The sequence below is a fragment of the Gorilla gorilla genome, chromosome 9 (genome assembly GCF_029281585.2).
Source record: "Gorilla gorilla gorilla isolate KB3781 chromosome 9, NHGRI_mGorGor1-v2.1_pri, whole genome shotgun sequence".
Lineage (NCBI taxonomy): Eukaryota > Metazoa > Chordata > Mammalia > Primates > Hominidae > Gorilla > Gorilla gorilla.
Genome location: NC_073233.2, coordinates 133,999,326 through 134,120,703, shown reverse-complemented (window position 1 = coordinate 134,120,703; position 121,378 = coordinate 133,999,326). Strand labels below are relative to the sequence as shown.

Sequence of the window (121,378 nt, the reverse complement as noted above, 5' to 3'; positions counted from 1 at the left end):
TCAGGGAGCCAGCCTGGGGGAAGGGGTTCCCGCTTTGATGTGCTCAGCGAGGTCAGAGAGCAAGCAGGAGGCCCACGGGGAGAGCGGCTGGCACTGTCTCCTCTCCCATCCAGGTTTCTGGGAAGACGCCAGCTTGTCCTCATCACCTCTTTCATCTCTCCGTTCTCTGGGGCTGGTTCTTGTCCTCTCGGGCCTCCCTGCCGCCCAGGTGGACAGCCTTGGGCCCCTCATCCCAGACCTCCAGCCTGTGTTCCGAGGAGCTTGTGGTGGCCAGACCCATCCACCCACTTTCTCTGTAGTTGGCTTTAAGGGGCATGTGGTCATCACTTCATGCATGCAACACCACTCTGAGGGTCAAGCGAGAATCTCCCCCTTGGAATCAGGGGCTCCCCATGCTGGAAGGGGACTCAGGCTGTGGGCATCACCCCCATGCTGGGATGCTCCAACTCCGTTGCTAACAGACAGCTGCCAAGCCTGGTCTCACTCACTCACAGCTGCCAGGGACTCACTGGCCACTGAAGGTGCCACCTTCATGGGAAAGAAGACAGAGGAAAAGAGAGGGCGGGAGCTGGAAGGTGGCAGGAGGACAGGGAGGGAGCGAGCCACTGTGCCCTGGGCTCTGTGCGGTCCTCCGAGCCTCTGTCTCACACCAGGGCCTCCGTCAAGCCGTGTCTGAAAGGCTGCCAGCCCGTCCTGGCCCTGCCGGGGGGTCTGGCCTTTTTCCTGCCTAAAGTTACAGAATTTTCCAGAAGTAGCCTTGGGTTTATTTTCTGGAGTTATAAGCCAGATTTCCCTTGTCACCCTACTTCTCCAGCCTAGGAAAGAAAATTCCACGAGAGAAAGCAAGCAAGAGGCTTAGAGGGCCTGTGATCACAGCTGAGACTCACTCTTCCTTTCCCTACTCCCACACGGACCCCCGAAAGCCAACACTCGTGGTAATTTCTGCATTCGACCTTTGTGGCCTATGTGGAGCCTGTTACGTTTAAAAGCTCCCAATAATAGCCTTATGAGGGATATACTATTCTTCCTTGTTTTTATTTCCATTTTACAGATGACGAACATGAAGCCCAGAGTGGTCCACTGATTTCCCGAGGCCACATCTGTACACAGCAGAACTAGGTTTTGACCCATCCGTCTAACTTGGGAGCCGCACTCTTAACCTGTGTTTCTCCAGTGAACCAGGTGCTGAGAGACCAAAAGAGAAGTCCCGATTCTCCTCTCTCCAGCCTTCCCAGATCCCAGCCAGGGATGAGCGAGTGTACACTTGGAGCAGGAAGGCAGGTCTCCTAATGGAAAGACAAGGCAACTGGGTTCTTTTTAAATTCTGCCGCTAGCTAGCTGTGTCACCATCTTTCCAGACCTCAGTTTCCTCACCTGTAAAATGGGCAGATGAGACAAAGTTGATGATCTCAGTCTCTAGATAAGACAATCTCTGAGATCCTTTCTAGTTTCAAGACGCTGAGTCTGGTTATGCTGAGATTACTTATTCGGGAGAAGACACAACATCCCTAATCCCTTACTGGAACCCACAAATTCAGCATCTCAGAGAAGGGCAGTGTAGAAACTCAATGTTTGGATCCAGTTTAGAAATCCAGACTGTACTTGGAAGTGAAGCCTCCCAGAAGGGACCTGGACATCGGGCCTTTTACTATCCTGCCCGGGGCCTTCCCGTCCTTTCTGGGGGCCTGGCATCCCAGGCAGTGACTGGTCACACTGCAGCTTGCCATGACAAAATATCACAGTTTGCTGGGGCTGCCATAAGGAAATATCACAGCCTGGGTGGCTTAAACAACAGAAATTCATTTGCTCATGGTTCTGGAGGCTGGAAGTCCAAGATCCAGGTGTTGGCAGGCTTGGTTTCTCTGGAGGCCTCTCTGTTGCTGATGGCTGCCTTCTCTGTGTGCGCTCACACAGCTTCTCCTCGGTGTGGGCCTGTGATCTGATTGCCTCTTCTTACATGGACACTGGTCAGAGTGGGTGAGGGCACATCCTTGAGGCTCCATTTCAATGGACTCACCCCCTTAAAGGCTTATCTCCAAGGGTCGTCACATTCTGAGGTACTGGGGTTGAGTCTTCAACACAGGAATTTGGGAGAGACAGTCAGCCCATAGCACACACCAGCCGCTGCTGGGGAAGGTGGTCACAGCAGCAGAGGCTGGCTTCTATCGGACACTTGCCGCGAGCCAGGCACGGTGCTGGGGCTGTGCCGTGTGAGCTCATTGAATCCCACAGTGCTTCCACGAAGGAGATATTTCAGAGATGAGGAAATCAGCTTGGGCAGACTGCCTGAGGGCATGCACCTAGAAAGCCAGGAAACAGGCCTGGACGCACGGACTTACCCACGGTGCTATGTTGCTGCCCGATTAGATTTCTAGCACTTTCTCTAGAGGAGGAGGGTCATGCGGTTACGCTCTTTGGGGCCATTAGTCTGTTTTTCTAGAGTCCTAATGGGAATGAAGAGCAGCCCTAACTCTGCTATTCTGACTGTAGTTTGGGGAAGAACTAGGAAAGGAAAAGCAGGAAAAGGGGGTCAGTTCCTCCACACTGCATATGGAGAAGGGCATTCCAAGCTGAATTAGTGGCTTTGACTCCGGAGAGGGCAGGCCATGCCCAAGTGGTTGTTAGAAACCTCAGGAGCACATGTGAGGAGCCGCCAGGCTAGCTTAGGAGATGGCCTCGGAAATGGGAGGGGGCACAGTTGTTTCCCAAACTGGGCGGGACTTGGGGAACCCCCATCTGGGATTGTCCACCATGGATGTGAAGACCAAGGGCTCAGGGAGTGAAGGTCACGGCAGATACCCCCAGCCAAGGTGGCTCGCCTGGGAGTGGGAAGATGCCAGGAGAACACAGCATGGCCAGCAGCTCCCTGGGGCTGTCCGACAGCTCCTGAAGGGCCTCGGGTTCCACACGGAGTGTGGGGTGGTTTGAAGGTGTTGGCATGAAGCCATTGCTCCTTGGTTCCTGGTGTGGGGGCCAGAAGCTCAGAATACTGGAGCTAAGGGAACCCCCTACATCTGACATCAATTCCTTTTTCTGTCCCCGAATGGGGGCTGGAGTGGGGAAGGGTTGAGGTTGTCATGTCCAAATCTCTTTCCTTCTCATCCTCCTAAGCACCCAGCATCACTCATCCCTGGACAATTTAGCTGCCATCAGCACCTGCTGTTTGGTGCAGAAAGAGGGGAAGGGGAGGTCAGAGGAGGGAGGAGAGCAGAGGGGACACCAGAGGCTTTGTTCCCAGGTGCCCACCTCCTAGGGAGGGAGGGGTGGGGGTCAGTGGCAGCCCCATGCCCTATCTGGCAGGCAATCCTGTGTCTGAGTTTGGGAATTAAGCTGTCCTCGCCTCTCCAGCATGAATGAGACCTGGGGGATTGTGACAAGAGCTGTCAGTGCTGGTATCCTGTCCCAGTAATCGCTGAAAAGGCCAGGCAGCTCAGGACGCCTGGGAAAGATGGGATGGAGAGGGCAGGGTCCAGGGCTTGCTGGGGAGGGGCCAGACAGGAACACAGACACCTTTGTGTGCACCTGATCGGTGCCAGCCACTGGCTGCTTCCTGTCGGAGGGGCTTTGTCCCTGTCCTGTCTCCCGTGCCTGGACTTTAGGCAACTCTGGGCCTAGGGCCACATCCATCCACACTGTTGTGTCCCCAGCGCTTGCTCGGGCCCAGGCTTCGAGCTTCCCCTGAAAGCTTGTCCTGGAGGGGATTGAATTTCAAGGCGAGGCAGGTGACGGTGAATGTCTTGACGGCCCTCAGCAGATGGGGCTTTTACTGAGGTTGAGTTTCTTTCTGGCAAGAAGTTTTGGGGACCAGGGTTCTAGGCCGTGGGCCCCAGCCCAGCTCATTCCAAAACCATTAGGCCAGGTAACCGCAGCAGCACAGTGGGGCCAGGTGACAGCTGCAGCAGCTGCAGACAGCCTCAGTCCCCAGCGTGCTGACATGCTAGAAGTACACGCCACTATCTCAGCAGTCAGCCGCCACATCTGGAACTGCTCTCGGCCTCCTCTAATTGCCTCATTATTTTCCGAGGAAAAGCGCCCCCATCCCCAGCTCTCTGTTGCTGTCGCTTCCCTCTGGCCTGTCCCGAAATCCACCTGAATGAGCCCCAGACCAGGGTTTGGGATTCTATGGGGAGGGGAGGGCCTCTCTCCAACTTGCAGCCCCTAGAAAAGAGAGAAACCACACATGGACCTGGCTTTGTCCCTGGTGCCTGGAACGCAGGGTCCTTGAAGAATTCAGGTGGATCCCTTGGGACACACAAGACTCTGACCCCTCTTCCTGTCAGCAAGTGTCTGTCATGCACAACATTGTCTGAAACTAGGGAGAGGGCAAGGAAGCAGAAGATACAGTTTCTGCACACAGTGCACCTGCCATCTAGGTGGAAAGACAAAAAGGAAGTGGAGAACCAGTCAGGCGAGGTGTGGCTTATAATCCTGACCGCATCTCATTTGTCCACCCATCACCTGGGGGCCCGGGCTGTGTGCTGGCCGTAGTGGGTGTCGCGATGCAGCTGTAGCCGTGTCCTGGAGCAGCTGACATGTTTCAGAGAGATTGCAGGAGAGGCACCCAGGCATCCGGAGATCACTAGCAAAATGCCGATGCAGCCTGGGTGGGGAGGGGGCCTTCTTGGGGTCCTGAGAGCTTTCAGGTGGAGAGAAGGGAGGGGCATTCCAGAGGAAGGAGTGTTGTGGTTTCTAGATGTGTCTGCAAGTAGTGTGGTGTGTTACTGCAGTGTAGAGCTTGGGGCAGGGAGTGACATGGCTGGAGACGTAGCAAACTTGGGGAGCTTGGATCCTGACCCATAGGGGAGGGGAGCACGAGAGGGCAGAGGTCAGAAAGCCCAGGGAGGGGGAGGGAGGTAGCGCAGAGCTGTTGAGGAGTCAGGGCCGTGGCACACCTGGAGGCCTACGCCGTCCTGATAATCCTCTCAGCCGGTGACTAAAGGACCCCTCCAAGCAGCAGACAAGTTACCCCTCAACATCAAGACACCCAGAAACTCCCTGGCTTCAGCTCTCCCTGGGTCTCAGGTCACCACTTAGCCCAGCTGTGTCCGGTGCAGACCTGGAAGGAGTGTGGGAGGATCTGTTTGGCTGGTGGGTCTTAGGGTCCTACTTTTTTTTTTTCTTGAGGTGGAGTCTCGCTCTGTCACCAGGCGGGGGTGCAGTGACGTGATCTCGGCTCACTGCAGTCTCCACCTCCCGGGTTCAAGCAATTCTCCTGCCTCAGCCTCCCGAGTAGCTGGGACTATAGGTGCGCACCACCACGCCTGACTAATTTTTGTATTTTTAGTGGAGACGGGGTTTCACCATGTTGGTCAGTATGGTCTCAATCTCCTGACCTCGTGATCTGCCCACCTCAGCCTCCCAAAGTGCTGGGATTACAAGTGTTAGCCACCCTGCCACCCTACCCAGCCCTTAGGGTGCTTCTTGTACTTGTTGGGGGCTCCTTGTTCCTGGAAACCCACTGTCTCCCCCACCTGCCCAAGGTGGGCCCTGGGTGGGCCACTCTCAGGCCCAGCGACCCGGCTAGCCTGTCCTGGGAGTCTTTGCAGCCGGAACCTCAGAAAGGATGGGGAAAGCTTAGAGCTGCATGTAGGGTTCCAGCTGGAAAAATTGGAGGGGAAGGCACACTCCATCCTACCCCCAGCATCAACTGAGGCCAAGAATTCTCCTAACAGGGCCTGGCTCCAAAAGATGACAGGCCACCCGTCATCTGCCAGCCTCTGTCGTGGTCCCTGCCACAGTCTCTGTCCCTGTCTGACTCTCAGTGTTTATACATATTCATCCCTCTGTGCCCCAGCATGTGTTCCCTGGTTAGTGCCTTCCCCTTCTGTTAAGATTGCACTCTCGTCCCCTCGCACCTGCCTCGCTCCTTGCCTCTCATTTTCTGTCTCTTATTTTCTCTCTCCAGTCTCTCCTTCTGTGTTAATTTCCCTTCTCTCCTCTGGGTGGCAGCTTCGGCCCCATCCTCTCTTCAGCCTCCTTTTCACTGGGGAGAGCCCCTCTTAGGGGAGGCCCAGCAGCGGCCCCATGATGCAGGGGTGCTGATGAGGGTGCCTGAGCCCCCACAAGACCTGTGTGGGAAGGCAAGGAGGGATGGGCAGAGGCGAGGAGAGGGTGGTGAGAGCTATGGGCAGGGCCTTGGTCAGGGAAGTGAGGAACCTCCTTCACCTCACCCAGTCCCAGCCCGGGACGCCCTTCACAGAGACGGAGGCAGGAATGGCACTCTTTTCTCTGGCATCCTGCAGCTGGGGCTCTGTGGGGCCGTAGAGGACTTTAGCCTCTGATGGTCTCCACCAGCTCCTCTCTCAAACAAACAAACTGAGCCTGCTCTGCAAATGTTTGATGACCGGTCCCCTATACCTCCCTTCCAGCCTCCCCAGGCCCCTGCTGTATAGAAATGCTGGAGCCTCCACCACTCAGAGATGGGCACCAGCGCTGCGCTGAGTCCAAGAGGGGCGAGGCAGGCCTCTCCTGTTGCAGGGGAGTGGGGTGTACATGGGGCCCTGGGGAATGATCCTAAGGTAACAAAGTTGGGACTCTTCAGTAGCTCATAAACTGGCGTGAAGACTAAAATGAAATGGTAGGGGTGACTCCAGTCATGGGCCCCTGGGCTTAAGGCACCTCAGCACTTCATGATCCCTCAGCCGGAGCCCGGAAGCCTTCCTTGGGGGAGGTCCAGCAGGCGTCCACCTGTCCACTCCCTGGCCTCGCCCGGCTCCCTTCCCTTGCTGGACACGCACTGAGTCACCAGGCCTGCTTCTCCCCAGGCTTCAGATATGCAGGCGCCCCTTCCACTCGAGGCCTGGCATGCGGCTTCTCTCTGCTCCATCACGGCCCCTTGGCCTGGCTGGCTAAAGCCCCTGCTTCAGGTCCAGGCTTACAGGTTCCCGTCTCCCCAGGAGCCACCTGTAAACCCTGCTGAGGACCTCAGGTTCTTCTGTGTGGTCTAACAGCCCCCATGCCTGCCAGCCTCCATGGTGTCACCATAATTGAAGTTAACTCTGTTTAATTTTTTTTTTTTTTAAGACAGGGTCTCCTTGTGTCACCCAGGCTGGAATGCAGTGGCACAGTCATGGTCCACTGCAGCCTCAACCTCCTGGGCTCAAGCTGCCCTGCCTCCTCAGCCTTCGAAGTAGATGGGACTACAGGCGTGAGCCACTGTGCCTGGGCAGAGTTAACTCTGTGTGACGTTCTGTCTCCATTGCCCTCTGTGGGTTCAGGAACACCGACTGCACAGCTGCAATGTTCCAGTCGTTAGCTAGGCTCTTTCGTGTGGCCTGCTCCATTTAATCACCTCGGTAACCCCTTCACAGAGGAGGAAACAGAGGCTAGGAGAGGTGAAAAGTCAGCCGGGGGTGCACAGCAATCGCTGCCTTTTCTCCTCCCCAGTACTCTGAAGGGATCAGCACTGCTTTCCAAGTCCAAGTTGTGCTGCAGCAACTTCACAAAATGCCACTTTTATGCATTTATAAACACCAAGTTTAACAAACACGTGTTGAGTGCATTCCATACATTAGGCACTAGGCAAGTCTGGGGTATGGGTGGGTGTGTCCAGCAGGTCACCTGCCCATCTCTGGACCACTCGATCTCCAACCCAGCCTCTGTGTGCCGGCCAGGGCTGAGCGGGAGGGACCGGGTGTGGGGATGCGTGCGGTGGGCTGGGGGTGAGGGTGGGGTAGGGGTGGAGGGGGACCGGGTTTAATGAGGTGACTGCCACTTGTAAATGAAACAGAAGGCGGAGCTGCTTGTGTGAACCTTGACCTCTCCTGTCCTGCGTGCCTTTCATCAGGAGCTTTATGAGCAGCCGCTGTGCTCCGGGACCCACCGCAGCCTGGGGGAAGGCAGGGCTGGTCCCAGAGTGGAGAGGAGGCCGCCTGGGGGAGGGGTGCAGGCCCGGCTTCCACAGAGCCCTGAGCCTCTGTCGTCCCTCCCAGGAGTTTTGGAAAATAAATGGGTGGGCTGGATTTGAGAGGCGCTGCTTAGCACTGTGGATCGCACACTTGGAGACCTCTGAGAATGCACATTTCCAGGCCCATCCCTGCTGCTTCCGGTTCAGTCGGTTTGGTTTCGGGCTCGAAAATTTGTAATTCTAAAAAGCTCTCACAGTGATTCTTAAAACCAGTCAATTTTAGGAGCCACAGTCTTGCAACACAGTCGTGCCAACTCCAACAGAATCTTCAGCTGGGATTTGAAACCCCAGTGCTCAGGGGTAATCGTCACCCTGTTTACTGAGTGTCCCCACGTACTGGACACTGTTATCTTGCAGCCGTTACCCATCGGACCCTCCAAATAGTTCTGCAAGGTGGATGGGATTGTCTATAATTCACACATGAGCCGGAGATTAAATAACTCAACCAAGGGGATCACTTCTCCGCCTTTTGGCTAAGATCAAGTGTAACTCAACCAAGAAGAAACAGAACTGAGATTCGAAAATGGTTCATCTCACTCCAAAAGTTCTCTTGTCAAGCAGATACTCTTTATGACGCTTACGTAAAGGTAGCCGTTCACATGGAGATATCCAGAAACCCAGAAACTGCAGGAACCCAGAAATCGCTGTCTTATTTTATTCTAAGTGCAGCCCCTGGAGCCAGCTTTGGACATCATGATTAAAGACAGCCCTGCAGGGCAGAGGCACCTGGATGGCTTGCTCTCAATTTCATCCCCAGCGTCCAGCACGGGCCTCGTACACAGGAAGTGCTTGGGACATGCTTGTCAAATGGGTAGTGAATACTGACCAAAAGAACAAAATAAAGGGGCCCTGGATACAAAGCCCAAGGCGGCCACTTCTTCATTGTACACCTCTGCATCCAGCAAAAGAATTTTCCTTTCTCTTGTGAGCAGAGGAAGTGGGCTTGGCTGGAAGGAGTACAGTTCTGGGGAAGGGCCCTGGGTGTGACCTATGAGAAGAGCAGCTCCGGGAATGGAAGGGGATGCCCTTTCCCCCTGCCCGGCCGACCTCTTGCTGCATCCATGGGCGTGCATTTCAGTGGGGCCGGCCCTCTCAGTCCTACTCTTCCGGAGAGGGTGCTCTCAGGAGCTGCCCACACCTGGGGGCCCAGGCTCTGCGGTGTCCTCGGCCCCATGCAATGTGATAGCAGCCTCAGCTTCATTTTGCCAGTGCCTCATTCATCCAAAAATTATCTATCAAGCCTGGCAAGGTAACCATTGAATTGCATGCTTTATATGTGTGAATTGTATGGTACTGTGAATTCTCAAGAAAGTTATTAAAAAGAGGAAGAACCTTATTTTCTAGGCTAGAGATTCTTAGGGCCCTTGAACCCACTGAAGCTCTCACCTGTAAGGCTCACACCTGTAATTCCAGGTGTGAAGCCGAGGCAGGTGGATTGCTTGAGCCCAAGAGTTTGATACCAGCCTGGGTCACGTAGTGAGACCTCATCTTTCCTATTAAAAAAAAATTAGCTGGGTGTGATGGCATGCACCTGTAGTTTCAGCTACTTGGGAGGCTGAGGTTGGAGGATCACTTGAACCTACGAGTTTAAGACTTCAGTGAGCCCAGATTATGCTGCTGCACTCCAGCCTGGGCAACAGAGTGAGGCCCTGTCACAAAAAAAAAAAAAAAAGGAAAAATTATTGAAAAGAATGAACTAGGCTGGATGCGGTGGCTCACACCTGTAATCCTAGTACTTGGGGAGGCCGAGGCAGGTAGATTACCTGAAGTCATGAGTTCGAGACCAGCCTGACCAACATGGTGAAACCCCATCTCTACTAAAAATACAAAAATTAGCCAGGCATGGTGGCAGGCACTTCTTATCCCAGCTACCTGGGAGACTGAGGCAGGAGAATCGCTGGAACCCAGGAGGCGGAGGCTGCAGTAAGCCAAGATTGCATCACTGCACTCTAACCTGGGTGACAGAGCAAGACTCCATCTCACAAAAAAAAAAAAAAAAAAAAAAAAGATTTAGTGAGCACCTCCTCTGCCAGGCACTAGCTATGTAAAGAAGAAAAGATGTGGTTTGTGAGTGGTTTGTGATCTTAAGGAGCAGAGCGGCTTGGGCACTGAAGAAGGTGGGAGGGAATGAAACAAGGGGTTGGGATTTTTCACCCCGGGAGGAAAAGGCTGAGGGTGGCAAGGGCTACAGAGGAATGTCACCTTTGCCTTACATCGAATTGTAGAGGGGAGAGGCCCAGACCCCCTGCACTGAGGATGGGCGAGATGGAAGAGGAGGCATCTTATCCATGCTCAATGGAGGGCCACCAGACCCGTGAGAGGTGGCAATGCCCTTTCCTGCTGAGGTATGAACAGAACAGAATGAAACCTGTCTGCTGAGGAAGGTGGATGTGAAGCCCTCCTGCAGTCTGGACCACGGCTTCAGAGACCGCTGGAGTGCTGCTCGCCCCAGGAGGCGTGACAATTCTATCTTTAGATAAGGGGTTAATGAAATTTACAGTATCTTACAAACCAGGATACTTTTGAGAATGAAATTTGGCACTCAATAATCACACCAGGGCTGAGCGCAGTGGCTCATGCCTGTAATCCCAGCACTTTAGGAGGCTGAGGTGGGAGGATCACTGGCATCCAGGAATTAGACATCATTCTGGGCAACACAGTGAGACTCTATCTCTACAAAAAACAAAAAAAAACTAGCCAGTTGTGGTGACGTGCACCTGCAGTCCCTGCTACTCAGGAGGCTAAGGTGGGAGGATTGCTTGAGCCCAGGAGGCTGAGGCTGCAGTGAGCCATGATCACCACTGTGCTCAGCCTGGGCAACAGAATGAGACCCTGTCTCAAAAACAAAACAAAACAAAACAAAAACCACACTGGAACATCGGGTTTAAACCAAGGCTGTCCCCGCAGGTAGGCAGCAGTATGGTCATTCTACCTTTGAGTTACTCCAGCATTGGAGTTGAGGGCAGTAGGAGCCAGGGATCTGTGTCCCAGTTAATGCCTGGAGCAAGTGGCAAAAGCAGCAAGTGGAGCCACTGCCGGCCTCTCGGGAGGCCTGGAGGGACAGCCTGGGAGGGGGCAATCGGTCACAGAAGGGAAGGGTCTGAGAATAGCTTGAGCCAGTGGCTCCAGGCTGTGGTCAGAGTGGCTGCCCCCCAGGTGAGCTGCGGCTAACCCAACTCCACACCACTGAGTGAATATTAAACCAGCACACAGGAAATGGACTCTGGGCGCCCCTCCCCTCCATACCCCGACTCCTCCAGGGGAGGTGCAAAAGGGAAGCCGTGAGGAGGCTCTCCCAAACTTGAAGCCCCAACTCCAGCTCATTCTGAGGACAGGGATTCTTTTCTGTGGCTTGGAGCCTTTGGAGAATCTCAGGAAAGCCGCAGGCCTTCTTAGAAAATGCACAAGTGCTCTCACAATTCTAGTTTGTAATTCAGTGGGTTCATGGGCCCTGAGTTAAGAATCTGTAGCTTAGAAAATGAGGTTCTCCCTTTCTCTCTTTTTAAAATAACTTTATTGGGAATTCACAGTACCATATAATTTACACATTTAAAGTATGCAATTCCATGGTTTTTAGTATATTCACAGAATTGTGCAACCATCACCACAGTAAATTTTAGAATATTTTCACCACCCCCAGAAGAAACCTTGCACCCCTTAGCCAAAGCCTCTAATCCCCTGCCCCCCAATTCTCTCCAGCCCTAGGAGACCATTAATCTACTTTTTATCTCTAAAGACTGGCCGAATCTGGACATTTCATCTAAATGGAACCATACAGTAAGTGGTCCTTTGTGTCTGGCTTCTTTCACTTAGCATAACGTCTTGAAGGTTAATGTTGTAGCATGGATTAGTACTTCACTTTTTTCTTTTCTTTCTTTCTTTCTTTTCTTTCTTTTTTTTTTTTTTTTTTAAAGAGACTGGGTCTTGCTCTGTCACCCAGGCTGGAGTGCAGTGGCACGATCATAGCTCACTACAGCCTTGAACTCCCGGGCTCAAGCCTCAGCCTCTCCAGTAGCTGGACTTACAGGAGTGTGCCACTATGCCTAATTGTTTGGGTTTAAAAGATTTTTTTTGTAGAAGCAGGGTCTCGCTATGTTCCCCAAGCTGGAGTTGAACTTCTGGCCTCAAGCGATCCTCCTGCCTCCCAAAGTGAGCAGTCCTCAAGTGATCCTCCCAAGGTGCTGGCAGGAGTGAGCCACCGTGCCCAGCTCTTCATTTCTAATACTGAATAATATTCCGTATAATGAATATGCCAAATTTTGTTTGTTCATTCTTTAGTTGATGAATGCTTGAATTGTTTCTACTTTTTGCTTTTATGAATAATGCTGCTTTGAACATTGATGTACAAGTTTTGTGTGTATATATGTTTTCATTTCTCTTAGGTGTATGTCTGGGAGTGGAATTGCTGGGTCATACGGAAACTTCGTGTCTGGTCTTTGTTTTCCATACAGGCTGTACCATTTTATATTTCTGCCAGCAGTGTCTGAGGTTCCAGTTTCTCCATGTCCTCACCAACACTTGTTAGTGTTATTATTTTTTCATTCTAGACATCCTAGTGGGTGAGAAGTCATATATCACTGTGGGATTTTTTTGTTTGTTTGTTTGAGACAGAGTGTCGCTCTGTCACCAGGCTGGAGTGCAGTGGCGCAATCTTGGCTCACTGCAAACTCTGCCTCCCGGGCTCAAGCAATTCTCCTGCCTCAGCCTCCCAAGTAGCTGGGACTACAGGTGTGTGCCACCACACCCAGCTAATTTTTGTATTTTTAATAGAGACAGGATTTCACCATGTTGGCCAGGATGGTCTTATCGCTTTGACCTGGTGATCCGCCTGCCTCAGCCTCCCAAAGTGCTGGGATTACAGGCGTGAGCCACTGCACCCGGCCCTCACTGTGGTTTTGATTTGACTTTCCATGATTGCCAGTGATGTTGACCATCTTTTCATGTGCTTATTGGCCACTTGTATATCCTCTTTGGAGAAATGTCTATTCAAATCCTTTGCTCATCTTTAAATTGGATCATTTGTCTTTTAATTATCGAATTGTTTAAGTGTTCTTTATATACAAGTCCTTTATCAGATATATGATTTGCAAAAATGTCATCCCAGTCTGTGGACAAGTTGTGTTGTCACTTTCTTGATGGTGTTCTTGGAAGCACAGAGGTTTTAAATTTTGATGATGTTCAGTTTATCTATTTTTCCTTTTGTTGCTTGTGCTTTCAGTGTCATAGATAAGGAAATGTTGTTTAACCAAGTTCACAAAGATGTATGTGACTACAAAGCCTTAGCTGAACTTGGCCTCCGTGGTAGCCTCTGGGTCATGATGGGACTGGCGGCAGCTAGCCAATATGGTGTCTTCAGGTGAATTCCCAAAGGGCCCCCTCCCTCCAGTGTAGCCCTGAGCTGCATTCACCCCTCAACTGATGCCTTTGTGCAGGCACAACCTGCACATTAGGGGTTGCCTAGAGGACAGAGGGACACAGGCTTTCAAACTTCCCAAGGTATTAGGCTCCTGAACCTGTGAATTTCATTTGAAACATGCTGTAGGAGCCACTTAAAAGAGGAGAGAGATGATGTGTGAATACATGATTAGCTTCATCCACAAGCCGTAACACTTACCAGGGAAATATATGATGAACAGTGATTTGGAAAACTTCACAATTTTATTGGTGGTGACAAACAGGGATACACAAGAAACTGTCCTCTGCATGGCCTGTGTATTTGAAGTTTCAAATAGTGAATATGGAGCACAACATCATATTTACAGGCTTTTAAGGGGCTGAACATGGCTATTTATACAGAGAGATATCTGTACATAACATACACACGTATGTACGCATACATACACACACTCTGTCTCCATTATCGAATGTCATTCTCACCACACTGGGTGGTGCCTTGGCCTGAGGTCACTCTGATTTTTCTAAATCTTATGTGAGTGATGTCTTTTTTTTTTTTTTTTTTTTTTTTTGAGACAAGGTCTCACTCTATCGCCCAGGCTGGAGTGCAATGGTGCAATCTCAGCTCACTGCAGCCTTGACCTCCCAGACTCAGGTGATCCTTCCACCTCAGTTTCCCAAGTAGCTGAGACTACAGGTATGTGCCACCACATCTAGCTAATTTTCTGTATTTTTGTAGACAGAAGGTTTCACCATGTTGCCCAGGCTGGTCTCGAACTCATGGGTTCAAGTAATCTGCCCGCCTTGGCCTCCCAAAGTGCTAGAATTACAGGCGTGAGCCACCGCGCCCAGCCTGGTGAAGTCATTTTTTCATGTATTTGTACTATCATTGCAGCTGTGATGCTCTGCAGTTGTAAAAAGAGAAATCGAGTTGTTGCTGTGTGTTCTTCAGATCTGCTTCCTACAACTCCTTAGGAAAGGTGAATCTTAACGACCCAAGTCTCTCTCTGCAGAATCCTGTTTCTAAATGTGGTAGAAAATATTGAGACAGAACATTTGCCATGGGACATTTACAGCCATTATACAAATGTATTTAGTTCTCTTTTTCCAACATAACATTCTTGTTTTAAGATACAAGTAAAATTAATCTTTAAATATAAATGTAAATTAGTAGACAAAAATGGCTGGACATGGTAGCTCACACCTGTAATCCCAGCACTTTGAGAGGCCAAGGGAGGAGGATCACTTGAGCTCAGGAGTTTGAGATTAGCCTGGACAACATAGGGAGACCCCATTTCTGCAAAAAATTAGTCGGGCATGGTGGCATGTGCCAGTAGTCCCAGCTACTTGGGAGGCTGAGGTGGGAGGATTGCTTGAGTCCAGGAGGTTGAGGCTGCAGTGAGCCATGACTGCACCACCATCCTTTAACCTGGGCAACAGAGTGCCACCCTGACTCAAAAAAGAAAAATGTTAGTACACAAAACAAAGAATCTTTAGAATTATCTTTGTGACTAATTAGGGTGGAAGTTATGAAAGAATGTAATTCAGTAAATTATTTTTTAAATGAAAGCTTCCTTTCTTTTTGAAACCAAATGTTAAACTATAGCCTTCAGAAATGCTTAGTAGGCCAGGCACAGTGGCTTGCACCTGTCATCCCAGCACTTAGGGAGGCCGAGGCAGGAGGATCGCTTGAGCCCAGAAGTTCAAGACCTGCCTGGGCAACAAAGGGAGACCCCATCTCTACAAAAAATTAAAAAATTATCTGGGTGTGGTGGCATGTGCCTGTAGTCTCAGCTACTCGGGAGGCTGAGGCGGGAGGATCACTTGAGCACAAGAGGTAGATGATTTCTCACAGTTAAAACTAATCTCCTAACCCATTAAACTCCTGAATGGGTATTATAAAGACAGAAAACTTTGCCCCCTCTCCTTAACAGATATAGTATATTTAAAAATAAAAATTGTGTTTTAAAAAGAGGAGGAGAGGGAGAGTGCTTTACAGCTTTGTCATTGAAGCTGCCTGAGGAGGGGGAACTCAGAGGAGGCAAAGAACGAGGACGTGTCCGAAGGACACATTGAATTCCGATTATGCCTGGAGTTCCCTACCTCTACCCCACTGGACAATCCATATCTCAACACTACAGTGGATATAGGTGGGGCTGATTCCTGGCTAGGGGATGGCAGGGTGGGTCTTTCCTGAAAAAGGCATATAGTGACTTGGCAGGGGAGTGAAGGGTGGGCTGATCATCCCTTCCCCAGTTTATATGATAACCCTCAAATGGTGACCAGGTCCTTTCCCTTCTTTTGAGAACACACACGGCCAGCACACAATCACCACTACACACCCTGCCACCGGCTCCCTCTTCTGACACTATTCTCCCAGGCTGTCAGCGTGTGCAGTGTGGCATCATCTCATCCTGAGATGCCGCTCCTCTGGTTCTAACCTCCAGGACACATAACCTTTTGGATGTAAGCTGGTCTGGCTGGGACACTTGTCCCTGCGTTGCTTGCCAGGGCTGATTCTGCTCAAGGCTCACTGGGTGGCCTCTTTCTGCCTCCTCTCTGGCAGGCAGCCTCTAAGATGACTCCCAATGGTCCCCATCTCCTTGTATCCACAGCCTGTGTAGTCCCTGCCCCTCGAGTGTGGGTGGGACTTGTGACCTAACTTCTAACAAATGCAATACGACAAAGATGATAGGCTGTCACATTTCTGCTTGTGTGACATAAGATTGTGACTTCCCTCTTGCTAGCAGGCCCTCTCTGTTGCCCTTGAGCTTTGCACACTTTCACAAAGCAGGTGGTCATATCGGAGAGGCCACATGGCAAGGAACAGAGGGCTGCTGCTGTCTGACCGACCTCAAGGAACTGAGTCCCACCATCAGTTCTCTGTAGAAGTGAATCCTCCTCCATTTGAACCTCAGATGAGACTCCAGTCCTGGCCAGCAACTTGATCACAGCCTTATGAGAAATCCTGAACCAGAGGACCCTAACAAAGCTGTATCTAAATTCCTGACTCAGAGAACCCATGAGATTATAAGCGTATGCTGCCTTAAACTTCTGTGTTTGCTGGGCACGGCGACTCATGCCTGTAATCCCAGCACTTTGGGAGGCCGAGGGGCGCTGATCACCTGAGGCCAGGAGTTCAAGATCAGCCTGGCCAACAAGGCAAAACCCCGTCTCTACTAAAAATACAGAATTAGCCGGGCATGGTGGCGCATACCTGTAATTCCAGCTACTCAGGAGGCTGAGATGGGAGAATCGCTTGAACCTGGGAGGTGGAGGTTGCAGTGAGCCAAGATCACGCCATTGCACTCCAGCCTGGGCAACAAGAGTGAAACTCTGTCTCAAAAACAAAACAACAGAAAAAACTTATGTGTTTGTAGTAAGTGGCTACGTGATGGATAACCGATACGTCTCTCATGTTAATCCTGTGTCCCTCTGTCAAAAAGGATGTCCTTCCCAGGTAATAGTGCATGCTCCCAGATGCTAGTAGCTATCATGGCTGTCAGTTATCTTCTGCAGAATTATGCTTTGCGGAGTTATCCTCTGTCCACCTTGGCCTAAGATTGGGGCTGATGAAGGAGTGCCAGGTGCCATCAAGGGCATCTGTTATCCACACTTCAGGACAGGTTCTCTGGCAGTAGGGCTGGAGGAGATGCTGTACTGCCTTCTCAGTCTGAACTTTCCATCAGTTTTCACCTCGGCCTGGAGCCTGAGGGAAACTCCAGAATGGTTTTGAAGACACTTCTCACTGATGTCTGTGGGCCTTTTACTGTCTTCGGAAGAAGCGATCCTGTTGGATTCAAGATCTCAGTTGTTGGGCTATAAGATTCTCATCATATTGGTAAACTTTTCCATTTCCTTCCTCAGAAACTAGAATTAGATGGAAGACACTTGGGGAGTCCAGAAGCCCAACAATCTCATTGCACAGGCAACAAAACCAAGGCCCAGAAAGGTGGACAGACACCCCAGGTCTCATGGTTGACTGCGCAGCTGGGCTGGAACCCAGAGCCCTTTCCATATCGCTCCCATGCCTCTCTGCCTATTGAATGGGCAATTTCTGACCACGGGAGCCAGGGCATGTTATGGCTGTGTATGCCACGGCAGCCAGGGACTTCCCACACTCCGGGGGTGAAGCGCAGCTGAGAACAAGCATGGGAGTGCCCGGGCTAGCGGCCCATCTTCCCGCCTTCCCTCGAGGCCCTAAGAGCGGGGAGTTCATCAGCGGCACGAGGCATCTTGTTCATATTTTCTCGGCTGGGAGGTCCTGGCAATGTCTTCATTTCCTGCATGGGAATGAGTTTTTAATCTCTGAGCTCAGCTTCACTTTGGATGGAGTCGGGGTTGGGAGCAGGAAAACCGAATCTGAAAACGTACAGCCCGTTCTTCCTGTCGTGGGTCGCTCTGATGGGCTGGCAGCGTCCAGCAGCTGAGAACTAGGGGTCCTGTCCATGCAGGCTCTGGGCAGTGATCCAAGAGGCCAGAAGAGTGGAGATGGAGTAGGGCCACTCCTTGGAGGCCCTGTCAGCACAGCCTTGGGCTCACAGTAAATGGGGCAGGGGGTAGAGGGTGGTCTTTCTTCTTTCATTTAGAACAAGCTGGAGGTGAAAAATCATTTCTGCCCACCCTCTTCCCCCGGGGTGGAGCTCATTTCACCTTGTCTCTTCTAGGAAGTCTCCTGACCCCCAAGGCTGGATTAGGTGCATCTCCTGGGCAGGTGGCGGGGGGCGGGGTGACATAGCACTATGTGCTGCCCATCCATCCCTAGCCCTGTCAGCCGGGTTGCCATCGCTTGCTGGCATGTCCCTGACCCTGCTGGCCAGACTCTGGTGGGAGGCATCCTGGAAGAAAATGGGAAGGGGGTATTGGTCAGAGGGAGAAGCCAGTCCCACTGTGGTTGGAACTGAGGCCTCATCTGGTCCCACAAGGGGCCCTGGAGCTGGGGTGACTCTTTGGAGTTGACCCAGACTGTAGCAAGGAGGCCAGGCCTTTCTTTCCCTGCATTAGGCTGTGCCCTGGAAGCCACCGGCAGCTGACAGTCCGAGTAGCTGGCAGACGGGTCTGCCTCCTGAGGAAGGAACCTGGGATGAACACCTGGAAGAGACTTTCTGATTGCTATGGTAACAGATAGCATGCTACCTAACACTTAATAGGCATCCCATGAATATTTGAATATATAAATGAAAGATGGCATTTTGAGGGCCTTTTCTTCTCTGGGCTAAAAATGCCAGATCTTTCAGACTTTCTCCATGAACATGATTTTCAGTGCTTGCATCACCCTGGCTCCTGTCTGCTTTGAGAATAATCATGCCCTGCACAACACTTTGGTCCATGATGGACAACATGTACAACGGGGGGCCGAATAAGATTATAAGGAGATGAAAAATTCCCTCACATAGTGACATCGCAGCCACCATAACGTTGTATGACAACACATTGCTCACGTGTTTGTGGTGATGCTGGTGTACACAAACCTGCTGTGCTGCCGGTCCTGTGGAAGTTCAGAACATACAACTATGCACAGTACACAATATTGATCATGATGATAAATGACTATTACTGGTGTATGTATTTACCATACTATACTTTTTTACCATTTTAGAATGCTCTTCTACTTATTTTTTAAAAAGTCAACTGTGAAACAGCCTCAGGCAGGGCCTTCAGGAGGTCCCCAGAAGCAGCCATTGTTATCACAGGAGACGACAGCTCCATGGTCATTATTGCCCCTGAAGAGCTTCCAGTGGGACAAGATGTAGGGGTGGAAGACGGTGATACTGATGGTTCTCACCCTGTGTAGGCCGAGGTCTTAGCTTTTAACAAAAATATTTAAAAAGTAAAAAGCAAGTAACAATGCTTTAAAAATAGAGAAAACGTCCTGCTACTTGTTGTCTTCTTCTTATTTATTTATTTTTTTTGAGACAGAATTTTGCTCTTGTCGCTTAGGCTGGAGTGTTGTGGCATGATCTCGGCTTACTGCAACCTCTGCCTCTCAGGTTCAAGCAATTCTCCGGCCTCAGCCTCCCAAGGAGCTGGGATTTACAGGCATGTACCACCACTCCCAGATTTTTTTTTTTTTTTTGTATTTTTAGTAGACACGAGGTTTCACCATGTTGACGGGGCTGGTCTCGAACTCCTGACCTCAGGTGATCCACCCACCTTGGCCTCTCAAAGTGCTGGGATTATAGGTGTGTGCCACCACGCCTGGCCCTACTCATCTTCTTATGTCATCTCTCCCCACCCCTCACCTCACCTTACCTCCACACCCTGGCTTGGGCTTTGCTTGATGTTCACATGAACTAGCTTTCACCATAAACAAATGTGAATGGACAGGGAGGACCTGCAGTGTTGAGGTTGGCACCCCCTCGGCACCGCCTGCCCATGGCAATGCCCCGCGCCTTCCTGTTGCTTTGGGATAACAGGTGCTTTGTTTCGTGCCTCAGGCCAGCCTCCATGGTCTGGCTGTGACTCTGAGGTATTTTCTGTCTGTCACCGCAAGTCAGTGTTTGAAAGGTTTTAAAAATGACACTGAAACCACAGCCATTCACCAATGACTTTGAAGGTGAGAATGGATCTTGGGGACACGAGGCCTGTCACTGCGTTGGGAATGAGGGTGTCCTGGGAGTGATCACCTAAACTCTGCTTCTCCACGTGGGTTGATCCCTCCCTTTCCCCTCAAGCCACACAGTCTGAATTCTCCCAACTAGAAGGGAGCAAAAGGAGCCAGCTGCTGACTGACATGCTCACAGAACGTTAAGACCCCTAGCAGGGACCTTACATGTGTGTTGCGTTCAGAGTCAACTAATGTTGACCCGTTGCCGTGTGCTGGACATGGGATTGAATGTTGTCTCATTTGTGGTTACAACTCTCTGAGATAGAGCAAGGGTCATTTTCCCATCTCGCCAATGAGAAAACTGAAGTCCAGCCAGGAAGGTTGTGTGGCTTTGCCAGTGGCAAATCCTGGACCAGCCTCTTGGCCTGCGGATCTTTGCTCAGTCCTGTGCTCTGTCTGCTACGTGGCTCCTGGCCCCAGGAAGGCAATCCCGACTGCCCACAACTCCGGGGCCACTGGGAGTAGAATGTCCTGCGTAACCCGGATGAGATATGGAAGGGGGCAGGAGAGCCATGGGCACATGACAGATCTGAGGAGCTGGCGGTTTCCTTCCTCTGCCACGTGAAAATTTTCCAAATATGGAGAGCCATCTGTTGATGATGTGAGAATTGAGCAACTTCCACTCTCATCATTAGCCTGGCAGCTTTGGAAAGTGAGTCCAGAAAGAGCCCTTGTGGGTCATAAAGAAAATTTAAGCCGTATGTTTCTCATTCATTTACTCTTAAGTCATCAAAATGTTGGTTTTAAAGAGGCTTTTGATGTCCCACTTGCTTTCTACTTTTTTATGGGGGGAGAGAGAAAGGAAGTCACAATTCTCTAGCTGTAAATTGCCCATTTTGGGGAAAGCTGGAGATGGATCCAGGACCCCAAGTACTGGAAGACTGGAGGGAACTCCAGGCAGGGGTCTGCTTTAGGAACACAGACAAGGGTACTTGTTGTCATTGCACAAAATGTACATCGAGCACTTAGCACGTGTTGGGCACAGTAACAAGCACCAGGTAAAGAACTCACGATCCTCTGCTGTGAGTAGTAGCAGAAAGTAGGGGAGCCACCCATCTGAATATGTTATCGTGCCATTCCCCTGGAGGGGACTCTGCGGACCACAGTGGTCTTCTGAAGCAGCAACACCAGGAAGAAGAGACTCTGGCTTAGAGGGGTCCAAATGCTCAGGATCCCTCTACAGCAGGTGTCGTCCTGTTGCTGGGGTTTGAATCTAGGCTGTCTTGCTCTGGAGCTTGCGTTCTTAACCTCTACTGCCTCCAGGAGGAGGTGGAGGTGTTCCCTAGGCAGGGAAAAGGAGGAAGAACCCTCAGGCGGAGGAAGGGACACCTGAAAAGGCCCCAAGAAGGAAAGGGCATGACCCATGTAAGGAACAGAAAAGTCAGTGTGGTGGAGGACAGGAGACAGGCCACAGGGGAGGCTGGAGAGGGCCCAAGCGTGAGGGCCTTGGCGCCCAGTCAGGATGTGGTCTCTAACAAGAGCAGAGGGAGGGGCCGGGTGCGGTGGCTCACGCCTGTAATCCCAGCACTTTGGGAGGCCGAGGCGGGCGGATCACGAGGTCAGGAGATCGAGACCATCCTGGCTAACACAGTGAAACCCCGTCTCTACTAAAAATACAAAAAATTAGCCAGGCATGGTGGCGGGCGCCTGTAGTCCCAGTTACTTGGGAGGCTGAGGCAGGAGAATGGTGTGAACCCAGGAGGCAGAGCTTGCAGTGAGCAGAGCTTGCAGTGAGCAGAGATCGCACCACTGCACTCCAGCCGAGGTGACAGAGCGAGACTCCATCTCAAAAAGAGCAGAGGGAAACTGCTGGACAGTTTTCAAAGCTCTCCAGGGGATTTGGATATGGAGTCAGGGTTGAAAACCTCTGGGACTAAGGTGGCGGCAGTTGAAGCAGGAACAAGTGGACAGAGTTGCGTTGAGGAGTACCTTAGACTTCAATTTATAGGATTTGGTACAATTGATTGCATGATGGAAAGGGAAAGGGGAGGTATTGAGAGAGGAAAGGGGGAATAGTGAGTGAGTGATGGACATTCGTGGAGAACCCCAGAGATGGGCTCCAGGGGCCTCTGGCTTTTAGGAAACTGCTATGCTAACGCTCCCATTAAGCGCCCCAGTTTCTATCTGAGTATGTGAGCTCAAGTGTGCCCTGAAGATTTTCCAGGCTTTGAAGTCCAGATCACTTTTGTCCTAAGTAGTATGTTTACAACAAAATATTGGAAGTGTCACAATCCAGATATAGATAAAATGCTGGAGTTTCTGAATATCTAATTCTGCTGGAGAATGTCAGGGCATGCACTACAGAGGAAAGGGCATTTGATTAGGTTATTTTTTCTTTTATGTATTTTTTTTCTTGAGACAGGGTCTTTACTCTGTCTCCTAGGCTGGAATACAGAAATGTAATCTCGGCTCACTGCAGCCTCAAACTCCCTGGGCTCAGGTGATCCTCCCACCTCAACCTCTTGAATAGCTGGGACTAGGCGCATGCCATCACATCTGACATGTATATATATATATTTTTAATAGAGACAGGCTTTTGTCATATTGCCCAGGCTGATCTCAAACTCCTGGGCTCAAATGATCCGCCTGCCTCGGCCTTCCAGAGTGCTGAGATTACAGGCGTGAGCCACCGCGCCCGGCCTGAGTAGGTTCTTTTTTTTTTTTTTTTTTTTTTTTTTTGAGACAGAGTCTCGCTCTGTCACCCAGGCTGGAGTGCAGTAGCACAATCTCCGCTCACTGCAAGCTCCACCTCCCAGGTTCAAGCGATTCTCCTGCCTCAGCCTCCCAAGTAGCTGGGATTATAGGCGCCTGCCACCACGCCCGGCTAATTTTTGTATTTTTAGGTAGAGATGGAGTTTCACCATGTTGGCCAAGCTGGTCTTGAACTCTTGACCTCGTGATCCACCCGCCTTGGCCTCCCGAAGTGCTGGGATTACAGGCGTGAGCCACCGCGCCCAGCCCTGAGCAGGTTCTTAAACGACATGCAGAAGTTCTCTCCTGAAGACAGAAGGGTGGCCAGGCTGGGTGGCTCACATCTGTATTCCCAACAGTTTGGGAGGCTGAGGCAGAAGGACTGCTAGAGGCCAGGAGTTTGAGACCAGCCTGGGCAACATAGCAAGAACTGGTCTCTCCAAAAAATTTTAAAAATTGCCAGGTATGGTGGCATGTGCTTGTAGTCCTAGCTATTTAATACTTAAGGAGTTTTGTTTGAGCCCAGGAGCTTGAGGTTGCAGTGAGCCATGATCATGCCACAGCACTCCAGCACGGCCAACAGAGCAAGACCCCATCTCTTTAAAAACGAAAGAAGAAAAAAAATTGTCCTGAGCATGTGCGGGTGCCAGGTGGGAAGTTCAGAGTGGCAGTGATAGGCGTGCAGGGAGAATGATGGGAATGAGCCTGGCCAGAGGGCTGGGACCAGCCGAGAAGAGCTGTGGAAGCCAAGCAGAGGATTCCATCCTTTCCCTGGCACCACCCTTTAACTTGTAAATTTCCCTCCCCCCAAGACCTGGTCTTTTGTCTTTTGTTGGGGGCCTCTGAACATAAGAGAATCCTTAGAGCCAACAGGCCTTTGGAAGTTAGTGTAATCCATCCTCTTGTCCTTAGGGAGTACTAGGCCTAAGTTGTCCTGGACATGTAGGAAACTTTCCTGTGTTTGAAGCATTTTAAAGAAGGAGATCGTACGGGCTCACTGGGTAACCCTTGGTTGATCCAGGAGCCCTCACCCTAATTCTTTTCTTCTGTAGTTCTGACTTATTTTTGTAGATGCTCAGAGGAATGGAGACAGTCATGATTTGCTGTAATGAGAGATCCCCAAATTCTTACAAAACTGCGAATGAAAAACATTATTGGACTCCTGCTATGTGAAAGGGTCTCTGCAGGTTGGGATATAAGAAATTGGAAGACACATTCTTTGACTGCATATATAGACATAAGGAAATAAGAAAGAAAGCCAGTAACACAAGGCAATATATACTAAGTGTCAAATAAAGTCTCCCTTGATTTTTCTCTGCCTGTTACCATTGTTCCTGGTCCATACCTCACCTCCCAGAGAGCAATTATCATATGACATTGCAATTGTTTGTTTTCATGTTTGTCTTCTCAGAAGACTGAGCTCCTTAAAGTAGCACTGTGTCCTTTTCCTCTTTGCATGAATCCCTGAGCTCTACCTCAGTATCTAGCTTATAATATGATATGGTTTGGCTGTGTCCCCACCCAAATCTCATCTTGAATTCCCACATGTTGTGGGAGGGACCCAGTGGGAGGTAATTTAATCATGGGGGCAGGTCTTTCCCATGCTGTTCTTATGATAGTGAATGAGTCTCACGAGATCTGATGGTTTTGTAAGGGGGATTTTCCCTGTACAACCTTGCTCCCTCTTTACCTGCCGCCATCCACATAAGATGTGACTTGCTCCCCCTCACCTTCTGCTATGATTGTGAGGCCTCCCCAGTCATGTGGAACTGTAAGTTCATTAAACCTCTTTCTTGGGCCAGGTGCAGTGGCTCACACCTGTAGTCTCAGCACTATGGGAGACCGAGTTGGGTGGATCACCTGAGGTCAGGAGTTTGAGACCAGCCTGGCCAACATGGTGAAACCCCGTCTCTACTAAAATTACAAAAAAATTATCTGGACTTGGTAGCACGTGCCTGCAGTCCTAGCTGCTTGGGAGGCTAAGGCAGGAGAATTGCTTGAACCGGGGAGGTGGAGGTTAGAGTGAGCTGAGATCGTACCACTGCACTTCAGCCTGGGCGACAGTGCGAGACCCCTTCTCAAAACCAAACAAATAAACAAACAAAAAACTTCTTTCTTTTGTAAATTGTCCAGTCTCGGGTATGTCTTTATTAGCAGCATGAAAACAGACTAATACATAATAGATGCTCAATAAATGTTTGATGGATTAATAAATGAATGGTAAAGACAGTTTTCTCATAGAAATTCGAGACTATAGGGACCACTATGAGCCAGAATGCTCAGAAAACGTTTGACAAAAGCAGTGAAGCATCTACTATATGCCCAACTTTTAGTGGTGGGAAATGAGAGCCAAAATAATGTAGTTAGAAAGTGGTAAGTTGGGCAGGAGAAAGGCCTCTCACAACCAAACTGTAGCTAATGTTTTCCAGGTGGCAGCTCATGGTCTCTGTTCTCTAGCTTGACACGCAATGGATTCTGGGAAAAGTGGCCAATGCATTGTTCTAATTTGTGACCAGGTGTGGAGCCACAGGGACCTGGGGTCTATCCTGGGCATTCCCTTGGGTGTGGGAGCACCAGATGTTGCTCTGGTTTTTCTGGAGGCTCCCAGAATCCCACTCTCTCCATTAGAGACTGTGCCCCCTTCTGAGTTGGTACCTTTCCCTCTTGCTCAAATTAAAACAGCTAATTTTAGACACTTCCTGATTACTCCTAGCTGGGTCTCATTAGCAGATTTAAAATGTTTGGAACCTCAGATGGAGAAGGAACAACGTTCATTGGTTCTGGTCTGTTTTCCATCTCTACATTGCTGTTGATGTTGGCTGCCTTGGAGAAAAGCAAAATGAACTCCTTCCTAAGAGTGTGGACCACAGGCTATTGGCTGAGTGCCTGAACCAGTGGGTGAGGGGTGAGGGAACACATGTCCAAAGGAATATGACCACCTCTGGTGGCAGGCACATGTTTTGCTCATAACACATCTCAGAAGTGCATAAACAGTCATTTTTCATTTGTACATTTATTCAACATTTAAGGATCACTTAGCATATTCCAGGTTCTGAACTGTCCCAAATCCCACTTACCATACCCAGGTTATAAGAATACAAAAACATTTAATGAATGGTTCCTGCTGGCCAAGAACTCACAGACGGGGTGCAATAGACAAGCATATATGATTGCCAACCCACGGGATTCATGTGGAGGTGTGCAAAGGGCACTGTGATAGAACAACACTGACAACAGAAAATCTTTATTGAATATTTATGTCCCAGGTCTAAGGATTTTACACGTGTTAATTCTCACAATAACCCTATGAGCATAGAGAAGGACCACCTAATTTAGTAGGGAAGTGGGAAGCAAAAAACAGGTACATCTGGGACGGCAGGGCATTTAGGCAGATGGAATGGTGTGTAAAAGGTGTGGAGGCATCTCATACAAACGGAATTTGGGGATCTACCTGCCTCTTCCTGCAAGTATTTTTCTCTGTCATGGAGGAAAAGCTTCCTGTAAATATCTTGCAGTTGCTAATGCCTGTTGACTGTGAGATGGATTTCAAACGCCTCCAGGGCATTCTTATTCCTTTGAAGACAGTCTCCAGCAAGAGCACTGCTTTCCCTGATAGGACCGGGGTCATATGAATTCCCCACCCTCACTTTCACCATTTCCCTCTTTCTCGCTCTTTCTCTGCTCCTGTAAATGATCTCAGTAGTGTTTTTACTTTTAGTCCAAGCCTCCTAGGATTTTTCTTTTCTACACTAACCAGCTCATTTCCCAGTGGAATGGATCATTAGAGTCTCTGTCATCTCATCTCTTTGATCCCAGTCATCCTGGGACTGTCCCTAAGCAGGATCCATAACCAAAGTCTTCTCCAGCAAATTCAAGATAAATTATTATCATCATCACCACCATTATCATCATCACCACCATTATCATCATTAGCAGCAGCAGCAGCAGTGTCTGCACATGGCCTGTGCTGGACACCACACAGAGTTCAGTGTTCCCTTCTGTCTGACAATCTGATGCCAACCTCAGGATTTACATGGGGTCTAAACCAAAGACTTACAATGGTACCCAAATTCTAGCATGGGACTTGCAGGAGGAGGGGAATTGCCAGCGCGATTTGGGTCACAGTGGAGATTCCTGGACAACTGAGAAAAGTGATCCTGGAAAGATATTAAGGTTACGCATAGTGACTTCCAATCTTAAGTCAGACGGCATGAGAATCATGGCACTTCCTGCCTTCACTGATACTTTTCAAGGACTTGATGCTCCTCCTTGAGTTCAAGACCAAGGAAACATGGCCTTCCCCTCTCCTGCACATCCTTTGCCCTAAATCATGGAAAGGGAAGTTCTAAGCCCTGGCCTGCAACAAAGGAGTTAGTGAGCCCCGAATCTGGCCTCAGAGAGGGCAGGACGGTGCCTGGTGAGGAAGCAGCTTCCCTTCCGCCTGGTGTCTTGGCTCCATGGAACGATCCTCTCCAGAGCACTTGAGGCCTAGAGTCCTTCTGAATGGAAATAAGAGACTCGTAAATCCCAAAGCCAGACTCCCTTGGAAGCTCCTGGCTCGGCTCTTGCCTCCTGGGCTCCCTGCCATGAGGAGCATCTCCCAGACTGCTCTCCCTCTCCCCCAGCCGACTGCACACACTGACTTTTGGCTCTGGTCAGGGGCAGCCTGTGCCCCGCCTGCCCGGAGGCCTCCAGCCTGCTTGGGTTACCATGAATGAGCATGTTTAGGCTGAACGGTAACCCTCAAGTTTTTCTGAAATTTGAGGTCACTGGGTCCTGAGATGCTGACCTAACATTTTGGGGAAGGCTTGATAAACTGGGTTTTGAAGAGGTCCCAGACAGCCATCCATCCAACCAGTGGGGGTTACGAGATGAGGAAATCCAGGAAAAGTCCAGTTGAAATCAATCTGTTACCTCCATTCAGTGGAGGCCCCAACACCCAGGCCCATCCGTTCCCTCTGGGGCCCCATCCCAGGGTGTTGATCCCACGCCAGCTCCAGCCAGCTGCCCAGGAGTCTGTCTCCTGCTCTGATGATGGGGCTCCCGCCCCTCCTCTCACCTCTTCCTTTTCCAGTCAACCTTGTCCTTCATCTAGAGGTCATGAGCAGAGACCTCCAGGTGCAGCCTGTGCTGGGCTAAGGGAGTCAATCCCACACTGTCAGGCAGATCTGTCAAGAGAGCTTTAGGGTTTTTAATTAGGAGGGCCAGCTGGGCTCCTTCTTCAGTCCCCCACTCCACCCCCCAGCCTGGCTCGTAACTTGACTTCTTAAGATGGAACCAAGGGAAGGAGGGAAAGGAAGAGAAGGGAGCGTGAATTACTAACCTCACTTCCTCCCTGTGTTTTAAAAATCACCTTGTATTCAGTCTCCTTACTTTTTTTTTTTTTTTTTTTGCGGGGTCGAAGAGGCGTGACAGGGTCTCATTCTGTCACCCAGGCTGGAGTGCAGTGGCATGGATCATAGCTCATTGCAGCCTCAAACTCCTGGGCTCAAGTGATCCTCCCAAGCACTGGGACTACAGGGCATATCTGGCTATTTTGTTCGTTTGTTTGTTTGTAGAGGCCAGGTCTCCCTGTGTTGCCTAGGCTGGTCTCAAACTCCTGGCTCTGAGTGATCCTCCCACCTTGGCCTCCCAAAGTGCTGGGATTACAGGTGTGAGCCACTGTAGCTGACCATTTCTTAATTTATTGAATCCTGGTGTCTTAGGTGTTTAAGCGTCCTCAGGGTTTGCAGGAGAAAGTTTCTGATTGAGGAAATGGATCCGTGGAAGTTGCTGAGAATGGAGTTTCTTTCCCTTGTGTTATAGCTGACCAGTCATGGGGCTAGAGCTGGAACTCAGACATCCCCTCTCCAGGCTTGACTGACAGTAACCAGGTAAAAATAACCTATGGGGCACCAGAAGCCTTGGGGTCTGGTCATGCTCAGGCGCTAACTTGCAGGGTGACCTTGGGCCAGATTTTCCTCCTCTCCAGGTCTGTTTCTTCATAGGAGTAGAAAAATTTTTCTGCTTTTGAGGCCATTCCATTTAAGCAACTGCAGGAAAAGGAGTGATTATACTAGTAGCAATTCAGATCAAAGGTGGAGGGGTCTTGAAAGGATTTGGTGGTGGGGCTGCACTATAGTGTTTTGATTTAAATGTGGTAAATGCTAGGAGAGGCTGTTGGCCCTGGAAGGGCTCAGGGATGATGGAACAAGAGCTGCTGATGAAGAAGATGGCTGTGACGGGGACAAGCACATCGCTGCAGGCCCTTGGTCTATTTTATTTATTTATTTATTTATTTTATTTTTGAGACGGAGTCTTGCTCTGGCACCCAGACTAGAGTACAGTGGTGCGATCTTGGCTCACTGCAACCTCCATCCCCCAGGATCAAGCAATTCTCCTGCCTCGGCCTCCTGAGTAGCCACACCTGGCTACATTTTGAGTTTTCTGTAGAGACGGAGTTCCGCCATGTTGCCCAGACTGGTCTCAAACTCCTGACCTCAGGTGATCTGCCCACCTCGGCCTCCCAAAGTATTGGGATTGCAGGTGTGAGCCACCGCACCTGGGGCCCTGTGGTCTGTTCTTGAAGATTCATTTCCTCTCTCAGGGCAGTTCAGAGGAAGCTAGAGTTTGAGGGCACAGAGCTCTAGGAAAGGGTTTCCTGATTACCGGGCAAATCTGAGACCCCTCCCTCTGGGGCCTCCCATTCTCTGCCTGGTCTCCCAGTCTGCCTGTTGCTCTCTGTCGCCGGGTACGTCTGCCCCTCTTGGGTCTCACTGTCTCGGGGTCTCACTCTGTCTATGGGAACCTTTGCCTTTGGGACCCAATTACTGGACCCTCTAGGAAAGTTTAATTGAATATTTGTATTGAAAACAGGAGCCAGGGCCCCGAGCCTGATGGGAGGAGGCAGGGGGAGAAGAGGGGAGCTGTGTTTGCTTTTCACTCCGGATTAGAGACCTTTATTTGTGCTGAGAGCAGAGATTGGGCCTGGGGATAATGAGTCTGAAGTTTGTTTTCTCCTTCAGGCTGCCCCTCCCTCTGCCTACTCTCCCTGCAGGGAAGGGGTTAGGGCAGAGGGGCTGGGAACTTGTCCCAGCTGCAGTCTGCTGGGCATTCTGTGCCCTGGGGCCCCAGCCTGGGTCTCAGGAGCTGCAGCTGGCCACAGCTATGCCTGACATAGGCACGGGCTTTGCGGGTTTGCATACGTGCACTTCAAGCCGCGGGTGCTGGGTCATGAGTGCCTCCTGGGAAGACCCTCAGCCAATGCGTGTGCATCTGGGTGTGTGAGAAACATGCTGTTGTTGAGGACAGTGACTGCTGAGTACATCTGCTGCCAGGAGGCTAAGGCGGTCACATGGGAGTGTGATTCATTGAGGCCTGAGAAGTGCCATGAATCTCACTCTTTCTGGAAGGCATAAGATGCCATTCCTGTGAGCTGCTCCACGCTCCCCCGCGCTCCTCGTGGCAGGGACCTGAAGTTTCTTGGCCGTGCTGCCCCTGGAAAAGTCTGCCAGTGAGCGGGGAATTAGCCAGCCTCCTGCTTCCTCCGAGTGAACACTGTAGCAATCCTGGGGTCCCATGTCTTGCCCATCGCCCTGAGGCCCTGTGCTCGTGATTGCTTTTGATCTGAGCAGAATCTGCCTGTGTGAGGCTGGGCCACTTGTCCTGGGTCACACAGAGCTGGGGATTTGTGGGGAGTGCACCCCGATCGTCCCAAGGGCCTGATGGCTCTCCGGCGGTGGTCGCGTTCTTGCCAGGTGTGAAGACCTGCTCAAGTCCACACAGCCCACTCCAGGCCGAATAGGGAATTCAACCCAGGTTTGTTTGCCTCCAAAACCCATACCTTCTCCTCAGGGGCTAGACAGCAGAATCAAGGGGGTGGGCAGCCGGGGCTGAAGGACCGCAGTGGAGAGAGGAGATTTGATTCCTCTGGCTGTTTTTCTAAAGGAAGATTGAGAAGGGGGCCAGGAGATTCCTAGAGGTGATCACAGCTGCTGCACCTGGCAGGTCACTCACAGTGTGCAGATGGAGGCAGCAAGGCCAGTGTCTGCCTCAAGCCTGCCTTTCCCTTCTCCCCAGCGGCCCTCTCATGCTCCTTGCCCCACCTTGCTGAGATCTAACAGCTGCTGTTATTGAGTGCCTGCTGTGTGCCTGGCCCATTCCGAGTGCTTCACATGGGTTACACATTTCACTCTTGCTACAACCACAGGAAGGAGTTTCTTTATCCTGATTGTAAGAAGGGAAAATACCATCTCACACCAGTTAGAATGGCGATCATTAAAAAGCCAGAAAACAACAGGTGCTGGAGAGGATATGGAGAAATAGGAACACTTTTACACTGTTGGTGGGAGTGTAAACTAGTTCAACCATTATGGAAGGCAGTGTGGCGATTCCTCAAGGATCTAGAACTAGAAATACCATTTGACCCAGCAATCCCATTACTGGGTATATACCCAAGGGATTATAAATCATGCTGCTATAAAGACACATGCACACGTATGTTTATTACGGCACTATTCACAATAGCAAAGACTTGGAACAAACCCAAATGTCCATCAATGATAGACTGGATTAAGAAAATGTGGCACATATACACCATGGAATACTATACAGCCATAAAAAAAGATGAGTTCATGTGCTTTGTAGGGACATGGATGAAGCTGGAAACCATCATTCTCAGCAAACTATCACAAGGACAAAAAACCAAACACCGCATGTTCTCACTCATAGGTGGGAATTGAACAATGAGAACACTTGGACACCGGAAGGGGAACATCACACACCGGGGCCTGTCATGGGGTGGGGGGAGGGGGAGGGATAGCATTAGGAGATATACCTAATGTAAATGACGAGTTAATGGGTGCAGCACACCAACATGGCACATGTATACACATGTAACAAACCTGCACATTGTGCACATGTACCCTAGAACTTCAAGTATTAAAAAAAAAAAAGGGCGGGGGGAAACGGAAGCACAGAGAGGTGGAATGACTGGTTCGCTCCGTTAGGTGTCAGCATCTGCTTCCAGCTCGCCCTGCTTACGTTCAGCGTGCAGCCCTGAAGCGGATGCTGCCACCCTGCTGGGTCCCCACCCCATGCCGCTCCAAAGGGGCCTAACTGTGGTCGGAGGGGCGGCATGGGTAGGGTCACCATTCTCTGATGCAATAGGTCAGAAGAGGCGAGCTTAGCCCCACTTTGGACGGAGCCTTCTTCCTCCTCCTTGCCTGGTAGCTGCAGGGTGACTGGGTGTGGGGACTGCAGGGCTGTGAGAGCCCTTACCACATCAGAGCTGGGTTCACCTCCTGTCCTCAGATGCCCCCTGTGTCCACACACCCCTCTCTCACATGGGCCACTGTTCTCCATGCCCTTTCCTTGGGGCAGTGATCTGTCCTTTGTCAGCCAGGCCGCCTTGGGCCTTGGGAGAGGCTACCGGGAAGCAAAGCCTTGGTTGGCTGCAGTGAAGTGTGGAAGGGGAGGGGACATGCACAGTTCCCGTGTGCCACCCTTGCCTGGAGGTGATGGCACACCAAGGCACTATAGGACATCATGGGAGGTCCTTTCGCCTGGCAAATGATCCAACTCATTCTGAAACGACTGCCTCCATTCTGAAACTCTTTTCCTTCTCTGTGTTTATACGTGGGTGAGATGAGGGATGCTGGAGTAAGTACACACCGAAGTCCAAGGGGACAGGGAATCTGGGGAACTGGGGGAGGAGAAACTGAATCACAGACCCCGGAGCTCAGGACCCACCTGTGATGCGTCCCATCCACAGGCCCTGCCGTCCCTGCTCTCCCAGGCTGGCCAAGCCGAGCTTCAACTCACTGCTGAGGCCAAGCAAAGCTGGGAGGATGCTGCGCTGGCTCCCTTGCAGTAAACAGTAGTAGGAAAACGCAGCTGTTTGTGTATAAACTAAAGCTTGTTACAGTCCTGGAAGCTTCCGACTTGGGGGCCCACAGGCTTGGAGTGGAGAACACTCTGGGGAGAAAAATCATGTGTGAGCTGTTACTGCTGGGCCCTGAGGCTCTGCGGCCCTGCCTGGCCCTCTGTCCTGCTGCCCCGACCTGCCCTGCTGCCCTCCCCTCACTCCACCAGACTCCAAACACAGTCCAGCTGCAGGAACATCAGCCTCTCATTGTGTTCCCTCCACCCCTGCACAAACACAGCAGGTGGGGCATGGGGCGCAGTGGGCGGGGGCAAGACGCCGGCATGGGATTTGGCCTTTCTCAGGGTGCTGAGAAAGTGTGCCGAGGCGGGGGCCGCCGAGGACACAGTGGAAAGGTGCCCTCTGGGCAGCTTAACATGTGCCGCAGCCCAGCTGGGATCAGACCCCTGCCATCCACAGGCCTGAAAGAGACCCCTGCCCTGTGCAGGGCCTGCAGAGAAAGGTTGAGGATAAGGGCCACTGAGGAAAGCTGCAGCGGTACGGGGGCTCATTCCATTTTGACATTAACTTGGTATGCAAATAACATGCAAATTGGCCCTTTATTGTGTCTTAGTCAATAGCCAGGCATTTTTTATCTTTGGCCTGCAGCTTTGGTCTCAGCAGATCTCAGCAGGTCACCAGGTAGGAGGGGGAGGCTGTCAGCTTTAGAAGGAGGAGGCTGGGAGGGGAGGAATCATCACTTTCCTCTGCCCAGTAGCTGTCACGCCGAGGGGAGTGCTGAGGGGGCAGTGGTGGCAGATAGGCCCTGGGGGTCCCTCTCGGCGGCCTGCTGACTTACAGGCTGGATGTGGTGGGGGCAGGCGAGGGCGGGAGGCTGTGCTGAGCCTGATGGATGGGCCCTGGCGGCAGCTTTGGCCGCCCCGCTGGGGCCAGGGGCCCAGGCTCAGCACGGCAAGGTCAGGCTGAGGGTGCAGGGAGCTCCCGGTCGCTTAGAAGAGCTGCTCATGGGAAGCAGGTATCAATTTCCCAGCTGAAAAGCTGTGGGGAGGGAGGAAGAACAGACCCCATGTGGAAGAGAAGTTATACTCTGGGGGACATGGCCAGAGAGGTCCATCTTGAGTTGTGTTTCTATCTTGTTAAAGGTGAAAATTCCTGGGTTTTGCATGGGTATGGGTGCATGTGTTGAACTTAGTATGCAGGCAAAGAAGATACTGCCTTTCTTATCACCGTCTTCTGCCCTACCCCACTCCCTGTACTCACACACACACTCACCCACTGAGCAAGACACCATACACAGTCATACAAGACACCATACACACACACACAGTCATATAAGACACCATACACACATGTAGTCATACAAGACACCATACACACACAGTCATACAAGACACCATACACACATGCAGTCATACAAGACACTGTGTGCACACACGCTCACACGCAGTCATGTACTCACGCAAGACACTATACACAGTCTCTCGCACACTCATGCAAGATACCATACAAAAACACTTAGTCATACAAGACACCATACACAGGCGCGCGCACACACACACACACACACACACACATACACTCATGCAAGATGCCATACACAGACGGTCTCAAACCCACACACTCATGCGGGTTGCTATCCACATACAGACTAACACAAACACTCACTTGTGCAAGACACCATACACACAGGTTCTCACACACACATTCCTTTCTTTTATTAACAAAATAGAAACCTAATTTTCATGGAATCCTGCCACTTAAGTGACTCAAGTGTCTGAATTTCCATTCTGTAAATAATGTAAATGCACATGTCTCCCCCCAGTCTGTCTCTCCTGCACCCCACAATGCAGTGCTTGAATTTCCTCCCACTCAGACTCCCAGAAAGTCCACTCTATCCTATGCAAGCTCCACACTCCTCCCTCCTTATACATCCAAGGATGTCGGGATGGTGTGGGGGGCAGTCCTGCTCATTCAAAACTGGGACTCAGCTGCCTGTCCCCAGAGGCAGAGACCACCACAACCGTCACCAAAGGCTGTTTACTTACCTCAGGGACATTCTAGCCCTGAGCAAAATCTGCATGTGTCTGAACTGGAGGTGAGTTGGCAAGTGCATGGAGGTGGTGTGGAACTTCTGTGGGAGCCCAGGAAGTAGCTGCCACTGTCTTCTCCATTCCCCTTCCCTGCCTGGTGGTCGGGTGTGCATCGTTTGCTAGAAGCCCACCCAGTGGCCTGGAAGCCTGGGGACTCGGCCTGCTTGCTGGGGAGAATCTTGCTCCACTAAGGTGAGTGCTTTCCAGGACTTTGGTTGTTGGGGGGGCGGGGGGCGCAGGTTGAGACCACACTGCTGGAGCAGGGGCCAGCCAACAACTTGTCAAACTGGCTGCCTCCTTACTTCATCAATTCCCCTGTCATTTCCCTGGGATACCTTGAGTTTGACCTCAGTGCAGGGAGCAAAGTTCTTTCTTTGTCTCCTAATAAACAGCCTCAGCGATTGCTGGCCTCCAGCTGTTCTGTGGCCCCTGTGGCTCCACCCCCCTCACCCGAGAGGCCCTTTCTCCCTGTGAAGTCTCATTAACTAGACGCTTGGGGCCAAGGAAAGGCTCTGGCAGGTCACCTCTCTCCTTGTTAGTGCAATCATCTCTGTCTGGCATGATGGCCAAGCTCTTCCTAGAACCCTGTCTGCTCAGAGGCTCCTCCTAGGCTGCTGGAAAACCCTGCCCTGGGTCCTCAGAGTGACCAGGGCATTTCTCCCCTGAAGCCATTAGTGCCAAGTGGCACTGTGTATGGGGGTTTACATAGATCTTTTCAGGGCCCATAGGAAGGCAGCTATGATGGATCAGGTCCAGGAAGGTGGGTCTCTCAGTGCAGCCTCCCTGAAAGCCAGCTCTGGTCTTCTGGTGGCGTTTGCCCATGGGAGGCCTGTTGACTCAGGCTGCCCAGAAGACATTTCTCTGTGTGCAGCGGTTCTGTTTCCTGGCACAGCTCTCTCCCCTGCTCCAAAAGCAGTGCAAACCCTGAGCTGGGGGAGAACAATCTCATGCAGAAACTTGGGATGTTCTCTGCAGGTGGATTTCTCCCTGGACATCTGAGTGGGAGACTGGATTTTAGGCTCTGCTCTGTGCAGGTTCCCTCACTTTTGCTCTGCCAAATCCAAAGTGCTTTCCACTTCCTTTTTCTAGAAACAGTTGTATAGTGGTTAAGAGTCAAAGATGTGCAGTCTGGGCTGGGCACGCTGGCTCACTCTGTAATCCCTGCACTTTGGGAGGCGGAGGTAGGCAGATTACTTAAGGCCAGGGGTTCAAGATCAGCCTGACTGACATGGTGAAACCCTGTCTCTACCAAAAATATAAAAATTAGCCAGGTGGGGTGGTGCATGCCTGTAATCCCAGCTACTTGGGAGGCTAAGGTGGGAGGATCACTTGAACCCAGGAGGCAGAGGTTGCAGTGAGTCAAGATCATGCTGCTAGGTGACAGAGTGAGACTCCGTTTAGGAAAAAAAAAAAAAAAAAAAGATGAAAGATGTGCAATGTGACAGGCCTGGGTTCAAATCCTTATGCTGCCACCTATTAGATGGGTGAGAGAGGAAAGTTTTTGAACCTCTCTGAGCCTGTTTCCATATCTGGGAAATGGGGATAATGACAGTAACGCTGGCCATAGGTTACTGAGAGCATTACAAGAGAGGATGCATATAACGCACACAGCATGAGCTAGATTACTGAGGACGAACGTTGTGCAATTGTGTGTAGAGTCTTAAGGAGGATTTTGCTCTTCCACATGGGCCAGGAATTACGTACTGTTCCTTCTTGTCTCCCCGCAGGGAAGGTCTAAAATAGCCCAGAAAATGTATTTCAGTGGATGAAGGTATTTCTCTTTTTAAAAAGGACATGCAAGTAGAAAGTCTCAGAAAAAAATACTCAAGGCCCTGATAATATTGAGAATATTTGGGAACAGGAAGAGGGACTAAGTGGCCCATGGCAGAGATGGGAGGAATACTTTTCTTTATATGTCCTTTTTTTTTTTTTTTTTGAGACGGAGTCTCCCTCTGCCACCCAGGCTGGAATGCAGTGGCATGACCTTGGCTCACTGCAACCTCCTTCTCCTGGCTTCCAGTGATCCTTCCACCTAAGCCTCCTGAGTAGCTGGGATTACAGGCACCTACTACCATGCCCCGCTAATTTTTGTATTTTTAGTACAGGTGGGGTTTCACCATGTTGGTGAGGCTGGTCTTAAACTCCTGAGTTCAGGTGACCTGCCTGCCTCAGCCTCCCAAAGTACTGGGATTACAGGTGTGAGCCACCACGCCTGGTCTCCTTATATGTCCTTTTGACTCTTGTTTTATGTCTGCATCATATGAAACCAATTATAAAAATTAATAAAATTAAATTTTTAATGTTGGAAACATAACAAAGTAGATGTACCGGGGGATAAAGTTTTTCAGGTGTTCTTAATACTTGAAACCAGGTATTTGGCTAATAAAGTCAGGCAAAGGGCTAATCGTGAGGGATTCCTCGGAGGAGAAAGACATGGAGATCGGGGGACATAGGGGCCAAGGCCACTAGGACGTCCTGTGTCTCTGTTTGGGGGAATTTCCTCAGCCTAATTTTTGCCACAGCCTCCGTGTGCTGTGAGCGTGGCTGTGGGGGGGAGGCGGGAAGACGCAGCCGCAGCGCCTGGGCCCTCTCCGTGGGGCCTGCCTTTCCCCTGCGGGCCTCGCTCACTTGTTAGAAATCTGTCTTTTCTTCAAGGCTCACCTCAGATATCACCCCTCTGTGAAGTGCCCCCTGTTCCTACCAGATCAGACTTTACCCCTCCTATCCTCTTCCGTGTGTTCTGCTCATTCCTCTTTCCCAATTCTTTCCCCTGTGGTGTTTTACATTCTCTTTATTTGTTCAGATGCCATTTCCCCTGTTAGCTCTGAAGCCCGTGGAGGACACAGGCCATGGCTCATTCACATCTGCAAGTTTCACCGTTCCCAGCCCAGGGCCCAGGACGTAAGTTCTCCATCCACGCTTGGGAGTGCATGAGTGGGCGAGTAAGCAGCCCTGAAATGTCCTGAATCTTTGAACCTCAGTTTTCCATCTGTAAAATGGGGATGGCAATCATGAAACCCACCGTGAGAGATCAGCTGGGTTGTGCTAGGGAGTTCTCTGCTACACCGCTGGCCCTGATGGATGTCCCTAAATTTACGCAGTCCTTGCTCTCATCTTGAGATCACAGGTGTCCTTGAACTTCTTGTCCTCTCTGCTGCACAAAGAGCTTGCCTTCCTCCCATTCTCCACCTGGCTTCTTGATGCCACATGTCGTAAGCTTAGCCAGCAGTAGGCTGGGCCTAACCTTAGGGCCATCACTCCCAGACGCAGAATGGTCAACCCCGAGGAATCAGCCTTCGGTGCCTCTGCCCGATCACCGCCCTCTCCACAGAGCTGCAGAGCCCAAACTCGCCTTCCCAGCCGGGCCAGAAGGAAAAGGTTTTCTGTGCCTGCCCTGCCCTGCCAAGACTCACAGAGGTTATGCCGCTTGAAATGCTGACCTTCTGTCTTCCCTTCTACCCCCTTTTATTTTCTACTTTATGCTTTGCCTCCTTTCTCAGTTACTCTTGCTTCCTCTTCTCCAAATTGTTAGTTCAAAACAATAGATAAGTGCAGAGCCGCCAGCAAGGCTGCATGTATGAGAGGCGCTGGGGAGCAAGGAAGGAACAGCCATTGCTTTCGCTGATTACCCGTTGCTGGCCCACCTTCTCGTTCTGCTTCCAGCAGGAGCTCATGGGTCCTGCTGAGTGAGAAGGGGCTTCTTTTTATCGTATCAGTCATTGCTTCCTGGTCCTTCTAGCTCATACATGCTGAGATCAGACCAAAGGAAGTCCAGTTCTTGGTCCAGGTCTCTCCTTATGAGCTGCGCTACCTCCTAGGAAAGAAATGAACTCAAGGGAGAGCAGGGAAGGGCCCACTGGAGTAAGGGTCTCACTGCAGTTCTTCAGTTAGCAGAACATTTCTGTGTAGTGCATAGAAGGGACTTTATGTCTACAGATGTACTCACCCGACTCGGATGAGATCATGAGTCCTTTCCTCAGCAAGAGGACACCTTTTCCCATAATACAGTGCCACAAGCTGCGTCCCCCATAGTACAGCAGGAAGCGAGGCATCTTGGGGTTGGAGGTGTGCAGTACCATGTCATCAAAGGTGGGACAGGGCCCATCACAGGGCTTTCTTCCCTAGTCACGGAGCAAACACAGTCCCCATGGGATGGTAGAGATACAGGGAAGAGGCTGCAGCTATTGACAAGTGGGTGTGCTTTGCACCCACTGCCACGCCCTGCAATCTCCTCTTCCCCTGCCTCAGCTGTATCTTCCACAGTCCTCAGCCCTAGTGGAAGTGCCTTCAGATTTATATGGTGCTATTTACTGGCGCTCTGCCAATTAGTGACACTTTGAAATTCCCTTATATGACGCACTGCTGCTCTGACAATAAACAAGTCATTAGCTGGGTTGGAGGGCAGCTTCCAGCTGGTTTTGATTCATTGTTTCTGAACCGGCTCAAGAGGCTCATTAAGATGCAGGGTCTCCAGTCCAAGGCTTGGGAAACCCTGAAGCTAGAAGCAGATGGGGCTTCTGCACACCTAGGTGCTGGGTTGCTGTTCACCTGCCCTTCCCTTCTGATGCCCCATGAGACTCATCCCCCACCACTGGAGGGGATACTAATTGCCACCACAGTGTCACCCTCCTTTCATAAGATACAGACACAGGACAAAGGCCTCAGTAGGGAGTAGATGTGAAAGGACAGCAGGGAATGGTGAAAGGAGGCTGGGTGGAAAGGAGAGGCTTGGGTGCTAGAGGAAGGAGTGGCACGGGAGAGCTAGAAACTCCAGTGGGTGATTTGGGGTGGGGAAAAGGTGGCGGACACCTGAGCGAGAGCCCAGCCCATTATGTCCGGTTCATGTTCTTCACTTGCAGCTCCAAAGGCTGTGAGACCTGGAAGGGATCTTGGACAGCACCCAGGCCAACCCCTCATCTCTGTTTTACAGATGCTTAAGAAAGATGAAGTGATTTCCCAGTTCACTCAGCTCATACGTGCCTGAGATTAGACTAAAGGAGGTCCAGTTCTTGGTCCAGATCTCTCCTTATGACCTGCATTAGGTCCTAGGAAAGAAACAAGCTCCAAGGAGAGCAGGGGAGCATCCTGCTCCAGGCACGTGCTCACTGCTGCTGTTTCTGCTCTTCCCTGTGCTTGCAACCCCTCCTTCCATCATGTCTCATGCCCTGGCTGGCTTCTGGATTCTGCACGTATAAAGGAGTCCTGTTTGGGTCTAAGGATGTCGAGTATGTGAATGGCTAAATAAGAAGGCTCATTACAGAGCACCATGCTAGGCACTGTAGGAGGAAAAAAGTGCTTGACATTCATGACCTGGAATGGAAAGCACGGTGAAAAAATTACCACTAAGTAAACGTAGAACGTAAAGTCTGAGTCGTGAGCTCCACCAGCTGAAGCCATGGTGCTGTTCCATGAGAGACAACAGGATGGATGTAGCTGTAGGTGCTAGGCATTATGGTTTTGATGCTGCCCTGGGGGCAGGTGACATGATCTCTAGTTTATAAGAGGAAGATAGCTAAAATTGAGACCTATGCAAAGACTGGGACCCTGTAAGAGATATAACCTCAGAGAAACCAGGATCAAAAAAATACCAATCACAGGCTTAGGGTAGGGACAGTTAATCTTATCCTGACTGGGACTCTAAATAGAAAAAAGTCTTCTGTGAGAAATGGAAGCTGCAGGCCTGAACCATATGTGACTACAGTGTCTGAATTTCCACTGCTGGAATTCCCAAGCTGAGAAATTAATATAAAAATAGATCCCAGACCAGTAAAACTCATGGTGTATCAAGAGAAGGAAATACACAAGTATTCGGGAGGAATGTGCCCCAGAGCAACAGCATTTCACAGCAAAATCTGATCCCCTTTGAAGTTGCCCAAACAATAAAAAAATTACAAACCACATCAGGAAATAATATACTATTAGAGAAAGTCAGCAAACATATCAAACTAGTTTAGCATTCCAATAAATAAAACAATGTAACAATCTGAAAGAGACTTTAAAATAACTATGTTTAAAATGATTAAAAAGATGAAAACAGAAACATAAAGAAAATATAGGATATTTTGGAAGAAACAGGCAAATTTGTTAAAAAACAAGAACTTTCTAGAAATAAAAAATATAGTCATTGAATTAAAAGCTCAATAGATGTGTCAGACAGCAGATTAGATGAAGCTGAGCAGAGAATTAATGAACTGAAAGATAGATCAGAGGAAATTACAACAAATGTAGCATGGAAACAGGAGAGAGAAAAAATGTGGAGGAGAAGCCAAAAAGGCATAGAGGATAAAATGAGAGGATCCAAATTACCTTTACAGGGAGTTGCAGAGGAGAAGAATATAGAGAAAGGGACATGGCAACATTCAATTTTCCAGAACTGATAAAAGGACACTGTCCTCAGATTAAAGAAACATTGGGATTTCTGGGGGAAAATACATAAGAATAAACCCACAGAGATATGGTAGAGTGAAACTGGATTCAAGGAAATACAGCCAGTGTGTGGAGGGATTAAGGAGAAAGGAGAGGTTAAATTTGTCCAGGAATATCTGTGAAAGTCCATGGAAAACTGAGACTTGAAGGTCAAAGAAAATTTTAAGAGGTTGAAAATATGGTAAGGCTGATGAGATTTAAGAAATAGGAAGAAATCAGGCTCTCTGATTAGTTTCTAAGTAGGTTTTAATGCAATTCGTTTTGAATTAAGTTAGTCTTAAGACTCTGGATACCTATTTGTAAGCTAAAGGTTTCAGGGGAAGCTCTCCTGGCCTGCACATTTATTTCAAACCTAGTCTCTGTTCTTCCCAGTTGGGTCCCCTGCCCTGTCCATGACTCTTCAGTCCTGGCTAGGCACAAGTCACCCAGCTGATCCTATTCCACTCGAAAAACCACTCGTAATCAACAAATTGCCCTTTGAGGCCTCCCCTTCCTGTTGGGGGCTGAGTTGAAATTGGACTATCCAACCTTCCTCCCTCTACCTGTGGTCCTTGGGGCAAAGAAAAACCCTGCTCTGAAGTGGACAGCAGGGGCATGCCCTACTGCATCTGTGCCTGGTTAGCAGTGTCAGTGGCTTCAGAGGAACAGAAAAACCTGGGCATGGTAATTGGCTCATGAAAGCTGCATGTTGCTGGAGGGGGCAGGAGGGTCTGGAGAGGAATGGGCTTAATGGGAAGCAAATGCTGCAGAAGAGCCTGTGCACACCCTCCCCCAATTCACGGCCATTAGCATTCCTCAGACACCTGCAGGCGCTTGGCCCTAGCTGGGCATGGGATGTGCCGGCTCCTCCCTGCTGGCGCACAGAGCAGAAAGATGAAGTTTGGTTCTCATTAAGGGGGCAGGGGTGGATGCGAGACAGGAGAACTCTTTCTTGTATCTTTTAAGAGCACATGCTTTTCTTTGGTTGTTGTCAAATTCTGCTTCACCTTATGGTTGTTTACGGGTTCAGAGAAAGAGCACTGGACTTTGGGTTGAGTACCAGATCATCCTTTCCTAGCTTTGCAACCGTAGAAACAGCACCAAATCTCTCTGGTCCTCAGCCTCCTCCTGGTTAGGAATAATGAAGGGATAATTCGTACGAACAGGGTTATTTTGAAGAATAAATAAGGTAGACCATTTGAAGGCACCGGGCAGAGAGGTATTATGGAATGGACACTCAGAAAATTTGAGTTTCCTTTATCCCAGATCATAAGTACCTTTGGAGAAGGAATGGTGTCTTATTCATCTTTGTAACCCTCAAGGCGCCTGTTGTGGTGCCAGACCCCCAGAGTAGAAGACTGAGTCAATGGGGGTGCAGTACCCCCGATGCTGAGCTCCCCCACCCTCTCACTGGGACAGGACAAAGGTCAGCTCAGAAGCCAGATGCCAAGAAGAAAAAAAGACCAGGTCCTTGAAGAGTCATTGAAATGGGCCTGGTGGCAAAGCAGCAAAGGGGCAGGATTTCTATGAGGCCACTTGAAGAACCTACTCCACCTGGGTGCTGGGGGACGTGGTCCTGCAGGAGGCCAAGGGGACTGCACCGACAGAGGGACCAGCCCTGTCCGGCGAGGGACGGCATCTCCCTCTCCTCCCATCCCACACTTGCAGGTGCCGGCTTCCGGAGGGTGCCGCAGTCTCTGGGGCTGGCTCCCTTCAGCCGCAAAGACCTCTCTGGCGGACGCTTCCGTCCACCTGCTCTCCAGCTGCTGCTGGTGGAGGCTTGGTTGACTTAGGCATCTTCTATGCATCTTTAATCTGTCTTCACTCAGTGCCAAACATCTGCGGAGGGGATCTACTGGCTGTTTATTTTCTGTTTGTCTTGGGTGTGACACAATCTCTATTCTTCACTTTAATGGCTCTTCTCTTTATTATTATCGTCTCAACCCCTCTATTTATTTGCTTTCCCCAAACACCAACTACTTTCCCTCTGCTCTCCTGGACTGGCCAAGGCCCATGCCAGCCCTCCCTGCTTCCTCTCCTCCCAGCTCAGGGCCCTGCTCTCCTGGCTACGAGCCTCACTCAGACCAGATGTGGTTTCCTCCTCCTCTCCTCCTCCTCCCTCTCCCCGTCCCCCTGAGTTGCCAAGGGCTGCAGGGGGTCAGGGGAGCAGAGAGGTTCTCCACCCACATCCTGTCCTGCCCCCACCGTCTACTTCCCTGCCCAGCTCTGTGGCCCACACTAAGGAGGGAAGGGAGCGCAGTGCATGCTAGGGTACTGTTTAGTCCCTATGATGAGGGGTGCTGGCAGGACTCCTACCCCTGAGAGTATGGTCAGTAGGGGGCCTTGGTCGCCTCTCTGCAACACAGCTGCACTGGAAGGATTTGGCACAGTCCATGCACACTCTAGATCACTGATGGTGTCAAGGCCCCTCTGCTTCCATATTGCCCAATGAGCAATATTTTACAACTGTGCTTTTACATCTACTGTCCCTGCAACCTTCGCCACAGCCTGGATCCTCACCTCTTCATGCCAGAGGAGTCTGAGGTTCTAGCATCGCTCAGCTGATAAGAGGCCAAGTCAAGATTTGAATTTAAATCTGGTTTGATGTGAAGAATGGCCAGTTGGCTTAAACACTGGGGCCGACTTTCTTGACCTGGCCTGGTCTGACCTGTCCCAACACCTGGGAATAAACCTCTTTTGGTGAATAGAGTCTGGGTTTGGGGGCAGCAGCCAGCCTGGGACACTTTTCTGTTTCTGGAATTATTTCTACCTCTGGCCATAACGGGTCACTGAAATTTGACCCCTGGGATTTCAGTAGAAGTGATAGTTAGAGATAATATTATGGCTCTCACTGTGCAAAGAACACTAGACTCTACAAGGATACGGAATGCAAGAGAAACTGAAGGTGAACTTATCAGAGGGGAGAGTTGTGGCAAAACTTCAGACTCAATACAAAATCACCAATCAACTGTTCAACCAGGAGCAAAGCCAGGCTTGGCGGGGTCTGAGCTTTTACAATTTGGTGGTGGTGGTGGTGGTGGGAACTCTTTTTAAGTAAAAGAATTCACAAGTATGAACACAAATGTACCAGGATTCCTCCCAGGGCCTTGCAAGGATCCTGTACAAAGGCCATTAGCTTCCTGGAAAATCCAGCCCTGAATAGGGCTAAAGTGACTTCAGACTGAGCACCTAGGCAGATTTTCAGCTAAAGCTGTAGTTTGGGACCAACTAGGACAGTAGTTCTCAATTCTGGTGGGCCTAAAACTCACCTGGGGACATGTTCAAATGCAGACTGTGCTTTACCCCCAGAAATTCTGCTTTAGTGGCGGGTCTGGGGAGGGGACTTGAAGTCTGCATTTTTGACGAGACCTCCAGGGGATTCTGAAACTGGACAAGTGGGAACTAAACTCTTAAGAAACGTGGGGCCAGAAGTGGTGGCTCGCACCTATAATCCCAGCATTTGGAAGGCTTAGGCAGGTGGATCACTTGAGACCAGCAGTCTGAGAGCAGCCTGGCCAACATGGCAAAACCCCATCTCTACAAAAAATTCAAAATTAGCTGAGTGTGGTGGTGTGTGCCTGTGGTTCCAGCTACTCGAGAGACTGAGGTGGGAGGATTGCCTGAGCCTAGGTCAAGCCTGCAGTGATCCAAGATCAAGCCACTGCACTTTAGACTCTGCTCTTTGAGACTCCGTCCAAAAAAAAAAAAAAAAAAAAGAAATAAAGGGAGAGAAAGAAAGAGAAAAGAAAGAAAGAAATCCAGTCCCCACACTGTCATGAGGAATTCAGGCTGAAGAACAGGAATGTTCACCAAAGTCAGACAGCAAACAGGGGTTGAAGGTATAGCTGGGATCGGGGTCCTGTCCCCAGTTTCTCCTCCTTTCCTTTTGCCAGGCTGTCTCTGATCAGACTTCACTTCCTGAAGAAGGTGGGTTATTAGTGTGGGGGGGTTTGCAAACGGGACATGAAACTGGGCTTTCTCTAGCAGCTTCCAGAAAGAAAGAAGTCCTGGGCTGCCTGGGACTCCTGAAACGTGAGAGACCCCATGGCCCCAGAGGCGGGGCCTAGATCCCTGGGGAGGGAAACTTAATTGCTGGCAGGTGCTGTAGGAGTGGGGCCCCTCCCAAAGTGCAGTGTCCATGGGACTGCAGCTCAAATGCCTTCCAAAGCTCCCAGGTCAAAGGTCACCATCAAAGCATTCAACTGGCAAGGCACTCTCATTAAGTCAAATATTGACTTGTCTCAATATGAACTTTGTTTGTTTGCTTTGGCCAGAGGTCTAGTCTAAACATGTAAATGACTCATCTGCTGATTAATGAACCTCTTCCCAGGAGTCTCTTCCTAAGACCCCTTAGCGAGCAAGAAGGCCAGAGGCAGGTAGGGAGGACTGGAAGTTGTCTCATCACTGCTCTGAGGAACAGGGGGGACAGTGGAGAACAGTGGGAGTGGGGAAGATAGAGAGGCCTGGACTGATGACAGCCACGGTCCCTCCGGTGTCTGGGGAGCCCCTCTGCAGGGGGACGCTGCCGCCAATGTCCGCTCTCAGGCTTGGGCACTAGAGGTGCTCCGAGCCGGCTTCACGCTTCTTGGGGGCAACTCCATCAACCCCACCAGGTCTGGGTCCTGCGGGGCAGGTGACAGCCTGCAGTGTGGAGGAAGCCAGCTCCCTCCTTGGACTAAAGGGAGGAGGAAATTGCTCAGTTTCAAGAGGGCTGAGGAGCCCAATAGGCTTAGAGTGTTGGAATGAGCTGCGTTTGACTGGGGGCTCTTCATCGCACAACCCCAGGGGGTGCCATCCACACAGTGTTCTAGAGTTGAGTGGCAGTGTGGCCCTGCTCCTGAGAGCCCCGCTGCGCACTCCTGCCCTGTTTACAGCAAGAAAGGGCAGGGGCAGTAGGGAGGGAGGAAGGAAGGAAAGGAAGGGGAGGAGGAAGGAAGACAGGAAAGGAAGGGAGGAAGGGAGGGAGGAAGGAAGGAAGGGAGGGAGGAAGGAAGGAAAGGAAGGGGAGGAAGAAGGAAGACAGGAAAGGAAGGGAGGAAGGAAGGAAGGGAGGGAGGAAGGAAGGAAGGAAGGAAGGAAGGAAGGAAGGAAGGAAGGAAGGGGCGAGTCTTCCCTGAATGCCGCTGCGGGTCAGGCTGTGGGTGGGGGCGCTCAGGTGGGCAGTGAGCGATAGAGGCTGGGCTTGGCTGGGGTTGGGAGAGGGAGGCCGCCAGAGGAGGGCCGAGCCCCTTGAAAGCTGCTGTTGTTTGAGGTCTATGCTCAGAGAAGCCCTGAGTAAAAAGAGCTTGTTAGAGAGGCCCAGGCTGGAGACAAGCTGCTCTCAGAGAGCCAGTGAACCGTGCGAAATGACTTAAACTAACATCCCTGACTGCACTGGGCCGGGACCCAGGAGTCAGGGCCGTGCGCTCATCAGAAATTCATAGAAGGTGCCCCGCAGCTCGGCTTTCTCTGGCCGCCTTGTTCATTGAGCGGTTTTTTCTTTCCAGTCCCGCGGCTCTGAAAGGGAGACAGGGGCTGCCTGATGGGGAAGATCAAGTGGCCTTTGAAAACCTCTCTCGGAGTTTATTAAACCCAGGGGCCAGGGCAGGCCAACCTGGAGGCCCAGCCAGGCCTGGCTCCGCCCACCCCGGGCTCCCCAGAGGGGACCTGGCCTGTTCTCATGTCCCAAACTTGGCAGGTCTGTGCAGAGGGATGAGGGGGTGGGGGAGCGGGATCCTGACGAAGATGGGAGGAGGTGAGGGAGGGGGCTGAGCACGGGTGGAGACCTGTGGCCCCCACAGACGACAGGGCCTTCTCTCCCTGGGCCCCCAGGACACCCCCTGCTTCCTGCTGGAACTCGTCTCTCCAGGAGCTCTCCGAGTGTTTGTGCTCAAGGTACACAGAGAGGAGAGTGGGGGGAGGAAAGGACTAGGGGGTCTCCGGGCTGCATCACAGCTTCCTGACCAAGTAAGGGCAGGAACGACGCTGCTCAGAGGATGCCTCAAGTTTCCAGAAGTCCCTCAGAGAAGGAGAGGTGAATGACCTCACCTGCCAAGGCCCAGGGTGCTCACCCAATCCCCGTCCCAACACACATCCCAGAGCGACTGGCCTTCGAGGCAGCACCCAGAACAGGCGGCTGAAGTAGACCCCCGGCACAGAACACTTCCCCGAGAGTGCCTGATGACCGGCGAGGCTGAGTCCATGCCGAGGACAGCTACGGGGGAAGGAGCCTTCCACAAACACCCAAATGAAGGCCTTCTGGGTGCCAGACCCCATCCCAGACACTGGGCACACAGGGATGAGCAAAGCAGTGGGTGTGTCTTGTTCCTGAGAAGACATGGGACCCTCTGTCATCAACATGTGTGAGTTCTTTTTTTTTTTTTTTTTGAGATGGAGCCTCGCTCTGTTGCCCAGGCTGGAGTGCAATGGCGTGATCTTGGCTCACCACAACCTCTGCCTACCAGGTTCAAGTGATTCTCCTGCCTCAGCCTCCCGAGTAGCTGGAAATACAGGCGTGTGCCACCATGCCTGGCTAATTTTTGTATTTTTAGTAGAGACAGGGTTTCACTATTTTGACCAGGCTGGTCTCGAACTCCTGACTTCGTGATCCACCCACCTCGGCCTCCCAAAGTGCTAGGATTATAGACATGAGCCACTGCGCCCGGCCAACACGTGTGATTTCTAAACCCCGCTGAGCCACTTCCTAGCCAGGTGACCTCAGGCAGTAACTGTACTTCTCTGAGTCCCAGTCCTGAGGGTGGGTGCAGAGCTGGTGTAGGGAGGGCTGCTAATCCACATCAAACTATAGTAACTCCTTTACCAGTTTATATCCTAGAGGACCTGAGGGAGATTTCTTCTGAAAAGGTAATTCTGCTTGTTTAAAAAGTTGAGGCCGGCACACCTGTAATCCCAGTGCTTTGGGAGGCTGAAGTGAGAGGATTGCTTGAGGCCAGGAGTTCGAGACCAGCCTGGGCAACATAGTAACATTCCGTCTCTCCAGGCGCGGTGGCTCACACCTGTAATCCCAGCACTTTGGGGGGCTGAGGCAAGTGGATCACTTGAGCTCAGCAGTTCGAGACCAGCCTGGCCAACATGGTGAAATCCTATCCCTACTAAAATACAAAAATTAGCCAGGCGTAGTAGCTGGTGCCTGTAATCCCAGCTACTCAGGAGGCTGAGGCAGGAGAATCACTTGAACCCAGGAGGCAGAGGTTGCAGTGAGCCGAGATCGTGCCACTGCATTCCAGCCTGGGTGACAGAGCAACGTCTGAAAAAAAAAAATTTCCATCTCTACAAAAAATATATATATGGCCGGGTGCGGTGGCTCATACCTGTAATCCCAGCACTTTGGGACACTGAGGCGGGTGGATCACAAAGTCAGGAGATCAAGACCATCCTGGCTAACACAGTGAAACCCCGTCTCTACTAAAAATACAAAAAATTAGCCAGGCATGGTGGCGTGCGCCTGTAGTCCCGGCTACTTGGGAGGCTGAGGCAGGAGGATGGCGTGAACCTGGGAGGCAGAGCTTGCAGTGAGCTGAGATCGCACCACTGCACTCCAGCCTGCGCGACAGAGCGAGACTCTGTCTCAAAAACAAAAAAAACCAAAAAAAAAAAAAAATATATATATATATATATATATGTATGTATGTATGGTGGTGGTGTGCGCCTGAGTCCAAGCTACTCAGGCAGCTGAGGCAGGAGGATTGCTTGAGCCCCAGAGATTGAGGCTGTAGTGAGCTATGATCACACCACTGCACTCCAGCCTGGGAGACAGAGTAAGACCCTTTCTCTAAATGAATGAATGAATGAAGTCTTCAACCGTCAACCAAATTCATATCCCTCCTACCTCCCCTGCATTCACATAAGTCTTTTAATCTTTTCTGTCTTGTTTCATTGACAGTGGCCCCTCCCAGATCATTCCTGGGCCATGATGTGCCTCCTTCTCCCTGAACCCTCACTGGATGCCTCCAGAGAGTTCCTCTTTCCCAACCCAGATTTGGATTTGGAATCCAGTTCTGTCTCAACCCCTTTTCAGACTTCCCCTTTCAACAAGTTCAAAGTCCTTTACAGTTTTTCCTGAGCATCTTTTTCTCACATATATTTTTAGAGAATATATTTCTAAATATATTTCGCACATATATTTTTAGAGAATAAACAGATGGGAAGGGTCTGAAGATACAAACTGAGTTGTGTATGGTAGCAGTCCCTGAACCTTGCATGGATGGCAAGGTGTGAGGAATGGCCCTATTCTTCGTAGGTTGTAAGCCTCTTTCTCTAGGGCCAAGGCAGCTAACAAGAAGTTTGAAGGCCTTATCCCCCGACTCCCCCCACACCCCCCCAGTTAAGGCCAGGCCTACTTGGCCTGTTACAAATATGGCTAGTCCTAGATCCTTGACCCAGCAATCCCATTACTGGGTATATAACCAAAGGAGTATAAATCATTCTACTCTAAAAACACATGCACACGTATGTTTATTGCAGCACTATTCACAATAGCAAAGACTTGGAACCAACCCAAATGCCCATCAATGATAGACTGGATAAAGAAAATGTGGCACATATACACCATGGAATACTATGCAGCCATAAAAAAGGATGAGTTCATGTCCTTTGCAGGGACATGGATGAATCTAGAAACCATCATCCTCAGCAAAGTAACACAGGAACAGAAAACCAAACACTGCATGTTCTCACTCATAAGTGGGGGTTGAACAATGAGAACACATGGACACAGGGAGGGGAACATCATACACCAGGGCCTGTCGGGGCAGGGATGGGGGGAAAGGGGAGGGAGAGCATTAGGACGAATACCTAACGCATGCGGGGCTTAAATGTGCAGCAAACCACCATGGCACATGTATACCTATGTAATAAACCTGCATGTTCAGCACATGTATCCCAGAACTTAAAGTAAAATTAAAAAATAAGAATAAAAATATATATAACAGGTCCCTTGTCCCACAGATCCAGGAGCCAGGAAGGATATTGGGATGGGGAGGGACAGTGGTATTCCTTTTAGCTGACATTCTTGGAGTCAGCCAACCAAATCTGGGCTAGCAGAGAGGATTCAGCTAATGTATCAATTTGTCCAGATTGGGGGTAACTGCCTGGGCACTCTGTTTAGAAGGACCCCAAGACTATGTTGTTGTCATTGTTCAGAGAGTGTTAATAACTGACTCATGGTGCCTGTCGTGGGCACAAGCTGGACGCATGGCAGAACTTGTGGGGTGTGTGTGTCTCCCATTCCTGGACCAAATGAAAAGAGGGGAGAGTTACAATTCCTTATGCTGGTCATAATTTTTCCTTTGAACAGAAGAATGAGAACAAATGATTTGACAACAGGCCAGCTGATTTGAATTTGAGAACTGTGCCCAAAAGTTGTTACATGTGTTCACTGCAGGTTTCTTTTGGGAATGGTCATTCTTCAAGCTGGTGGGGAATTCCAAAAGAAATTATACCTTAGTGGCTTTCAAACTATTCTTTTTTCTTTTCTTTTTTTTTTTTTTTTTGAGATGGAGTCTTGCTCTGTCGCCCAGGCTGGAGTGCAGTGGCACAATCTCGGCTCACTGCAAGCTCCATCTCCCGGGTTCACACCATTCTCCTGCCCCAGCCTCCCAAGTAGCTGGGACTACAGGCGCCCGCCACCACACCTGGCTAATTTTTTTGTATTTTTAGTACAGACAGGGTTTCACCGTGTTAGCCAGGATGGACTCTATCTCCTGACCTTGTGATCTGCCTGCCTCAGCCTCCCAAAGTGCTGGGATTACAAGTGTGAGCCACCACGCCCAGCCTCAAACTATTCCTTTACAGGCTTACAATGGTAGGCTTTTCTTTCAAAGAAATCTTACACAATGCATAAACAAATACAACAGATAAAGCTGAGCTGCTCTGGTTGAAATGGGGCCTGGGCATCAGGGTGCACTACCAGTGCACCTTGGGGCCTATTTGAAAGCTACTAGTCTATTCTACTCTCTGCTTTTACGGGGGCTATTTTTATTTTAGTTTATCTTAATTTTTGTATTTTTGAGACAGGGTCTGGTTCTATCGCCCAGGCTGGAGTGCAGTGGTGCCATCACGGCTCACTGCAGCCTTGACCTCCTGGGCTGAAGTGATCCTCCCACCTCAGCCTCCCGAGTATCTGGGATTACAGGCAAGCACCACCTCTCCTGGCTAATTTTTTGTATTTTTAATAGAGACAGGGTTTGGCCATGTGTCCCAGGTTGGTCTCCAACTCCTGGGCTCAAGGGATCCAATTGCCTTGGCCTCCCAAAGTGCTGGAATTACAAGTGTGAACCACCACACCTGGCCAAGGGGGGCTATTTCTAAATTTTTTTTGTAGAAATGCAGGACTTGAGATCCAAGAAAATATGACTGAAATTGCGTAAAGATCTTAGCAGCAGTGTTACCTTTACATACCTACACACCCCACCATGATTCTGAGCCGTATCCTCAAACTCGCTCATCCTCCCACTCCCAAGCCATGAATGACCCCTGCTGGCTTATTTATTTCTTTATTGTATTTTAAGATGTCTTCATCCAGGCAGTTCCCCCACCTTGCTGTGCACCCCTTGATAATCTTGTCACATTCCCCCTCCCTCTTCATGCTCACTGCTTAATGGGCATCCCATGCCCTGGTCATTCACCTGGGCTGCTCCTCGGTGCCACTGTGGCTCCTCCCACTTCCCCAGCACTTGGCCCCCTCCCCTTCTCTATAGGTCCACAGTGTACCTCCGATTCTTTGCTAGTTGGATGGGGAGGATGCAGTAGTAGCTCAGGGCTCTCTGCTGCAGTTCCTGGACAGCTTCTAGCTCTATGCCCAAAGCCCACTCCAACCTTCCCCATGTCCTTTTTCTGAGCTGTTCCGTGCCCTTTACACACACTCGCTGTGTGGATGCACCATCGTCTGCTTCTCTTGCCCCTCCCCTGTGCTCGTGTCCACTCCACGCCCTGAGATCCCTTCTGTCTGAATTTTCTCTTCCATTCCATCTAAGAGCTTTGTGCATTTTAGCTTCTTCCCAGGAGTCTCCTTGGATTGAGAGAAAAGAAAGTTATTTCTCCCTATCCCTCCACCCACTCATCCTTGCTTAGCACAAACCCACCAGCACCTCGTGCTGGGCATCCTGCCAGGCATAGTTTATTTTGTACTCGGGGGCTGAGCTCTGGTGTCTTCCTGATTTATTTTGTGGTCTGTGTGTCTGTCCTCTGCATCCATCCGCATAAGCATGGCTGTTTGAGGCTGCAGCCCCTTAGGCAGGCATTTAATAAAGCTGAGCATGACGAGAGAAATAAATGGCTGTGTTTTGCAGAGCACAGGAGGGCTGGTGTGCACCAGCCGGGCTGGGATGGTTGGGATAAGGAGGTGACTTGTATTTCAGGCTGCTCCTCCTTGATGGGAACTTCGGGCCTATGTGAGGGGAACTTCCCGGCTTCCACCCAAGCCTCCGCACCCTGGGTTGTGGTCAGCGATGCCAGCTTTCCTGACAGCCCTGTACTAACCTCCCCACCTACTACCTCCCCAAGAAACAGCAAGGGGCTGGCTGCGGTTCAGTGCCTGTCAACCAATTCAGTGGGAAGGAAACATTAAACACTCCAACACTGCTTATTGGAGCTGGGTAAACTCAGCACACCACAGTTTACTTTGCTGTCAGAAATCCCTTAGCTTACCACAGAGCAGAACCCCCAGAGGACCAGGACTCCCACTGTCCCCCCATTCCCCACCCGCCAGGAGAGAGCTTACCTCTCCCTCTTCCCAGCTGAGACCCTTCTGTGTCCCTTTCTGCACCTCTGCCCCGCCGCCCCCTCTAGCTCTCATGCCTTCATATTTCCCCTGCCTTACTCCTCCTTTCCACCCAGCTCTCATGCCTTCATATTTCCCCTGCCTTACTCCTCCTTTCCACCCAGCTCAGCCCTGTCCTTCCTAAACCCTCCTCCAGGCTTGGTGTCTTTCAGTAGCCAAATAAATTTCAGAGCACGGAGATGGGAGCCAGCACAGATGAGGTCCAGGCATTTTTTAAGGGGTAGAGTGAGATCAGGAGTCACCCTGTTTCTTCCCTCCCCCACCAGACTCCACACAGCCCTGGGCTGTGAATCACTGATTCAAAAGGGCCATGAAGTTAGGCAAAGGTGCAGAACTGGTATGGGGCTGGAGGAACATGCAGGTGGCATGAGGGCCATTTGGGTGACAGCAAGAGGAAGCAGCGCTGCTCACTCCTTCTCCAGGTAGGTACTTTGAGGGGTTATGAATTAGGAATGTGGGTGTCATATATTTGGGACCTAGCTTTGCATGAACTTGAACTCAAATGTTCTTCAACATAACAGCTACAACCTCCCTGGGGGCCGCCCCTGACCCCCACCTCTCCTAAGAAATTTGCAGCCTGGGCCAAGGTTTTCTCTTTGGCTCCGCTTGGAAGTGCAAACCTTGTGGATTTGAGATGAAACATATGCTGTTCTGGAATGTGGCTGTTAGCCAAGGGAATGCTCAGAGGCCCCTGCAAAATTTGTAGCCATCTGCCTGGGGTTGAGCTGGGGGGGTTGTGACAGAGCATTTGGGGCTGGGAAGGAGCCATGGAGGCTGAGGGTACCTTCCGTTAGGACCAGTGCCTCTCTTATCATTCAAGTGGATCTAAATGTGCTGTATTCCTCCCCTGGGGAGACCCAAACCAGACTCACCCTCAGATGCCGTGGGCCGAGTGACTGGCTCCAAAGGGAACAGGTGCCGATTAGAATGGCATTTTGCATATTCTTTGAATGTTATTCATTTCCTGCCAAAAGACACAAACTTTCCCTTCTCCCTGCCCCCGTCCCGGGAACCCACAGTGTTTTCCGTTCTTCCTCTCCAGCTCTGTTCCACTCATAGTCCCCGTTTCTCTGGGGATTTTGCTGACCTTTCTTCTGGAGCTTCTCTTGGCCTCCCAGGCCCTGATCATCAATATGGAAACCCCCCAGTAGATGCGTCTTCAGGCCCAGACTTCCCTCTTTGGCGTGGCCAGACAGCAAATGCTCAGACCCCTCCTCCCCGTCGAACAAGCTCAGAAATCAGTTGCCCGGGAAGGCCCTGCCTGGACTTTCTTGAATGGCTGCAGGTCTAGGCTGGAAAGCCCCTGAGGAGGACTTATCACAGGGACTGGGTGTGTTGTGGGAGAGAGGCAGCTGGCAGAGGCCCCACCAAATTATGGGTTAAAGAGCTCCATTTGAAAGCATTTCTGGGAAGTTGTCAAGTGGAGATGGGGGAGGCTTAGGGAAATCTTAGGGATTGAAAAGAACCCTGGAGATGATTTCATTCAACGCTGTTTATTATTGTTAATAATAATGGTTTTTAAATTCATTTTTAACTTCTGGAGAATCTAAGACCTAGAGGAAGAAGGTCAGTTCCCCGGGGTCATGGGGGTTAGCAGCCGAGCTGGATCACAAGCCAGGACTGCCAACTCCCAGTCCAGCGCTGCTTTCACAGGACACTGTCTCTGTAAGTGCTCTTAGGAGAATGTCACCATGTCCCCAGCATGCTGTGGAGGTGGCAGCTGCATCAGTGGACCTGCTGCTTCCCTGGCCTTTGAGCTCCAAGCCCAGCCTCTGCCGAGACAGTCACTGAGGACGGCTATTACCTGTCCCTCGGGTGAATCCCAGAACCACACAGGGGGTGCATCAGGCACACCTTGGGTGGAATACCAGCTTGGGTTGCTTCTCAGAGAAGTTGTTTCCCACTTTCAGCCCCTGCTACCTTATATGTGTTTCATACCACATGCTCTGCTCCTCAGCCGCGGCTAACTAGACCAGGAATAAGTACCCAAGGCCAGCCAATGTGTTGGCAATAAACAGCCATCCGGTTTTTCTCTCTTAAGAGTTTGAAATTAAAAAGCAGAAATTAAAAAGCAGACTCTGTTTGGTCATAGGGAGCTCAAGTAAATGTCATGATCAAGGAGGACTTACTTGTTAGGGCTATGTTATAAAACCATAGGCAAACCAAAGTCACGAAGAGAGAAAGGCTGAGCTAAGAGACCACAGCCCAGGAGGAGAGAGAATGACGAGGCCGGGTACTTTGTTTAATTAAAGTCTCATATCCCTCATAGTTATCTCTACATCCACTTTTCATATGCGTTCCTGTGAACTGAGTTCTGCCGCTTGTGACTAAAAGCACTTTGGCCAGATGTGATGAGGTTGGGAGCATCTTCGCAAAAAGGTCCCAGATGTGATGAGGTTGGGAGCATCTTCGCAAAAAGGTCCCAGATGTGATGAGGTTGGGAGCATCTTCGCATAAAGGTCCCCCTAAAAAGCCCAAGCAATAAAAGAGTGGACAATGGCTACTAATGGCCCAGGCACATCCCCACTCTATCAAGGCAGAGCTAGGGCTTTGCAGTGGAAAATTAGGGATTGGTGATAACCAGTGGGATGTAGAGGGGAGGAGAACTCAGCCACTGGTGGCTACTACTCCCTTCATCTTCCTTTAGGAAAATGCTCAAATGCTCTGGGGTAACCCTACCTTGAGAAGCCCTCTGCATCCTGTTTCACCTCCTTGAGAATGTGCAAATGAATGACACTCTTACCTTGAGGGGAAACCTCCAGTGTGTCCACTGCTATTGACCAGGACTATCCTCCTCTTCCCTGGAAATAACACTGTGTGTGTCTGTGTGTTGGGGGATGGCAGAGGTCGGGGCTGCGGGGAACAGAGATGATGGAGGCATGGTCAGCTGATTGCCAGGATGTGAATTTCAGGGGTTAAAGGCACTCCAGCTAACTTGGATCAACGATCCCAGGGCTGTTAAAGGAGACGACAGGCCCATGTGTGTACCCACACTGGCTCCAAGCAGAGAGGAACCAGTTCTACCTCAAGACTCCCAGGCACCCCCCCATCTGGAAGACAGAGCTCTATCTTGCTGCAAAGCTACATCTGCCCACCAGATGAGCAGTACCTGTAAAAACTTCCCACATCAAGCCTTGTGGGGCTAATGCCTCTTCCAGAGCCGCTGACAACAGGAAAATGATCCCAGCACTGCACTTCCCAAAGGACTCAGAGATTCTTGCCCTGGAGCCAGGAATGGGGAGTTTGATGTTGTGTTGTCCACAGACATTCCAGAAGGAAAGGGTTGCAGTAGGAGAAGGCCTGGATGAACAAGAGGAGGGACCAGGGAACAAAAGCAGATTCTCAAAGAGGTCAATATATATTGGCTAATTGCTTAATATTGGTAATCGTATTAATAACAAAAATCCCTACCATTTACTGAAGGCCTTTAGCATGCCAGGCCTCTTGCAGACATCACTCCAGTTCATTCTCACAGCCTTGCAGAATATGTATTACTTTCCCCATTCTACAGAAGAAGAAACTGCTACTCCCAGAGGGCATGCTTTCAAAGATCACAGGGCTGCCACCAAGCCTGCTGCTTCATGTCTGAGTGAAACGGAGCAATCTCCCAGATAACAGGAGACGGGTAGGTGGAAACATTTCTAAAACGGGGCTGAAGGAGAGCAAGTAAGCTCCAAACCTCGGTCCCAGCCCTTCTTGGAATTGGGTTAAAGAGAAAAGAAGAGCTAAGAGCGCAGCGTTCCTGAAAGCAGCATGGGTGTCTTTTTCAATAAACACGCCAAAGCTTGACTCTCTGAAAAGCGTGCCGTGCCTTTGAAAGCGGGCCCCTTGGAAAGCTGTGTTCTATCAGAGCTGCTATTGCTCAAAACATTTTCAGAGCCTCCTCTTGGGCAATGGCCTTCAGGGCTCACAGCACATTCCTTTGAAAATCTTCAGACCAGGCGCCGTGGCTCACGCCTGTAATCCCAGCACTTTGGGAGGCCAAGGCGGGTGGATAACCTAAGGTAGGGAGTTCAAGACCAGTCTGACCAACATGGAGAAACCCGTCTCTACTAGAAATACAAAATAGCCAGGCGTGGTGGCACATGCCTGTAATCCCAGCTACTAGGGAGGCTGAGGCAGGATAATCGCTTGAACCCAGGAAGTGGAGGTTGTAGTGGGCCGAGATTGTGCCATTGCACTCCAGCCTGGGCAACAAGAGTGAAACTCTGTCTCAAAAAAAAAAAAGAAAAAGAAAATCTTCAGTGTGGCTAATCTTCCTCTTCATCCTCTGGGGCAGATTTAATTTGGGGGCAGGTGCCAGGAGTCACTTCAGAGTTGAGTAAGCCAACTGGGGTGTCTTATTTGGGGTCCAAATGAAGTGCGACCCTAAGGCAGAAGAGTGCCTTGTGTGGTAGAAAACGCAGTGGAGCCCTTGGGGACAGGTTAAGAGATTAGCCCAGGAGCCCTGCCGCGAAAGAATGGCCTGCACCCTTGCAGGGGCTGCAGGGGAGGCCTTGAGTGAGATCTGAGGGCTCTTCATAGAGAGAGACACAGTCAACCCTAATCAGGGCATAAGTGAAAACACACGGTCCCATAAAGTGTCCTGGGAAAGATGCCACGTTAATAAAAGGGAAAAATGCAGAGGAATGGGTGAGGAGGGAGCCGTTAAGAAATTGCAAGTGCCTATAAACTCTGGCCTGCAGCCCCCACCCCCGCCCCCAATCATGGTTCCAACTTGTTTTTCATTAGGACTCAAGGAAAAAAATCTTAAAGAAACTAGCCCGTTTGTAGAGATAGCAGAGGACGGAGCTGGCCACCTGACTGGAGTCTTCCTCTGCTGAGCCTCTGTGTCCCCTGCCTGGCGGCTGCCCTTCCACAAGTCTCTGGTGTGACCGGCCTTGAGTTACGTTCCTCATTACATAGTATGTCTTACTAGAACTGCCGTCTGGCAGGCCAGGATGCTGGGTGCAAAAGAAGAGGGTTACAGTGGATCCGGGTGCAGCAAGGACCATTGTTTCTACTCTGGGGCATTTCTGAAACACTATTTAAGTAATAGGAGTCATTTTCTCCTTTATATCCCCAAATTGGCCTTGGGGACCAGCTAATATAGTGGCAGCTGGCCAAAGCCTTATCACATTTCCAGGCTCCAACCAAACAGGAAATGGGATTCAACTGTAGGCAGAGCGTTAGTTCTCAGGTGGGACTTCCTGATGGTCAATAATCAGAAAGCAAGCATCAGCAACAGTTCAGAGGGAGGGAGGAGACTTTGTCTGTACAGTGGAGGAACTCCCAGTTTACAGAGTAGGTTTGAGAGACACTACCATAAGCAAAAAAAAAAAAAAAAAGAGAGAGAGAGAGAAGGAATATGCCAAGGTCACTACATTGGCAAAAATTGTCAGGTAAGCATGGAATATTTAGAAATCTGGGGAAAGGCCAGGTGTGATGGCTCATGCCTGTAATTCCAGCACTTTGGGAGGCCGAGGCGAGTGGTCAGGAGTTCGAGACCAGTCTGGCCAACATAACCCTGTCTCTACTAAAAATACAAAACTTAGCGGGCATGGTGGCACACACCTCTAGTCTCAGCTGCTCAATTTGGAAGGCTGAGGCATGAGAATAGCTTGAACCCAGGAGGTGGAAGTTGCAATAAGCAGAGATCACATCATTGCCCTCCAGCCTGGATGACAAAGCGAGACTCTGTCTCAAAAGAAAAAAAAAAGAAATCTGGAAGAAAAACAAATGAGAATGCATAGCCTAGCTAGAGTCTCATGGTATCAGTTACAGCAGTTTTAGGGAGATGATAAGTAGTCTTATAGCAGAGATGTGATGCCAGAAAAGAACTGGAGTGTCTGTGGAAATGGGGAAGGACATAGGAACGTGGTGACAGCATTTGCCATGCTTCGTAATTGTGGGGGACAGCTGAGCGGGGGAGATAGGCAGGAGGATGTGTCTTGCTGAAGTGGGGAGTTCACACTGGTACAAGTAATACCAGTAGTTTGTACAAGTAGTTTGGCTGCAGAATGGAGAGTTGTTCTTAGATTTTTGTCCTGAAAGAAGTCACCTAGGAGGCTGCAGAGTTACCTTCCCAAAGATTGAGAACTGAGCTACACTCCTGTCCTTGTGCCTGGTTGACATGTCTGGGAGCAGTGTCTAACGGGCACTTGGTCCTTGGGGCCCCTTCCAGCTGAGGAGGTTTGACTCCTTGCTTTGAGATGATGGCGAAGCTCTTTCATCTTTCCTGCCCCCAACCCCAACTGCTGGGGGCTTGGGTCAGATGCAAAGCCGGACTGACTGTCTTCACTCAGGAATCTGTGCTGAGACCCAAGGAACAGGAAGCAGCTGAGATGCCTCCAGTTAATACTGCAACCCGAATACCCTCTGCAAGAAGGCTCAGCCGGGAGACCTGACAGAATCGGCATTGTTCAGCCAGACAGCCGGGAGCAGCTGCAGGGCCCCCTGGGTCTCCCTAGCACTGGGGATTGTGAATAACCTTCATCCTGGGCTCACAGACATCCTGAGGAGATCAGGGAAGTGCCAGCCTGTCTGGTACCGGGTTGGGCAATAATCATTGGTCAAAGAGGATCAAGGACAGAGGCCTTTGGGAGCTTACAATCCTACCCAAAAGAGGTCACAACGTGTTGTGGAAGGACAGATAAAAGAAGCCAGGAATGAAGGGACCTGTTCAGGCAGAGGTGGGGGACAGGGTCTTCCTATCATCACTGGAGCAGTTAGCTAAATGCTCACCCTTCTCAGCCCAAGCTCCGGATGGCATTCATAGTGCAAGAGTGAATTTGCCATTGTCTTGAAAAATTGTTCCTCCCCAAGAGGGAGCCCAACCAGGAATTACATCAAAGAATCATAGTTCTAGAGCTGGAAGTGACTCCAGTGATCACGCAATTTATCACCTTCACATTGCAAAAGTAAGGTAGAAAAGTGAGGTAACTGACTCAAAGTCACACCCCTCATTAGTGGCAGAGCCAGAGCTTAAAACCTGGATCTCCAGACTTGAAGGCCAGTGGTCAATCCATTGCTGATCTGCATAAAGCTACTTGACCCAGCCCTCCAGAGGCTGGCATGGGTGAAGACTAAGGAGGAAGGAGCAGGAATTGGACAATATAATGGGTATATGTAAGTACAAAGTGATCAACTTACAAACGAAATGCAAAGTTACAGGAAAATGAGCCTTACAGATTTGGGAGTAGTGGAAAGAAGACTGGACTATGTATGAGTCAATAGACCTTGGTTTAGGTTCCCCTTCTACCACTTGCTCACTACGTAACTGGGAAAATTCTGCTTACTATCTCTGAGCCACAATTTATTCCTCTGTTAAATGGGGCTAAAAATATTGTAGGATTCTTATGAGAAATAGCATGTGTAGAAGTACTTTGCATACAAGAATGTGTTAGGCAAACGTTAGCTGTTGTGGTAATTACTGGGATGATCCTAGGATAGGTTTCTGAGTTTGGAGGCTGGAATTGATTATGGCTGGGATACTCCTAGTTCTCTGAGTTTCCCAGTGGAAGAGGGAAATCTGAAAATTGACACGAGTTGCTACTTCATCTTAGCCAGCTTCGGATTCAACAACGGGAGCTGAATTAAGCAGGGAAAGATCTAAGCCTGAATGCAAGCTCAGCCACACAATGGGGAGCCTTACCATGAGGGGTCCCAGGCTCCAGTTTCTGCCCTGAGAATCCTGGCCTTCCCTGGGAGGGTGCCTCTTGCGGAAGAAATGAAGCCTGATACCTCTCAACCTGAACAGGATCCCTTGGAGCTGTCAGGAGTGGGAGGCATGGAGTCAGGAGAACAGGACAGGAAAGAGGGCTGCCAGTGTGAGGCCCACATTCTTTAGCCAAAGCCACTTGAATGTGAAGGGACAGTGGGACCCACAGCATCCTCCCTCGCAGGCCTGGTGGCACCACCCTTGACTTTTGATACCAGGCTTGGGTGGAAAGGTGTGTCTCAGGCATTAAACTAGAGAGCGCAGCCTGGGATACCTGGAAGGGGAAGAGTTTGGAGAAGGTCTGTTGTGATCCAGCTCAATGCAGCAGCTTGTCCTAGGTAAGAGCCCTGCTGTGCAGGCTGAGGTCATTGCTGGCACGAGCTCCCCACTCACTGCAGATGCCTGCAGGTCTGTTTTAATATCTGCAGCAACCACATTCCTGAGCAGGGTGGGTAAGAGCCTTTCTGGACAAGACTGCTTTCCACCAAAAACTATTCCAGTTCACCAGAGGCAGATATTTGAGAGAGAGCTGGATTTTTTATTTTTTAAGGAGGAAAATAAAAATTCAGAGAGAATGAGTAAATGCAGGAACCAAGAGGAGAGCAAGGTCCTGAGGACTGGGGAAGGGAGGAGGGACCTAGGGTCGTGAGGGAGAGAAGACAGAAGATACAGGCAGTGGGTGCTGGGAAAGAGCTCTCTCTTTGGATCTAGCCTGTCTAGGCCTTTCTTAGGTCCTGATGAGTTTACCTGTTACCATCACCATTCATTCATTCATACACTCAACTGACACTTGACTTCCACTCCATATGCCAAATGCTGGGCTAGGAAGACAGAGAGGTTGTATTAGCTATCTATTTCTGTGTCACAAATCCATAATACATCATGGTTTAAAACAACACACTTTTATTATCTCACAGTTTCTGTGGGCCAAGAGCCAGGGCACAACTTAGCCAGGTCCTTTCTTTAGAATCTCTCACAAGGCTGTAACCAAAATTTTGGCCAGGGTTGGCATTTCGTCTGAAGGCTCACCTGGGGAAGGATCCACATCCAAGTTCACGTGTTTGTTGGCAGAATTCAGTCCCTTGATGGTTGTTGGACTGAGGGCCTCGGTTTCTAGCTTGCTGCTGGCCAGAGGATGCTCTCAAATCCTTGCCACGTAGGTCTTGCCAACATGGCAGCTTGCTTCATGGAGATATGCAAGCTGAGAAGGCTGGAGAGAGGGTCAGCCAGCAGAACGGAAGTCACAGTCTTTTGAAACCTGAGGAAGGAAGTGACATCCCATTGCCTTTGCCATATTCTGTGGATTAGAAGCAAGTCCCAGGTTCCACCCACACTCCAGGGGAGGGCTTTACACAAGGTGTGGAGGCTGGGAGACAGAGACCATCAGGGACCATGTTAGAGGCTACTTGCCCCCAAGTCAAAGTTGTTTTTGGCCTTCAGGTAACTCAGAGACAGCAATAATGACAATTATAATAGTAGTAGCAGTACAATAGTAATAATAATGGCAAAAGCAATGCATTGAATACTTAGAGTATGCAGGGGCTGTACTAGCTTGTCATATATATATATAAAATATATATATTTGCTTATCTAAATAGAGGGGTATCACACACACACACACACACACACACACACACACACACATATACACCTGTATATACATATTTGCTTTTAGTTCCCTTTTTTTTTTTTTTGAGATGGAATCTCGCTCTGTTGCCCAGGCTGGTATGCAGTGGTTCAAGTGATTCTCCTGCTTCGGCCTCCCGAGTGGCTGGGATTACAGGCACCCGCCATCATGCCCGGCTAAGTTTTTGTATTTTTAGTAGAGATGGGGTTTCACCATAGTGGTCAGGTTAGTCTTGAATGCCTGACCTCAAGTGATCCACCCACCTCGGCTTCCCAAAGTGCTGGGATAACAGGTGTGAGCCACCGCGCCTAGCCTGCTTTTAATTCCTAAGTAGGTATCATTATTATCCTCTTTTTAGGCGAGGGAACAGGGTATCAGAGAGAGCACGACAGTGAGAGATCTAGGAGTTTTTAACTCCGATTTATCAGACTTCAAAGGCTTTGCTCTTACTCTCTTCATGTACATGCCTCCCAGATGAATGGCAGTCTAACCCGAAAAGTGCTGTAATGGTCCCTCTGTTTAGGGGTACGGTGGAAGACTTCTCAGAGGCAGTGACATGGAGGGAGCCCCCTGTAATAACAGCAGCAGGACCCGAGAGGGAGTTCAGGGAAAGGAAAGGAAAGCGACACAATCCTTTGCTCTTGAGGAGCCCTTGAGGCTCAAGTGAGGGCCAGACCCAAGGAGAAGCCTCAGGGCACTTGCTGGGAGCAGCGGCAAGTGCAAGCGAACAGCTGTTGGAGAGCTCCTAGGAGAATGTAAGCCAGTGGCTGTTTAGATTAGTTTTCTAATTGGCCGAGTGTTAGCAAAGCCTCTTGTGTATACAGTGGGAATAGTTAATCTTGTCTATTTGTATATCCACTCATGTTCTGTCACTCCCTGATCTTCTCAGCTATCTGCCTCTTACTGTGGGTTTTAAGGCAAGAGAGGGTTTAAGTCCATGGGACTCTTTCTATGCAGCCCCTAGAACCCGTGGACAGCAGGAGGAGAGCCACACAGTAGAAGAAGGTTCAAGTGCTTCCCCCACTCCATGCTGCCCTTGTCCCCACAGGCCTGCCTGGCCATACAGCCCCACTTGTCCCCAGGTGGCCTCCCTTCCTGCAGTGCTCATTTCCCCAGCACACCACTCCAGTCACTAGAACACATACATTTGCACAAAGCAACCTTCCATATGTCACCTTGCAGCTTCATGACAAACCTGGAAGTCAGGCTTTATTATTCTAAGTGAGAAACCAGGAGAGAGGTTAAGCGACTTGCCCAGTGTCACTCACACAGCTGGTGTGTGGCTGAGCCAAGGTCAAAGCTGGGTCTTGTGCTCCTTCATTCTCTCGCAAGGGCTTCTGGTCTGGCCCACCCACCCCACACACCATGTTCACATGTTCATCATGCGATTCCTTGCTCAGGAAGCCGTAAAGCCTCCTCCACTGACTGCTGCCGCAGCCACAGGCTTCTGCCTCCCTTCCAGGGCCCTTGAGTATTTGCTTCCCTTTCCTTGCCATGAACCCATCTCCCGTCTACAGTGGGTTCCATCCTAAGAAGGCCAGGTTCCCAGACTCCCTGAGACATCCCAGGTTTCTCAGTTCCCTCTCTGATTAGACTGTTGCTAGCTTTATTTTTATTTATTTTTTGTTTCGTTTTGTTTTTAAGATGGAGTCTTGCTCTGTCACCCAGGCTGGAGTGCAGTGGTGCAATCTCTGCTCACTGCAACCTCTGCCTCCCAGGTTCAGGGGATTCTCCTGCCCCAGCCTCTCGAGTAGCTGGGATTACAGGTGCCCACCACCATGCCAGGCTAATTTTTGTATTTTTAATAGAGACAGGGTTTTGCCATGTTGGCCAGGCTGGTCTCGAACTCCTGACCTCAGATGATCCACCTGCCTCGGCCTCCCAAAGTGCTGGGATTACAGGCGTAAGCCACTGTGCACTGTGCCCATCCTGTTGATAGCTTTAGATTGGGGACCAAGATATAAACATCTCCCATCACACGCCAAGCCCAGGCACATGGAAAACATGTGTGGCTTATTGGTAATGAAGAGAGAGAAAGATGAAGATAAGGTAAGGAGGACTTTGAGGGATATGAAGGTCTTCTTTCAGATACAGAGTCCTCTCCTCTGACTGAGGGACCTCCTGCCTAAGACATTATTCCCTTGCCTCCCCACATGTCTATCTTCAGACTCCAGGTGTCTGTTAATGATTTTCTTCCCTTCGTGACCTGAGTGTGGTCAAAACATCTCTTTGTAGATGTTCCAGCCTCAGCCGGTCAGACATGCACTTAAACGTACAAATTTTTGGAGACGTGGTGAGTGGAACAGGTGTGGTCATAGGTTACAAATGGGACATAATGGCAAGAAAAATGTCCACTGTTCAATAGCATTCAACACACAAGACTGATGCTACCAGATTTGTTTTGGGGAATACCATTCAGAGAATTTAAAGAGATGACTATACAAATGGGATAAAAGGTAGTTAGAGAGGTATGACTTCCCCAATCTCTTACAGATCTTGTAAATAGCCATAACACTATTGATTACACACTTTCTGTGTGCCACTGTAGTAAATGCTCTATAAAAATTATCCCATATTTAGTCTTGAAAACAGTTCTATAAGATAGCGTAATATTATCCCTGTTGGAAACTGTGGTTCATAGAGATTAAGTAGATTGTTTAAGACTACACGTATAGTGTAAAAGTCAGGATTAGAACCCAGAATGCCTGACCCTAGAACCCTTGTCCTTAATCTCTGATACCAAACAGACGGCCTCCATGTTTCCCTGTTTCTTTGCTGAGAGAGATTCATTAAAAATGCCTTTTGCTCCTCTCTGGCTGAGACTTGCAGTAAGAGGGAGAGAGAAGAGAGAAGCCCCACATCGGGGCTCCTCCCACTTTTTAAATAGGGAGATGGGGTCTGGGTTCCTTCTTACCTAGCATAGCCCTCTGCCTTAAAACTTCGCAAAAGTGGGCAGCTGGTAGAGTTGCATTTTTTAAATGCTCCAGGCTGTGTCTTCTTATCTCAGAGAGGCTTGATTTACTTTCTTCTATCTTATCCCAGTCCAGGGCCCCATGATGGATTTCACCTTGGACATTTGCCTTTGGAACGGTTGCTCCTTGCCAAGAGCACTCCCCCAGAGACAGATGGAGAAGGAGACAGCTCCGTGGTTCCCGTTCTGGGACTGGCCTTTTGCCTCCTGCCTCCCACAGCTCAGGTGGAGAGAGGAGGGCCCTGCCCTTACCGACTGGAGAGCATCAGGTAGGACTGCTGCTTAGCAAGAATAAAACTGAATTTCTGCAGATTTGGCCTGGGCCTGCTCTCACTTGAGATGTGTCAGGGGAACAGGAGAAGAGACAATAATAGTATAGTGGTATCGACGTAGTGTTAATACTTTCCTCTTTGTTATGACTATTCGTATGTCTTTTCAAATTTAATCTTCACAGTAACTAACTGAAACAGCTTTTGTGTTCCCTTCTCACAGATCAAGAAACTGAGGGTCAGTGAGGCTAGGATGACACGGATGTGGAGGAAGGGCTGGCTTTCCAGCCTGTCTTCTGACATTAAATCTGTGTGTCTTTTATGATGCATCAAGGAGGAACGCATCTCCCCCATGGCTTCCTCTCACTTTTGTTTCTTCAAAAGAGATAGAGTGTGGCTCAGATTAGGGCAGCTCATCCTTTTCCAGTGGTGGATGCCAAGGGAGAGAGTTTAGCCTGAAGGAAGGATTGTCGTGCTGAGCCAAGATCAGGGTCTACACCAGGCAGACTTGAAGTGGGAAGTCACACTTACAAGGGAGAGGGTGGCCAGCCAGCCCCCTTTGCTGTGCTTGGAAGAGAATAGCAGTGCAACAGTCTCTCCACAAAGCACTGGGATATGGTTTGACTGTGTCTCCACCCAAATCTCATCTTGAATTGTAGCTCTTATAATTCCCACATGTCATGGGAGGATCCTGGTGGGAGGTAATTGAATCATAAGGACAGATCTTTCCTGTGCTGTTCTCATGATAGTGAATAAATCTCGTAAGATCTGATGGTTTTATAAAGCAGAGTTCCCCTACACAAGCTCTCTTGCCTGCCACCATGTGAGACGTGACTTTGCTCATCATTTGCCTTCCTCCATGATTGCGAGGCCTCCCCAGCCATATGGAAGTGTGAGTCAATTAAACTACTTTCTTTTATAAATTACCCAGTCTCAGGTATGTCTTTATTAGCAGTGTGAGAACAGACTAATACACATTTAAATCTTCGGTAATCATGACGCTCTGGGTAACACACAGTCACATAAGACTAGAATTCAAGAGAAAGGAAAGAAAGTAGCATTTTTGAGGTCTCCTGTGCACTAGGCATGAACTAGGGAGTTCATATATTTTGTTTGATTTTCATAACAGCCTTATAAGATGGGCTTTACTATCCTCATTTCAGAAGAGGCTGAGGCCCAGAAAGATTAGATAATTTGCCTGTGGTCTCATTGCTAGTAAATTGTGGAGGTATAATTCAAATCCCAGTTATCTGTCCCTGCATCTGTTAGTAAACTAGAAGCTGGTCTTTCACATGTCTCCTGGAGAGTAGGGAGGTCTCTCTTCCAGAACCCAGGACAGTGCCTCACAGACCGTAGCTTAACCTGGTAACTTCTACTTCCTAACCCATCCCGCACACATCCTGAAGATGTAGTGGGGCAATAGGTAGAGTTAGCAGAAGGAGTTCAGGTTGTTAGTCAGAAAGAACCCCAGAGTTCCCCTCTGGCTTCATGTTAATCTTTTTTTTTTTTTTTTTGAGTTGGAGTCTTGCTCTGTTGCCCAGGCTGGAGTGCAATGGTGCAATCTCGGCTCACTGCAACCTCTGCCTCCCGAGTTCAAGTGATTCTCCTGCCTCAGCCTCCTGAGTAGCTGGGATTACAGGTATGCACCACCATGCCCGGCTAATTTTTGTATTGTTAGTAGAGATGGGGTTTCACCATGTTGGCCAGGCTGGTCTTGAACTCCTGACCTCAGGTATCTGGCCACCTTGGCCTCCCAAAGTGCTGGGATTACAAGTGTGAGCCACTGCTCCTGGCCATCAGTGTTTAAAGACAGGCACTGTGCCTTTTTCACCTTTGAGTTCCTGGTGGCTGACAAATAGCAGGGGCTCAAGAAAGGTAAGCTACTGACTTTAACTGAGGAGACCTTTTTTTTTTTGAGATGGAGTCTCGCTCTTTCACCCAGGCCAGAGTGCAGTGAGGCGATCTCAGCTCACTGCAAGCTCCGCCTCCCGGGTTCACACCATTCTCCTGCCTCAGCCTCCCGAGTATCTGGGACTACAGGCGCCAGCCACCACACCCAGCTAATTTTTTGTATTTTTAGTAGAGACGGTATTTCACTGTGTTAGCCAGGATGGTCTCGATCTCTGAGAAGACCTTAAGGTTAAGATATGAGAACTTCAAAATCACAGAAGCTATAGTTGCAGATTGGCCAAAAGCATATAAATTCACTGGACACAACCCAGTGAAAAATAATGAGGAAAGGGGAATTGGGCAATTGGATGGAAGGCCTGGAAGTAGCTGCTACAGAATGTGCATCTGCAGGGATTCAGGAGACCCGGGTTCTAGTCCCAGCTCTGCCACTCACCAGCTGGGGGATCTTGGGCAAGTTGCTTCCTCCCTGTGAACCTCAGTTCATTTATTTGTAAAGTGAAGGATGGGGGCCGTATTCTAAGATCCTTTCGATTCCCACATTCTGGGAGTTTTGAATCATTACTCACCTAAACACCTTCCCAGATTCCTGGGGAAAAGATAAAGAAGGCTGTTTCTTTTTAAAAGCTTATTTTTAAAAAAATTGACAAGTAAAACTTGTGCCTATTTATGGCATATAACATCATGTTTTGATATATGTATACAGGCCAGCATGGTTAATTCAAACTATTGAACATATGTATTATTTCACATCCTTATTTAATGGTGGTTAAGAACATGTAAAATCTACTCTCTGAGCAATTTTAAAATATAAGATATATTGTTTTGAACTGTAGTTGCCCTGATGTACAATAGGTCTCCTGAACATATTCCTCCTGTCTAACTGAAGTTTTGTGTTCTTTGATCAATATCTCCTCAATCCTCCAACCCAACAGCCTCTGGGATCCACCATTTTACTCTGTTTCTATGAGTTGGACTTTCTTACATTCCACATATAAGTGACATCACGCAGTCTTTATCTTTCTATGCCTGGCTTATTTCACTTAACGTAATGCCCTCCAGGTTCATCTGAGAAGGTTGTCTCTAGAAACAGAAAAGAGTTTCACCTCCAACCAGGGTGACAGGAGCAGTCCTACCTGAGAGCCAGAGATGGACTTGATGGCATGAGCCAGATCTTTTCAAGTCTGGGGGTGTTGCTGGTTTGAAAGTGGACATGGTACCCCATTTCTAAACCTCAGGCTCTCTGGACAATGCAGCTCAGCCTTCAGCTCCACCAGAGAGGCAGCAGTGTGTGAAGACAGCTCGTTCTGCGGGAGGAGGAAGAGCAGAGAAACCACCACCCTATGGGTCGTTCTCGGATCCCTCGTGTGCTGGCTGTCTCCCACCCAGGCTCAGTTTGCACTGCTAATCTGTTACGTCTTTCTTGGTAATTTAGCACTTTCAGACAGTTATGGTTAGATTCTGTTTATTTTTCTAAACCTCACAAAAAAAAAACCCATAATACAGCAAGGGAGAGTGGGAGGGGGAGTTTTTCTAGAAATATAAACTCAAGATTCAAATGCTCTTCCCCATCTGCAGGGCAGCTGTTGTGGAGCCTGGTCCATTCTGAGCACTCCAGTGTTCCATTTCAAGGATCTCTTCCTGGCTCCCATCCCACCAGAGAATGTGGCCTTGGGATCAAGGCGTGGAGAGCTGCCAGCTACTGCCACCTGACACAAAGCCTCATCACCCTTGCGTATCTCTCTCCCCTCTCCGTCCTCGGCATGGGGTCACATTGTGGGTCATTATTTCCTTTCACCAAGGTATGAGCAGAGGGAGAGAGGGCTGGAAAAAGAGACCTCTCCCTTTGCTAACTGATGAGGAAGAAGCATGGGGTCTAAGTGGGCCTGCCCCTTGCCTAATTTTTGCCCAATTTTTTGGCCTCTGGAGTCCCTGGTAGACTTCTTAACTTCTTGCGCACAAGGTTACCATGTGTCTAATTGCTCAGCTCCAGTTAGAGTGGTGGAGGGAAACTGGTATCAATGAATGAATGAATGAATGGATGGATGGTTTAATGACAGCTTGGAGAACCAACTGGGGTTTGAGCAAGAAACAGGAAGAGAAAGCCAACATCTTTTAGCTCACCAAATACTTTCATGCCCCTTGGGAAGAAGAAAAATGGATATGGGAAATGCAGAGCATGGAAGAGCTTAAATTGAGCATAAAGGACATAAAACTAGATAAGTAAGATCAGAAATAAAAGATGAGTCATCATCGAATCCAAACCTTTACATTTTCAGCAGAGGGTGCCAAAACCTCAAGGGGATAGTGACTTCCTTAAAATTACAGAACCAGAGTGAAGACTGGGGTCTTTTGACTCTTTTTTTTTTTTCTGTCCCTGACAAAATGCTGCTCTTTTTCTTCTCCATACTTTTATATTTGCAAACTCATTTATTCCAGAAAATTAGCTGCCTTCTAACCTGGGGTTCCTCTTTTTTGATCTAAAGAAGTTATCCAAACTTACCTTGAGCTTACTGTCCTTGAAGCCATTTTGGCCTTTGTTTTGTGGCCTCAAGGCTGCCCTCACTTAGAAAGGATGAGTGACGGTAGCAGAAGCCAGCCAAGCAGGGCCAGTTTCTCCCAAGACTGGCCCCATGAAAGGTTTGGCTTGGGTTCTCACCAGGGTCCACAAGTCTTGCCTCCTAGAAGTTTGGTCCAGTGGTCTGCAGTCCTGGGAATTTATGCCGTCTCAAACAGAGGTTTTCAGACCTTGCCTGATGATCCAGGGACTGGAACTGAACACACGTTGTACCCCTTTATAGCAACTTGGGTGTCCCAAACAGGACCCATCACTTCCAAGTCCCAGGCTAGGATTTTCTAACCAAGTATGTAGTTAGAGGAAAATCTAATCCACATGTATCTGACTCACTGATCTTTAAATCATCCTAGAGTTTGATTCTGGGAATGGTTTGATGTGTACTCTGCTTTTTTTCAACTTTTGGATTGGTGCACTGGCCAAGACATAATAAATAGCAACCCTGAGAGACAGAAGGAAGCTTCAAGTAGAGGCATGACCTGCAGGCTCTTCCCTTCGTCCCAGCTGGAGACAGGCGCCCAGCAGGAGTAGAGAGTAGGCCAGAAGCCCAGAAATGTGCCTTAGGTTAACCTCACCCTCAGCCTCCTCTTCTGCTTGTATTTCTGGGATGCAGAGCCCGACTAGGGAAAAATCACTCAGCCTAAAAGATGGTAACACCACAGATTTATGGCATCTGATCTTTGTTGCACCCTCCAGGGTACAAACTAATCCCAGCTTGTGATTCCTACTGTCATCTAAGGTCATTCCAGGCCTTTTCCACTCTTCTGGAGATCTTGAGCACTTTTTTTCAACAATTTCTTATTTTGAAAAGAAAAAGGAGTCCATCAGGAAAGAATTTCCTCCATTGCCTGTGACGCTCTACAAACCTCCATACCTCAGCCACCCTCCTTTTCCATGAGGGCTCCCTGTCAGGGCTGGTTCCTCAGATCTTCCCCCAGTAATCCTCCTTCATGAAAACCTCAGAGTCTCAGAGTCTGTTTCCGCTGATGTGAGCTAAGAATGTTTCAGGAAGAGGGACATGTCATCGGGATCCCATTTCTTCCTGTGTCCTCCCGGACCTTGCTCTAAGATCCTCTCTTTCGTCCTGAGATTTTTCTGAATCTTTAAGCTCCACCTCTCCTTAGCAATACACTCATTCAAGTATTTCCCGTACTAAAAAACAAAATGAAACCTTCCTTCCACCTGAAGTCTCTATGACCCCTCATGTCTTCTCTTTTAGTCAAGCCTCTCGTAAGTGTCCCCTGTTTTTTCTCCCTTCATGTCACATTGACTCCACAACGCATTGTAGCCTGGCATGCACTGTCATCACAGAAATGCCCTCCGTGGGTCAGGCACGGTGGCTCACGCCTGTCATCCCAGCACTTTGGGAGGCCGAGTTGGGCGGATCACCTGATGTCAGGAGTTCAAGACCAGCCTGGCCAACAGAGTGAAAACACATCTCTACAAAAATATAAAAATTAGCTGGGCATGACGGCAGGTGCCTGTAATCCCAGCTACTCGGGAGGCTGAGGTGGAAGAATCACTTGAACCTGGGAGGCGGAGGTTGCAGTGAGCTGAGATTGCGCCATTGCACTCCAGCCTGGGTGACAGAGTGAGACTCCATCTCAAAAAAAAAAAAAAAAAAAAAGAAAGAAAGAAATGCCCTCTGTGAAGTCATCAGGGACCACCTGTAGTCACATTTCAGTCTTTTCCTTACTGGACTTGTCAGCAGTGTTTGACATCATTGACTTTCCCCGCAGTCCTGACATGCTTTGCCCCTTCGTGCTGCGTGACACTGCTCTTTCCTGGATCTCTTCTACAACTTTCTAAGATTCTTTTCAGTCTGCTTCGTGGGTCCTCTTTTCTCCAGTAGATGCATGCACATTGGTTGGGATTTCCCATGGCTACCTGTGGCTATCCAATGCTGTCTTCCCTCCTCCCTCTGCACACTCCCCACTTCCAGCTAAGCTACACCCTCATGCCCATGACCCCAGATCTGCATATCCAGCCAAGGACTTTGTTCTGAGCTCCACCTTAAGTTCTCTGAGACCAAAGCAGGACTCTTGCTTCGCTCTGAGTCTGCTCACATTTCTGAAGATCCGATCCTGGAGAAGGGTGTCAACATTTCCCAGGCCTTCTGCCTCATTCTTAACACCCAGTCTGTCTTGCCAGGTTTCCTGCTTAAGCATGCATCTGCCCACCTCTAGCCCCACCCCCCCAACTCTAGCCCACCTTCCCCAACTTTTTTTTTTTTTTTTGAGATGGAGTCTTGCTCTGTCACCAGGCTGGAGTGCAATGGCGAGATCTTGGCTCTTTGCAACCTCCGACTCCCAAGTTCAAGCGATTCGCCTGCCTCTGCCTCCTGAGTAGCCGGGATTACAAGCGCCGCCATCTCGCCTGGCTAATTTTTGTATTTTTAGTAGAGACGGGGTTTCACCATGTTGGCCAGGCTGGTGTCGAACTCCTGACCTTGTGATCCTCCTGCCTTGGCCTCCTAAAGTACCGGGATTGCAGGCATGAGCCACCATGCCCGGCCTCTAGCCCCATTTTGGCTTCCTTAGATCAGGCTCTCACTTCTTGCTAGTCTCCCAGCTGGTTTCCCTTCAGCCAGTCCTGACCATAGCCGATCCATACTATCCATAGCAGCAAGAGTGGTCTTTTTATAAAATAAATCTTGTCCATCACTCCCTTACTTAAAATGCTTTAGTGGCTTCTCATCACTCAGGGTAAAATCTAAATTCTTTAACATAGCATAAAAAAATCCTTTATGCTCTGGTCCCATCTGTCAGCCGAACCTCATTTCCCCCGCCAAGCTCTCCTCTTTAAGCCATAGCAGCACTGCCGTTCATTGTCCAAACTCCCAGAACACAGCAGGCTTTCTTGTGACTCGACTTTTTTCTTGTGTCTTTGCACTTGCTCCTTCTTCTACCTACACTGCTCTTTCTCCACTTGTCCACCAGAAAACCTCCTATTCAGCTTTCCAGGCTCAACTCATGCCCTGTCTCCTCCTGGAGGCCTTCCCTGATTTCTCAAGGCAAATTCGAATGCTGTTTCCCCCACCTCCCCCTTCTGCATTCTGTACCTGCCTCCACTGCTAATGAGCATACTCGGCTGTGATTGCTTATTTGAAGTAGGAGCCTCTGCCCACCCCTGGAAGCCTAGACCTGTTGAAAGCAGTGTCTACACTTTTCATCTTTGTATGTCCTATACAAAGTATAGGCCCTGGCATATAATAAGCACTCAATAAACTTTTTTTTTTTTTTTGAGACAAAGTCTTGCTCTGTTGCCCAGGCTGGAGTGCAATGGCGCAATCTCAGCTCACTGCAACCCTGCCTCCTGGATTCAAGGGATTCTCCTGCCTCAGCCGCCTCAGTAGCTGGGATTACAGGTGCATACCAGTGCACCTGGCTAATTTTTGTATTTTTAGTAGAGACATGGTTTCACCATGTTGGCCAGGCTGGTCTTGAACTCCTGACCTCAGTTGATCCACCCACCTCGACCTCCCAAAGTGTTGAGATTATAGACATGAGCCACTGTGCCCGGCCTACATTCAAGAAACTTTTTGTCGTTGTTGCTGCTGTTTTTGAAACGGAGTTTCGTTCTGTTCTCCCAGGCTGGAGTGCAGTGGCACGATCTTGGCTCACTGCAACCTTCACCTCCTGGGTTCAAGTGATTCTCCTGTCTCAGTCTCCTGAGTAGCTGGGACTACATGCACCCACCACCATGCCTGGCTAATTTCTATATCTGTTAGGAGAGATGGGGTTTCCATGTTGGCCAGGGTACTCTCAATAAATGTTTAATTAGTAATCATGCCTAGCTTTTATGGAGCACTTTCAACGGGGCCAGGCCAAGTGCTAAAGCATTTTAACATCCCTTACATCACCGAGTTCACACAATCACCACTACCAGATGAGGTAGGTGTCATCATCCCTGTTTTAAAGATGAGAAAACTGAGACTGACAGAGGCTAGGTACCTCTCCCAAGCTAGTAAGTGACACAGAAGAGTCACGAACCATGTTCTTCCCCATGAGCGCATGCTGCTATTTGCAGGCAGTTACACAGGTAGAGTTTCAGGATGGCGAGTTCTGCGTCTGCTCTAAGGAACTGCCTTGCACACAGTCTGTCACACCCCAGGCCATTTAGTGTTTCCCTGTACCTATCAACTCAGGCCTTGAGGCCTGCACTTGGCAAACAAAATGTAGGCATTCCCTCTTCAGCCAGTCTTTGGTCCCATATCAAAGTCTTTTCTTGCCAATAGGGTCCCATAGTTGCTGCCCAGACCCTTCCTAGATTTGCTGCCCGACATCCTAGTCTCCTGGCTGTGAGTTCAGCTTCCTGCCCATGCAGACTCACAGTCAGCAGCGCTCTGTAATGCTTGATTTTCCAGCCTTGTCTAGCCAGTAGTTGGTTGCAAGCCTTTAGTTCTGAGGAGCAGCCCTGGTCCACAGCCTTGACTCTGAGCTGACCGCTTCCCGTATAGCCCCAGGACTGTCAGCCTGCCAGTCCCCTGCCCCTGTGCCCTCCTGGCCTTGCTCTGAGTCTCCTGGCCCTGAGTGCCGTGTCTGCTCACATGGACGGCAGCTCGGGCCAGACAGCTAGAGAAGACAGAGAGGTGAGGGGACATGTAGAAAAGACCCATAGTGTCTCCCAGCGAGGGCTATGCGGGTCTCCAGGAGTCCAGGTGAGACTGCCTCCTCAGGGTCCTCACCCCCACACCTGCGACCTAAAAGTGCACGCCTCTGTGCCTCTGCAGCCACCAGCCGGCTTTATGGGCTTTCTTCTTCGTCGTCTTTGTATACAAAGATGACTTTGTTTTATTCCCCAATATTTTGTTTTCTTTTTAAAAATATATATTTTAATAGTTTTGGGGGTACAGGTAGTTTTTGATTATGTGGATGAGTTCTTTAGTGGTGATTTCTGAGAGTTTGGTGCACCCGCCACCCGAGCAGTGTACACTGTACCCAGTGTGTACTCTTTCATCCCTCACCCCCTTCCCGCCCTTCCCTGCGAGTCCCCAGAGTCCCTTCTACCATTCCTATGCCTTTGTATCCCCATAGCTTAGCTCTCACTTATAAGTGAGAACATATGGCTTTGTTTTCCATCCCTGAGTTACTTCTCTTAGAATAATGATCTCCAGCTCCATCCAAGTTGATGCAAAGGCCCTTATTTTGTTCCGTTTTATGGCTGAGTAGTAGTCCATGGTGTATATATACTACATTTTCTTTTTTCTTTTTTTTTTTTCGAGACGGAGTTTTGCTCTTGTTGCCCAGGCTGGAGTGCAATGGCATGACCTCAGCTCACTGCAACCTCCGCCTCCCGGATTCAAGAGATTCTCTTGCCTCAGCCTCCCAAGTAGCTGGGATTACAGGCGGGTGCCACCACGACCAGCTAATTTTGTATTTTTAGTACAGATGGGGTTTCACCATGTTGGACAGGCTGGTCTTGAACTCCTGACCTCAGGTGATCGGCCCACGTCGGCCTCCCAAAGAGCTGGGATTACAGGCATGAGCCACTGTGCCTGGTCTACCACATTTGCTTAATTTGCTTGTTGGTTGATGGGCATTTAAGATGGCTCCTCTTTTTTTAGAGGTAAGATCTCACTATGTTGCCCAGGCTGGTCTCAAACTCCTGAGCTCAAGCAATCTGCCCACCTTGGCCTCCCAAAGTGCTGGGATCACAGACATGAACCACTGTGCCCAGTCCCCAGCTCCATATTTTTGCAATTGCGAATTCTTTCTGTGCTTTCTTCTTAGCCTCCGTTAGTTTCTCACTATGACAAAGTTACAGTGCAAGTAAAAGAAATATGCTCTTGCCTGACAGGATGAATATTCTGCATTTAGCTTTTATTGCTATTTTATTGAATAATTATTGTACCTGACTACAATTATTATATTAACAATACCCTCTTGACTGACAAGATGAATTTTTTCATTCAACTTTTATTGCTATTTTAATGAACAATTATTGTACCTGACTACAATTATTATAGTAACAATATGCAGTCATTGAATAAGGCTTGGGCTTTAGAAATATACAAAGTACAGATTAATCTGAACAGTGAAACTTTTAAATGATAATGCCTCAATTTTGTAGGTCGTTTTTATTATAATGCACTTTCTCACATATTCTGCTTCAACTCCGTAAATATGTTTTTTCCAGCTTTAACAAAGGGTGGGATTTTAAATCATGCCATCTCTGTCAGTCACTGTTGAAGGCAAGAGTGCTAGTGCTGGCGTCTTTATATATGGCATCTTATTAATCTTTACAGCAATCATGAAAGAGGGGAATTTCCCCCACTTTATAGAGAGAAGAAATGAGGTAAATTGCCCAGTCCTCCACAGCTAATAAGAGAAAAGCTGAGATCCGAAACCAGATCTGCCCGAAGCTCAAGCTTTGGTGCCTCTGCTGTGCCACTCTGCTGGATGCCAGGCCTGTCTTGGTCTGTAGCTGTCTCTCAAGGCAGGAATGGACGCTACCACCACCCCTGCCTCGGTGCTCCTGCATTTTCTTACGTATTAAACACAAATTCCTGGGGGTAACTTCCAGTCTCTTTGGCCTAAGTGATTTTTCCTGTGTTGTTCCCCTAGATTTAATACAGGCCTCCAGGTAACTGACATTTTCATCTGACTTCTTGTTAGGGATACCTGGCACTTACTGTAGGGCTGGCAGTCTCAAGACGCCACCCTTCCCAAGGAGAGGGCAAGGATACCTCCTGGGAAGCTCCCAGGGAAGGGTAAAGGCCAGCAGGGCCTCACTGAGAAGGTCCTTCCAGGACTAAGCGGGAGGCTTTACTGCCCAATTGTCGTCTCTGAATCTGCCATCTGGGTGGTGTTTTCCCCCTTAAACTATCCCGGCCCCGAAGGGACACAACTGTGAAAAGGATCCAGAGGATGGGGGGAGGGGGGCCTCTGTGGGGAAGTGGAAAGGATTTGGGGCCCGAGTTCTGATCTGTGAGGCCTATCCTTGGGGTTCGGGTCACCCCCTTCTTGCGGGAGGTTCTGCTGGTTGAGCCAGTGACTGGATCATGTCGAAGGTTTTTTTACTTCTGTAATGTTCCAAGTGTCTACAGTCTCGTTCCAGTGGTCCCCTCAGGATGAGTGGCTCTTAACAGAGCCCCCCCCCACCCCCCACCCCCCCGGGACTGGTGGGCTGCCCGAGGAAGCTCCAAGCCTGGGTCCAGGTCTCTGTGCACCTGAGGCCCCAGCTCATCCCCACACCCAGGCAGAGGGTGACAGTCTCAGGCACTACTCTGATGTAGCCTGTTTGAGGCTGGGGCCCAGTGGGAGCTGCACGTGGGACAGGGAGCAGTCCCCAGTTCCAGGAGAGAGCACGAGCAAGTGTGTCTGAGTGTGTGTAAGCGTGTGGTGTTTATTTATTCTAGGAGCTGTTGCTAAGTCAGACGTGTTTGCCAGCAGAGGGCTGCCTGAGTGCTGTGTTTGTTTACTCAGCACAGTGCAGGGAAGGGTGATTGGAGAGACAAGTGCAGGCTACAGCCGTTTGGTGGGGGGCACACAGCGTGAGATGAGAATTGGTCTTGGGGGCCGTCTGGCGTGGTCCCATTCTATGGGTGCTGCTGGCTGTTGAGAGCTGCCTTCCGGGACACAGGCCCTGCCTTCTTTGATGTGCCAGAGGCTCTCTCACTGACCCTCCTCCCAAGCGGGGTGGAGCTTCTCATTACCCCACAGGGCAGTGGGCCCTCCTTCCCTTCATGGGGCTGGGGGAGGGTTCCTGGCTACGGGGTCTCGGGGGTCCCTGAGAGAAAGTGGATAAAATGTGGGCAGTGGTATGAGAAGGAGACAGTGGGTTCCCAGTCCCATTCCTACCCTGTCCAAGAGCTTGTCCACCCTTAGTTAGGCTTGGCCTTTCCAATGGGCGATCACATCTTACCAAGACTGAAGTCCACTGCCTCCTAGTCTCCTGTCCTCAGTCTTCCAGGTTATAGATTGGTTATATATTCCCTATCTTCAGGAGAGAGTGTGTGAGAGAGAGAGAGAGAGGAGGAAGGCAAAACAGAGACCCTCCTGACTCCCTGTCCACCCTCAGCCACAGGCCAGAGGTAGGGACTGGCTGAATTTCAGGGTCAGGACTTCCCAGCTGGGTGGCCCCAGAGGCCTCTGCCTCCCTCTTCCTGCCCTAAGGCCCCAGCACCACGTCTGTAAGTCTCTGAGAGAGCCCTGGCTCCCCCGACACAGGCTGGCTGGCAGCCAGGGGTGGTGTTCTGGCTCCTGTACCAGCCAGATGGGGTGGCAGGAAGGCCCTGTTAATCCCCAGGGAGAAAGCTTCTTGGCAAACAGAAAAAAAGTGGCTGCCAGCACTATGTCCCTACCCTGGGACCATGAAACACCATACCCCGAAGTCTTTGGGGCAGATTTTGTGCCTCTGTATTCTGCCCACACCTTCCACGGCGCTTGGGCTGGGGTCCCAGCTGGGGCTATGGAGTAGGGAAGGGAGACCGGGTTCCCCCTTCTCAGGTTAAGGCTTTTCTGTAATGGACAGTTTGCCTCTGCTTCTCTCAAACACCCTAGGGAATTGTGAAGACAGGGTGCAGGCAGGCACTAGGCCCTCCTCTGGGCTCCAGCCATCTAGAGCTCTTATTTGCTCTGAACTTTCCTGATAGTGTTTGGAGAAGCAACTGGGATTGTCTGGGTCCTCCTTCTACCCCATCACTCCACCACCCACCTCTGCCCCCATCATCTCCCACCCCCACCACACACACCCAGCCTTCTGCCACTGAAGCTGCCTCTTCTGCTGGTGTGGCAAATAAGTGTGGAGAGAGTGAAACCAGATACAGAGAAGGCAGCCATCTGGGGATGTGGTGGGTGGTGTTCTGCTGAGCAGGCCTCCTGCTGTCCTCCCCCGGAACCAGGATGGTGGAGGTCCTGGGCCCAGCCTCGGTCTGCCTTTTCCCCTGCATGCCCAGCTGGTGTGCCACCTGTGAGGGGCTGACAGCTCCTTGCTCCTCTAGTGGTCCTGCCTTGGTCCTGGGTTTGGGGAACAGGATTCCCTGAGCCAGTCCCTCCCTACACTTGGCAGTTACTGGGGAAGCTGAGCACCAAGGGTTGAGCCATTTCTTGCTTTCCCTACCTGTCTCTGTCTCACCTCCATCCACATTCCTTGCAACATGGTACCAAAGTAAGGCTTTGAACTTGGGATTAGTGGGGTGAATTTCACTCTTCCCAACAGCAAAAATGGAAGCGAATCTGGTTTCATCTCAGTTTGTAAGATCCGTAGATTCCCAAGGGAGCTGGGAAACCTCACTTGGGTCTAGAAGGTTGTTTAAGGGCCGCTTCCAGACCTGGCTCATGCTCCCGATTGGTGGTGGGGGGTGGAGGGGTGCTGGCTGGGATTGTGGTCACTGAAGAGGGTCAGGAGCAAGGGTCGTTGGGTAGAACGGCACCCTTTGTCCCACTAGGCCACGAATTGGTTCTGGCATTCCCAAGGGGAATGCTCCAAGCCAAGTAAGGGCCACTGTGTCCGGGTGGACCATTCCCAAACCCATTTCTATCATGGATCATTTTCCAGAAACTTTCCAACATGGGAAATCACAACTGAAGCTGGTTGTTTAGATCGGAAAATCTGGGTGTAGTGTCATTAGAAAAACCAGAGTCTCCTCACATGAACCTTTGCCTGCAACCTCTCCCTGGCCTGCCTGCTGCTCTCTGCCTGAGTCACAACAGCATTCAACAGCTTGGACACAGAGCTTTACAATGTGCCAAGTGCTCCCACGTGCCCTGTGGCATTTACTCCGCCTAGCAGCCTGGAGAGATAAGTTAGTGTTAGCTCCACCCAGCAGAGGATGGAAGCCCTGGGAAGTCACGGGCCTCACCGAGGTTGTACAGGCAGTAGGTGGCAGGACTTGAAATCTCGCGTCTTTTCCACGGAATCTTTTCTGCCAGCAACCCAGAGAGTGCAGGGGGAATCCAAACAGTCTGGTGGGCACCGACTGTCTTGGCTGGCTTCCAGCTGGGCCTTTAGTGGTGACTTTGGCACGCCCGCCCCCCCAACCCTCTGTCAATCTTTAGGAGCTGGGGGAATGGGGGATGCTTTCTAGGAGGCTCTGCTCTCTTCTGAGATGTCCCCCTTACTTCCTTCCATTCTCGCAGGTGTGGGAGTCACTTTTCTGTGTGAATACCAGGCCAAACTTGTCCTTTTCTTCCTTTTCTCAGAGTCACCTGCCCCAAAGCGCCCCTGTTCCTCCCTCCCTTCTCTGCCTCTTCCCCCCGGATACCTTGCCCTTGCTTCGGGAGTGGAGGCAGTGTTGCCCCAGCAGAGGCACCGGCATTGCCAGGGTGTCCAGCTTCGCACATGGCCTCAGGCGCCCTCACGTTAGCTTTGGCTTCTTGATGGATCTTGAACTCCCTTGGGATGCTTTGTGGGCTCCTGAAGGACCTCCCAGGATGTCCCCTCTGTCCTCAGACCCTGCTATGTGACCTCAAACAGGAATTCAGACTCTTCTTGGCCTTCGTGTTCCTGAGCAGAAGGATATGGGTGCCCAAATCCAGACTCGGAGAGGCAGGAGTGAGGTGAGAGGCACAAAATGCACCTTTTTTTCCTGAGCAAAAATCTGCCTCAGGTCCACTTGTTTCCCAAGGGCAGCTGAGCCTTTCACCCGACGACCCGAGAACCCGCAGCCCCAGCCTCTCGGGGAAGGTGATTGTGCAAAAGCCAATTTTATCCTGAGTAATGCAACGAATATACTGGAGGGGGTGGGGCCACGGAAGGTTTTATCCAGAACACATGTTATTGCCACTATTCTAGTTATCTTGGATATTTCCTGCATGTTTGTCACCATGGCAACTGACAGCATGAAGCCTGTTTGCTGGGCCCTGGGGTCCGGCGCGGCAGCCATGTGGTGTCAATTTGGCCCTCTCTGCTTCCCCCAGCTCCTGTCTCTCTGTCATGCTGCTTTTGGTCTTCGCCTCTGTCTCCACCCGCCTGTCTCTGGGCCTCTCTGTTTTCTTCTTCCAGGAAATAGCTGCCCCTGCATCCCTCGGTGACATAGGTATAGACAGTGTCCAGCTACTGCCACCCTAAGCCTCCCCTTAGTCCACACAGACAGTCTGTGACTAAGGGTGTTCCAGAATGGATGGGAAAGTTGTGTGGCAGGGGATAGGCAAGAGATCGGCCTTCAGTGGAGAAAGGGCTCAGCTCGGCTCTGGGCTCATGGTTCAAAATAAGCCCATGCTACCTACTGCTAGGCTAGGGGCTAAAGATCCCTTGAGAAGGTGGGTTTGGGATGTGGGTTTCTCATCCTGATGTTTCCTGTGTGTGGGAGTGAGGGGTCTCCATCACTCAGAGCCTTCCTTCCCTAGGCTTTTGGAGAAGACATAGGTAGAATGGCAGAGAGGGGTCTCAAATTCACAGAAGAGAAGCCAAGGAGAGAGGAGCTTGACAGCTAAGGGGCAGTGAGGTCTCTCAGCACTCTGGGCTGCCTGGGAACCTCAAATCCCCAGTCCTTTCTCCCAGGTCTCTGGGATGTGGCAAGGACAGGGTGTGGCAAAGACATGGCCAATGGCAGTGTCCCTCCATGGGGACACCAGGCAACAGGGAGGGTGTTGACAATAACAGCCTGCGAGGGAGCTGTGCCAGCAGCTTGGAAAAAGCGCCGCGAGCAGACAGGCGGCTCCATGGGAGATGAGGGCATCTTCTGGCCCCTCTCTCCACCCCCAGGTCTGGCTTCTCTTCATGCTGGGAAGCCCAGGACTGGGCAGCTCTTGCCAGCCACTCTCCTTCAAGTTTTCTGCATCCACACTGCAGAGGCCTTCCCAGGCCACCTTCCCAACCTCTACATTTGTCATGTGCTGTTTCTTATCATGCCCAATCCCCAGTCCCCACGCAAGGTGGCCTGGAAATCATCATGGATCCAGAGCCCCATGCGGGGCTGGCACCCACTGCGGGACTGCTTGGAGGAGAGAGGAGGGGCCAGGGAGGTGGAATAGGGTCCAGAACCTGCCCTGGCCACAGCTCCTGCAGGCTCAGCTCCAAGGCATGAGGGAGTCTGGAGTGAGATAGGAGAGCTGGGGCAAGGCAGCCATCATGCTGGGCCTCGAGAGCACCGGCCCCGTGGCCAGCATCCCAGAGGGTGCTGCAAACCAGCCTTCTTTTGGGTCAGCATCATTCCAAGGAGGTCCAATTCTCTGGATGGGACGGGGCATTGGGAAAAGTCAAAGGGCAGCCGCAGTGTGGCTCTGGGGCTCAGTCCATTGCGTTCAGGGACCCTGTGGGTTCTGGGGGCCACAAGGGCGAAGGGAAGGGACTACCAAGAATTGGGTGGTGTGGTGGGGCTCGAGTCGTACTGGAAATGCTGGAGTCTGCATGTTTGTGTCTCCCCAGAATTCATGTGTTGAAACAAAATCCCCAGTGTGATGGTATTGGGAGGTGGGGTCCCTGGGAGGTGATTAGGTCACGGAGGCAGAGCCCCTGGGAATGGGGTTAGTGCACTTATGAAACAGGCCCCAGAGAGCTGCCCTGCCTCCCTTACCATGTGAGGATATAGCAAGAGGCCACCATCTATGAACCGGGAAATGGGCCCTCGCTAGACACTGAGTCCCTTTCACAGGAGGCTACACAAGCCCGACTGAGCGGGGCTCCATTGGGCTGATGAGGGAAAGGAAGCTCTCCCTCCCAAAGCTCTGGAAGATACTGAAACCCAGGCAAAGAGACAACCCAAGGCTGCTGTGTTGTAGAGGAGAGTCACCAAGGACCCTGGGACCCAGAGTGTGGAGGGCATAGATGCAGGACGCAGGTAGCAAGAGCCAGAGTGTGCAGCCTTGGATGGTGCCAGAGAGGCCTGGGCATTGGACAGATAGCTGAGAGGGGCAGCAAGGGTTCTGGGCAGGCGTCAGGCAGGCTTTGCTCAGGGAGGCTGGCTTTGACATACTTGTGCCTGTGGAGCTGGGCATGGAGCTGCCAGTGGGCCAGACTGGGAGAGACATGCCAGGTCACCCCAGCCTCGGGGACAGTCCCTCTTTCCAGTGCCAAGGGTCCAGCCAGAGTCTCCAGCTTGACTCAGAGTCTAAGGCAGTAGACGTTAGTCCTCACACTGCTCTGTTACCCAGAATGAGTCAATGACCTTCTATGGGCCTCTGTTTTCTGTTTGACTAATGAGGCTGGGGCGAGAAAGAACTGAGTTGCAGAGGAGGGAGTGGGTGCCCCTGGAGAAGGAGGTGGGCCTTGGAGGCTGAGAAGGGCAGGGAGGTTTGAGACGGCTGCAGAGGGCTCCAGAGACAGGCCTCCAGCTCACACCTCGAGGGCGAAGAGATTCTTCTGGAGTGGAGAGGAAGAGCCTCTGCACCCGTCCCCATCCTCCCAGTCCTCCCCACGGAGACCACAACTCAAGACCCAGCTGTCCCCTCCCAGTGACTCAGGCTTTGGCTGCCCTCCTGCCCACACCCAAGCCCTGTCCAGTGCCCCATAACAGGAAGGGCTGTGGTGTGAGAGAGGAGGAGGGGAAGGCTGCCCCGCCAAGGGCCTCCATGTCCAAGGAGCCATCTAGGTGGAGGAGTCCTTTGCACCCTCCTGGCCTTGTCACCCTGTGCCACCTCAGGAATGTGGGTTTGGGCTGAGGTGGGACTCTATCCTCCTCCCTCTGCACTGATCATGGAAGGCCACTTGTTTCTCATTAGCAAACTGCAGGATGTCACCACCATAGGGTGGATGTGCATTTTTGTCCTCTTTGCTGGAATGGTGGATCCTCTTTGCTGGAACGGTGGATCCTCTTTGCTGGAACGGTGGGGTGTGTGGGCTGAGCCAGGGACAGGGCAGAGGCGGTCAGAAGAGCTGACCAGAGCCTTGTGGGACCCAGGGCAGGGGCTGTGGTTATATGGGGCAAAGCTATTTGGAGGCCACAGGACACCACTGTCCCTGCTAGAACCAAGGGCAGCTATGCTAAGATTTGGAGAAGAGGGAAAGGCAGAACCAATGGCACTGTGATTGTGATTTTTGGCAATAATTGTGGGCATTGATAATCATAACTAGCATTCATTTATTGAGGACCAGCCTGTGCTAGGTGGTTCATATATGTTATTTCTTTAATTCTCTCAATAACTCTATTTTACAGATGAGAAAACTGAGGCTCAAAAGGGTAAATAAATGACCTCGTTTTCACAGCAATTAAGCATTCAAACCAAGATCTGGACCCAGGTTGTCTGATATTTATGACTTTTCTTTTATTATGCCACATTGCCTCCTCTAGCCCAGTTGTTTTTTTTTGTTTGTTTTGTTTTGTTTTTTTGTTTTTTGTTTTTTTTTTTTTTGAGACAGTCTCACTCTGTCCCCAGGCTGGAGTGCAGCAGCGCAATCTCAGCTCACTGCGACCTCTGCCTCCTGGGTTCAAGCGATTCTCCTGCCTCAGCCTCTTGTGTAGCTGGGATTACAGGCACCTGCCACTACATTCAGCTAATTTTTGTATTTTCAGTACAGACAGGGTATTTTTTGTAATTTTGTATTTTCAGCATGTTGGCCAGGCTGGTTTCAAACTCCTAACCTCAGGAGATTTACTTGTCTTGGCCTCCCAAAGTGCTGGGATTATAGGCATGAGCCACCGGGCCTGGCCTCTAGCCCGGTTCTTCACCTTTTTGTGCCACGGATGCAGTCCGAAGTCCATGGGCCCCTTCCTAGAATAATTTAAAAAAATAGATTAGATTTACAAAGGAACCCAATTATATTAAAATGTGGTTATCAAAACATTAAACACATGTGTGATATAGTAATATATGTGCTTTTTAACTAACACATGAAATAACAAGATTTCTGCCAGGCACGGTGGCTCACGCCTGTAATTCCAGCACTTTGGGAGGCCAAGGCGGGTGGATCACCTGAGGTCAGGAGTTCAAGACCAGCCTGGCCAACATGGGGAAACCCTGTCTCTACTAAAAATATGAAAATTAGCTGGGCGTGGTGGCAGGCACCTATAACCCCAGCTACTCGGGAGGCTGAGGCAGGAGAATTGCTTGAATCCGGTGGGCGGAGGTTGCAGTGAGCCAAGATTGTACCACTGCACTCCAGCCTGGGCGAAAGAGAAAAATTCTGTCTCAAAAAAGAGAAAAAAAAGAAAGAAAGAAAGAAATAAGATCTAATAACTACCATAATTTCAAAATAGTGATGAATGTAAATACTATTTTGTATTATCAGCAAAAGCTGTAATGTGATTTTTCTTAACCTTTCTTTTTTTATTGTTATACTTTTTTCTGGGGTACATGTGCAGAACGTGCAGGTTTATTACATAGGTATACACGTGCCATGGTGGTTTGCTGCACCCATCAATCCATCATCTACGTTAGGTATTTCTCCTAATGCTACCCCTCCCCTAATCCCCCACCCCATGACAGGCCCCGGTGTGTGATATTCCCCTACCTGTGTCCATGTGCTCTCATTGTTCAACTCCCACTTATGAGTGAGAACATGTGGTGTTTGGTTTTCTGTTCCTGTGTGAGTTTGCTGAGAATGATGCTTCATCCATGTCCCTGCAAAGAACATGAACTCATCCTTTTTTATGGCTGTATAGTATTCCATGGTGTATATGTGCCACATTTTCTTTATCCAGTCTATAATTGATGGACATTTGGGTTGGTTCCAAGTCTTTGCTATTGTGAACAGTGCTGCAGTAAACTTACGTGTGCATGTATCTTTATAGTAGAATGATTTATAATCCTTTGGGTATATACCCAGTAATGGGATTGCTGGGTCAAATGGTATTTCTGGTTCTAGATCCTTGAGGAATCACCACACTGCCTTTGGCAATGGTTGCACTAATTTACACTCCCACCAACAGTGTAAAAGCATTCCTATTTCTCAACAGCCTATTTATCAAACAGTTGTTTCCTGACTTTTTAATGATTGCCATTCCCATTGAAAAGCTGTAATGTGATTTATATTGGTAACAATAACATAAGTACTGACAATGCCTATATTCTTAATTGAAGGAAATATTTAAGTTAGACAGTAGTGAAAATGAAGGTGTACGGATTTTCCCATCTGAGGTCACAGATCCCTGAACTCTATGTATGGGCTCCAGGTGAGGAAAGTTGCTACAATTTGTGTGCAGCTATTGGGTGGGTTCGTTGGAAACCCTCTCTTTTTTGTCTGGTTGGAGGGAGTGTGCAAACCACTTCCAGTCTGGGGAACGCTGTGCCAGTTGGGGACATCTTGAGTGAGTCTATGCCCCACCGACTCTGTCCGTGCCTTACCTGGGATTTAAGGTTGCCAGATTTAGCAGACAAAATGACAGAAGACCCAGTTAAATTTGACTGATGCTTTTTCAGTCCATGTCCTGTGCGATATTTGAGACATACTCACTGTATTATTTTTCTATTGCTCTGTAACAAATGACCACAGACCGAACAGCCTAAACACAAATTCCATAGCTGGAAGTTCTGCAGGTCAGCATGGCTCAGCTGCGTCCTCTGCGGAGAGTCTCACAGGCTGCAGTAGAGATGTCCGGGGGCTGCGCTCCTTTCTGGAGGCTCTGGGATGTGTCGGCTCCCAGCTCGTTCAGGTTGCTGGCTGGATTCATTTTCTTGTGGTTGGAGGGCTGAGGTCCCTCTTTGCTTGCTGCCTCTCAGCTGAGGCTGTTCTCAGCTTCAGAGGCCATCCACATTCCTGGCCAGGTGTCTCCAAGCTATCTCCAAAAGCACGTTTCTCATCTCTGACTTCCCCTCCACCCCGGCCAAAGAAAACTGCTCTTGAAGGGTTCCTGAGATCATAGTAGGCTCCTCCAGGTCATCTCTTTTTTGTCACATGACATAACAATCGCACTAGTAACGCCCAGAAACAAGAGTCATGGGACTGCCCTACAAGTCTGCTTGCCACTTACACTAAACACACATGGGCTGCTTCTCTGAAATGAAAACTGCACTTGCCATCCCTGCTGGGATTAGATGCACTGTGGACCTTGCCTCATGACCTGGGGCAATTCTTTTCTCATCTGGCCCTCAGTTACCCCCTCAGACAACTCCACCGAATTATCTAAAATCTGCATGCATGGACTGGGCACCAGCCACCACGGGGCGTGACACGTACATGACCCTTTTTCTGCCTTTAGGGTCTCACAGTCTAAAGGTGGAGACTGAGATACACATAAGCAAAAGGCTGAGAAATACGGTGCCAGGCTGGGCGCAGTGGTTCACCCCTGTAATCCCAGCACTTTGGGAGGCTGAGGTGGGCGGATCACTTGAGGCCAGGAATTTGAGGACGGCTGGGGCAACATGGCGAAACTCCATCTCTACTAAAAAGACAATAATTAGCCAGGTCTGCCACCTGTAGTCCCAGCTACTTGGGAGGCCGAGGGCAGGGGATCGCTTGAGCCTGGGAGGTGGAGGCTGAGGTGAGCTGAGATCCCACCACCGTACTCCAGTCTGGGCAATTGAGCGAGACCCTATCTCAAAAGAAAAAAAAAGAAAAGTGGCCTGATGGCGGAGATGGGGGCTGAGGGTGAGGAGACGGATAATCAACAGGCCATGGAGAACAGCAGAGGGAGGGAGAGTGGCTGCTATTCAACTGGAGAAGGGACAGAGGGGAGACTGGAACAGCTCGCAGGTGGGTGTGATTAGGACAGAACCTCAAGACTTGGACAGGAACAAGTGGGGAACAGCAACAGCGAAGGCCCGGTGGCGAGGAGTCCTGGTTCCCCCTGGGAGTGGTATATGCAGCTGAAGGATAGGGTGCCTGGGGCCTGGGAGTGTGGGGAGAAAGGAGGAGGGGACACAGTTCTGAGAGAGAGGTGGGGCCGGCCCGGAGGCCTCAATAGCTGCAGGAGCAGGGGGGTGGGAGAGTCCACGATGGCCACGGTGCTCACGTGGGAACAGAGCCACTGCAGCAAGGATACAGCTTCCTCGGCTCTGGCAGGAAATAAGGTCCTGTGGACCAGGCAGTTGGGAGACAGCCTTAAGTGGTGGACAGAGCTCTGGCCAGAGACAGGAGTCCTGGGTGCTGGCTTTGCCAGTTACTCATGGCGGGACTCTGGGCATGCTTGGAACATGGGAGTCCCAGCTGGGAGCCAGTGTGCTTGGAGCAGAGCAGGGAAGTGGCACAGTGCGTGCAGCGATCACACAGGGCCTCATGGGCCACTAACAGGACTCTGGCTTGTATCCTGGGAACGGCTGCCTTTGAGCAGAGCCCTACGTGACCTGATTCAAGCTAAATGGAGAATTGCAGCTGCCTTGTGAACAGCCCATGTGCCCAGTGCTGCCGGGCAGCCCGAGTGGAGCGCGAGAACTGCACCGGAGGCTCCCTACCCTAGAGACTTGCCGCGCACCCGGGAGAAGCCACAGGGCAGTGTGTGTAGTGCTCAGAGCCAGGGCTTTCAAGACAGAAGATCCCAGGTCTGTGGGCTTGATGGCCTCAACGGTGACATGGTGCTGGTAGCACCCTACATTGTTGGGTTATGGTGCATGACAAATTGCCTGGCACAGAGTAGGCACTGAAAATAATAGTAGCTAGTTATTTACATAATAATACAGGGTAGCAGAGCTCCTCATGAGAGGTGCAGGTGCTGGTGTTGGTGGTGCCGGAGGGACATAGGCTAACCTCCAAAGATGGCAGGACCTGGAGTCTCAGGTAGATGAAAGAGGAATGGGAGATGGAGCCCCGGACCTGGCAGGAAGAAGCGCAGTGCGTTCTCCACAGAGACACGAGGGTGAGGCCAGCATGAAATCTCAAATGGAAGCCTCCAGAAGCTGGTCGGGGTTGGGGGGAGATGCAGGAGAGGGCATGGGCAGGTGCAGAATTAAGCTGGTGAGGAGGCCAGATTCTGAAAAGCATGAATGTGAGTTGTCTAATTGGAGGTGACAGGGAGTGGGAGAGGGACCAGAGGCAGTGGGAGGGAGAGCGTGACAGACCCACAGCTGGGCTCAGCTCTTTCCCATCCCCGAGAAGAGTGGGAGGGGTCGGGGGAGGGGACCTGGGCAGGTGTCCAGGCATCCGGGAGCCCGGACTGCTATGCAGGAGGAGGTAGTCCTGTTTCTCCTGAAACCTGATCTTTCAGGCAGCTGTCCCCCCTCAGCCTGACAGAGCAGGGCACATTCTTTCCCCAGGCATCATTCTCACCGGCCTCCCCCAAGGCTGGCTCTTTGAAAAGACAGAGCCTGGTCCGGGAAAGGAATGGAAATGGCAGGGCCCCCACGCATGTCCCAGGGAGCCCCTGAGGGGAAGTGCCCCTCTGGTGCAGGCAGTCCCTGACTTTCTCTCTTCCCACCTTAGAGTCTGCAAGCAGAAAGCCAAGGCCTCTACATTTGGGTCTGTGCAGCCTCTTAGGCTCTAGGCCAGTGATTCCCAGCCTGGACTTACCCAGTTCCTAAATGTCCCATAGGTAGCAAAGGAGGTTGGAGAGCTATTTTAGTGTTTATGAAAAATCTCCTAGAAATCATATATTTCTGCACTAAAGCTAATTTCTAGTCATTCTTCCGATAACAGCGTCAATGGCAACCCTCTAGGAAGCTTTCCTACCTGTGTGAGTCAGGTAGGTTCCCAGCCGGAACAGACGAGTCCTGCAAATGGGGTAACTGAGGAGAGTTTAAGAAGGGACTATTGACAATGTGTTTGGCTGGATTAAAGGACACCAACAAGGGGTGATGAAACAGCTAGCAACAGCAGCTGAAGTCCTCGTTCCACCATAAGTCCACAGGAATAAGAGAAGGGGGTAGCTACCAGAACTTTGCAAGACCTATAGCTGTAAGAAGGGGCCTCCTGACAGGCTCTGTGGCCTTCAGTAGAGGACCACAGCCACAGCAGCCCCCAGATCCATGGTGGCTGATCAGGGAGGAAGCTGACCTCCTCCCCCTCCTGCCAGGGAATCCCACTGGCAAAAACTCAACTGGAAGAGACAGAGCAGAGGAGGGCGGTTGGCACAGTCCTTCGAGTGAGCCTGGGGCATGCAGCAGGGTGGGTGCAGGTGCAGAGTGCATCTGGAGGGACAGAAGGAGAACATCTAGTCCACCTCCCAAGGCTGTGACCCCGGAACCCTGTGCTCGCCTGGTATGTAATGCTGTATTGCGATTGACTGTTTCCTTGTCTGTATCTCCTCCAAGACTCAACTCTCCTGGAGGGCAGGGGCTGTGCTTTGTTCACACATACTCAATAAACTCCACTGGGTAAAATAAATAACAAGGCTGCTCAGATTCACCGTAACATCACATTTCTCTGCTTGGGATGCAATTAAATCATCTCCATGTGGAAGCAGCGGTTATCTTCTGCCATCAGCAGCTTCGGATTACCAGGTCTGTAGGCCCAACTAGTAAAACACAGGCCAGCAAAGTTAATTAGTCATTTAATGAATTCAATTTGTCTAACAGACAAAAATCCTTCAACACAAGTCATGAGGCGAGAGTGAGAACAATAAAAGGAGTCCTCCCTGCTGAAAATCTCTGAAAACACCCCCTCAGCCATGAGGGCTGGGCTATTTCGAGGGTGTTCACATTTCTTGTGTAACTCAGAGCAGGCCAAAGTATGGTTCTCCCAGGCCAGCCAAGCCCTCAATTTCAAATACATCTTTGTGGACCAGCCCCTATGGGTCTGCCTGCCTCTCTCGGTCTCTGCTGCCCCTATACAGCCCGGGCCACCAATCGATACCTCCAAGCTATCCGCTGCCTAAGAAGCACCAAGAGTCTCACCACCTTCCATCCCTGGCCAGCCTCACCTCCTTTCTTCTCTTTGCCCAGTACCCCAGATCTCATCATGCTTCTGCTCAAAACCTCATAATAGCTTCTGGTTTCACTTAGAATGCAGTCCACGTTCCTTATCAGGCTGGGCTCCTCCCCGCCCACTTCACAGTTGCACTTGGGCTCTCAGCCAGGACTGTTTCCCTGCCTCCTGCTCCTTGCTAAGACTGCGGGTCTCAGTTTCAATGTCATTTACTCAGAGGAGCCTTCTCAGAGTCTTCTGTTATGTTCTCACGATGGCCTGTGCTTTTCCACCACAGCGCTCCGTGCAACTGGGAAAACTCACTGCAACTCATTGTGCGATTAAACAGGGCCTGCCTGTCCATGCTGCTGCGAGCTTCGTGAGAGCAGGTACCTGGACTGCTTTCTCAACTGCTGGATCCCCAGTGGCCTGGTCAGTTACCTTCACTACACATGTGTTGGACAAATAACAAAGTAAAGGTCTTTCCTGGAATGCCAACAAGCTTGCTGGGGAGACAAAAGCTGACATATAAAACTCTTCAGAACAGCACAGGGTGATTTGGGTAAAGCTATCTCCAGATACCTTGGCCCTTGTTCTTGGAGTTTTAGGAATTCAGAGAAAGGAAGAAAGGATCTGAAGGACCTAGTGAAGACTCTCCTTGAGGCCACTCATTTCAGGGAAGCGAAGGGAAGAGGGTGGGAGAAGTAGCTTTTGTTGTGTACCCAACAGACCAGAAATCTATAATACAATATCTTTTTCAAGCCTCATGATTGGCTGAGTTTTACAAATGAGGAAATTAAGGACAGAGATGTAAAGTAAGTCATCCAAGGTCACACAGCAAGGAGGTGGCAGAGCCAAGAACCGACCCAGGCGGGTCAGATTCAAGCTTGCGTTCCTGCCACTAGGCATAGGACAGGAAGTGGGGTGGTAAGATGTCACCCCTAGGCCAAGGGGGCAGTGGTTTAAATGGGGGCTCAGGTCAGAAAAGCATCCTATCTATGGTAATGCGGGAACCTGGCTTTGTTCTGATACTGAACTCAGATCTGAGATGCCACCCAGGTGTATGTTATATGGGTTCTGAGAGGTCCAGCAGCAAGCAGGGCTGTTGGGCCCACCCCAGAGCAGCTGTACGCCCTTGGAGATGGCCTGAAATTGGCCAAGCTCTGGAATGAGGGTCTGGGCATTGCTCCCAGCATCTGACCTTGGAAGGAAGCAGAAGCAGAGCTGTGGTTTTGGAGATTTCCCTTCCCCAACGGAGACCCATTGCAGCCTGTTATGAAGGACCCAGCACAGGTAGAGAGAGCCAACAAGGTGGAATGGGGGGCTCTGGCTTGGTGAGATGGGGGAGGAGAAACAGGGGGTCACTCCTGCCAAGCTGACCTCAGCTGGGTAATGTGATCAGCCTGTCATGGTTCTGAGCCCTGATTTGGGAAGAACAAAGAGGCCAGGCCCCTCTGCCTCCTCTAGCCCAGGAATGCAGCTGGGGGCCAGGCCGTGACCAATCGGGAATGCAGGTTGGGAGCGCAGCGAATGCAGTTTGTAGAGCAAGGCTTTCATGCATTGATGGGAGCCCCACTCACAAAGCCAGGCTGACATGCCCCCGCGCTTCCAACTTTGATATCCCAGCCCCGCCTTGGGGGAGCCGCACATCCCCAAGCTGTCTGTGCCCAACTGCCCCGCTGTGGCCCTCGAGTGATGATGGGGTGAAGAGTGGAGAGCTCAGATCCCAACTCCCTCAACCCCACCAGGATTCCTAGACACCAATATCTCCTTGTCCGTCTCTCTCCACCTCGGGATGCCTGAGGAATGGACAGGGGGAAACAGCCTCCCTCCAGCTCCTGAGGGCTGAGAGAGATGGATGGAGAGACAGAAAGATGGACCACAAGAGAGGCTGCGGGCCTCAGGCAGCCCCTGCTCTGAGCAGGTCACAGAAACTCCTTGAGGCCACCCACTCCAGGGAAATGAACAATGTTAGAGGTAGGGGTTTCACTCCTGGCTCGGACATCTGAATACTTTCTGCATTCCAGAGCTGCTAGCTCCCCTTCTCCAGCCCCAGCCTCTTTTCCCACTGGCCGATTCACTCAGTGTGGGGTCCTTCAGGACTGCCCTTTTCTGCCTTCTCAATTATCCACTGCCCCCTCCCTCCTGGTGTCTCTGTGCTCCTGCGCTTCCTCTCCTCCTGGGTGTTAATAATGACAGTGCTTTACAGTTTACAAAGCACAATCACCTGCAGTAACTCGTTTGATTCTTATAGGAGCCCTGTGCAGCAGGGACTCTGATCCTCATTGCATGCAGGAAGAGAAGAAGGAAGAGGAGGTGGAGGCTTGATGAGGAGGTCGTGGCCTGTGATGGCAAGAGTGAGATGGGGAGAATGTCCAGGGGGAGAAGTAAGGGCCAGGAGCTTGAAGGAACTGTGAAATAGAGCTATTTCGCCTTGAATGTATCCATGTTTGCCTGCTTTATCCTGGCTCCGTGAGGAAAGTTTGCTCTCATAAAAAGACCTGAAAAACACACTGAAATGCAAATGACTGAGGACAGCTTTCAAATGGTGCCTCTCAAAGAAGGTAGTTCTTTATTACAAATGCAATCTCGGCGAGGAGATGCTGGAGAATCTCTACCTTTAGAAGAGTCAATCAAGTCAAGAAGATGGAGCAAAGGGCTTCCCAGAGAGGTCCTTGGCCTTCCAAGAGTTCAAAGAGTCCCAGCCAGAATTCATAAAGAGGCGAATATGAGAAAAGAAAGCCCCGAGTCACTCTGATTTCCTCTCCCAGCGACACAAAACATTAGAAGCAGAGGCACCTTAGAAATGATCTAGACCTTTGGTTAAAAACGAGATTCTCTATTGTCTCTGCCACTTGCATTCTTTCAGGCCCTCTGGCAGCTCCTAGGTTTTTGTCATCCCAGTTTCCTAATGAGAAAACAGGGCTTCCCTCTCCTGGATTCAGTGAGAACATTCCCAGCAAAGGATTCTGCATTGGTCCAGCTTAAGGGGTGCCCACGACCCCAGGACCAAGCACGGCAGCCCTGAAAATAGAAGACCCGGTGGATGCCTGGACTACAGGGTAAAGGATGCTGCCAAGGAGAGGGTTTCCCATGAGGAAAACATCACAGACACTGCCCCTGGGTGGCTAATGAGCTGGGCAACCACCCCAAGTTGAGTCACTACAAAGTGAACTTTCACTACAGCATTGTTTGTAATAATGAAATTTTATAAACTATCCACATGTTTATCAACAGGGAAACAAGTGAATACATTGGGATATCTCTTAGGAAATTCTATGCAGCTGTGAAAAAGATTGAGGTAGAACTGTACATCTCTAGATGAAAAATCTCTATAATACAGTAAGTTTTTTTAAAAAGCATGCTTCAGTCATCTGGGCGCAGTGGCTCATGCCTGTAATCCTAGCACTTTGGGAGGCCGAGGTAGGCAGATCATGGGGTCAGGAGTTCAAGACCAGCCTGGCCAACATGGTGAAACCTCGTTTCTACTAAAAATACAAAAAATTAGCCGGGCGTGGTGATGGGCACTTATAATCCCAGCTACTCGGGAGGCTGAGCCAGGAGAATCGCTTGAACCTGGGAGGTAGAAGTTGCAGTGAACCGAGATCACACCATTGCACCCCAGCCCAGTGACAGTATAAGACTCCGTCTCAAAAAAATAAATAAAAATAAAAAATAAAAAAGCTTGCTTCAAGGCAGTCTGCACAGTATCATCTCATTTATGTAAGATGAAGCAAAATAAAGGCCTATGTTTTTATAGATTTATGGACAGTATTTAAAATTCATTCTTTAAAAGCTTGAAGGGCTATACACCTCTATATTCATGTTTATTTTTAAAATTTTTAACAAAGGCATATATTGCTTTTGTTTTAAAAAAATGAATAGAAATGAAAAGGAAAAAGTCTAATGCTTGTATTTTGTGCTAAGGAATACGCAGTACAAAGAAATTAAATGACCGGCACAAGATCGTATGCAGAAAAATAAGTGATATTTAGACCCCGATCTTCTAGCCGCCCAGGAGGTGGACTTTCTTTAAGCATCCATCTGGTCTAGCTGCAGGGATGGGAGGGTCGTGAGGCTGCCAGGGGAACCCAGGCCACATGGCAGCAGGGATGTGTCTGCGAGGAAGGAGCAAAGCCTGAAGTTGAGGAAAGGAGTGGATGTTGATCCTTTCTGCATCTTCCTGATGCCAGGGCCTCTTCCTATCACTCCCTGCTCTGCAAGCTTACACTGGCCAGAGGACACAGACATCTGAGGGCCAGGAATAGGTTAAGCCAGAACCTGCTCTGGAGAGGAAAAGGCCTTACTCTCCTGGAACATGAAAGGAGCTCAGTGGCTTCTCACTCCTGAGAAGTGAAGAGGCTCAGGTCTGAATCAATTAGAGTCTCTATCTAAAATGTAAACCAGGTTCCCAACCAAATGCCCCTTTTCCCTCATCCTGGTCTTGTAGTCTCATGAAGAAAAAGAGAACCTTTGGAACTGGTGCCTTTTGGAGGCCACAGCTGTTTGCTCCGTGGGGGCCCTGCCCTGTGGAGAGTGCTGGCAGCTCCGCCAGTCCCCTTCCTCACTCTCAGGTTCCACTGACACAAACCCACCAGCAACCCAATGCCCAGGCTAACTCCTCCTCACTCCAGAGCCTCTGCCCAGCACCCTAGGCCTCTGATAGGAGTCATGCGGGGGAAATTTGGGGAGTAGAAGCCCCCAGCACTAATCTCAAACGCCTAAGATGCCCCCACCCCTACCATGTCTTCACAATTCAGGGTACCCAGATTTCTAGTGTCCCTCCAGCCAAACATGGTTTTGATTCCATTACCCTCTCCACTGTTCCACATTTTCTGGATACCCTCCTGGTCTCTGCACCATAAGCTTCCCTCCTGATCATTCCCTGATATCCTGTCTCTTTAGCTAGTCTCGCTTGCTCTGAAATCTGATGTGAAGGTAATTCTGTTCCAGTATTTTCTGGCTAGGTGACCTTATAGCACTTATGGCAAATTTATTTTTTAGGGACAAATAATAATTGTGTGTATTTATGGGGTGACAACTTTCTTAATATTCCTGTCTGGGCTTCAGTTTCTCATAAGAAGGGAATTAAAGTGAGGAATAACTGAAGCAATATATTGCAGCCCAGGGTGGAGCTAAGTGTCAGGCCCCTTTCCTGGGGCTCCTCTGTGCCTCATTCTGACAGTCAATGAAGGGAAATAAGGAGCGGAAAACGAGGAGGGAGCTGGGGAGAGGAGACCACGGGGGAGCTGAAACCAGGAGGAAGTGTTTGCTGAGGGAGAAGTTGGGAATTCTGGCTGACAACAAACCTGGAGATGGGCTATTCCAGAGGAGGACGTGGTCCGAGCCATGGACACCAGGGCAGGAGAACAGGCCGGTGCACGGTGAAGCGTACTTTGAACCTGACAGTGGCTGATGTGGCCGAGTGGTGAGCTCTGAGGTTAGATCACCTTAGGCCAAAATGTGAAGCAAAGGTTTTGAGGCCTTGGCTCATGGTGAAAGCAATTTGGGGGAAGTAGTGGGGGAGCAGGGCTCTACCACATACCACCCACTGTGAGGCCTGGAGCAAGAACTTCTCTAACTTCTCCATCAGAAGTTAGCATAAGGGCTGGGCACGGTGGCTCATGCCTATAATCCCAGCACTTTGGGAGGCTGAGGTGGACAGATCACCTGAGGTCAGGAGTTCGAGATCAGCCTGGCCACCGTGGAGAAACCTGTCTCTACTGAAAATACAAAAATTAGGCTGGGCGCGGTGGCTCACGCCTGTAATCCCAGCACTTTGGGAGGCCGAGGCGGGCGGATCACAAGGTCAAGAGATCGAGATCATCCTGGCTAACACGGTGAAACCCCGTCTCTACTAAAAATACAAAAAAATTAGCCAAGCATGGTGGCGGGCACCTGTAGTCCCAGCTACTCGGGAGGCTGAGGCAGGAGAATGGCGTGAACTCGGGAGGCGGAGCTTGCAGTAAGCCAAGATTGTGTCACTGCACTCCAGGCTGGGCAACAGAGCGACACTCCATCTCAAAAAAAAAAAAAAAAAAAAAAAAATTGCTGGCTGTGGTGGCACATGCCTATAATTCTAGCTACTTGGGAGGCTGAGGCAGGAGAATCGCTTGAATCCTAAAGGCAGAGGTTGCAGTGAGCCAAGATCACGCCATTGCACCCAGCCTGGGTGACAGAGTGAGACTCCATCTCAAAAAAGAGAGAGAAGTTAGCATGAGGTGGAAGCTCCAGGCATCGGCTTGAAACTGTACTCCAAGGAGGAATTCCTGCAACGTGGCCAGGGCTCCATTTCTTCATATTAGGCTTCTGGGCCCAAAATATGTTTGAAAACTCCATTGGGTGTATTGAAAACAAGGCCAAATGGTGTGAGAGGAGGACTGTGTATGAGAAGGGCTCAACGAGAAGGAAAAACATCTAGCGAGAATGAAAATGAAGTAGTCATTAGGACTGGTGATGGAATGACCCAGAAACAGATGATCAAGACCCTTCCAGTCTTGAAATGAAGGCCAAGGTGGGTGAAGAGCACAGGTTCAGGGTCGGATCTCCTGTTTTTTTGTTTGTTTGTTTGTTTTTGTTGTTTTGTTTCGAGACAGAATCTCACTCTGTTGACCAAGCTGGAGTGCAATGGCACGATCTCGGCTCACTGCAACCTCTGCCTCCCAAGTTCAAGCGATTCTCATGTCTAAGCCTCCCAAGCAGCTGGGATTACAGGTGCCCGCCACCACGCCCAGCTAATTTTTGTATTTTTAGTAGAGATCGGGTTTCACCATGTTGGCCAGGCTAGTCTTGAACTGCTGACCTCAGGTGATCCACCCTCCTCGGCCTCCCAAAGTGCTAGGATTACAGGCGTGAGCCACCGCAACCAGCAGATCTCCTGTTTTGAGTCCTGGATGCAACCATGTGTCTTTGGGGTGGCTCCTTTCTATGCTTCAGTTCCTTTATTTGCAAAGGGAGATTAAAAACTCTGTCCTTATCGGGCTCCATGTAGCTTAATTAGCAAATGCACATAGAGACAGAGACAGTAAGGTATTAACAGAGGGGTTGGGACACAGAAAAGTATAGTCAAGAGGAAAGGCAGAACCAGAGAGGAACACGGAGAAATGTCAGACCCTAGGCACAGGCAGGGGAACATGTGTAGGTGTGGCCACCTCAAGGACCTTAAACACCAGCTTCCTCCCCTCACCCCAGATCTGTCTCCAGGACAGTGTTGCCAAAGTCACACTCACCCCAGGACAGACATGTGGCCTCCTGCGGGAAGGGTTCTGTTCTCCCTATCCTAGCGCTTTTTTTGTTTTTCTGAATGCTTCTATTTGCTAAACACTGTGCTGAGAGCTTCACATACATTATATTTTATAATCCTCACAATAGCCCAGGAAGGCAGATAGGTATGATTTAGTAACTACATTTTACAGATGTGCACACTGCAGCAGTTACATAGCTAGTAATTGAAGCCAAAAATTGAACACAAGTCATTCCAGAACCCAATATTGTTACCATTAGAGGATTCTGCAAGTCCTCCTTCAGGCTGCCCTGGGGCGAGGGAAGGCTCCAAAGGAGAACCCCAAGCATTCACAGTGGCCTCAGCTAGTGTATGATGAGTTTCCATATGCTGAAAATAGTGTCTGGCAGATCATAAAAGCTTGGTAATTATTTATTTATTTTTATTATGATTACTATTATTCTTATATTGGGGCTGTTTCCTGGGAGGCAGTCTAGAACAGTGGAAGTTAAGTTCAAGTACTGGCTTGAACTCCTGGTTAAAGATGCCAGATGATGTATACTCTTTAACTTCATTCTTCCTGAAACCCCATTAAAACTAAACTGAAGTGTATTAGTTAGGATTCTCTAGAGGGAAGGACTCATAGGATAGATGTAGATATGAAAAGGAGAATATTAAGGAGTATTGACTCACACGATTACAAGGTGAAGTCCCACAATAGGCCGTTTGCAAGCTGAGGAGCAAGGAAGCCAGTTCGAGTTCTAAAACCTTAAAAGTAGGGAAGCTGACAGTGCAGCCTTCAGTCTGTGGCTGAAGGCCAAGAGGCCCTGGTGAACCACCGGTGTAACTCCATGAGTCCAAAAGCTGAAGAACTTGGAGTCCAATGTTTGAGGGCAGGAAGCATCCAGCATGGGAGAAAGATGAAGGCTGGAAGACTGATACTCAATATTAACCATCACATTAAAAAACAACAAAAAATATTACAAACTCACAAAAACTACGGGAAAGGAGATAAGAGCAACACAATTCTGGAGGCTAGGAAGCACATTTGACAAGTACCACATTAATAAGTGGGACCTGTCTAAGCAGGCCTGAGAAAGTTCAATCCTAACTCAGACAGGAACATCCTACATTATATCTCAGAAGCCTCAAAGACTCAGGAATGAGCGATATAAGATTCTTCTAGAAAGGAGAGGGGCAAAATTGGCACTGAAAACAAGATTTGTTCAAAGGTTGCTCAAAAAGTGGGTAGATGCCATGTCCTCTCCCCTGCTCCACACTTCCATCCTACCAAAGGCTAGAGCTCTGTTCTCTAGAGATGATAAAATAGTTTCAACAGTTTCAATGGGACAGGAGGCACAATTTGCGACACATGAGGACATGGGAGTTAAATGCCAGTTTAGACTACCAGCCTTCTTCCACTGAATGGCAAAAGTTAGGCTTATATTCTCTAACAGGAGATAAAGTTTCCCAGAGAAACTTTGTCAAATGCCATCAAGAGTTTCCAAAGGGAATGGCCCAGCTAGATTACCTGCAGTGAAATCTACACTTGGGAAGCCCTGCCCATCCAGTGGTAAGTACTACCACACAGCTGTTTAGTACCATGTTCATAAGCAGTCACTAAGAAGCACCAGGTGTTTGAAAAAAGCTTCTACCAGCAAAAGGCCGAACAAACAAACAGAAGACAACAAATCTTGGGGAAAACAAAGACTATGCATGGGGAAGAAAACTCTTATATACTTAGAAAGTTGTAATATTGCATCTACAAAATCAAGAATGGGACACTAATAAAAAAAATATTGGCCAGGCATGGTGGCTCACACTTGTAATCAAAGCACTTTGGGAAGCCAAGATGGATCACTTGAGCCCAGAAGTTTGAGACCAGCCTGGGCAACATGGTGAAGCCCCATCGCTATGAAAAATACAAAAATTAGCTGGACATGGTGCTGCGTGCCTGTAGTCCCAGTTACTCGGAGGGCTGAAGCAGGAGGATTTCTTGAGCCCGGGAGGTTGAGGCTGCAGTGGGCTGTGATCATACCACTGGACTCCAGCCTGGGCAGCAGAGTGAGACCCTGTCTCAAAAAAAAGAATGGAATTACTGGGGAACAAAAAAGAACTCTTGGAAACTAAACATGATAGGATAAAGTTTTAACAATCAATAGATGATTGAAAAATAAGTGGATGAAATTAATCAGAAAGTAGAGGTAAGAGTTAGGAGAGAAGAAAAAAGGAATTATAAGATGCACTCAAGAAAATATTCAAATTACAGGAATTCCAAAAAGAGATAATAGAGAAAATAGAGGTTAAAAAAGTAAATTAGGCTGAACATGGCAGCTCACATCTGGAATCCCAGCACTTTAGGAGGCCAAGGTGGGAGGATCACTTGAGGCCAGGAGTTCGAGATCAGCCTGCTTAATATAGCAAGACCCCATCTCTAAAAAAATAAAAAATAAATTATCTAGGCATGGTGATGGATGCCTGGTGTCCTAGCTACTTGGGAGGATGAGGAAGGACGATCGCTTGAGCCTAGGAGTTTGAGGCTGCTGTGAGCTATTATCATGCCACTGCACCCTAGCCTTAGTGACAGAGACTTCATCTCTAAAAAAATAAAAATAAATACAATTCAATCAATCAGCCAAGCAAAGTGGCTCACACCTGTAATCCCAGCACTTTGGGAGGCCAAGAGGGGAGGATTACTTGAGTCCAGGAGTTTGAGACCAGCCTGGGCAACATAGTGAGACCCTGTCTCTATTTTTAAAAAATATATCTAAAAAATCAACCGATCAAAGGTATAATTCATGAACATTTTCCTAGTCTTAGACGTGAGTTTCCAGAATGAAAGAGCCCATTAAGTGCCCAGAATAATCAATGAAGAAAACCAACACCCAAAGACAGTAAATTATGACATTTCAGCATATTAGCAACAAAGAGAGGATCCTACAAGGTTCCGGAGAAAATAAACAAGTTTCATACCAAGGAATCAGAATAGCACTGGAAGCTAGAAGACAATGGAGAAAGGCCAGCTACTTCCGAGGTAGAATTTTCTACTTACCTAAACTCCCAATCAAATGTGAGGGCAGAATGGAGACATTTTCAGATATGTGCCATGTGTCCATATTTTGTCTGTCATGCACTGTCTCAGGATTCCACTGCAAAGGATATGCTCCACCAAGAAGGAAGACATGTCACCCAGCACAAAGAGGACCCCGAAACAAGGGAATGGGAAGCCCCAGTAACATAGTAAAGGGAGATCTCAAGCCACCGGCTTTGTAACAGACCTTGGGAACAACCAGTGCAGACTGGCCCAGCCAGAAGATCCAGGGGTGATCTCCTTGAGAAAACGAGGCAGATAGACTTAAGTCATCTCAATATTTGAGGGAATTGAAACGAGATTACTCAATCTGGGGAGAGTTTGGGAATACACCAACAATAAATATACAGAAAACTAAACAAACAAAACCAAACGATTTTTAACTCTAGGAGGAAAATTTAGCAGAGGGAAAATAATCATTGTACACTCACGACTTGGCTGTGGGTAGCGTTTATGTATTCATGATAAAGTAAATATTGAATGTTGATCTAATGAAAATTACGATCTAATTATACTCGGGAAATGGCCAGCTGAGTGGGGGCGGGAGCTGCGTGCGTCAGTGTGTGGCAGCGGGATGTTTTGGCAATGGAGAGAGAAAGAAATCCTCCCCTTTCCTTTTTTTTTTTTTTTGAGATGGTCTCCCTCTGTCGCCCAGGCTGGAGTGCAGTGGCGCAATCTCGGCTTACTACAAGCTCCACCTCCTGGGCTCACGCCATTCTTCTGCCTCAGCCTCCCGAGTAGCTGGGACTACAGGCGCCCGCCACCATGCCTGGCTAATTTTTTGTATTTTTAGTAGAGATGGGGTTTCACCGTGTTAGCCAGGATGGTCTCGATCTCCTGACCTCGTGATCCGCCCCCCTCGGCCTCCCAAAGTGCTGCGATTACAGGCGTGAGCCACCGTGCCCGGCCTGAAATCCTCCCTTTTCCTAATGAGAAATAGACAAAGGCCTAACTTAAGAAAAATCTAGGAAATGGTTAACGTTGGAAAATTAAGCAGTAGCGATATAAGCTTGCTATTTAGCAAAGAAAGTAAAGAATCCGTTCAAAAGAGTTGAGAAAAGGCTGGGCCTGGTGGCTCACGCCTGTAATCCTAGCACTTTGGGAGGCTGAGGTGAGCGGATCACTTGAGGTCAGGAGTTCAAGACCAGCCTGGCCAACATGGAGAAACCCCGTCTCTACTAAAAATACAAAAAAAATTAGCCGGGTGGGGTGGTGCGTGCTACTTGGGAGGCTGAGGCACGAGAATCACTTGAACCTGGGAGGCGGGTTGCTGTGAGCTGAGATCGTGTCACTGCACTACAGCCTGGGCAACAGAGGGAGACTCTGTATCATAAAAGAAAAAAAAAAGAAAAGAAAAAAAAGGGTTGAGAAGGTTACTCCTGAGGAGCAAGAATTGGTGGGGAGAGGGGGAGTGATGGAGGGGGCTGTTGCGTTTCTTATCAAGTCTTGCAGAACTCTTGGTGTCTTTAAACTATGTACTTGAAAATTTCTGATTAAGAGAATGTGATAAAAGATACAAGGAGGAACAGGAGGAGGAGGAGGAAAAAAAGAGGGAGAGCCTAAGAGTCTAGTAGACTGAGCTCTCCTGTATGTTGGGCAAATTATTTAATTTCTATTATTTTCTTCTGCAAAAATGAATATAATAGTACATAACTTGCAGGATTCTTTTTGTCTCTAATATGTGGTAACCACATGTCACTACTGGTTATTGGAAACACAGACCAATCTACCAAAGGATAAACACTCAGGTCTTCGTTCTTCACCTCCACCTGGCTCATTAAACTGTTGGGAGATCCAATGCAGTAACTAAGTCAAACCTCACATCCACTTGGAACTAGGCCAAATGTGACTTCAATAACACATCCAGCATGGTGCCCAGTGTTGACGCTAGTATGCATGGAGGGTTGACTCCATGCTGGTCTCTGTGCTAAAGGCGTCACATGGGATTGTCCTCCATCGTAACCACAGAATGTTCTTAATTACCAGCACAGCTGCATACACTGGGGCAACAAACAAACAAAAACAACCGTCACAGTGCGTGTGAGTAAGCACATCAGGGCAGGCCTGACAGATGGGAAAGGCCAGAGGCAAGCACTGTCCCTTATGGTGTGAAGCTTAGTGTTTGCGTCTTGTCCACTTTCAGAAAAGATTAGTGAGGCCAGGCACGGTGGCTCACATCTGTAATCCCAGCACTTTGGGAGGCAGAGGCAGGTGGATCATCTGAGGTCAGGAGTTTGAGACCAGCCTGGCCAACATGGTGAAACCCTGTCTCTACTAAAATACAAAAAAAAAAATTAGCCAGGTATGGTGGCAGGTGCCAGTAATCCCAGCTACTCGGGAGGCTGAGGCAGGGAGAATCGCTTGAACCCAGGAGGCAGAGGTTGCAGTGAGCCAAGATCATATCATTGCACCCCACCCTGGGCAACAGAGCAAGACTCTGTCTAAAAAAAAAAAAAAAAAATCAGGCTCTCCCTCTCCCTCTCCCTCTCCCTCTCCCCACGGTCTCCCTCTCCCTCTCCCTCTCCCTCTCCCCACGGTCTCCCTCTCCCTCTCTTTCCATGGTCTCCCTCTGATGCTGAGCCGAAGCTGGACGGTACTGCTGCCATCTCAGCTCACTGCAACCTCCCTGCCTGATTCTCCTGCCTCAGCCTGCCGAGTGCCTGCGATTGCAGGCGCGCGCCGCCACGCCTGACTGGTTTTCGTATTTTTTTGGTGGAGACGGGGTTTCGCTGTGTCGGCCGGGCTGGTCTCCAGCTCCTAAACGCGAGTGATCTGCCAGCCTCGGCCTCCCGAGGTGCCGGGATTGCAGACGGAGTCTCGTTCACTCAGTGCTCAATGGTGCCCAGGCTGGAGTGCAGTGGCGTGATCTCGGCCCGCTACAACCACCTCCCAGCCGCCTGCCTTGGCCTCCCAAAGAGCCGAGATTGCAGCCTCTGCCCGGCCGCCCCCCCGTCTGGGAAGTGAGGAGCGCCTCCGCCTGGCCGCCCATCGTCTGGGATGTGAGGAGCCCCTCTGCCTGGCTGCCCAGTCTGGAAAGTGAGGAGCGTCTCTGCCCGGCCGCCATCCCATCTAGGAAGTGAGGAGCGCCTCTTCCCGGCCGCCATCACATCTGGGAAGTGAGGAGCGTCTCTGCCCGGCCGCCCATCGTCTGAGATGTGGGGAGCACCTCTGCCCTGCCGCCCCCTCCGGGATGTGAGGAGCGTCTCTGCCCGGCCGCCCCGTCTGAGAAGTGAGGAGACCCTCTCCCCGGCAACCGCCCCGTCTGAGAAGTGAGGAGCCCCTCCGCCCAGCAGCCACCCCGTCTGAGAAGTGAGGAGCCCCTCCGCCCAGCAGCCACCCCGTCTGGGAAGTGAGGAGCGTCTCCGCCCGGCAGCCACCTCGTCCGGGAGGGAGGTGGGGGGGTCAGCCCCCCGCCCGGCCAGCCGCCCCGTCCGGGAGGGAGGTGTGGGGGTTAGACCCCCGCCTGGCCAGCCGCCCCGTCCGGGAGGTGAGGGGCGCCTCTGCCCGGCCGCCCCTACTGGGAAGTGAGGAGCCCCTCTGCCCGGCCAGCCGCCCCGTCCGGGAGGGAGGTGGGGGGGTCAGCCCCCCGCCCGGCCAGCCGCCCCATCCGGGAGGTGAGGGGCGCCTCTGCCCGGCCGCCCCTACTGGGAAGTGAGGAGCCCCTCTGCCCGGCCAGCCGCCCCGTCCAGGAGGGAGGTAGGGGGGTCAGCCCACCGCCCAGCCAGCCGCCCTGTCGGGGAAGTGAGGGGCGCCTCTGCCCGGCCGCCCCTACTGGGAAGTGAGGAGCCCCTCTGCCCGGCCAGCCAGCTGCCCCGTCCGGGAGGGAGGTGGGGGGGGTCAGCCCCCCGCCCGGCCAGCCGCCCCGTCTGGGAGGGAGGTGGGGGGGTCAGCCCCCCGCCCGGCCAGCCGCCCCGTCCGGGAGGTGAGGGGCGCCTCTGCCCGGCCACCCCTACTGGGAAGTGAAGAGCCCCTCTGCCCGGCCAGCCGCCCCGTCCGGGAGGTGAGGGGCGCCTCTGCCCGGCCGCCCCTACTGGGAGGTGAGGAGCCCCTCTGCCCGGCCACCACCCCGTCTGGGAGGTGTACCCAGCAGCTCATTGAGAGCGGGCCATGAAGACAATGGCGGTTTTGTGGAATAGAAAGGGGAGAAAGGTGGGGAAAAGATTGAGAAATCGGATGGTTGCCGTGTCTGTGTAGAAAGAGGTAGACACGGGAGACTTCATTTTGTTCTGTACTAAGAAAAATTCTTCTGCCTTGGGATCCTGTTGATCTGTGACCTTACCCCCAACCCTGTGCTCTCTGAAACAAGTGCTGTATCCACTCAGGGTTGAATGGATTAAGGGCGGTGCAAGATGTGCTTTGTTAACCAGATGCTTGAAGGCAGCATGCTCGTTAAGAGTCATCACCACTCCCTAATCTCAAGTACCCAGGGACACAAACACTGCGGAAGGCCGCAAGGTCCTCTGCCTAGGAAAACCAGAGAACTTTGTTCACTTGTTTATCTGCTGACCTTCCCTCCACTATTGTCCTGTGACCCTGCCAAATCCCCCTCTGCAAGAAACACCCAAGAATGATCAATAAAAAATTTAAAAATAAATAAATAAATAAATAAAAAATAAAAAATAAAAAAATCAGTGATTGTGTAGCAAGAGTAAGCCAGGATTTAAAGACAGAAGATCTGGTTTCAGATCCCTACTTCACCTATTGGGCAAGTGTTTCTTGAGACTGCTTTCTTATTTGTAAATTAAAGCTGAAACAAGAATATGGACTTTATTATATGGTTATCATGAAACTTGAATGAATTTATACACACACATATAATTTACCACATAAAGAGTAGCTTTAGGTTGGGCGTGGTGGCTCACACCTGTAATCCCAGCACTTTGGGAGGCCGAGACAAGAGGACTGCTTGAGGCCAGGAGTTCAAGACCAACCTACGCAACATAGTGAGACTCTGTCTTTACAAAAAATTAGAAAAATTAGTTGGGCGTGGTGGCACACACATGTAGTTCCAGCTACTTAGAAGGCTGAAGCAGGAGGATCAATTGAGCCCAGGAATTAGAGGCTGCAGCAAGCTATGATTGCCACTACCCTCCAGCCTGGGCGACAGAGGGAGATCATCTCTCTCAAAAAATTGCTTATATATTAAAAATATGTAACATAGTATATAAATATATAACTACTATTTGAAAGAGTAGACATATAACAAATACACAATAAATATATAACTATATATAATAGAGTCTACATACAAGTTATATATAAAACTACTCTTTATATGATAAATTACTCTTGTCAAATAAAAAACAAATCCAGACTTGGTAAGAGTAGACTTTTATCCAAAGAGAATTATTGCAAGGCTGGGGGAGGGGAAGGGACTATTGCAATAGGGAGAAGGCCCTGACCATCCTTCTGAAAGCATCTTAAGAATAAGGCAGACAGGGATTTTTTTCCTTTCTAGGGAAGAGTAAACAAGGCTAGAAAGAAGCAGGTGTGGGGAAGGGGGTGGGTGATGGGGCAGCAGGGTCAGGCAGTGAGGCAGGGGCTGTTTGACCCAGAGGCCTGCCTCTTCTCAGGAAGGGCTGTCTGCTGGCTCAGGCTGAGGGTGCCCAAAGTCCAGGGGCCTTGAAAAAGAAACTCTTCAATGAAGTTTGGTTACAAGCATTTTGTCCCAGTTGATCTGTGGAGACAAGCAGCTTAGCTAATCATTTATGAGGCAGAGCAAGGGACTCTGGAGGGTCTGTAACTGGCCTTGTCATAGGTAAATTCTTAATCTAAGTCATTTGAGGAAGGGTGGGGTTCTTTGCCGTAAGCAGCTTGCTTTACATATTTTTGGGGGTTTAATTTGCAATATAAAATTCTAATAGACACTTTTCTCGCTATTATTTACTATGAAATATTTGGTTCCCGTTTTTAGTGGATTCACTTTAAGTGGCCATTTTCCGGGATCAATTGCCCTCCAATAATGAGAACCTTCTGCACAGCCCCAAGAGCCTGAGACTCATGCCGGATGTCGCTGGCCATGAGTATGAAATTCCTTCAAATTCTCACATTTTATCTTAAAATATTTTTATAATCTATAATTTACTTCTGATAAATTACTTGTTAAATTACTTAAAGTTTTCCCTAAAGGTCTTTAACCAAAAGGATCCTCTTTCTTAAGAGCCATTTTTATCCTGTGGCTTCACACACCCCTGTGGCATATTGGATGTTTCCCTCAGGATATAGAAACTTTATTTGAAAAGCTTGGCCATAAAGAATGATCCAAATTACTTGGGCCTTGATGTTCAGAGGGGAATGTTGCCAGTCAACGACCATACACAGCCATAGAAAGATCTCAAAAATGTTCTCTTAGAATATCTAGCTTGGAGTAATGCTCTGATGGCTCTTTGAGGAAAGTTAATTGTAAATGTACTCTTGAATTGCTAGACTGATTTATAACTTTAAGTCTTTTTGAGCATGATTAGATATCTGAACCCAAGGTCCCCTGATTATACTCCTATGTCATGTCAAACAGAAGATGTAGCCCATCTCCATTTAAAGAACTCCTCATTTGGTGATGAAAATCAGTTTCTTTTTCTTCCTTTTTTTTTTTTTTTTTTTTTTTTGACAGGATCTCACTTTGTCTCCCAGGCTGGAGTGCAGTGGTGTGACCATAGCTCTCTGCAGCCTTGAACTCCTGGGCCCAAGCGATCCTCCCACCTCAGCCTCTCGAGTAGCTGTGACTGACTACAGGCATGCACCACCATGACCAGCTATTTTTTTATTTTTAATTTTTTGTAGAGATGGGTCTCACTAGATAATCATAGTTTCTTTCACTGTGCCTTTACTATGTAACAGAAACAGGGCCAGCATTTTGCATGCATTATCTCTAACTCTCCTAACAGCCTGTAAGGAAGTTGTTACTATCTTCTTTTAACAAATGACAGAACAGAAAGGTTAAGTAATTTTGCTAAGGCCACACAGCCAGAAGGTGGAGGTTATAAGGCTCATACCCTTCCCATTAAAGCAGAATACCTTAGGCTTCATACTTGGGTTAGGTTCATAGTATCAGTGACCAGAATGCCCCTTACCCCAACTTTTTCAAATACCGGTGGTCTCAGCCAGGTTTTGGAGAGAAACCGGACAACAGCCAGTGCGAGGTTCAGCGCCTCGATAACTGTCCAACGCTCAGAAACTCTACTCTAACTAGAGGAAGACCCTCCAACTTCTTTTTAGCTTTCTTCTTACTCATCTTTTAGGGGCAGCATTTAATGATATGGAATATTCTTTCTGTTACAGGAATAAAATGAAGTAATTTGTATTTAATAAAATTGCGCACACTTTCTTTTAACCCATTTTTTTCCCCAGGTCGATATTTTTACATGGGGAGCAATTGGAGTTTTCAAGCACAGCCACTCCATTATTGATCATTGATTTACTATCTGTGGTTGTGAACAAATCTGTCTAAACCAATAGAAGATTGAGCGGTTTTATTTGTTTTGTTTTTTGTTTGTTTTTCTTTTTTTTGAGACAGAGTTTTGCTCTTGTTGCCCAGGCTGGAGTACAATGGTGCAATCTCGGCTCACCGCAACCTCTGCCTCCCAGGTTCAAGTGATTCTCCTGCCTCAGCCTCTCAAGTAGCTGGGATTACAGGCATGCGCCACCACGCCCAGCTAATTTTTCTATTTTTAGTAGAGACGGGGTTTCTCCATGTTGGCTAGGCTGATCTCGAACTCCTAACCTCAAGTGATCTGCCCGCCTCGGCCTCCCAAAGTGCTGCGATTACAGGCATGAGCCACTGCACCCGGCCAGATTGAGGTTTTTTCCTCACCTCTCATTGGCCTTGACAAACGGGCCAGGAAGTGGACCACATATGAAGAGTATAGATCCCTAGTTGCTGATGTACATATAAAACACACATTTTGATACTGCCATGAAAATCAAAGTCCACAGGAAGTATTTCCTGGCAGAAATGTCGTTATAAACATTTTCCAAATTTTTAAATTATAAATGTATTATAAAAACTCTAAACCAGAATGTCATTCTTTTTCTTTTTTTTTTTTTTAGATGGAGTCTCACTCTGTCACCCAGGCTGGAGTGTGGTGGCGCGATCTTGGCTCGCTGCAACCTCCGTGTCCTGGGGCTGCTCCTGCTAGGGTGTCACCATGGGTCCCCAAGCTGATGTGATGCTGTCAGCATCCTGTCGGCACCTCCTTGGCCTGTACCATTTCGGGGCATGCTGGCTGACATTCCAACTGCCAGCTTCTATATCACTTGCCTGAGGCCTTTCTTTGCCTGCTGCAGCCTGCTTTGCCCACATATGTGGTAAACCAGACACACTGGGGAATTCATGCTCCTAAAGCAGCCCTCAACCAGTGATTGATGGGAGTTGGTATATATGCCCCAGCTCCCTCCCCGCCTCAGGTAGGATGATTCAGAGGCTGTTCAACACTCCCAGAATTCCTCAATGTGGATGAACTTTAATTCCCTTAGTAGGAACTAGCTTGGTAACACACCTTTTTGGGGACCTTTTTTCCTTTCCTGTCTCACTTGCCCACTCTCCTACCAGTGTTTACTGGGATCAAACAAATGACTTGTATTTGAATCCCTTTCTCAAGGTCTGCTTCTAGGGGAACCCAAACTAAAATGGATGGGTTATGCTTAGATCAAACTAAAGTGATACAAGACCATTCTTTTGGGCCATTTTATCTTGTACCCTCATCAACGGAGTCTTATTACTGTAGGGTGTCAACTAAAGACATTGCCAATCTTGTTACTCAGCACTGCCTATACGAATTTCATTGTGAGAAATTTCTTCTAAAACTTACAGCTGGAAAAAATTTTGCTTAGCCTGACATGCTGGTATATTTCCTTCATTCTGGTAAAGAGAATTAGATTCCAGACATCTATCTGTCTGTCTCCTTTTTTTCCTCTCTCTTTTCCTCTCCAGATTTGCCTTCAGGGAAGCTCAGAAGCCAATCTGGAGTCCAATAACAGCAAATATGCAGGACTTTATCCCCCGTGTATGTGTGTTTCTCTTCCCTAGTCTTGATTTCGTTTCATGTATATTTTCTGTGATCCTGGTTATTCATTCTTATTTGGACTTACTCCTGTTTTAGTGCATGCATCTCTTTGTAAGCCACCAATACTCTGTGGAACTAGTGGCCATGTGAATAAGGTGTTTAAGAAGCACTTCTTTAATGAATTATATTTGGATGCTAACTGTGCAAAGATATTGTTATGAAACTAGAGAAGTATGAGTCTCCCCTCCAGAGCACCTTCTCACCTTGTAGGACAGTGCTTTTCCAACTCTCTGGGTTCTGTAATTGTCTCCTTGGATGAAATCTTACATGGAAGATATGGCAAGTCAATAAAAAGAAGCTGCTCTGGTTGAGATGTGTGAGTGAGGGGATAGGAAATTATTTCACTCAGCTTGGGAATCCTCTTCCGCTACACCCCCCACACCCTGTCTTTTGGTCCCCCAGGCACCAGCTTCTAAACTTGAGGTCTTTGTAGAGCACTGGTTGACAAACAGCTTTAGAGACACACGCAGGGTGTGGGTCTTTGATGCCAGGGCAGTGCTGGGGACAGCAGCTGCGCACGGAGCTGTTCTGCCGCCACCCAGGAAAGGGGGCGCTCACTGCTGCAGGCTGTCTACCCACTGGACAGGGCTGTTCTCCCCAAGTTTGCGTTATCACAGGCGCTGACCTATAGGTCAAGAAGCAGCCTCGGCCAGGCGCGGTGACTCACGCCTGTAATCCCAGCACTTTGGAAGGCCGAGGTGGGCGGATCACAAGGTCAGGAGTTCGAGACCATCCTGGCTAACATGGGGAAACCCTATCTCTACTAAAAACACAAAAATTAGCTGGGCGTGGTGGCGCGTGCCTGTAGTCCCAGCTACTCAGGAGGCTAAGGCAGGAGAATCACTTGAACCCGGGAGGCAGAGGTTGCTGTGAGCCGAGATCATGCCACTGCACTCCAGCCGGGCAACAGAATGAGACTCTGTCTCAAAAAAAAAAGAAGCAGCCTCAGGGCAGTTTCCTCCCCAGCCCCCTCTGTGTCACTCCATAGCTCTCTGGGCCCTCTTCTGGCCCTCTTGACACCTCCTCAAGTCCCCTCCTTAAGCCTGGTGCGGATGGGCAGGAGCAGGCTGGGACAGAGGTGAAGAGACGGGCTGGCTCGGCAGGAGAGGCAGGTGTGTGAGGAGACAGACCTCTGGCTCTGCCTCTTTTTCTGGAAGCTATCAGTTCTAAGCTTAGACACCAATACACCCCCCACCCCCAGCCCACACTGTTTGTCTAATAAGGAAACCTTTTTGACCTAGCCAGTTAAAAGTCCCGGCCCTTCACCTCATTACTGCCAAGCCCAGAACTAAAGAGGTGAAAGCTGGCAGCCTTGGGCTGCCTTCAACTTGGCAACTGCCCCTCAGGGTCTGTGTCTCAAAGTCCCAGCCTTTCAATAGGGCTGTGTTTTCAATCCTGCTTACACAAAGCCACACGGTCTCCCTCCTGGGCCTGAGCGCCCCATTCTCATCTTTCTATGGGGGATTAAGGGCTGCTCTCTTGTTTGAGTGTCACTCTGCCTTTGAACCACTGTGGCTTCATCTGGTTTCAGGCTCAGCTTCCTGCCAGGAAGTGGATTTACCTCTGATTTGTTGTTACTCTCTCTGCAGGATGATGCTGAGGGGAGTGAGTTCCTTTCTCCCCAGACACCACCACCAGCTCCCCCCTTCCACTCCCCTCCATGGCTCTCCAGCTTGAGCCCTTGACATAGCTCCCAGCTCCCTCCTCTTCTGGTGGAATTCTCCTCTCACACAGGGAAAGCGGAGACTCTAAAGATAGGGGAGCCCCAGGCTGGCTCACTGGGGTTGCGGGGGAGGTTGGAGGTGAGGGAGCTGGAGCTGGAGCTGCCTGAGAGACTGAATGTGCACCTGCTGGGGCTGTGGAGGAAGGTCCTGGATTGAGTCAGGGCTGCTTTGGGTCTCTCTGGGGTGGCAGCCTGGAGCTATTCTCACTCTCTTCCTGAAAACTCCAGAAAAGAGTTGAGAAAGATACTTCTTCCCTGGATGCTAAGCTTAGACTGGAAACCAGATCTCTTGAATACAAACCTAGAGACATTTTTACCTTCTCCGTGGAGTGTGTGTGTGTGTGTGTGTGTGTGTGTGTGTGTGTAAGAGATAGATAGAGAGACAGAGAGAAAGAGAGAGAGACAGAGGTAGGAAGGAGAACAAAAGTCAGGTGATTTTAGGTACACTGACATCCAGGCAGAGGAAGAAGATTCTTCCTGGAGGGGAGCCAGTTGCTCTACTCTAACAGAGATCAAGAGAAACATCAAAGTATAATTAGGTTGGCATCGGACTCCATGTGCTGAAAGCAGTAGTTCGGTGGCCCACAAAATAACCTAGGTTTTATTAATGATTGGGGGAGGGTGAGTTGTGGTGGTGAGAATCCACAGTGGCCCCTATTTCTGGAAATCCAGCTCAGGGGTCTGTGGGTGGAGTTGTTCCTGGATTCTTTCTAGATCTCAGGGGAGAGAAGCTAAAGAGCAGGGTGATCTTGCCCTGGGAGAGAGATACCATCTCTGGATGAAGACAGGTGTGTTTTCTTGTTTGCTTGTTTTGTTTTATGTGCCATCCTCCTACACCACCAGTTAGAAGAGAAAACTGCACTCCAAAGCTGGGAGTGAAGAGTCTGAGGGGCACTGAGATTGAGCCAGGTGTGCATGGGTGTAGCGGGGACTGATAGAGAAAGGCTCCAAACATTCTTACGGGAGGAGGAGGATGGTGTAATACAGCTAAATGCCCATGGCAAAAGAGCTGAAAGGGGGGTGCAGCTCAGGCGGACAGAGGCAAAGAGAAAGCCCTTGGCCGGCGCCTGCAAACACCACCCTCCAGGGCCTGGCCCTCCCTGTGTGCCCTGTTGTGGGCCTCAAAGGGCGCTGGCCCAGGCCCTGTCTGCCATTCCCTTCACAAAGCCCGGGTTGTGTTCTTGGCAGGGCTGGGCCTCCCCGCCATTGAGGTCCCGGCTGGGGCTGCCTGCCCTGGGAGCCTCCCTTTCCAGCCAGAGGCCCTCGATTTGTCCAAGTGCCAATACCTAATGAGGAGCTCATTTGAATCCATGCAAAGTACCAGGGAGCAAGGAGACATGCTAATTAAAGTGATTGCTGTTCTTTAATTAAGCAATAATTCCCCCAAAGAGGGCATTATCATGCAAATAGAGCCCTCTTGGGTGAGGTAAGGGCTTTGGGCAACAGCTGAGGTCTGTTAATAAGGCCCCTGAGCATCGGAGGGCAGGCATCCAGAATGCCCCATCGAGCTGGGTGATAGAGCAAGGGAAATAATCACCCCTGCGCCGCACTGCCTTTTGTCTCTCCAGGCTTTGGCTGCGGAGCTGTGGGAGGCGGGGACCCTGCACCCCCTGCTGTTCCTTTCCCTTCCTCTCCCTTTGCCTCCTCTCCAAGAAACATTTTCAGAGCTGTGTGAGGTGGAGAGGTTTGTAGGACAATGTCTAGTTTGGCCCTTCACACAATCGATGTCCCAATTATCAGAGCATCAGCCCAGAAGGGTTGGAATGGAGCCTCCTGAATGTTCATAAACAAGGAAGATATTGCAAGAGGCTGAGCTCTGTTGGGCCACTGCAGTAAAATGGAAAGAGCACTGAAATGAGCCATCGACCTGGGTGACTGTGGGCAAGCCACTTTCCTTCTTCAAGACTCAGTTTCCTCATCTTTAGAATGGGTTGCTAGTAACTACCTGACGCAGTTATCATGTGAGTAAATGAATGTGAACGTGTAGGGTATTTAAACCCGTGGTTCCCAACCTGGAGTGATTTTTGCCCACAGAGGAAGGCTGCCAGATAAAATATATTTTGATATCAAATATATTTGCTAATTTTGATATCAAATTTATTTGCTAAATCTGACAACCTTACCCCAGAGGACACTGGCAATGTCTAGAGATATTTTGCCACAACCAGAGGAGTGGGTGCTACTGGCATCTAGTAGGGAGAGGGCCAGGGCTGCTGCCAAACATTCTCAACTGCTCAAGAGAGAAGAGTCCCCAGCACATGGAATTATCTGGCCCAAAATATCAATAGTGCTGAGCTTAAACAACTCTGACCTAAACAATGCACAACAAAACTGAGTTAGATGAAAAAATACATCAAGAGATAGTAGATTTTCTGGAGCAGGACCATAGTAGTATGGTTCTAAATCCCCTAAGATACTTCTGTTTTCTTGAAAGAAAAGGTTTTAAATAGGCCAGGCACACTGTGGCTCAAGCCTGTTATCCCAGTGCCTTGGGATGCTGAGGCAGGAGTATTACTTGAGGCCAGGAATTTGAGACCAGCCTGGGCAACACAGACTCCCATTTCTACAAAAATAAAAAAGAGAGAGAAAATTAGCCAGGCATGGTGGTGAGTGCCTGTGGTCCTAGCTCCTCACGAGGCTGTGGCAGACAGATCACTTGAGATCAGGAGTTTGAGGCTGCAGTGAGCCATGATCCTGCCACTGCACTCCAGCCTGGGCCACAGAGTGAGACCCAGTCTCTAAAAATAAAATAAAATAAAATTTAAAAATAAACAATTCATGGAACAGACTGAGGCTCAGTGGCACACACTGATACTGGCAGTTCCACGTAAGAAGCAGGACCAAAGAACACGCTGGCAAGGTCTAAGTTGGTTATGAGTCCAAGAAGTTTCAGAGACAACACAAAGCCAGCCCTGATGTAAGGGGAAGGCGACTCTTCATGCAGAGAAGAGAGCCCTGGCAGAGGCACCAGGGCCGAGCGTTGAGGGCACAGAGAGGCAGCTGAGAGCAGGTGTCAATGACTCTGGCACTGTGAAGCTGAGAGTATAAGAGGAAACTATACTCCTACCTTACCTTCGACAGTAATAGTACTCACATAACTAATACCTATGGTGAGCGTGCTGGTCTAATTCTCACAACAGCCTAGGAGAAAGGTGCTATTATTATCCCTGTTTTGCAGATAAGGACATTGAAACATGGGAAAGATAAATAACCTGCCCATGGCCACATACCTAGCAAGAGCCAGGATTTCAACCAAGGCAGCATCTGGAGGCAGCACAGCTGCGGAACCAAGTCTGGGAAAATGAGACTTCCGCAGTGATCACAGATCTTGATATACAGTCATCCTGCAACATGGGAGTTAGGCCCTCAGCAAAGTGCCTGCTATGTCTGCCTAGCTGCCGGGTGGGTCTCCAAGTGGTGTCTGCATTTGGGACATCCATCACTCGGCTTTTGGGTCCCTGGACAGACAGCTAGAGGGCAAGGCAACAAGTGGTGAAGGGAGTCACCAAGCCTGGCTTTGTCACTCACGGCTGACTCATTTGCTGAATAATGGCTGGTGCTCTCCCCTGGAGCTGGGGTGGGGGTAGTCTGGTGCTTCTAGAGCTGCCTTTGTAATGGTCTATGTCTTAGGTAAGGCTGGTGTGTGGCTCAGGGGGTGGCAAAGGCAGAAAGTCAACAAACCAGGCAGTCCAGCCAGGGGGAAAACCAAACCTCCTGCTCCCAGAAATCTTGGCCCCTTTTCAATTTTGTGTTCACTCCCAGCAAAATAAATGTTTTGTGTTACAAGGAGACAGAGATAGTATCTCCTCAGCCCTACTAGTTTAGCACTGCCTCTGCCAACCTCTCACTCTACATTTGGCAGGGGGAAAGAGTGAGGAGAAAAACAGGACCAGGTTCTGTTTGCAAAATATTTTCATCAGTCAAAAAACTGCCGGGGTTGTGAATATTAAATAAACCCTGACTCATGGAGACATATACCTTGCTTTGCTTTGCTGATAGGTGGGGTAACAGACAGCGTTACGTTACTTTAGAAGTGACAGCTCTAACATTCTGCAGACTTCTCAAAACTGCTCTGGCTTTTTCTGAACAAAGAACAATCCACAAAAACGCCCATGGTTTGCAATGCATAGGAGTCTGTTTACAGGATCACAGACTCAGGCCCTCTCAAAAGGGACCGGGTGAGATCATCCATTTAATCACCTTCCACCTCCAGGTGGGGCTGGGTGGCCCGAAGGTCTTCCGCCAGAGGGTTTAGTGAGAGCATGGCCCAAGTCTCAGGCCCCTATAGTGAGTTCCCTAAGGGCCAGCTCCATTTTTTCCATTGCAGAATTTATAAGTGGGATTGAAATGAGAGCATAGTGTTGCTTTGCCAGGAACAAAGATTGTCAGTGTGTTTCAGTCACTAACCTAAGACACCATAATATAAGCCAGTCCCCCAACCCCCACCTCTAGCCAGTCCCAAAGTAAAACAGTTCACCTAAGAACGAAAACAGTAGTAGTGTAGTGAACACTGACATTGAGCTTACTACTTGCAAGACACTGTTCTAATCCTCACCACCATGAGGCAGGCAGTAGTGTTACCATCATTTTGCAGAGAGGAACTTGCCTAGTTTCCTTATTCTTAACTCAGGCGAGGTTCCCACCCTACCCCTTAGCTTCCTGTGGGTCTATAGGTTGTCCTTCCCATTCTTCATGAGAACAGTTTCTTCCATTAGTCTTGAAACAGTGGAAACCAACTCTTTCTTTCTTTTTTCTTTCTTTTTTTATTTGAGACGGAGTCTCGTTCTGTAGCCCAGGCTGGAGGGCAGTGGCGTAATCTCAGCTCACTGCAACCTCCGCCTCCTGGGTTCCAGTGATTCTCCTTCCTCAGCCTCCTGAGTAGCTGGGATTACAGGTGCCCGCCACCACGCCCGGCTAATTTTTGTATTTTTAGTAGAGACGGGGTTTCGCCATGTTGGCCAGGCTGGTCTGAAATTCCTGACCTCAGGTGATCTACCCGCCTCAGCCTCCCACAGGGCTGGGATTACAGGCATGAGCCACCGCACCCGGCCAGGAAACCAACTCTGTCTGTAGTTATGTTCCCAAGAACCATTTCCATCTTGCTCTTTAAAAGCATAACCTCCATACTCAGCTAATTTTTGTATTTTTCGTAGACAGGGTTTCTCTATGTTGGCCAGGCTGGTCTCGAACTCCTGACCTCAGGTGATCCACCCACCTTGGCCTCCCAAAGTGCCGGGATTACAGGCATGATAATCGCAGCTACTTGGGAGGCTGAGGCAGGAGAATCGCATGAACCCGGGAGGCAGAGGCTGCAGCGAGCAGAGATCACGCCATTGCACTCCAGCCTGGATGACAGAACAAGACTCTGTGTCAAGAAAAAAAAAAAAAGCGTAACCTCAGTCTCCATCATAGCAGATAAGTATTTATTTATGTGCTGCTTTGCATGGTTTCTAATTGTTTTGGAGACACATTTGACAGACTGTAGAGCATAGTGGTCTCAAGGGCAGATATGCAATTGTATTCTTCCACAGGTGCAAAGCTAGTAACAAATAGAAGAAACTTGGCCGGGCGTGGTGGCTCACGCCTGTAATCCCAGCACTTTGGGAGGCTGAGGCAGGTGGATCACGAGGTCAGGAGATAGAGACCATCCTGGCTAACATGGTGAAACCTCATCTCTAATAAAAATACAAAAAAAAAGTAGCTGGGCATGGTGGTGGGTGCCTGTAGTCCCAGCTACTTGGGAGGCTGAGGCAGGAGAATAGCTTGAACCTGGGAGGTGGAGGTTGCAGTGAGCTGAGATCGCGCCACTGCACTCCATCCTGGGCGACGGAGCGAGACTGTGTTTAAAAAAAAAAAAAGAAATTTGATAAACATGTATTGATTTGCCTGGGTCTCTGGCTGCTCAAAAAACATGGTGTGTGATGGGAGGCAATATATACTGACCATCGCAGGAAAACAGCAAAATATGAGGCAAACAGAAGGAACTGTAAAAACACTACATTTTGCTTGATAATACCTTGCACGTAATAGGTGCTTAATAAGTGTCATTAACTAATTTTCTTATACTTTAAAATTAGTAGCAAGTTGACTAAAATTAAGAGCTATGGCAATTTTAGGGCTCTAAAGTCAAAGAGAGATGTAGGGGAATATAAAGAAGAAAGGGGAAGGTGATCTATTCCCTTGCCTTTGTGCTTTCGGTCATTTTTCCAAGTGCGTGTTCTGTTCAGCACCTTCTGAGCATCTTGTAGGGAAGCGTTAGGGTAGAAGTCTGCACAGATGCAGGCCCTAGAGAAAAGCACAGGCTGAATTTCTAACCTGTGGCTGCTAATGCTGATAGAGAAGACGGGAATGGCTGCCTTCTGTTTGACTTCCTGCTGCAGACAGGTAGCAGGGTTCCAGGACACAAATCCAGGTGGGTTGAACATCCCAAAGAAGTCCTGAAATGTTTTCTGTGTTAGAGGATGACAAAGCTGGATTCTGTGTCTGGAGGGGGCCCTAAAGGTTCCATACCTTGTGGTCAGGAGCCAAGACACTGACAAGTGAGAGGGAAGAGTTGAATAAGGACCAGTCTTCTCTATGCCATCCTCATGCATGGAGGCAGGGGATGGGCCTCATGAGCTCTAGAGGGTACACACAGTCCCCAAAGTCATGGAGCCTGACGGTTGGTGAAAAAAAAAAAAAGAAAATTGGCCGGGTGTGGTGGCTCATGCTTGTAATCCCAGCACTTTGGGAGGCTGAGGCGGGTGGATTGCCTGAGCTCAGGAGTTTGAGACCAGCCTGGGCAACATGGTGAAATCCCGTCTCTACTAAAACACAAAAAATTAACCGGACGTGGCAGCATGCGCCTGTAATCCCAGCTACTCGGGAGGCTGAGGCAGGAGAATCACTTGAACCCGGGAGGCGGAGATTACAGTGAGCAGAGATCGCGCCATTGCACTCCAGCCTGGGCGACAGTGCGAGACTCTGTCTCAAAAAAAAAAAAAGAAAATTATCTCACTCTGGAAAAGATTCCAAAGTCCCAACATTTCGTGTTGGTTTAGTTTCTTTCTTAGTTCTCAACACCCCCACTCCATTCCTCCCTCTAGGGTAAGGCCCCATTGCCTCCTCCCTCTGGCATTTGTGAGCACAGCATCTCCTCAGGCACAGTCCTTTAATCAAGGTGGAAGCCCTTTGTGAAGGGGCAGTGGAGAAGCTGGGCTGCTAATTGGCTCAGTGATGAGCTTTTGACGAATCCATTAAATGAATGGAACAAAGGGGTGGGAAAAGAGGTGTTCCTCAGTGCAGGCGGGGGTCTGAGAAGGACAGGAGGAGACATGTGAGCAGGCCCTTCTGCAGGTCTTCCCATGCCCCCTCCCACTCTGGGACCATTCACACAGGTCATAAGTTGCTCATCTCAGCCCCTAGAGCCCTTGCTGGTCACCAGGGAAATTACTGACTTTGGGACAAGCTGTGAAAAGTGGCTGGACTTTAAGTGTTAGTAGCACAGAGAGTCAAGTGCCTGCTGTGAGCTGAAAGATGAAAAGTCAAGATCCCCCAAATACAGGGGCCTACTAGAGTATCTGAAAATCTGCTGCTGCATAGGGATCTCTTAGATCTACAGATAACTAATTCTAAAGCTTTTCTCCATTATTCATACCTTAGATTGAATTCCTTCACTCAAGTCTTTTCAGTCTGAAAACATGCAGAGAAGCCTATGGCCAGTTTACAGTTATGACCAGGAGAAACCGTGAGAAAATTGCTGTCTTTTTCTCCATTCCAGTCCACTCATTGAAGAAGGCAGTCCTTTTTGCAAGGAGGCAAGGAATGGTTGGTAACAAGTTTTTTGTTTTGTTTTGTTTTGAGAGACGGAGTTTCACTCTTGTTGCCCAGGCTGGAGTGCAGTGGTGCAATCTCGGCACACTGCAACCTCCGCCTCCCGGGTTCAAACGATTCTCCTGCCTCAGCCTCCCAAGTAGCTATTACAGGTGTACGCCACCACGCCCAGCTAATTTTTTTTTTTTTTTTTTTTTTTTTGTATTTAGTAGAGATGGGGGTTTCACCATGTTGGTCAGACTGGTCTTGAAATCCTGACTTCAGGTGATCCACCCGCCTTGGGCTCCCAAAGTGCAGGGATTACAGGCGTGAGCCACCGCACCTGGCGGGTGGGTAACAACTTTGTAACAGCACGTCCACGAGGAATAGATTGAAGGGGAAGGGAAATGGCCCCAAGTTTAAGTTTTCTCCATCCCTGCCACCTTCCCTGTGAACTTCCCTTATTCGGGTATCTCATTCCCCTGTGTGTGTACTCTCCCTACTTGGTTTCCCCCCTTTTCTGACATAAATGTGAATGCAACGTCTATATCCAAACAACTGTGAGATGTCTGAGTCCATTAGAGCTGCTACAACAAAATACCTTACACTGGGTAATTTCTAAAAAGTGGGAATTCATTGCTCCCGGTTCTGGAGGCTGGGAAGTCTACAATCAAAGCACCAGCAGATTTGGTGTTGGGTGAGGGCTCATGATCTGCTTCAAAGATGGTACCTCCTTCTGTGTCTTCACATGGCAGAAGGGCAAAGAAAGCTCACTTGAGCCTCTACTCCTATTCATGAGGGTGGAGCCTTCATGACTTAATCACGTCCCAAAGGCCCCTACGTCTTAACACTATCACACTGAATAGTAGGTTCTGACATATGAATTTGGGGGGAACACCAACATTCAGACCATTGCAGAAGAGCAGCCCAAGGCAGGAGCGACTAGCTTCTTTAGTCTCCTACCTCTGCCCCAAGATGCCAGAGTTCCAGACACTCTTCTCATGGTGTCCTCTTCCTGCCCATGCCCTGGTCCAGCCTCTCTCTGGCCCCCAGGGAAGGGTACAGCTGACATGGAGGCGCAGAGTCAGTAACGCGGTTTCCATTGTTTCCAGGAAATTTGGTTCCCAGAACCCCCAGAATGGGACAGACAGTAACTGGGGAACAGACAGGTAGTAAATAAGCTGGTCAAAGATCTGGCCAAGGGGAGAGAGAAGATGAGGCACAGAAGAGGGAAAGTGGGAAGCATGAGGCTAGCATGAGGACATGATTTCAGGGAAGACACAGGAGCCTGACTCCAGAGGGCTCAGTGCAGAGCCATTGTCTTTATTTTTATTTTTTATTTTTCTTGAGATGGAGTCTCACTCTGTTGCCCAGCCTGGAGTGCAGTGGCACGATCTCGGCTCACTGTAACCTCCGCTTCCTGGGTTCAAGTGATTCTCTTGCCTCAGCCTCCTGGGTTCAAGTGATTCTCCTGCCTCAGCCTCCTGAGTAGCTGGGATTACAGGTGCGCGCCACCACACCCAGCTAATTTTGTATTTTTAGTAGAGACGGGGTTTTGCCATGTTGGCCAGGCTGGTCTCGAACTCCTGGCCTCAAGTAATCTGCCCACCTTGGCCTCTCAAAGTGCTAGTATTATAGGTATGAGCTACCATGCCAGACCCAGAACCAATGTCTTTTAAGGGCTATCAGCATCGATGCTATTTATAAGTACTTAATTTTTTTTTCTTTTCTTTTTTTTAAATAGATAAATAGAGATGGGGTTCTTGCTACATTGCCCAGGCTGGTCTCAAACTCTTGGGCTCAAGTAATCAGCCTGCTTGAGCCTCCCAAAGTGCTAGGATTACAGGCACAAGCCAAAGTGACGGGCCAGTACTTTTAACTGACCAAGAGAAGAGGAAACACTTGGTTAGATAATGTAAAAGCAAAACTAGTAATAGAGATTCAAGAGATGTTTCTGTTCTTTGAATATATGTATGTATGTGTTTATTTTGTTGATAAGCACTCATATAATGCCGAGCATGGGCCAAGCTTATCTTAATCCTTATAAATCTTCTAAAGCTATGTCATTTATGAATAAGTATCAATATGTAGAACAAATATTCTCCATATTA

At 49.7% G+C, this 121,378-nt stretch overlaps 1 protein-coding gene and 2 long non-coding RNA genes across 5 annotated transcripts; 1 reads left to right on the top strand and 2 right to left on the bottom strand.

Annotated features, from left to right (window-relative positions):
• Window positions 1-52,890: 52,890 nt before the first annotated feature.
• Window positions 52,891-70,970, top strand: LOC134756483 (uncharacterized). Its single transcript, XM_063693659.1, has 4 exons — window positions 52,891-53,156; window positions 65,103-65,300; window positions 68,447-68,634; window positions 68,787-70,970. The coding sequence occupies exons 1-4, from the start codon at window positions 52,930-52,932 to the stop codon at window positions 69,014-69,016; spliced, it is 843 nt and encodes a 280-aa protein (XP_063549729.1). The 5' UTR covers window positions 52,891-52,929; the 3' UTR covers window positions 69,017-70,970.
• On the bottom strand, window positions 54,212-70,078 carry LOC134756484 (uncharacterized). The gene is made up of 5 exons (XR_010129221.1): window positions 69,712-70,078; window positions 61,463-61,691; window positions 55,844-56,034; window positions 55,478-55,587; window positions 54,212-55,199 (listed from the first exon to the last, which is right to left on the bottom strand). It is a non-coding gene; the product is annotated as an uncharacterized lncRNA (long non-coding RNA).
• Window positions 70,971-84,189: 13,219 nt separating the features above from the next.
• Window positions 84,190-86,640, bottom strand: LOC129525510 (uncharacterized). 3 transcript variants are annotated; one of them, XR_010129220.1, is made up of 3 exons: window positions 85,950-86,626; window positions 85,117-85,226; window positions 84,190-84,377 (listed from the first exon to the last, which is right to left on the bottom strand). It is a non-coding gene; the product is annotated as an uncharacterized lncRNA (long non-coding RNA). The 3 variants fall into 3 exon arrangements; XR_008669868.2 differs by having other exon boundaries at window positions 85,117-86,640; XR_008669867.2 differs by lacking the exon at window positions 85,117-85,226 and having other exon boundaries at window positions 85,950-86,640.
• Between the last annotated feature and the right edge of the window lie 34,738 nt (window positions 86,641-121,378).

What these genes read in the sequence shown, in the direction of transcription:
- LOC134756483 (XM_063693659.1), top strand. Translation starts at nt 52,930, where the DNA reads ATGAGGTCCAGGCATTTTTTAAGGGGTAGAGTGAGATCAGGAGTCACC. An exon ending in GCTGCTCACTCCTTCTCCAG is followed by an intron (nt 53,157 to 65,102) that starts GTAGGTACTTTG and finishes ATCTTATCCCAG; the next exon opens with TCCAGGGCCCCATGATGGAT. An exon ending in TACCGACTGGAGAGCATCAG is followed by an intron (nt 65,301 to 68,446) that starts GTAGGACTGCTG and finishes TCTAAACCTCAG; the next exon opens with GCTCTCTGGACAATGCAGCT.